Source organism: Canis lupus, chromosome 27 (assembly GCF_003254725.2).
Source record: "Canis lupus dingo isolate Sandy chromosome 27, ASM325472v2, whole genome shotgun sequence".
Lineage (NCBI taxonomy): Eukaryota > Metazoa > Chordata > Mammalia > Carnivora > Canidae > Canis > Canis lupus.
This window is the reverse complement of record NC_064269.1, coordinates 19,117,736-19,261,914: the sequence shown is the minus strand read 5'-3', so window position 1 is coordinate 19,261,914 and position 144,179 is coordinate 19,117,736. Positions and strand designations below refer to the sequence as shown.

Genomic DNA, 144,179 nt, shown 5'->3' with positions numbered 1-144,179 from the left:
CATAAACTGCTGAAGTCTTTATACACCGATCATTAAAAGACATTATTACTAAAAGGATCTATAGAGTAGGGACAAAACAAAGCAGGCAATATGGAAAGGAATAAGAATCTGATTTGCATCCCATTTTTTTTTTTCCGGAAATGTTGGCTGTTAGAACTGGTGATGCAATGCCTTCACAGTTCTGAGTGAAAATTCTGTTAAACTTAGATTTCTATACTGAGTTAAATTATCAATCAAATCTGAAGACAGAGTAATGACATATTGAGACATGCAAGTCCTGAGCAAATGTTCCTCCTTTCTCTCTATAAAAAGTTCCTTCAGGATGTGCTACTGCAAAACCAAAAAGGGATCCAAGAAAAAGAAAGGCCTGAGTGTCAGTCAAGATCTAGCTGCTCTAGCAAAGAAATAACACGAAAAGAGTTCTTAGGATGATTCTGTGTGGCAGGCCAGGAAAGCAATCATTCAAAACCCAAACAGGAAGCCAGAGTTCTCAGCAGAATGTCTTTGAGAAGAAAGAAAATTTATTACAACAGACAACAACTTGGAAAAGTTGGGTGCACTTAGTGATTATTAGAAACAGATTATTATCCTGAGAACTGTAAGGAGGGAAGAAAAAGGAAAGAAAAAGGAAGACCATTAGAAACATTAAGAAAAAAAATCTGTACAAGAAAGTTAAGGGGTAAATATACAGGAAACTCAAAAGTACAAAAATTTTGAGCAATTAATGGAGCACAGTAACAGAGTTTATTTGAACTTAACATTTGAGAGAGGTTCCTGTAAAAGCCCAGATTTCATGTCATTGAATTACATTCCCTCCTCCCACTTCCAACCATACCGTATATCTCTGCACTCACTTAGCCTTGCACGATCACATCATCAGTGTTGCTTAGATGTTTTCAGTCTTTAAAATCATGTTATTGACAGTGCAGAAGACGTCACTGTAGAAACTAAGCAAAGATAGGTTTTGTCAAGTTTGATATTTTTGGAGTACTGGTAAGGCTGACAGAAATTCAGAGGTAGCAGAGGTGGGACAGAGAGAGAGAAGTGTAGGGAAATTCATTTTCTAATCTCATATGTAACCTTCCTGAAGAAGTAGAGATAGAGACTCTAGCATGTTATCTAGAGATTAAAAAAAAACAAAGAACTAAAACTGTAACTGGCAAATATCAGTAGACATAGAGGAGAAATGGAGGTCCAGGCTATCTTGGATGAGCTAAGTCCTGCATCTTTCAAAGTGGGGACAGGCTATTTGGAGTCACAGGGATTGCCAAGAAGACATTAAGCAGGAAATTAATGAAGCTTTGGGGCTCCTTACTCATCCAGGCTCCTGTTGGAGCCTAGAAATGTATACAAACTGTCAGATGAATAATTTTCCTTTGAAAGAGTCTCACAGGGTAATACATTTTAGGGCTCCACAAAACCTAAACCTGGCCCTGGAAGTGACAAAATGAAGAGATTGAACAACTCACATGTGGGGGAAGATTTGAGAGCATGGAGTTGTGATAAACTTTGTCCTTTAGTATGACTCTTTAATGCTATTTAAATTCTTGATTGTGTATACACATTACTTGTTTGGCAGTATAATTTATTTTGAAGTGTTCATTAGAATACTTTCCTCCTTTCTGTGCTCATCATATTTCTTTACTGGGCCTCAAGATCCACTCCTTTCCTCATTTCCCTTCTACTGATCGCCTTCCCTGAAATCCTCCAGCCCTCACCCTAAACAACTAGACTTAGTCACCCACTTGAGACACATAAAACAAGGGCTACAGATGCTTTAATTAATTCTAGTCGATGCTATTCCAAGTATAAGACAATGAAGGTGATATCTGCAGGACAAGGTTTTTTATTTGTTTTCAATCTCTAGAGAGTATGCTAAACAAATTGCCCAAGTGCTCATGAAGAAGATGAGGGGCAAGGACCACGACACATGAGACTGAGACAAGACACTGAAGCATGTGCTCCACTGCCAGTGCCCCCTGCAGGTGGAATGAATGCCTATTTGTCCTTCTCCTTGTTCTTGTCTAATAGCCAAGGGCAGTCGAAGTCCCTGGAAAAGAGGATTGCTTGAACACTCGGCAAGATGGTGATAGCAGAGTGGCAGCCCTTAGCCCTGACCAAAGCAAATGTAGACAAAGGCAGGAGAGTGTGACACTGAATGTCCCAGACATAATCTGTATGCTTATTACTGTGAGCCTCTGAAGGGGACAAAGCTTAGTGCCAACCTTAGTCCCCACCTTCCCCAACAAACTGTACTGCATATATAATATGTATATCAAACAAGGTATTTACTTATGTAAAGATGTTAGATTTTAGGTATTAAAGATACTAAATTAGATATTATATTAAATTATATATTAAAGATGTTATATTTCTTTAAAGATCTATATTTCTTTGTGCAAAAATATCTACCCATCTCTGGTTTTTTAAAGGCTAGTTTGCTAAAAATGATATGATGGGGTCAAAATGTGTGCACATTTAAAAATGCCTAATGTATTGTGCCTAATTGCCTTCAATAAGCTTTGTGCCAATTCATACTTCCACTGGCAGTGTGTGAGCTTACTTCCTGCAGGCAATGCTATTTTTATTGTCCGTTATTTTCAGAGGCTGCATAATGAGGGGGAAAGAATTTAGATTCTATTCTGCGTCTGCTTCGTAGTCAAGTGTCTTTGGAAGAGCTGCTTCGGCTCCCCAGGCCTCAGTTTCCTCTCTTAAAAATTAAGCCAGGTTGGTTTAGGTCACGTGTGTTCAAAGTGTGGTCCCCAGATCAGCGGTAGCATCTGAAATGCAATAGATGTACAAATTTTAAGGCCCCATCCCAGAGCTCCAGAAACTCTGAAATGGGGCCCATTGACCCAATGGGGCCCTTGTTTGAACAAGCCTTCAAGGTGGTTCTGACGCAGCTAAAATTTGAGGAGTGCTGGGTTGGATGATCTCTAAGTTCCACTCCATTGCTAACGGATCTGATCCGTTCATTTGAAGCAGAGAAGAGAATTAGAAGAATTTCCAGTGTGGATTTGTTGGCATGACTCTGGCATTCATGAGAATTGAACCTGACACGGATGCTTTTGCATCTCAAAACACTGAGATGCTTCTCAAACACTGTCAACAGAATTACACAAGATATGTCTGATTTTACTGCAGAAAGATGAGATCATCAAACAATGGGCACGGAAGACCGGAAACAATATGGAGTGGTAGGTCAGAGACTGTGGTGACATCAGATAAGCCTGGGTTGGATCATGGCTCTGATGCTTACTGACTGTGTGACCTTGGGACTCATGTCCCTACCTGCAAAATGGAGATCGCATTGTCAAATTATTAAACAAGGAGGTCATTTGAGGTGGGTCTAACTCCTTAGCAGCCTGCCTGAGCAAACTGAAACCTAATCTGTTCTTCCTCAACACTGAGAAATCAAAACCTAAGGACAACCTATCATAAACAGCCAACTGAGTTTTCCCATATCAACCACTTAAGCCATTGTCAGTCAAGTAGCCTCCTTGCTTTGCTTCCGGTGTCCTCTCGTCTTCTCTTTAAAAGTCTTCCCCTGTAGCTCTTGCAGGTGGAGCACTTCTAACCACTCCTGGTTTGGTGCTGCCTAATTCTAGTGTTATTTCCTCACATAAACTCTTAAAATTTTTAATATGCCTCGGTTTATCTTCCAACAGTCCATACTTCATAGAATTGTTGTAAACATTAAAGGTACGACAGGTAAAGCACTAAACCCAGTGTCAGGCATGTAGTGAGTGTTCAATGAATGTCACCTATTAGCTGCTGTTAGTAGGATACTAGAGGCCAGCTAAGTTCATCTGCATAAAAGCAATGCTTATTACAGTGCAAGTCCATGGAGAAAAAACACATGGAACTTGAAAAACCGGACTGGTGAATTAACAGGATCACAAGCAGAGGGGCCAAAGAAATACAGGTGAGCTGTAGAATGGTGGGGAAATGTGCCATAGTGGTATGAAGCAGGTTCTTCAGGAAAGGTCTTGCAGCCATTCTTAACCTCTCTGCTAAAACTACAGGGGGGTAGGAAAGGGTAAGAGTTTTCTCCTCAAATGCCTGAACCCTGAATTTTTCTCATTCTCTTTGGCAATGTTGTGTCCCATTCCCATTATTTTCATCCTCACACTCCAGGATAGGGCATATTCATAATCAAGTAGCTCATTATCAGGAACTGTCGGGGGTAAATCTTGAGTGGCTGGAGCACAGTCCACTATCACAGTGCTAAGAGGGGGTTTCCAACTCAAGTGACACAACACATTTACTTGCAAATAATTATTTTCAGGCCCAACCTAGCTTGCCTCCCTCTTACAGTACCCCTTTCCTGTTCCTAGAAATGGCGACCTTCATCTCCATGTGACAGCACTTTTCACTCTTACAGAGTCGACATTAGTGGATTCCTTCAAGTAAGTGACATTTCTATGTGCTTGAATTTTCACCATAGAGATAGTCTCTCAATTTTTCTACCCGTTCTGCCGAGAATTGGAAAACATACGGCTGTCCCAAGAAGTGTTGGAAAGGAATTTCCTCATGGAAACACTAATTCCTATAATCATGATCTCATTTTAGAGCAAGGTCACATGTTTTAAACAATCAATGCTATAAACTTGCTCTACTTTGTGAAAGAGTTTTATCTTATGTTCATTTTTGGTGTCACACAAGCCTGTATGACTAAGCTCCTTACCCTCAAAAACCTAGTCTCTGATGTCCTGATGGCTTATTATGGTGCAAGTCTTACCTACTTGCCAAGTATTCACGATTGGCTTAGTGAGGTGGCTTCTTTAACAGGGATTCCGATAGCTCTGCAAACAGCCATGTGCTCTTCTACCCATCACCATGTATTGCTTCATTAAATTCCAAATCCCAAGTGTCTACTGATTTCAGAAAGAGGTAGTTTGGGAGAGAACCTTAATTTGAAAAACTGGACCCACAAATATTAATCCACTGTATAAAAATGTTTCACCATATAAGAAAAGGCACACATCATGTGCCTACCGGGATCATAAAAAAGAATAAGACCCAGCATCTGCCTTTGATGAGTTATATAAACAAATGATAAATATATGCGTTATTGTAGAGGCATGTTTCTAAAGAACCGGGGTGGGAGAGTTTTAGTAGAATTTCACAGAGCATCGTCTTCAAGATGGGTAGGAGCTCATGTGGGTAAAAAAGGGAGAAAGTATTCGTTTCAAAGACTAGCACATGTAAGGCATTTTCCTTGGAAAATCCTTATGGAAGTTGGTAGGATAGACAAAATCCTGATGTGTTTGCAAATTAGCAAAGAGTCTAATATGGCCAGAGGGAAGCGTGCATTAAGCAGAGTTGCCATTGTTGAGGCGAAGATGGAGAGAATTTTTTTTTTTTATCCAAAAGGGTTGGTGATAGAGTCACATAAGCCCCATATGTCACACTAAGTTTCGACAATCTGTGCGTAGTGGAAAATTATTGAAGGTTACTGAAATTATTAAATTAGCTATGCATCATTACTTTCCCTTATCCAGCAATTTGATAGAGGAGGCTTCTGAAGCCATTCTCTGTGATTCTTGGTTCTGTTAGTTAGAAAACTGTCAATTCAAAAAATTTACTTCGAATCCAATTCTCCTGAAGAAACCAACTTAACTACTCCGATTTCAGTTTTGCTCAATAGATATTTACTTAAGAGTGTCCGTGTGCCAAGCATTATGCTGGGTGCTGTGCGTGCAAGATGGGGAAGGGACGGTCTCCATCCTGCGTCATTTTATGAACTAACAAAGCAACAGACATCTAAGCAGATAATATCGGAAAGTGCATACAAAACACTCTGGACTTATCCTGGTTGGGCTTTCATGAGCATCATGAAAGATTTCTTAGATTCCGTCATATTCAACTATTTACTGTGGGTCATTAATAAATCAGAGTCAAAATTCCAAAGGTTAATAAGGTTTGCTAAGAGTAGATGAGGACACAGATGCTGAAGTAATTTCTCTACTTCTCATCCTGCTTCATGAAAACATATTTAAAAAAAATAGGTGATCTTCATTTGGAAACTATGCAAAAGGGAAGGCAGTTTCAATATCAAAAGTAAATTATGAATTTTGGGGGTTGTTTTAGAAATGCGATTTTTAGAGTAATTCAATTTTTAAAGTCAGAATCTATTTCAAAAATCAACTAGTCGAACTGCCTTATTTACCTAATGAGGGAGCTGTTTCCAACTACTTTAAAATGTGTGTTTCAGGTTAGACATAGCGCTTCTTTGTTCATATTTGAACGATTCATTCTAGTCACTAATTCATTGGTGAACATAATACCTCTTCTGTGCAGTCAGTCAGTATAATTCCCATTTTTTTTTAAAGAGGAAACACAGAGAGGGTAAGTAATTTACCCAAGGCCACACAGCCAGTGTTTGAGAAAGAGCAGAATTTGAAGTTTCTGATTCCCAATCCAAGATGCAGTTCATTAGGCCATGCAACTTCCTTTCAAAAATAGTTATAAACACAGCAAGGCATTTTTTTCTTGTTTTAACAAAACATGTAGTCACTGTTTTTTATACTAAGCCCTTGGAAACTCTGGGAATGAACTAGTTTCCTTGCAAATACTTTTTTTTTTTTTAATCTGCCCACACTGGTTTATTATTGCAGGGCTGCTCAAGACTGCGAGGTTGCTGGCATTGTTCTTTTTTTAAGGGAGCAGGGAGTCGTTTACTTTTTGAAATGTATATCTAGAATAAGATTGGTTTACACTCCCTATTTTGCGTAAGAAAACTCGGGCTATATTGGTAAAGCACAGTGCTAGGAAAGGCTCTATTGCTAGCCTTGCTGTGGATGTTAAGTTATTTCTGACCTTGTTCCAAATATTCTGAGTCCAGGGTATTGAAATCTTGTAGAATAGCATCTTCTTAACTTTTCTTTTAGTCTCTTTATTTATGTGTATTGGAAGAGAAAAAACAAAAACAACTAAAAAGACAATTAAAAAGGTATTTTGAGACATCCAAATGAACAATTAAAGGGTTCCCGGCCCATAGTAAAATAGCACCAAGTACTTCTTTCCTTTCCTTTCTTCCTTCCTTCTTTCCTTCCTTCCTTCCTTCCTTCCTTCCTTCCTTCCTTCCTTCCTTCCTTCCTTCCTTCCTTCCTTCCTTCCTTCCTTTTAAAGGAGTGCTCGCCTGTGCAGGGTAGGGGGGAATGTGTTTCCAGAGCAGGAAATGGCAGAGGTAGAGGGAGAGAAAGAATCCTCAAGCAGACTCCCTCTCAGAGGGCACTCACCCTGGGGCTCAATCTCACAACCCTGAGATCAGAACCTGAGTGCCCAAATCGGGAGTCTGATTTCAACCAACTGAGCCACCCAGGTGTCCCGAAGCACTTCCTTTTCTTAAGCAGAGTTTGCCTGTCAAGTCATTCTGTTACTGATACTGGATCAGTCAACAAATATATGTCTACAATACATGGTGGTTATTGGGATGAATTCCCCTCAGCCTGTCACAATTTCTTTCTTTCTCCCATCTGGCAACCTCTTCCCTCCTTCTCCTTCTCCCCTTCACTCCTCTCCCCACTCTGATCTTTCCCATTTTCCCTCCCCACCCCCTCTCTTTCTGTCTCTGATGTACCTCCCATGCCAGGACCCTTGCCAGGCACTGGGAGGTAGCGATTGAAGACAGACACCATGTTTACAAACATCTCATCATTTAGTGTTGTTGTTTCAAAAAGGGGTTTCAACTTGATTAACGTGGAAAAGGTTACTTGGCTAACACCAATATGATGATCTATGATCATTTTTCAGTTCAAAGAGGAGACTGATGATAACAAAAAATTAGAGAGGGAAAAACGTCATGAATATTTTTACTCAATTTTGCTTACTGATTAGGATTGCAGACCCTTGAGCCCAACTACCTGAATTTAAATACTGATTCTGTCCCTTAGGAGTAATTTCATCTTCCAGTGTATCAGCTTATTCAACTGTAAAATGTGAATATTAACAATTCCTGTATTGCTTGGCTGCTGTGAGGATTAAAGCTGATAGAAAAATGCCTGATACTTGGTAGGCATCACTTAAGTGTTAGTTATTATTGTGGGTACTATTATTATTAATTAGAGTCGTAAGTCATTAGAAAAATAAGGTCTATGCACTTAAAAACAGAAGAAAGTTTTTACATTTTGGCACATTGGGAGGACTGTCATGATTCTGAGCATGATGACCATATCTGGGATTCATGTGTTAACAACAACAACAACAAAAGATAAATTAGTGTTAGAGATGCTGCACTAGAAACATGTTCAGGATAAGTTTCAATGGGTGCACAGTGAAGAGAAAGAGAAAGATCTAACCTTATCTATACCAGTTATTCTAAAAAACTGAAGCTGCTCCAAAACAATATAGGAGTTAAGAAAAGCGGGATGCCTGCGTGGCTCAGCAGTTGAACATCTGCCTTCAGCCCAGGGCATGATCTTGGGGTCCCGGGATCGAGTCCCACATTTGGCTCCCTGCATGAGGCTTGCTTCTCTCTGCTTATGTCTCTGTCTCTGTCTCTCATAAGTAAAAAAAATAAAATAAAATAAAATATTTTTTAGAATTATAAAAAAAAAAGAAAGAAAGAAAAAGGCACCAGAGATGAGACAACACAGAAGGGATTCACTGACAGAAAGCCAATAAAAATTCCTATCTTAGAGGAGCTTTGAGTTCAGGGTACAGGCAGAGACTGGGGACAGACGTTATGGCCTAAGCTCAGCATGTGCCTTCTCCTCCCTACTTCCTTTCCTTGATTCTGAGTACCTGGAGTGATACCCCTACGAGAGATACAGGAGGTACTTCAGTGACTTGAAGCATAGTTAGATTGTCACCATAATATACAAAGAGTAGAGCTGATGTCTTTTGGTGGTAGTTTTCTTTCCTTTTCTTTCTTTCTTCTTTCTTTCTTTCTTTCTTTCTTTCTTTCTTCTTTCTTTCTTTCTTCTTTCTCTCTTTCTTTCTTTCTTCCTTTTCTTTTTCTTTTTTCTTTCTTTCTTTTTCTTTTTTTTTTAAAGATTTTATTTATTTATTCATGATAGACACAGAGAGAGAGAGGCAGAGACACAGGCAGAGAGAGAAGCAGGCTCCATGCACCGGGAGCCCGACGTGGGATTCGATCCCGGGTCTCCAGGATCGCGCCCTGGGTCAAAGGCAGGCGCTAAACCACTGCGCCACCCAGGGATCCCATCTTTCTTCTTTCTTTCTTTCTTCTTTCTTTTTCTTTCTTTCTTTCTTTCTTTCTTTCTTTCTTTCTTTCTTTCTTCCTTCTTTCTTTCTTTCTTTCTTCTTCTTTCTTCTTTCTTTCTTTCTTCTTTCTTTCTTTCTTTCTTTCTTCTTTCTTTCTTCTTTCTTCTCTTTCTTTCCTTTTCTATTCATTTTCTTTTCTTTCACATCATAATAATGTTACAAGCAGAGAATTACAGGCTGCCTTTTCATCTCCCTTCTCTCTTTCCAGCTAGAAAGTGTCGGGAGAGACAATCCTCCATGGGTCCAGTGTGCCCCTGCACACACTCACTGGATACACCAAGAATCCAAAGTTCTGGTCACTACCTGGGACACTTCTCCACTGTCACATAGTCTCATGCTGTAGTTACAGTAGCCTTGGGATGGCATTTGCAATGGTAACCTTGCAGATGAGATAACGTCTTCTTTTAGGCAAAGAGTAAGGCTTAATTACCATACCCTGTACAAGTGATATAAATACCCCAAGGTCATTTATCCTCTTCTATAATTCAATAAAATGCATTTGCAGAAATCCATCTAATCTCACTTGTGTCACCCATGGGATTTGAGGAGTCATAGGAAATCAATGCAAACCAATATGAAGCTCATGCTGCCTACTGTGCAGTGAGCAATAAAGTCCTTTGTCTCTGACCCATAGGTGTCATATTTTATGACATCATCCATTCATAAAACAGTAACAAGTCAACTTGTTCACTTGCCAATAGAGTAAAATGTCAGATCCTTCACAGACCATGACAGAAAGTCCATCTGGAGCCTTACAGCTCAGATGTGTTCAATGCAGATTATGCTGGAGTTGTATAAATTAGCAAAAGACACTCATGACATGTAACCTCTTTCTTCTTTTAAGAAGCATACGCAGTGGCTGGAGAGATGAAACTAATGTTAATTCAAAACATATGACAGCTCAAGCTGCCATCATTCAGGATATTCTGTATTTCAATTCTCCATTCATCCCACTCCCAGGTGAATGTATATGTACTTCACTTTTTAATGCTTTTACTCTTCATTTTGATTATTGTAGCTTCATACAATGTTATGAATGTTATGGTATCAGTCAAAAATAGTCTATTGAAATTACCTCATATTCGAGAAGGTCTTGCTAATTTCATACTTGAAATCTATGGAACCATGGCACCAACTACCTCACTATGGGTAGCCTTGCCAATAGGGTGGAGATATTTGAAGCCCACTGGTTAGGCTTCATTTCCTTTTGACTATACTTAGAACTTCACTGCAATCATTTGATTTAGATGCTTTTTTTCTTCAGCCTCTTTGGATGCCCTTTCTCCTCCCTTTTCTGAGTGATAGATAGTCCTTCAGAAATGTGCATCCACTTAATTGGATTAAATGCACACTCAGGAATACTCACTTTTTTTTGCTAAAATCTCTCACATGTTGATTTTTATCCTTTAATAGTAAGAAAGCATTTTTCTTAGGTAAATACATTTAAATTTTAACTACACTATTTAAACTATAAAATTAATACATTTTCTTGGCAAAAAAATTCAAACACTATGAAAAGGTATTAAATGAGAAAAAAAGGTTGTCCCTTTTTTGCCATATCTCATTCTGTCCTCTAGAATATAACAACTTTTAACTGTTTCTATGTAGTTTTTTAGACATTTTCTGAAATGAAAATATATAGCAGAGGCTAACATTGAGGCTAATATATGGTCAAAGGAAGGCTACTAGGATGTTGGAGACTTTCATACCAGAAACCTTATACCATGAGGAAGGAAATGGGGATTTAGCGTAAGAACAAGAAGAGTTGGAGCAAAGGGGCCAGTGAAAGAAATAGAGGCATAGCTTTCGGGAATTTGACATGTACAAAGGAGGTGGGCTCTGAGAATGAAACAATGTGGGGAAAGAGCTTAACTGTAATGTTCTAAGCTTTTAAGAAAGGAAATACATTTGTATTTTACTTATGTAGAGAAAAGCAATGAAATAAAAAGTAAATGAATCTGATGTCTCCAGATGGAGAAGAGTAGGATTGCTGTATCTAGTAGGCAGATTTCAGCTCAGCTGGAAGAAGAACTTTCTTATAAGGACTTAAGCTCATCGGGTGTTCTGACAGACGCCGAGTGAAGAACCCTCAGCCAAGGCCCTTCCTGCACTAGCAGGAGAAGAGGCTGTGTTAAATGGCTTCTAAAACTCTATTATACTATCATTCCTTAAATTAACAATTATTGTTTACTTTGTACCAGGTGTTCTACTAGAGGGCTTAATGTGGGTTATCTCCCATTTAACCTTCCCATGACTCTGTGAGGAAAAGAAATATTATGATATACATTATTTCTATCCAAAAGACAATGAAATCACAATTGGGAGTCATTTGTTTTGTTTCATTTTGTTTTATTTATCTTAACTTGAACTTCTCCTCACCCCTGTTGCTTCCAATCCAAGTCTTGGTTTAAACATGGTGACTCACAGACACCAGCCAGTTACAACATTCTTTAACTGGGAAGATATACTGAGAAAATTTGCCTGATGATGTAGTTTGCATAAATGATCTGAGGGGAAGAGCGAGGAGTTCTTCATTTGAAGAATAATAAGTGATATCTATTGGATACTATGCAGGGTGCTAGGGACACCGCGGTGACTGAAACCTAGTCCCTGTCCTCAGGGAGGTTTCAGGTTAGTGGGAGCAGCAGGGAAGTTAACAGAACATTTCAAAGTAGCAAGTGCTTGGCTTGGAGTTAATGCAGAGAGTGAAACTCCATCCAAATTTTGGGGAATCTGGAAGGACATTCTAGAATGGAAGGGCTCTAAATCTGAAATTCTTACCTTGAAGGAAGATGAAGAATTACTTAGGGTGGGAGGGGGCAGGTGGGTCTTGAGATGGGCATTAGAAGGAAAAGGAAGGGTTGAAGCTACACTTTTGGGCAACTGCCAGAAGTTTAGTTTGGCTGGAAGGCACTGTGGGAAGGGTCAGAGAAGCCAGGTCTGAGCTGGAAAAGTAGGCAGAGCCTTTTTATGGCCTAGCTAACGAGTTTGGACCTCTTCCTGAGGGCAATGCTTACTTACATTTATATAATAGCTTTATTATGTATTTATAACATAAAATTGCAGTTATACTTCCCTATATCCAACAATAACCCCTTCATACTTGAGGTAACTTTAAATTGGCTACATTTTATCTAGAAGCGGAAAGTCTAGCCCTTTCCACATCTTGTTTAAGTGAGGCAAGGAATTGGAGCTCATGTTGACGTTGACATGCTGTCTCTTCAGACTACTTCACTCAACAAGCTTAAAGACTCAGACTGAAGCAGGTTCCCCCACTAACCTTCATGGGTAAGGCTGGAGTTTAGTGGGTACAGCAGAGAGGGTCTGTCAGGAACGCTTCCACAGATTTCAGCAGTGGAGTTGATCACAAAGACAGCTCCTCAGGGTCCTGTGGTTAGAAGGTTTGGAGAAGATGACAGGCAGATCAAGGAAGCATGGTCCATGAGATGCACAGCCTTGGGGAAATCTTTGCTCAGTTTCACATTCTTTCTGGAAGCCTAAGGGAACAGACACAGCCCTGGTTTCTCTTCCTTACACTACTCCATGAGTTGGGTCCTACACCTCAGGTCTGGGAGCCCATCACGTGCCAGTTACTCTAACTAAAAAAAAAATGCACTTGTTGGGGTCTGTGGGTGGCTTAGTCAGTTAAGCATCTGTCTTCACCTCAGGTCATGAACCCAGAGTCCTGGGTTGAGTCCTGCATCTGGGGTCCCTGCTCAGAGGGGAGCCTGCTTCTCCCTTTCCCTCTGGCTGCTTCTCTGCCTACTTGTGCTCCCTCTGTGTGTCAAATAAATAAATAAAATCTCTAAAAAAAAACAACAATGAACTTTACTAGAATAAAAATAAAACATATACAAATAAATACATTTTTCAAGTATAAATAAGCTTATGAGTAGCTACCACTTAACCATTGCCATTCTAAAATTAAATTAGGAGGAAATGAAAATTAAATATGGTTGGTATGAATTTCCAGCTTGATAGAATTGCCCAGATTAGGAGACATCTGATATACCATAGGCATCTTTCTCTGATATACCATAGGCATATTACACTTGGAGGTAAATTCTGGAAACCCGCTTTAGGATGGCTATTTCTTGGTGATTTTCCTGTTTTGTCCCATGAAGTATTCTGTAGAATTTGACATAAAGAGAACCAACAGGCTGGTAGACTGAGTTCTTAGCAATAGGAAATACTTTGATAAAACAACTCCTAAATAATTCCAAAATGACTTAAATGTCCTCTTCTCTGTCAAAGATTCTACTGACAAAAAAGCCCATAGCTTATCCTTGAACAGCTCCTGGTGAAGGATGTCAGATAACGCAAGCGTTTTCCCCATTTCTAATCTTATTTTATGATTTTCAGTTTTACATAGGAAATCTATGGCATCTGGTGAAATTATCTCATCCTATCTGAATTTAATTCCTTCCATCAGGGGACCCATGTAGATTTCCACTGACTTCACCAAAAATACTGCGTATGTGTCTGAGATCAAACAGTGCCCCGTGGGGTTCCTTTATATCATAAAATAATTTTTCTACAAAGAAGCCTGCACATGAAATATTTATATATTCTCGTGATGAAGATTCTCCCCATCCTATGTATGCTGAAGGCAATAGCACCACTCCCTTCCCTCAGTGAAATCTCATGCGTTTTGAATAAAATAAGGGATCCAGAGGTTTCGGTTTCATAGTGAGCCAGGAGAGATATATTTTTTGAATGTATGCATGAGACTGTGAAGTCAGTAAAAAGACACCAAGGAGGAATGTGGGATGTGTGGGGTACTGTTGAATTTAAACAAGTTAAAAATAAATACACATATACAACACACACACGCACACAGGAAAGATAGATCATAAAAATAGAGGCAATGGCAGGCAGTTAGAAGACCAGCAGGTATAAAAGATGACAGTGAGCAGGGCTGGGTGCAGAAAAGGCAAGCTTTTCTAGGAAATGATCTGAGACATGAGCCCTGACTGATAGATACCCATCCATGCTATCATACTTAACGAGAGAGAGAGATTTGCCACAGAGTTCTCGGAACAGAATCTAGGTGATCCAGATAGTGACTCATGTAGGTATGGACAGCTCATCCTGGGGCTGAAGATGTGGCTTGGATGAAATCTAAAGGGCAAATGCTTTCCAGGACGTAGCTGCTGGCTTGGAGGATAAAGCGATTTGAACTATCAATGTTAGTATGTATCAAGATTTATGGCCAACTGATGTGGATCTAGGAGGAGATTGAGGAAGGAAAGACCTTGGGTTCACAATTTGCACACTAGAAAGAACCAATATTCACATTCTCAAGCAAAGTCTATTTGTTTACGAACATGTTGTAACAAAGCACCACAAACTGGGTTGCTTAAGACCATAGAAATGTATTCTTTCACAGCTCTGGATGCGAGAAGCCTGAAATCAAGATGTTGGCACTACTGTTTTCTTCTGAGGGCACTGAGAGGGACTCCGTTCCATGCCTATCTCCTAGTTTCTGGTGACAGTTGGCATCCGTGAAGATGCCACACTCTAGTCTCTGCCTCTTTCTCCACGTGGTGGTCTTCTTATAAGGACACCAGTTGCATAGGATTAGGGCCCACTCTACTCAAATATGATCTCAGCTAATTACATCTGTGATTACGCTATTTCCAAATAGTTCACATTGCAAGGTACTAGGGGTTAGGACATCAATGCATCTTTTGGGAGGATATAATTCAACTTGTGAAGCAAGGTCAATGGTGAACACAGGAACCTCTGGGAAGTTGGGTCACAGTCAACAGTTAAGAATACTCACATTCCTGTCCACACAGCCTTAATTTGAATCTGAAGCTATTCTAGTCTCCAATGAGCTGCTGATGAATCCATATGTCTCCTCCTATTTATACTCAAAAAGTGAAAGCAATGAAAAGAAACGAAATAATTATAGAGAGAGAAAGAGAGGGGGAAAAACATGGATGGAAAGTAAAGAAAGATAAAACTTTCAAAGTACTTCCTCCCTATCACAGATATTGTATCAGTTCAAACAAATCTTAATATTCTACTTAGATATGTGGAGCTTCAAAAATCAGAAACAAATATATATTTGAAATATGGAAGAGAGAAAAAGTCCTCAATAAAAATTATTGTAACATTTCAAAGCATACTGTGCTATCACATGAAATTCAAAGCAAATTTTAGAATTTCTGTTTTCTGTGAAGCCTGACAGTTAAAGAATCACAATAATGAATGGCAGTAGGCTCTAGTCTTGGCTGTTTCATCATTACTAATTCACCTGTTGGATCTTAACAAACTATGCCAATACCTCTTCTTCTAAGAGGAATCCAACCTTCCTTTTCCTATGCATGATGAGGTTCTAAATTGTGCCTGCGAGCCCATGTGTGCAATATGTACTACATTGTTGCCCTCAAGGGCTTAATATAAATGTAACATCATGTTGTGCAAAAAGAATTTCCCTGTGATTTAATAACTAACATACTCAGAGGGAGCCATCATTTAAAACAGCAGAAGAATGCAAGAACCATTTGGCTGATGAGAACTGAGCCAATTGGGATCAACTACCCTGTCATCATTCATGCAGCAGAACATAAATACGGATCAGATGAAAGAAAATGTGCAGGTCAAATGTGATGGGTTGTTCCAAACTGTCACAACTGAAAGATAATGCTTTGCTTGAGTAGAGAGGAAGAAATAAGTAGACATTTTCTAAACATTAAATACCTGAGTGAAACCAAAGCAGCTGAACTGAAGCAACTGCCTCAGTCTAATGACTTCATTTCTGTCTTGTAACTTGGGGAAACAAGATGTCAAAAATAATCCATTAAAAAAATGGAGCAAGAAATGTACAAGACCTCTATGAAGGAAGCTATAAATCTTTACCAAGGAAATAAAAGAAAGTTTAAATGAGCAGAGGGGCATGCCACCTCTTGGTTGCACATATTATAAAGACTTCAGATTACTCCAAAGTAATCTATAATGTACCTAAACTCAAAAGTCTAATGGGATATTTTATGGAACTTGATGAGCTGGTTTTCAAATTTATTTGAAAGAGAATACTTGCAAGAATACTTAATAGAAAAAAATTCCAAAGCAGAATAATTATGAGGGGTCTTGCTTAATTAAAATAGGGGGGTACTGGTGTAGGAAAAGGGAAAGTGATCATTGAAGCAGAGCAAGGCTCAATAATCAATCTTTTCATACTTAATAATTTTGATTATGACAAAGATGGTATTTTGAATCAGTAGGAGAATTAATGTCACAGGAAAAACTAGTAGTCTGTTTGGAATGTACCATATTAAAATACTTTATCTAGCTCACACCATTCCTTTAAAAAACTCCTGACAAGGCCGCCTGTGTGGCTCAGTCAGTTAAGTGTCTTCCTTCGGCTTAGGTCATGATCCCAGGGTCTGGAAATGGAGTCCCAGGCTCTATGCTTGGCAGGGAGTCTGCTTCTTCCTCTTTTGTTCATTTCGCCTCTCTCAAACAAATAAATAAAATTTTTAAAAAATAAAAGTACAGTAAAATAATTTTTAAAAATTAGAAAATCCTGATAGATTGCAAGTGTGAAATGTAAAATAAAATAAAATTATAGAAATATTAAAAGGAAATTAAAGAATTTTAAAATCATACAAGGAAAAGGCTTTCCTCTCCCCTCACCCAACTTAGAAGCTATAAAATAAAGTGATTTAATTACATGATATTTTTAGAGTTCTGTGCTCAACAGACATAAAAACGCAAGCCTGACTTGTAGAAAATATCTGCATCACATAATATAAAGATAAATATTCAGACTATATTAAACAGCTTCTATAAATCCAGAAGAAAAGATAAATAACTCAAGAGGATAAAGGTAAGGTCAAAGAAAACACTTCACAATAAACAAGTACTTACAAAGATGATATTCAAACAACCGCCAAACATGAAAATAAATGCTCTAGTTCACTACCAGAGAAGTTTAAATTAAGCGCAATAAAATATTTTGCCTATCAGATTAGCAAAAGTAAAAATAATAATATTTTCTATTATTAGTGTTATGGCTAGGATACAGGCACTCTCTGTGAAGGAGGACATTCAAAACTTTTCTTTGGAAACAATTTGGTAATGTCTTTAGAATATAAATTGTGCATATTTTTTCGATCCCACAATTTGACTTCTAGTACTGTATCTATTCTAAAACAGTTCAAATATGCATAAATGTAAATATACAAGGATATTCATTTCAGTGTTGTTTATGATATAAAAAAATTCAAGCTGAATGAAATGGCCATCAATATGGGAATGATTGAGCAAATGAAGGTATAGTCTTCACGTGTAATGCTATACTCAGCAGGATGGGTTAGGTTATGCTGCTATGAGAAAACAATCTCAAATTCTCAGTAGTTAAATAAACAAAGATTTATTTTATTTTTCACTCATGATATTCACATACTCATCCAGCTCAGCGAGGGGCTATGGTCTGTGTCCTCCACAGGCCGATTTAGCTGCCACAGTTTAGAGCATTACCGTTCACTATGGCAGATGGAAAGAAAGTGCTGAATTGCAGATATTGAATCTTCAAGCTTCTACTTAGAAGAAATGTGTGTAGCTTATAGGCACATTTCATTTCATTAAGTGGCCAGACCTAGCTCCCTGGGCAAGGAATTGTGTCCTGATATTGAATTGAAATAATCAGTATACAACACTAATGACTATCATAAACATTATGCAATTATTTTACATCAGGTCCATATGTACTATCTGGAAATACACTAACATTCAGCGAATTGTATGCTTAAAATAACTGAATTTTATGGTGTGCAAACCATCTCACTAAAACCATTTTCCAAAAAACACTGCAGAACATGTAGATATTACCTAATATTACATTTGACTCATGTATCAGAGCTCAACTATAGTGGCTTAACAAAAAGAGGTTTTTGCTTTTCCTATAAACAGAACAAAAAGGCCTGAATATAGGCAGACTAGGGCTGGTTTTAGTTGCTTGAGGAAGTTCTCAAGGATCTAGGCTCATTCTGGCTTTCTGTCATCCATTCAGAACATACAGCTCTCATCCTCACCTTTGAAAGATGGGTGCTTTATCTCCAGGCATTGGATCATCATCCCTGCAGGCATCTTCAAGGGATGATAGCAAATGTTCTCTTACTTGAGCACATTGCCAGTCCTGATAAAGTTGCAGTTTTGTTGATAAGAAAGAAAGAGAGAATAGATATTGGGTAGATGACTGGCTCTTCTTATATCATACCTTTTTCATTGGTAAAACAGCATGAACTTTATCCCATACCATTATTTTTCTTTCAAATATGCACCATGACTTATTACACCATAACATAATTATTGGAAAACTAGATTATTTCCAGTTTTCACCATCTTATATAATGCTGTAATTAATGCTCTTGCAAAAAAATTTGTCTAAACCTGTGACTGCTTCTTTAGTATCTTTTGGGGATGATATCAAGTTTACAAAGAGTTCAACGTGGGTTTTTTTCCCTTCTACTTCCAAATTATTATGAAGTAAAACTTAAAAAAACCTTTTAATACTTGACAGTTACTTAGGACCTAAACAAATCTTCCCTAATTTAAGTTACCACAAGAACTTTTTTGTCCAGGACTGGACTTAGAAATACTCAGAAGCAACATTCAGAATAGTAGAGCTTTGAGATGCTCCTAGTGACAGTGTCATTTACATTTGGCGGTGGTGGAGAAAGGTGGCCGTGTAGCCTAACGGTAGTGTAGACAGCACTGCTATTGGAGGGAAAGGTACTGGCTGCAGTATCCGTGGAGTGGGAGGGTAGAGGTAGCAATGGTGGTGAAGGTGGTAGTGAAGGAGATGATGGAGATGATGATGGTGAAGGTGGGGGTGGCCGAGGTGGTAGCAAAGAAGATAGTGGAGGTGGTACCTGGAGATGGTGAAGATCTTCTGGGAACAAGATGATTATCACATTACTTATCACTGTCATTGTCACAGAATAACTTATAGGGTGTTTTTCATGCATTTTTCCACATCCTCTTGGAGTCACTTCCTACTACGACCAGCCATTGTCATAGCATTCAGTTCTATGTTGGATTTCATACTTCACCAGGTGTAACCTAAGAATGCTTTTTCCCAGACCCTTGCTGCACACTTCTTACTTCCTGTCCTGGGGCTTTTGATGCTACAGCATGCAATGCTAAGAGACCTAGGCTTGGCACTTGTGCATGCAGACTCAAAAAGCCAGGAAGTTGACCCATGAGTGATCTTTGACCAAAGTGTAAGCCATCCAGACATGCATTTCATCAGGCTCCTCCAGAGAATTCCACAGAATTGAGCTCCGTTTTCCCATACTGGGAGCAGCTCAGCTTTTTATTGACTTTTCTTATTCCCTGCCCAACTTTACTCCTGCTTTTTACAGCTACTTTCTAGAATTGCATCTCAGATTTAGTACCTGACTAATAGGTAGGTAGGTAGATCTAACTAATAGATTAATAGCCTTTGTTTTAGGTTCTGCTCTTAAGGCAAACCATTCTAAGGCAAACCATAAGGCCAGAAAAGCTCTTTCAAGAAAAGTTTTATAGAATGACACTACCAAGGTTGTTCATCCATGGTTCAGAAATACTTTTTTATTTATTTCCTCTACCACCACCAAATGTAAATTTGATCCATTGGATCTTATCCTCCGTGAGACTATTAGTGGATCTCTGGTACCCTACTCTTTAGAGCTAAGTAGGTGCCCAGTAGAACACCATAAATAAATAAAAGAATTAATTTGAAGTAGCCAATTTTAAAGCCCAAGTGCAAGCTTATCCATAAACACACATTTCAGTCAGGGATTGGTATCCACTTGTGAAACCAAATTAAAATTATAAAATTAGGGGCACCCTAGTGGCTCATTGGGTTAAGTGTCTACCTTTGGCTCAGGTCATGATTTTAGGGTTCTGGGATTGAGCTCCTCACCAGGCTCCCGGCTCAGGGGGAAGTCTGCTTCTCCCTCTGCATTCTCCCTCAAGTAAATAAATACAATCTTTTAAAAAATTAGAAAATTACTTGCTGAATCCAGAATTATAATAGGGTTGGTGCGATAAAAGAAATCATGTCTTGAGCAAAAGCTGATTGTTGGAACAACCATTTCAACATGAACAACAGTGTGACTTATTCAGGGTACCCTCTTCTCTGAAAAACAAAAGTATATAAACCTACAAACTTTTTATTCTCAAATGCTTTTTTTCTTCTTCATTTTGACTCTTATTAACCTATCATGTTTTTACTCCCCAGTTTGGTAATAATATTACAATTTTCAAGCTTAAATTGATGTTCTTTAACCTTGGTTAAATTTTAAGAGTGTCTTTGTTGGACTCTACATAATCGTAAGGTGACTTCAAATCACAATACAAGGAAGACAATTGTAGGCTGATTCCTGCAGAAAGCTGGTTTCATAGACCCTCCAAGGATTCTTGTATTTTGACATCACGTTTATTGTTGGGTCCTCTTAAACTGATGATTTTAGTCTTGGAGCCCCACAGATCACCCTCTGCTAAAGAGGATAGAGGATAGAGTCTATCCCTTCAATTTCTTTGAAGTTGCAGAAGATGAAGGTGGGACAAGACCCACTAGACCACCTACCCTACTACCACACACACACACACACAAATCTTGAGAAATCTTTTCTCAAATTAATAATCATTTCTGAGGTTACAGTTTTAAAATATTGATTCTCATATTTTGATTTAAGTTCAACAAGAAAATTAAAACAAATTTAAAACACACATTTAGGCTGAGTTTTAGAACATATTTGTAATGAGCCACAGGACCACCTAGGACATATGGGACCACCAATAGCCCTGAGATCACAATTTGAGAACCATTTATCTGTACCACAGCAAATGTACATTCTGGCAGAGAATGAAGTGAAATAAATATGTTTCATATTTGTTAATTTAGCTTTCATCTTCCTTTTTAAAACAAACTCCTTTTCATCCTTCTTGATTGGGTTGCAAGGAGTCAGCTTTAACAATGTCATTTCCTCTGTTTCTGGGAAAACAGAATCTAGAAAAAGAAGGAAAAGGCTAACCATGGCCTTAAGGATCCAGCTTATAGCTGATTGGTGCATCTGGTAGTAGTGAGTTAACCATTCCAGGGAGCTGGCTGAAACAACTTAGTACATGTTTCTGAAGGTGATAAATTTTTCTCCAGTATGAGTGTTTCTGTAGTTCACATACATTTCAAGTACACTGGAAAATTTAAAATGAGTCGCGGGCCAGGACTGCTAGGTGCTACTCTAACATCCAGTCTGCCATTCCTCTTGATATTTTGTCAGCTAGAGTCTCCAGTACCCTCTCCTCCATTCAGTTCGGTGTAGGCCTGTGCCTAAAGTCTGACCACTAAGATGTATAATACTGTGTTGTGTGTGAGTCCCAGGAAGCCTTCTTGAGAGGAGGATGGAAGCATGAGAACTTTTTGGTCACTTCTTTCTTTCTGCTCCCTGAGATATGCATGTAAAGAAGAGAAGAAGGGATATGCTCCTGGAACTCCATATGCTAAGGATGATGAAGCAGCAAAGTAAAGGGGAGCTGAGCTCCATGGACACTGCCACTTAATTGGGGGGGGGGGACCCAAAACCTTGTGTCTGATTTAAACCACTGTTATCTGGATTTTCCTTATCTATGCAGTCATACATAATCCTCACTGACACAGAAAGGAAGCCAAAAGACTACTGTGCTACCAGGAAACATATGAGAGCATAGCTCCTGCTCCATCCTCATTTCCTGCCTATACTGACACCACATATCTGGAGGCTGGAGGAGGGGCATCTTCTCAGGTCACAATTTTGGGAGTACAACACAATCTCTTCCTCTTTCTTTAGCTCATTGTCAATTTTTGTAGGAATCACTTTAACAGTAACATATCAGGCTTTCTTTTTTCTTCCTCCTCTTCCTTCCTTCCCTCCTTCTTTTCTCTCCATCCCCCCACCTTCTTCTAAATGTCCTTACTGTGTTTGCGAAATTCTTTTCTCTATGAGTCTTGGAGGGATGCAAAGAAATTAAAAAAAAAAAAAAAAGCCACCAGTTTCTCATTTTCCCTGCTCCTGTAGTCATCATCCAGTCAGATGTACCCATATGGGTACTAATGACATGAAGTAATGACACAAAGTCATTTGGGAACTAATGACATAAAGTAGGGATGAGAGATTCTCTCTGGAGACAGTTGTGGGGATGATTGTGTCCTTCAAGGGTAGTGGTGGCAGGGAGCCAATGATGACATCTGTCAATGGCCTGCAGCCAATGACATCAAGGACCACTTCCGTAGTTGGACAAGTTGCGCTTATTACTCTTTACAGCAAAGGGGTATGTAAATCATAGAGAATCATGTGGTATCTTCGTAAGAGGGTGTTACAAAGAAGATATTATAAGATTTAATTGATAATTTCAGGGAAGGTCGAAGAAGGGAGGGTTTACTCATAAGACTCTTCCAGAACACAGGGGCAATTCTATGATTCAGTATTTCAATCTTATATGTACAGATAACTACTAATAGCTTACTATTTCTGGTAACATAAAGAGGTGCTTGACACATATTTTGTGTTATACACATCATATACTGTATTCTTACAATAAAGTTAGCAAGAGGAAAAAATTAAGAAAATCATAAGAAATAAAATATAGTGCTCTACCGTATTTATAAAAAAAAGTCCACGTATAAGTGGACCCACACAGTTCAAACCTGTATTGTTCTGGGGCCAACTGTACTAAGCATTAAAAATAATCATGCTAAGTATAAGAGATGGCTGTATCTTCTTTAATACTCACAACAACTGAGGTAGATGCCTTTTATCAGTGCTATTTTATACCTGAGAGGACTGGGGCTAGAGAGATTGTCTCTTGTCCCTCATCACATATAGAAACTACCTTAAAGTCACATGCCCCAGTGTGCAAGTGAATACAGTAGCGCTTGGAGAACATTCAGCTTTATTTGACTTTCTGACCCTTTCAGAGAATGTAGCCAGATGGAGAATTTCTGGGGCTCATGAGGAGCTCACTGGACATGTAGGGCTAACTGGTGCTGAGAAAATGTGTGCTCTTGGTCCGTGCCAATTTCATTGCTCCTTTGCTGGCCAGACCCTGAGGAGAAGCCACCGAGTGTGAAGGGCACAGGGCCTGGTTTGGGAGGGAAGACCAGACCTTTAGAGATAGAAATGTGTTTCAGGTTTCAGGTTCAGTTCCCGAGGCAATGAACAAATGATAACATTAGGATTTCTCCTCAATCCTGACCGAGGTGGAAACAGTTGTGACAGCATGTCAGCATATTCCAACAGGGAAAAATGGTCTTGAGACTGGCTTTGTAGAGGACAGCTAGACTCTCTCTTCAGGGAGAGAAGAGAGTGTTGTTACCCAAGCTTTTCTCCAGCACACCAGAAAAAGGATACCTGGAAGGTGAGGGTCTTAGGATAAAATTAATGATGACTTCCATTGGGGTATACTCTGCCTCGAAAAGGGAAGCACCCTTGAAGGTGTGTAGACACAGATATACATGAGAGCTGAGGAGCCTAATGTGCACCTCATGCCTGCGTTCTCTGTTCAGCAGCATTCTTCTGCTGAGGATTTATGTGTTCTGATGCCTCAGAGTGTACAACAACAGCAGCTACTACCCTACAGGACCTTCTATGTAAGGAAAGTATTATTGTAAGCAGTTCTTAAAAATCGACTCAGTCTTCAAAACAAATTCTTGACAAAGGACACCATTATTATCTCCATTTTACAGATGAGAAAACTGAGGCATGAAGAAGCCCAGTACTTTCCTATGCTCACTCTACTCACAAGAAGGCAGAACCAGGCATCTATCCAAGGCTTTCTGGCTCCAGAGCACCACCTCCCAACATTGCCTTTTTTAAGCTGCTTTTTGTGGGACTCCAGGAGTGAACTCCACAATAATGAAAACGAATTCCCTTTCTTAAAATTCAGGTTTGACTCAGCTACCCCATCATGAAAGGAACATGATTTTATGGTGATTACTTATATAATCCATCATGGGATTTTTGGAGACATATTTAATGTTTGTATAGCACTTGGAGGCCTATTAAACGTGCAATAAAATGTAGACAAAGAAACATTCTCGGCATTGCTTATTGATGATGGCAGTGGAAGTTGAAGTTTCCTTTAAAGGTTTTTACTACTCCAGTGATTCTTTCTTTGTCATATTTCCTATGGCCCATTTTGCTAGCTCTCCCATGGAGAAGAAAATAAAATGGCTGAGTGAAACCTCCCACCTACATTAAGTTAGCTACTCATAACTAACTTCCTTAATCAAAGGAGACCCTCCTTTTTTGATTAATCATCTTTTTATAGTACACTTAAGAGGAAAAAGAACCAAATGAAAATATTAAGTTGGAGGCAGCACAAACTAATTCGATAATATTGCCATTACAACTGAGTAAAGAAATACATGGAGCTCCCCTGGAAATATTTTTCCTGTGAAAATTTATGCCTTTTCTAAAGGCTGTGTGCAAGGGGTGTTTTTCTTCATACACTCTCGGTGGATGTAATGAGTAAATGTTAGCTTTGTGCCTTTTTTTTTTGCCCATTAAGAGTTACGCATCATGGCAATTTACAAACAAGAGGGTGAACAGGTAGGCAGGGCCAAAGGAGGTTTGATGAATCAGGAGAAAATGCAAATGATTTAGAAAACATTATCTGGGAGCTGAAATCGTGGAGTCACACTTTATGAGGATACCGTCACCCCCTAAGTAGCCACCAGTTCAGTCGTGTTGGGGTGGCTAGTATCTTTAATGATTGGGGGCCATGGATTCACCCACCATTTGCAACAAAGCACTCCAATATTTTTCAGGAGTAAAAGCACTTTTCACTGGCTGCTCCAGAGTAGCTCATTGAAGTAAGAGCCAAGCGTGTAAACGACCTCCTGAAAGAACTGGCAGGCGTGAAGAACATTGAGCCCCAAAGCACGAGTTGTTTGTGAGGCGCTCCTCCAGCTGAAACCTGGGGAGGGGAGGCCAGCGAGCAGGGAGGCAGGCGGAGGTGGAGGCAGGCGGAGGTGGACGGCTGTCTGCGGGCGAGGGGGAAATGTTTATACAGAGCAAGTTACAAGGTGGACAACAGACAAATCATGGTGTGGGGCTGCTCCAGGGTGAATCTGGAAGGTGCCTTCTTTGCTCCCAAGAGAAAAAGCGAGATATTAAAGCCAGCAGCATTTCAACCTAAAACCATCTGTCCCATTTGGGGTTAAAATCTTTGCTTCTTTGCAAAGTAGGCACTAGCTCTCCTGCCCCAAATTCCCCTGGGCACGGGGAGTGCAGAAAGTTTTCCTTGGTAGGTAAGTTGTTTTTATGTGAAACCATTTTGGCCAAGGTGGGGATTTTTCACTTGGGTGTCAGTGGTGCCCTTCTGATGTTTATAAAACGTAGCAAATGTACAGTTTGAACAGTTATTTTAGGTAAAAACGTCAATTTCTTCATCGAGTCAGGCACTCTAAGTTCTGTGTTTGAGACAAATTCTTGGATTTTCCAGTGTTGAGAAAACTTTCACCTTGCTTCACACAGTTCTCAGGTTGAGTTATGACCCTGACATCCCCCTGCTCTCTAAAGTGCAGTGATGGAGGTCACTTAAAAACAACTAAAAAGAAAAAAAAAAAGTAATTTTCTATCATGTGGGGGGCGGGGAGAAGATAACACAGGTTCTTTCAAGGTGGAATTTCCCCTGAAACTGGCCTTAATGTTCATTTCTTTGAGACATGGTCACTTGCTAGAACACCCTATTGGGGGCGGCTCCCTCAATATTCTATGCCTTAAGCCCACACCAAAGCTCTTTCCACCTCAATTCTCCACTAACCAATATACCCTTAAGAACACTAAATTGTCCAGAAAATGTTGATGCATGAAATCCTTTGTCTGAATGATGTCCACGGTCCTTCTCGTTTTTGGGGGACATCTTTTGTCCCACTTTGAATGCTAATCTAAATTTCATGTACTTCTCTTTTCGCTGGCTTCCAAAGTTATTCAAAGTCACCCTTACCCAACTGCATGACTATCTTGAGACTTGAGGTATTGAGCAAACCCTGCTTTGGTATGCTTGTAAGTAGTAAGACTGATGTGTGGTGTGGTACTGGCACAAAAACAGACACATAGATCAATGGAACAGAATAGAGAACCTAGAAGTGGACCCTGAACTTTATGGTCAACTAATATTCGATAAAGGAGGAAAGACTATCCATTGGAAGAAAGACAGTCTCTTCAATAAATGGTGCTGGGAAAATTGGACATCCACATGCAGAAGAATGAAACTAGACCACTCTCTTGCACCATACACAAAGATAAACTCAAAATGGATGAAAGATCTAAATGTGAGACAAGATTCCATCAAAATCCTAGAGAAGAATACAGGCAACACCCTTTTTGAACTCGGCCACAGTAACTTCTTGCAAGATACATCCACGAAGGCAAAAGAAACAAAAGCAAAAATGAACTATTGGGACTTCATCAAGATAAGAAGCTTTTGCACAGCAAAGGATACAGTCAACAAAACTCAAAGACAACCTACAGAATGGGAGAAGATATTTGCAAATGACATATCAGATAAAGGGCTAGTTTCCAAGATCTATAAAGAACTTATTAAACTCAACACCAAAGAAGCAAACAATCCAATCATGAAATGGGCAAAAGACATGAAGAGAAATCTCACAGAGGAAGACATAGACATGGCCAACATGCATATGAGAAAATGCTCTGCCTCACTTGCCATCAGGGAAATGCAAATCAAAACCACAATGAGATACCACCTCACACCAGTGAGAATGGGGAAAATTAACAAGGCAGGAAACCACAAATGTTGGAGAGGATGCAGAGAAAAGGGAACCCTCTTACACTGTTGGTGGGAATGTGAACTGGTGCAGCCACTCTGGAAAACTGTGTGGAGGTTCCTCAAAGAGTTAAAAATAGACCTGCCCTACGACCCAGCAATTGCACTGTTGGGGATTTACCCCGAGGATACAGATGCAATGAAATGCCGGGACACCTGCACCCCGATGTTTCTAGCAGCAATGTCCACAATAGCCAAACTGTGGAAGGAGCCTCTGTGTCCATCGAAAGATGAATGGATAAAGAAGATGTGGTTTATGTATACAATGGAATATTCCTCAGCCATTAGAAATGACAAATACCCACCATTTGCTTCAACGTGGATGGAACTGGAGGGTATTATGCTGAGTGAAGTAAGTCAATCGGAGAAGGACAAACAGTGTATGTTCTCATTCATTTGGGGAATATAAATAATAGTGAAAGGGAATAGAAGGGAAGGGAGAAGAAATGTGTGGGAAATATCAGAAAGGGAGACAGAACATAAAGACTCCTAACTCTGGGAAACGAACTAGGGGTGATGGAAGGGGAGGAGGGCGGGGGGTGGGGGTGAATGGGTGACGGGCACTGAGGGGGGCACTTGACGGGATGAGCACTGGGTGTTATCCTGTACCAATAAAAAATAAATTTATTGAAAAAAAAGGAAATGGTTCTGGTTCTAGGCAAAAACTCTAACCACAGTTCAGATGAGACACTCTCTACTCCCTCCAGACATTCAAGTGAGCATAACTAATCTGTCACATATTGTATACTTTTTTTTATGTGTTCCTTGGCTGCATTTCCCATTATCTTCCTTCAGTGCCTGATTGTCCACTTCACCATTCAATGTTTAACCTTGTTCTCTGAAGTGAGGAGAAGTAATACGTGCCTTTTGTATAAATTTCACATAGTACTGAGTCATATAGAAGGAGAATATAAAAAGTCCTTCTTCACTAGTGTGAATACATGAGTACTCACACTAGTGGATATCACTTTCTTATGCACTTAAATTATTTGTGGAAACAGGGAGGGAATAAACAGACAGCAAATCCTCCATTTTAACCTTCCAATCCAAGCTAACTACAAAAGATTTGGGGGGAGGGCTCCAGCGCTGTTTCATTTACCCGTTAAACAAGAAACCAGTAATGTCATCTCTGACTACTTGTTGCGCGTCTTTACCTTTGGTTAAAAAAATCTGCTTTTGCTATTCCTTCTGCAATCTCTTGGATAGAGTCTTTTCCAGGCTCATCTGTGGTTAGCTCTGATCCTTCCTCACCACAGCTTACTGCCAGTGTTTGTTGATTGGATGCTGGAACTGGAGATCTAGGCCTTCCACAAGATAGTAGGCAAGATCATGGGCAGGTGCTCTCCAGATTTCCAACAGAATGAAAATAGACTTTGTATTAGAAAATGATGATCTGCCTTGGTCTTCACCGTTGCTACCATAACTTCTTGTTTATTTTCTCTTTTTGTCTACAGAGCCCTCCTCTGTAGATGCTATTCATCATGAACACACACTCTTGAATTGTACTTGGACTGTTCTCATATCCCATGTTATATGACCTTCACCCCTGCCTTTCTTTATAATTGCAGGATCTAAGTTTCAATCACTGATATCTACATAGTGATAATTTCCCCAATTGACTCTTCAAAACATCATAATCTCTAAGAAAATGAAACCACTTGTTCACAAACAGCATTCAGAATCTTCATCTATATTATGCATACATGATGAAGTTTGATCTTGGCGGCACAATAGTTACAGTGAGAATGCTTCATAGGGAGGAGATTTATTCTTTGCCTTTGTTGTATCAGTGAGGACAGACCAGCTTCTGTTGCAGTTACAAACAATCCCCAAATCTCAGGGGCTAAACATAGGTTTATATCTCGTTCCTGCTACACGTCTATCTGGGACTACATCTAGGGGCTCTGTTCCACATTATCTAAGGAAATCATATATATAGATACATTATATATACAATTTATTGATATATATAACAGATATATTATCTATTACATACTGTTATCGATTATATATTATTATAATATAGATATATTATTATCTATATATATATCTCTCTATATATAATAATTATCTATTATATTTGCTCTCCAAAGAGTTGCTTCAGCTGTGATAACCATATAAAGCTTCAGAGTGTGCACTGCTATGGTGACTCTTGTTGGAGATTTTGCTGTTAGACTTCTAATTAGCTTACATTATCTTATCTTTGCCAAGTGGATGCCTATTTTACTGTCATTTAGGGCTCCGTAGTTGAGCAGTCATTTTATTAACCTTTTTAAAGTATAGACAGTTGTAAGAGAAAACCACGCACTCCAATCTTGCTTCATCAGAGTCTTAAGAACTTCCAAAGGAAGTCTAGTCCTTTCTTTTTCCCATTGTTTTCTCTATCTGGTTCATAAAGTTTATGAAATATTCTGACACTGTCACAATTTTTGCTTTGCACTTTTTCAGGTCCATTGATGCTTTCTTATTATTTATACTCTGATGGAAAGACATGTTTTGTTTTAATTTCTCCACATTCTTATTCTAACTTCAACATGGTTTTCCTGTGTCCTGTGCATTAGACAATTGAAGAATTCAGCTGCTCTAAAATCTTTTTGATACTTAGGTTTTTCTTCTTATTGTTTATTTTTAGTCCTTTCTTCATGATCATTAACTGTCTTGTTTTAAAAAACAATTTCTCCCTTTTTTTATAGCCTATGCTGTTTCTCCCCACCTGTTGAATGACATGTAAAAATGTCATGTGTCATAAAAAGAATGACAATAACCACTGTCTTATGTCTTATAAATACAGATGCAAATATTTATGTATATACTTGACATTCTCAAAAATAATCACATGTATCTGGCATGCTCAAAGAATGTTTCACCTAGAGACTATTTGAACTATTATTTTAAATGTAAATGTTTCTTCTAATTACTGTCTGTACTTACACCTCTAATTCTCTATGAGATAGAACTTATAGTTTGGTTATACATAATTTTTGTAAAAACTGCCATCAACGTATTAATTATCTAATACAGAACCAAACACAGAACTTCCTTACCTAGGAGCTTAGAAACTCCATGTCTTGTTATTGACCTAATATCATTAGGTCAATTTTTAATTCATTCCCAGTCCATTTGTAGGAGTTTATGTCTCTGCTTAAGGACAGATATAGGATAATTTAATCAAACACAATTTAACATAGGATAATTTAATCAAACACAATTTATGACCTTTAGTGCTTGATTTCCTAATTCTACACACATGTAGTATGTACCAAGGCAGGAAACATATGGATTCCAAATTTGTTTCCACATCTCCATCAACACATAATCTCTTCCTACATAATGTAATACAATATATAGGGTGGTGGAGGAGGTGTGTATGTATGTGTGTGGTTTAATTGGGAAGTGCCTAAGAATGACATATGGAGACCAGCTACAGAGCAGTAGCTTTTGTCCTAATGGCCAGAATGATGCTTGGAAATAGTGCCCAGTTTGAGGTTAGTGGATGGACTGGGGTGAGAGGCAGGAGTCTTCAGGGTGCTTCTCATCTTTTATCATCATCATCCATCAAGGCTGCTGTGTCGCATAAAACATTTTCCATTCTTTTTTTTGCCACTGTGTTCTGGTACTGCTCAACAGCAGCAACCTGTTGATTCTGGACTGCTAAGTACTCCTGGCTGGCATACGAGGCTGCAGGGTGACTTAACTGTGGGAGACAGACAGAATTGTTTCCAATGTACACCTAAGGAGGCCCTCAGCAAAGCAAACATTGATTTTGGAGGAGTATTTTTTTTTCTCTATATGCTTGCTGCCAGGGGCCTCTAAATAGGATTCCTATTTTTTTTTTTTACCTCTGTTAATATTAACCCATTTAGAGACTGAATGATAAAGTTGAAGCCAGTTGGTCCTCCAAGATGTTGTAAGATGCCATCACCTTCCCAAACAGAGTAACTCCTAGTGAGGATTCAGTAGGTGATTGAACATGAACGAAAACCTTGGAGGCAGCTCTGAGTGCCTGGGTGGCCTCTGGTTTACTGCTGGTTCACTGGGTTCCTCCTGCCTCAATGGGCCAACTCCCAGTATTATAAATCATATAGATGTGAACTTCTTCCTGAAGTAACTTGTTTGCTTTATTTATTTGGAAAATTTCGGTAACTGCTTTCTCAACGGCCAGGCTGTTGAACTTGCCATAACTGAGGCTTACTCAAGAATGTTTAGTCTTAACACTGTGTGGTTTCCTTTAGTGACTCCTGAGCCACATTTTGAAGAGAGACGTGCTGGTACTGAAGTATGGTGAATTCACTTCCAGGTAACCCAGGGGCACCTCAGAATACCTTCGGTTTTGAGACGGAGTGGGTGGCAATGGTGAAGTGGAACCTTTCCCTAAACAAACCAGGCCCACACAACCATAAACATACCCACACCCACATACACCTTGATGTTTTAGGGGTTGAATATGCAAAAAAAAAAAAAAAAGGAATGCAGTTTTAAATGGGAATTTTAGAGTAATTTTTAATATTTTTAATGTAGAGATCACCATGTAAGTCTCCCTTCTGCAATAAACCTATTTCACTTCCTCTTGGTGTATTGCATGTCTTCAAAAGTGTATTTGAATAAAAGAAAATAAGTGCCTTAAAATGAATAAAATCATTCATTGGTAGCAGTGATGTGAGTTTACATTTGGGGCTCCCAAGCCAAACTGTCAGAAAAGACCACATTATTCTTTGTAATTTGCCAAACAGCTTTCTGGTGGAGAGCAAAGTAAGAGGGTGAGATGAGGGGGTAGGAGGTGGAGAGGGGATTGCTACTTAAGGATATATCTGAAATGCAGAGACTACTTACATGGCTTCCATACCTGGGGTTAGTAGGTAAATGAGGAAATTTTGGCAAACCTTTAAGTCCGTGAAAACTTTCCTTTAGCTTTTTAAACTAAAGCATTGGTGTAACCTTAAGCAGGAAAATGTAGTCGGTTTTTAATTTCATGTGGATGCATAGTGACATTTTTTGTGCCTGGATTTTGGGACTTTTCCATATACTCAATTGCATTAGGGAGGAAATAAAGAGGGAGGAGAGATGCACTGTTCAAGAAATTTGGTGCTCACACTGCATGAAAAAGACAATATTTTCCAAGATTGTTGTATCCCTTCTGTTAGCTTTTATGGTTAAGGGTAAGGGGACCACTGATGCTCCTTTCCTCATATCCATCCCTCAGTATCCCTAACAGCCTGTAGTTTTTTAGATGGTCTATTTATATTATACTGTCAAATACTGAGTATCCTATATCTGAGTTTATATTCCTTCCCTATCTCTTTAAAAATATATTGCTGTTCAAAATCCTATGTTCTAATAGCCCAGGGAAGAATATGGAGATAATTAGAAGTGCCAACTTTATGCTTTATCAAGGGCTCCCGAGTTGCTTCAGGCAGAATGTGTAATGCAGTATATTTTTTGTTTTGAATGTACATAGGATGACAATGAGAAGGCAAGATATAGCAGATGGAATGAGGATAGTTAAAAAAAAAAAAAAAAGACTGAGAGATTGCAGCGAAAGATGGCAGTCCAATCAAGTGCAGTGGCTTCTATTGCTTTCAGCCACCCAGTTTAGACCAACAGGTGACTCTAGGGAAAAATGACAATTCTCTTGCATGATTCCTTGGATTTCCATGTGTGTGTTTGTCTAAAGGTAAGATTTTCTTTCAGAAAATGGCTGCACTTTACAAATCTTCCAACTACTAAGAGCATAATTAGGGGGTTATGAAGAATAGAAATAGGCTCTTAAATAGAATGGCTCCTCGGCTGAGTCAGAACAGTAAACTGAAGATATTAATGCTTTTTGTTCTTATTATAAAAAGAGATATCGAAACACTTCAAAATAGTGCTAGTCAAACCTTATTGTGCCTGAAGATCATTTGGAATGCTTGTTGAATGCAGATTCTGAGGTGCTACCCTTGAGGTTTTCATTCAGAAGGTCAGCAATTGAGCATGAGAATTTGCATTTCCTACAAGCTCCCAAGTGAAACTAACTGCTGCCATGGCTCCCTGGGCCACACTCTGTATAGCACTTTCTTAAAACATTGTTTGCCTTTTTTTTTTTTTTTCAAGAAAATGGAAAGTAGGGGTGAAGTAGGGTAGAGGTGCATCAATAGTGGGAGTTAGGTGGGTATTTATTTATGTAGGTAACTCAGATTTGCACCATGGTAAACAGATTTGGTAGTTGGTTCAGATTTTAGCCCAATACATGTCTGAGGCTGGAAGGTCTTCAAATGTAATGTCTTGAACAGCGCTTATGCTTGGGGAATACTAGCTGAGCACTGAATTAATGAATTTAAATAGACTGGACCCTTCATGTGGTCTTCTGCAGCCTGAATGGGAACCTTTCTGTGGGGTCCCAGAAATAACAGACATGTTGAATATAGGATTGTTTGTGAACTGGGGCAACAGATGGCAGCCAGAAGCAATGGCAAGGCTGACCTCAAGCTCTCTCCATGCCTTGCCTTGTTTTTGGAAGCAGAACTGTGTACATGGAATAGGCCCTAAAGTTCTTAGACAATTTGGAAATGGGTAGGAAAAGGAAAAGTCTTAGAGGAAAGCCTCTTTTTCTGCTAATAAGATTAGGGATGGGAAGAAGGTTGAACTATTTGTTGGAACTGGATAGGACTTCAGCATTACCAAGTTAGCAGAGTGTAATATACTGATTTTCAAAGAGAGATGTCAATCAAATGGAAGATTGGTTACCATAAAGGAAAAAAATCAAGAGGCAAACATGAGTATAATATCTCAGCAGCGTCTATAGGAGAAAGTGTGCTCTGATTTACAAACAAGATTATTTGTTCCTTCTGGAAATCCCTTTTCCAAGCATAGAATTAATTTATCCAGGTAATTTCAGTTTGATAATGCCTGCTATTTTAATCACCCAGCTCAATCCTCTGGTTCAGACTGAATATTTATCGGGCAGGTCTTGTCAACACCACAAAAGGCTTCCTGGGATTTTTATTGTAATTTCATTAAACCTATGGATCAGTACAGAGGAGAATCCACATCTTAACAACACCGAATCTTCCAATCCATTAACATAGCCTATTCCTCTATTTACTAAATTATTTCATTTTCCTCAGTAACATTTAGTAGTTTGCACAGTTTAAAGAGCTTTCATTTTTTTCATTGGATTTGTTGCAGGTATTTGATGCATTCTGATGCTCCTATAAATAGCAGTCTTTTGAAATTTCACTTTCCAAGTGTTTTGGTTTTGTTTTTACTTACATACAGAAATACGATTGATTTGGGTCATGTAAGAGTCTGACTCCATATTTTCATGTTTGACTTCTGACTTTTATAAGACCCAGCTTCCTTTTTCCCTTCTGCTCCATATCTAGATATAATTGATAAGAAAGACAAATGAGCTCCCTCTTTTCAGACTGGTGGGAAATTCAAATTTGGCAAATTCCCAGCCCTTCTTCAGGAACTTGTCCCTGGTCCTGCTCTCTTGCCACTATAAAGGCCTAACCCACTCTCTTTGCTCCATTCAAGCCTGCCTGGACCTGCTTATGCCCTTCTTGCTTTCACTAGGAATCCTTTGTGCTAACAATAAATGTTCTAAATTCTCTGGGTCTCTGGAATGTCATAAAGCCTCAACATCCTACCTCTTAATTGGGGAGAGTTATAAGCTGCCTCTGCGGGGCAAACCCAAAACAGAGTATATTTACCTTTTATCTAGCAACCTTCCTAAATTCACATACAATTTCTAATTGTAAATTATTTTTAACTTTATATGTGTAATTATATCATCTGTGAATAATAATAACAGGGTACTATTTTCAATCATTTATTCTTAAAAAATATTTTTTATTGCTTCTTTGAACTAGGTAGGACTTCCAATTTTGAATAGAACTGGTGGTTGTGGAAATCTTGTCTTCTTGCCATTCTCAGTGGTTGGGGGGTTGAGCAGTCAATATTTTATCATGTTATGTAGGCCATTAAGATTTTATTTTGTGGGTATCTTTTATCAGATCAATGAAATTCTTGACTTCTAGCATGTTAAGTATTTTCTTTTAAAAGATAAATGTATGTTAAATATGATCAAACAAGTCTTGTGGATTTATTAAAGTAATCACATGGTTTATCTCCATTGTTCATTTACTAGGTGAATTATATTGGTTGATTTTAAGGTAAATTTCACTTAGTTTTGATGTATTATCCTTTTTATATAAAACTAGATTCTGTTGGCTAAGGTTTTGCTTAATATATTCATATTTGTATTTAAAAGAAATGTTGGCCATATTTTCCATTCTTAGTTATTTTCAGGCTTTAGTATCAGGGTTTTGCTGGGTCATAAAATGAGTTAGGAGTTGGTGAGTTGCCTGTTTTTTTCTATTCTATGGAAGAATTTATGTAAAATTGGCATTATTTCTTTTTTCACTCATAGAAAGAATACACCAGTGAAATCATCTACACCTGGAGTTTTGCATGTCATCCTTGTACAGGAGCCATGCTAATCTCTGTATCTTTCCAATTTTAGTATATGTACTGCTGAAGTGAGCATTATATCTGGAATTTTTATGAGAAAATATTTTTACAATGGACTTGATTTTTTTTTAAAGATGTAGGCATACACAGATGCTCCATTTCTTCTGGGTCATTTTTTGGTAAATTGTGTTTTTCAAGAATTTCTGCTCTGTATTTTTCAAGTTTGTTGGCATAAAGTTGATTATAATATGCTCTTATTATCCTTTTGATGTGTATGGGATCTGTATGGATGTCCTCTGTTTATTCCTCATATTAGTCATTTGCATTCTCTTCCTCTCATTAAATGTTGATTAGTGTTACTAATGTGTTCAAAGAATCAAAGCCAAAACTTTGTTAATTTTTGTTTTATTGATTTCACCACTTTATTACTTTTATTCTATTACTTCCTTTGAGTTTAATTTGCTTCCCCTTTCCAGATTCTTAAGTTAGAAGTATAAGTCAGTGATTTTAAATCTTTTTTCTTTTCTAATCCCTCTATTTAAGTCAATATATATCCTTCTATTGTTTTCACTGCATCCCACTAATTTTGCTATGTTGTTTTTTTACATTTTCTAATTTGCTTTGTGATTTCCTCTCAAACACATGGGTTATTTAAAAGCATGTTGCCTAATTTTTACACATTACAGATTTTTCTAGTTCTCTTAATTCCATTCCATAATTTAACTCCATGTTGGTCATGGGACATACACTTATGATTTCAGTTCTTTGAAATTTGTTGAGATTTGCTTTATGCCCCAGAATAAACTTTAAAATATGTCTTTTTTGTATTTATTTCTTCAGTTATTGAATGTAACATTCTTTATTTGAGAATATCAAGTTGGTTAGTTGTTTTATTCAAATCTTTTATAGTCTCACTGATTTTTGTGTGTTTGTTTTATCAGCTCTTGAGATGGTGTCAAGAACTGTCAATGGTCTGAGAATTTATTCTATCTGCAATCCAAGAAGTTAATTTGCCACTATTACATGCATTGGTTTGTGATTATTTGAATTTCCTTTTATGTAAACTGCTTGTGCATATCCTTTGCTCCTTCCTTATTGTGCATTTTTGGGGGGGAGGGGGGGAGAGTTGGTATCTCTAAATTTTATCATGTAGGACCATAGCATAGATCTCTTTAGTTATGCTATTTATTTTTAGGTGTTGATAATTTATCTTGAAACCATGCTAATTCCTCATATACATTTAATACTTTTTATGGATATCCTATTGTATTTTCTACATAGATATCATCAACAAAGTAGAATAATTTTGCCTTTCCTTTTGGATTATGATGGCTTCTTACAAATAGCATATTTGGACATATTGGTGGTTCTGTTGGTTAAGCTTCTGACTCCTGGTTTTGGAGGAGATCATGATCTCAGGGTCCTGAGATTGAGCCCTGTTTTCGGCTCCATACTCAGGGGGGAGTCTGAGATTCTATCTCCCTTTGCACCTGCCCCCCCCCCCACCATGCTCTCTATCTAAAATAAATAAATATATCTTTTTTAAAAGTGGAATAATGTTGAGGAGAAGCCATAATAGCAGACATTCTTATTCCTGATATAGGGTGAGTAATTCTAAAGTTTGTCACTTTAAGTGAAAGAAAAAGGAAGGCTGAAGGAAATTCCATTCTATTTTTAGTGCATGAAGTGTTTTTGTTATGAATGTTTACCTGAATGGGTATATCCCTCCATTTACTGATGAATGAATATGTTGAGATATCATATGTCTTATTGCCTTCATTCTGCTAATATAGTAAATAGTATTAGGTAGTCTGATGTTGCATTATATGGGAATTGCTGAGATAAGCTTTACTTGATTAGAGCATATTCTTTACACAGTCTCTAAATCAGGTTTTTAGTATAATATTTAGTATTTGTGCATCTATGTTCATAAATGAATTAGTCCATAACTTCCTTTTCTTGGACTCATCATGTTTGCCTTTGGCATGAAATTTATTTTAATTTTATAAAACAAATTAATAGCTTTTCCAATGTTTCTATTTTTTGAAACAAATTTATGATAATTTAGGATTACCCATTCTTTGAAAGTTTGTTCAAAGTCACCTTTGGAGTTATTAGGTCTGATTCCCTTGGGATAAAGTGACTTTTAATTTCTTTAATGGTTTTTTTGCTTATTGGATTTTATCGTTCTTAAATCAGTTTGGAAACTCATCCTTTCATCTAAATTTTGACATAAATTTTTTTCTTAGTATCTCTTATGATTTTTGAAACCTGTTTTCTCTTAGATGTATTTCTAAATACATTTTTATTCTATATTTTTAGAAAAGAAAATATTTCCTTAATATATATCACTCAGTGCAACCACCCCTTTTCCTCACTATTCTACAATCCAGGTGAAAATTCTCTTAATAGTTTAATCTTCTAATTGACATGTTTACAAGAAAGACTGAGTATAACTTGATGATGTACATTAATCATGACTTTACAGTAATTGTCCCTTTATATGTAAATACAGGATTCCTTCAACTGAATAGTATATTCTTGTCAAACTTAAGAGAATATTGCTATGACACCATATAATCACATTTTCATAAAACAAGTTCCAGGCAATCTGTTAGTTATAATTAATTGGACTGTAAACTACACGGAAATGAGACAAGATCTGGAAAATGAAAGATGAGAGTGGTAAGGCAATGCTAAGCGCCAGATGGATATGTAAACAAAACGAGTAGTCTTAAGGAAAAAAGTGACATCTTCTCAATTAGCAGGCATAAACATGTCAAAATTAACTCTGGAATCTGTTTTGATAAAAAACCACTATAAACCAATATGACTAAGTTAGTAGACATTTAGACAATTTATTCCTTAGCCAAAAGGGATGGTGCTTCCTTTCTCTGACCATCAAATACATAAAGTTCAAACATTTTCATATCAATATAATGGCTATACTTTCTTAGACTTTTAATACCATTGTCCACATTATCTAGGAAGATAATTCCCAAGATACTGTTTTCCTCCAACATCAAGACAGGATAATCTCTTCATTTTGAAATTATGACATTGATCTTATCAAGAGTCCTAATCTGAAAAGTATTAGCAATTATTCTGGCCTTTATACAATGACTAGGAGTACATCAGACTTATTTGCTTATGATCTCTGAGAATTCCCTGAACCACTCACACATTATTTGATAGCACATGAGAGCAAGTTAGTGAAAATGAATTAGAAAGCTCTTTATGTAATACTTTGGGGTATAAACCATCAGAGCAAAAGTGGGGTTTGCATTAGATGACTTCCGAGGTCTTTTCCTGCTTTAATAGTCTATTATCTTATGATTCTAAGAGAAAGTGAACTCTGATTTACTTTCAAAAGAAAAGGGTACAGGGAATCTTACCATCATTTTTCTGCCCAGTGACTAAGCTTTTAAATTGCATAGTCATATTATTATTTTAAAGGAAAGTGTATTGGGCAGCCCCGGTGGAGCAGCAGTTTAGTGCCGCCTGCAGCTCCAGGTGTGATCCTGGAGACCCCGGATGGGGTCTCACCTCAGGCTCCCTGCGTGGAGCCTGCTTCTCCCTCTGCCTGTGTCTCTCTGCCTCTCTCTCTCTCTCTCTCTCTCTCTCTCTGTCTCTATGAATAAATAAATTTTAAAAATCCTTAAAAAAATAAAGGGAAGTGTATTTAAGAGGTTTTTTAAAAAGATTTAATTTATTTATTTGAAAGAAAGGAGAGATAAATAGATTTTATTTATTTGAGAGCAGGGGAGGAGCAGAAGGAAAGAGAGCAGCAGACTCCCCACTGAGCAGGAGGCCTGACTCAGGGTTCAGTCCCAAGACTCTGAGGTCTTGATCCAAGCCCAGGGCAGAAGCTAACCTACTGAGCCACCCAGGTGCCCTGAAGAACTTTTAAAAATTTCATATGTTTTAGTTCTGCTGTCTTATCTATACTTTTCTATGATTTCAGCTTCTCTTCTTTATATTTATTTCCTTTTTTATTATTTTTTGCTCCCATGTTTATATCTTCTCCTTACTGATCCCCTGTTTGTTGTAAGTTTGCATTCATTTGGGTGACTTTCCTTGGAAAGAAGATGAAAGCATTATTTGCTTTTACTAATGTTTATAATATGTGTCCTCCTAGATAATTCTATAGCATAGTTTAGTGTGGGTAAAATGTGGGATAGAATCCTCATTAGAATTGATTGGTGTATTCTTTCTGAGTAATGGTTAAGTCCTATCTCTGCTGTTTGGTGGCTGTATTATGTAAGTTACTTGTTCTCCCCACTCCATAGGATAATAGTTATAGTTTCCTTTTAGGGTCATTGAGAAGAATAGATGGGTTAACATATATAAAGTGTAGGGACCAAGGACGGGCTACCCCAAGATATCCACTCTGGTATAAAGATTATTTTAAGTTGAAAGAAATAAAAAACCCAGCAGGTGCAGGAAGAGCTCTCTGCCTCCCCCTCAACTGCTTCAATTTACATTGGAAAGGAGAGCCTGTGCCAGGAAGAGAGCTATTAACAGACTCCCCATTACCTCTAAGGAACTTATCTGCATAATTAGGCAATCTTTGTTTTTCATAAAACGTCCTTTCACTGTCCACGTTGGCCATCCTCCCCTTTGTATCCTCTGACTCAACCCCTCTCCATGGTTCATAGAAGCTTCCTGTTGCCTCATTGTCTTTGGAATTTCATGTCTGTGTGAGTTCCCTGTACATATGCCTATTAACTTTCATTTTCTCCTGTTAATCTCGCTCATGTTAATCTGATTCTAAGTACAGCTAAGTACAGGGTAGAGGAAGGTTTTCCTCCCTGACAAAAGCATTGTAGTTGTCATTAGAGTCAGGTTTTGATTAATTATCTGTACATAGATACTCCTGACTTCTTGAGTTAGCACCAAATTAAGAATATTTTATGTGTACATATTGATACACTCAGCATGAAGCAAAATCATATATTTTTATCCCATTTCTAAAAACTTTAGAATTCATTTCTGTACATACTATCCAGTTTTCCTTCTGATATAAATGAGTAAATATTTACAATTCCTTTGTAGGCCCTCCTTCCCTTCCAAGTTTGACTTTCCTGTTGGTCCTCTGAGAAGTGACATTCTCTTGCAAGTTACTCTCTCCAGTGAGATCAGTCTATGTCTTCTAGCTATCAAGGACTCATTTCATTAGACAGAATGAGAAAAGCTCAGTGGGATTTAGGGATTGATGATATTCTCTATCTTCAATATCTGACAAAATTTGATAATTCTATTTCTTGGGATTTCACTTTCCCCCAATGTCTTGATTTTCACAACCTTCAAGTAAGAGATTGATTAAACCTTCATTGTAATTTAGGTATTTGAAAGTTTGTCTCTGCCTTTGATTTTGACTACGTCTACATTATAGCCAGTAGAGATAGATTTGTCAGGACAGTCATATAAACTTCCTAATTATCATGTCATTCTTGGGATTAAGAATTTAAAACCATAATTCTGTAATAAAAAAATTGTTCACTGGGGTTTTTAGAGGTGACCATGCCATCCCACAGTCCTTGTGTTTCACATGCTATATGTAGTATATCAAAGCAGTCACCACTTGATCTGTCAACATCACCACACCTTTAATTGGCATTTTACTCCAAGTGAGCAGAGGTAATAATTTGTTTCCTTAGATTATCAGTATCCTATTCTTTAATGCTACCCAGATTGTCACTGCTCAAAACCAGCAAGTGAAATGTAAATAATCTCAAATTCTCAACCTCGAAAATCTGTTGCCCATAGCTACTTCTCTGGAATCAAATACTAGATCTGTCAAGGTTCAGCTGCAGATAACAGAAATCTCTCTACCTAGTTTAAGAAAAATGGATATAATACAGGAAATTAGATGCTTCTAAAAGAATTGGATGATCTAGAAAAACGTCATTAGGCTTGGCTTCTATGAAGGTCTCCCAGAACATTGCACTATTGACCTGCCAAGGGGTCTATTACTTCTGCCATGGTTAATTATTTGGGAAATCAGGAATTGTACCACAATGGTTGTTTTAGGACCTCACTAGAGCAACCATGATTCATGCCAGCAATCAGATGCCTTATATTTTGCTTCTTGATATGTATGAAGCCTGGTGACCAGGTACTGGGCAGAAACTGCATATACAGCCATCACTGTGCTTGCAGCCATAAGGACCACCACCTTCTGCCTTCCTGTGATGTATCTTAGGCTTATATTCATGTTAATACATTTAGGTGTATGACATTTTTTATGATTAATGCAAAGCAATAGACCAGAGTTGAACTATTCCCATAGGATGGACATAGGTTGTTATTTTCCAGGAACTTAAACAATGCAGAAAGGAGTATCTTTGATTCAGCCTCCTAAGGCACACACTGAGAGTTTTTACCCAGCATAGAAACCAACAAGTACAATTTCTCAATCATAGGGCATGCTTATCTTGAGTTTTAATAAACACTACTGAATTGTTAAATTGCTTTCCTGAGTAGCTAAGCCAATTTATTCTTTCACCCATAATGTCTAGCAATACCTACACAAATTTTGTAATTCTATTTCTTGGGGTTTTACTTTCTTGCAAATATTTGATACAGACCCATGCCAGCATTGGATATTATCAAACTTGTTTAAATTTCCTACTTTCATGGGTAAAATATTCTACTGTATCATTTGAATTTGTATATCCTTGATTATATGTGAGATTGAGCATATTTTTTTGCTTATTTTGTATTTTAATTTCATCTATGATTTTCCCAGTTACATCTTTTGCTCAATTTTTATTGAGTTGATTTCTTTTATCCTCCTTGATTTGATTTTCCCTCAATCTGGACACTATGCTTTCTAATTTGTATAACTTGTCTACCCTGAGGTCATAAACATATTCTTCTGTATTTCCTTAATCTATTTTTGTAGTTTTGGTTTTTTAATTTTGACTTCTAATTTTTAAGTAATTTATTAAATGATTCATTTTGTCTTCAAATGCTAGTTTTACTATAAATTAAACTTTAATGTATACATGAGTTTTTTCCTTGCTTTTTATTTTATTCCAATGATTGTAAAATTATAAAGCTGTATTCATTTTTATACCTTTAAAATATGTTTTTGTATCTGAGAAAGTATTTCTCTTCTCAGACTTTTCAGAATTATCTAACCTATTTTATTCTTTCATGTGAATTTTTGATTTAGCTTAAACATTTCCATAATATTTATTTTGGGATTTTTATCCGGATAACATGGATTTATATATTAATATTCTATTGATATTATATTCCTTAAAATACTGATTGATTATAAAAATATAGTTCTTTTAGTAAGCTTTTAATTTTGTCTCAATAAATCTCTTCTACTTTTTATGTTAATTCATGTATTTGTCAAGACAAGTTACACTAGATGCTGCACTCAACAATCCCCAAATCTTCCTTACATCAGAGTACAATGTGGACCAAGTTGATTGGTGTTATGCTCAACTCAAACATTTTGGGAACCTAGATTGACGGGTCTACCATTGTCAATGAGGACTTCCAGATTGCTCTGTGTCTTACCATCTAATATGCAAATAGAGAAGAGAGTGTGAAGGATAATTTCGGAGATTTTTTAGCCAGACTGAAGTCGTGTGCATAACTGTTGTTGCATTCACAACTCAGTCATCTACTCCACGTTGCTGGAAGTGAGGCAAGGAAAGACTCTTCATGTAAGCCCAAGAGGTAAATAAAATGACTTTGGGGAACTCTTAAAATTGCCTCCCCCACCTACATAGAAAGTTCAAGAGAATCAACTAAAATACTACTAAAACTAGTAACAGAGTTTAACAAGGTAAATGGAATCAAGATTGGTTTACCAAAATAAACCTTCTTCTTATATATTAGCAATAAATGGTAAGAATTATAACAGCTAATATGACAAAGGATTTTCTTCCTGTTTAATTTAAATTGTCTCCAAACTGAATGTTTTGGCTCTTCCTTTTTAATGTTTCTAGTCTTTCATTTTTGTTTTAAATTTAAATATTGGAACATTCCATGATATTGAATTGAATGGTACTGTCTTGTTTGTTATAATAAAATTTCAAATGGTTAAAAACAAAATAAAATGCTGGAATGCCGCTGGCTGAGTTTCTGAAATGTTTGTCTTGATGGAACTCCTCAAAATGAAAGACACGATTTTGTGATCATTCTCTTGATAATAAGCCTCTACTTGTGTGGCTCTGAGCCCTCTCTTTTCCAAAGAGACAATTTTTTTTATTATTGTTGAAGTGGATTCAACAAGCAATTCTGCCTAAAGGTTTCTGGAAATTAAGTTTTTTTGTTTTTGTTTTTTGGTATGGTTTTAGAAAATAACAGTTGAATGAAAGCTTAGTGATCATTTAAATAATGACTGCCTAATTTAGTATTTCTATTAGAGTTGTTTCTCCATTTTAGGTACCTGCATAATCTATAAGCTACCAAACTGTATTGTAAAAGTTATTATTGTTGTTATTATTACTATTGTTAGTGAAAATGGCAAAATTTGTAGTCAGGAACCTAGACTTCAAGCTCTTCTTTTACTATATTTTACATATTGAGCCAGTTGCTTTGACCTTTTCCTTGTCCTTTTTAAAAAGTTTTATTTATGTATTCATGAGAGACACACAGAGAGAGGCAGAGACACAGGCAGAGGGAGAAGCAGAGAAGCAGGCTCCCTGTGGGGAGCCTGACGCAGAACTCAATCCCAGGACCCCAGGATCACGACCCGAGCTAAAGGCAAACATTCAACCATGAGCCATCCACATGCCCCACATTTTCCTTGTCTTGACTCAATTTTTAAGAGGTACGAAAACATCTTTCCTGCTCAGTGATGAAGACTGAACAATGTGTATATGCTCAGTGTCTATGGTAAATCCATCTTTTTCAAAGCTTTTTACTACCATTTTGAATACTGATAGCCTTTCAAACCATATGTCACCATTGATCTCCATACATAGATCCAAATCAGATTTCTAAATTCCTGTTTGAATGAAGAACAGACGCCTCAAATATACTTTGTCTACCATACAGCACATTGTCTTATCCTTCATATTTGATACTATCACTGGGTTCTCAATCTTATTGTTCCCTTGGCACCTGACAAAGAAATGATCTTATAAATTTTAAACATTTCCTTTATCTCTCAATTAAATAATGCTACTCTATGCTTATGCAACCCTGTTTTTAAACTTTTCTCATGTATATCGTCAGGGTTTTATTCTGAAGCTGCCTGGTCAAGGCTCTCTAAATCTTGTTGATGTGTTGATGTGAAATCAACAAGAGAACTATAATAAAGGCTTAAAATATTCTGTCAGAAGACAGAAGTAGTTCCATTTAAGGGCTCCTAAGAATTCACTGAGAGGCTCCTGGGTGACTCAGTGGTTGAATGTCTGCCTTTGGCTCAGGTTGTGATCCTGGGGTCCTGGGATCGAGTCCTGCATCAGGCTCCCTGCAGGGAGCCTGCTTCTCCCACTGCCTATGTCTGCCTCTCTCTCTGTGTCTCTCATGAGTAAACAAATAAAATCTAAAAAAAAAAAAAAAAGAATTCACTGAGCTGGAAGAAGTTACTACTGTAATATTCTATAGTCTTTCCTCAAACCATATGATCAATAAACAATATGGTAATTGAGGTACATTTTAGATTGTGACCTATGAATTCTGAGAAAATATGAGCATTTTTAGCATTCTAGTCATTGAACATTTCCTAACATTTCTGGAAAGACATTAGAACATATTCTTGCTTGAGAACCTTAAAGATTATATGTTATAGGGATATGGACTCCTAAATTCTACTAAGTTATATCCTTGCATCTCTTTTGCCATAATAAAAGAATAGGCTTATCTGGAGAGAGAGAGAGAGAGAGAATGGAAAAAGGATGGGGGGAGTATGACATACATTCAGAGAGAACTAGAGTATACAGACAAGGTAGAGAAAGAAAGAACAGCTGTGTGCCTGCATTTGGATATCCAGTTTTTTGTTTTTGTTTTTTTTTTACTTATGATAGTCACACAGAGAGAGAGAGGCAGAGACACAGGCAGAGAGAGAAACAGGCTCCATGCACCGGGAGCCCGACGTGGGACTCGATCCCGGGTCTCCAGGATCGCGCCCTGGGCCAAAGGCAGGCGCCAAACCGCTGCGCCACCCAGGGATCCCCAGATATCCAGTTTCTTATTTTGATTCTTAAGGAGCAGATCTGTTTCCTGCCCTTGAACTCTATATGTACCCAAATATCTTTCCAATATATTTTACCATAGCAACACCTGTGCTATAGTGATCAACTAACTCAATTTTCCAGCAACTGTCCCAATTTTGGCCCAAATGCCATGAATTTTGGGAAATCCTTAAATTCCAGACAAATTGGGATTGCCAGTCAACCTAACCTAATCTGTGAGTAACTGCCTCTTAAAATAATGTGATGTGGAGATCCCTGGGTGGCGCAGCGGTTTAGCACCTGCCTTTGGCCCAGGGCGCGATCCTGGAGACCTGGGATCAAATCCCACGTCAGGCTCCCGGTGCATGGAGCCTGCTTCTCCCTCTGCCTATGTCTCTGCTTCTCTCTCTCTCTCTGTGACTATCATAAATAAATAAAAAAAAATTAAAAAAAATAATGTGATGTGGGTTTTGGAAACTACCAACCAGGAAAGCCTTAATTAAAACAAAATTTAATCCACATTCAACTGATGAACATCTATTACATTCAAAACCTCTGTTAATGCATCTTACTTTCTACTTAGTTCTAGTATTTACTACTTAGAACATGATGTAGCTGTGGGCAGGAACATTCCGATAAACAGAGATGAGTTAACTGTAAGTAAATAAAACATTTCAGATTGGGATGATCCATGTTGAGAGGAATTACCAGAGTATGTTGCAATTTTCAATGTCAGAATCCTAAATTATAACATTGTGTCACAGAGTTGTTTTAAGAGGGCAAAAGTTATCAAGAAATTCACTGTACTGAAATAATATTCTTCTTCCTTTTTACATATCTATACAAAGAAAATATTTTGCTCTTAATATAAATATATTATGCTATACATATAGCCCACATATTTATGTATTCATATCTATATATATTTAGCATATATATATATATATATGCTAAATTAGGGAAGTGTGCTTTGTAAATAGCTTTTCCTCCCTCAAAAATCATGTGACCATCAATATTTGCAGCTAATATGATTTAATAACTGTATACCCTGCAAGAGGTCAATAAATGCAAGAGAAATCAAAGTCATAAAAAAGCCGAAGAGATGATTACTTAAGAAATGACAGCTGCATCAACCTGAGAAGCAGCAGACAGACCACCCAGAGAGGCTGCCTCTCAGTGGTGGCTCCCTGCTGGCTCCCCATACCCACACCCAGTTTGAGAAAAGAAATGATGACAGCCTAGTTAAGAGGCACAACCCTCACCAATAAAAAGATTGTCAGCAGCTTTGCAGATGGGCTCAGGAAAGCCTCTTAGCCTATAAAACACTTATCTCACCCAAATAGCCCTATATTCCTGTATCTTTATTAGGGTTATCAGTTGAAGAGCAGTGGGAACCTGAAAAAATATGGTCTACTGGGGAGATCTTGTCTCCATATCGTTCTTTCCTGCAGCTCTTTCATTTGATCTTCTTTGCAAATTGTGATGGAGGCAATGAAGTCACAATCATTCTATTTTGTTGATCAGAAATCAAGAGATTTTTATTGTCTTGCTTGACTGGTTAATACCATACTTCTATCACTTAAGCTAATATTTATTGAGTAACTATATGTCAGACATTGGGTTAGACACTTGAAATGGATTATTTCACTTACTTTCACAAAATTGCTTTGGGGTAGATAATATTATTGTTCCTAATTTACAGAATAGAGACCTTGGGGCTCAGACGGTCATAGCAATCTATGCAAGAAAGCACCAGAATTTAAGCCTGGGGCCTAGAATGTAATCCTAGAATGTAATCTCCACCTAATCTTGACCCTGTAGTACAAGTCAATATTTTTTAATGTCTATTACTTGAATTATTTTGCACTTTTTTTGGAAATTTTTGGCACTAGATCATTATCCTATGAGCTCATACTAATTATTTCCACATTCATCCAACAGACATTTATTGAACACTTAATATGTGCCAGGCACTGTTATAAGTTTTGAGAAAATATTAGTTTTTTTAAAAGGCCACATATTCTATAGTAAGATGGTTATATTCTTTGCTTTTCTTTAATTTTTCTTAATTCTCCTTAATTAGTTATATAAGGATGCTGTTTGTATTCCTACACGTTGTCTAACATATGTGAGTAGTAGGACGATAGTATAAGTCATGGGGCTTAAATGGTTTTGACAAGAGGTTTGGAGTTTGAGAGACTGCCAATAAATATACAAAATGATGGGTGTTTGGGAGAACACTTATCTCCCACTCCTCATAGTGCTCTGTAGAAGATGCCACTGCTTCAGTAACTCTAGTGACCTCTCTTTGCCTGCTCACTCTTCCTTGCCTGATTTTCTGAGTTTAAGAGAAGAAACTGAGAGTGCTTGGTTCAATCTCTTCTATATTTGGTTTGGGATCTTATGCCTCCTGAGAGGGTGCCTTTAAGTCTGCTTTCTTTCAAAATTAGCTCAGCTAGTGGAGCAGATTCTGCTCCTGTGTGTGGAGGTCTGCTAGTGTCCTGTGCTCCCTGTGATGGGTGACATGTCACAGCTCATTAGGTTTAAAGTTGATGTTCATTCTCTAAAGAGTTCTTCTGGTTAAAAAGCAGTCATTTCTGTCTCTCATTCCTGCTTCTTTCTCTTAATTTCATCTGAACTTGGGATCATGTACGTGTACCTTTTCTGGATCTATAAAGGCTATATCAGAATTGTCTGTCAATTTGCTAGTGTGCTCAGATCCCACACCAGAGAGACTACCCTATTAATCTCCAGTACATACTCATATGTATCTCAAGTCCTTAAAACATGTCCAATAAATGCTTGTTGGAAAACAAATGGGCTTCAGTATTTCTCACTTGTAATATAAACAAGTTGAATTAATTTCTCAAGTTCCAGCTAGAACAGATACATAGAACCCCCCCAAAAATACAGGAAAGGCTACCACTTCCAGTCTAGACAGAGTAACAAGGACTAAATTAACTGACTTACCTAATTTTTTTTTAAATGTTGAATCGGACTTCATCAAAATTAAGAATGACTGTTCTTTGAAAGACACTGAATAGATAAATAGTTTCTATTTTGATTGCTTTCTTTAAATTAAGATTATAAAGACCAACCATAGATTGGAAGAGAATGTGTACAAAGTACATATCTGATAAAGATTTGTATTCAGAATATATAAAGAACTTTCAACATTGACAATAAGAAAATGAACAATTCAGTAAAAATATGGGCAAAAATATGAGTGGAGGCTTCACCAAAGAAAATACACAATGATAAGAAGCACTCAACATGAGTTGATACTCAACATCAACTTGGGAAGTTGAGAAGTTGAGATCAATGAGAAGATACTCAACATCATTGGTTGACTCCTGGCTTTCCTGAATCTCCAGCTTGAGAGTGATATGCCTGGGATTCCTTTTGTTTCACTGGCCTGAATATCTACCTTTTCCCGTATCTCGCTCTCAGTGAATTATCCATTAGAATGACTAAAAATAGGGAAAAATGCATTTAAAGTATTTATATTTATCTTAATCATATTTGAGAGTTTTCATGTCTTTCTGTGGGTCAAAGTATGGTATCCTATTTCTTCTGCCTGAAGGATTATCTAAAGGTAACATTTCTATGGTACAGGTTGCCTTGTAATGGATGCTCTCAACTTCTGTTATCTAAAAAAATACTGTGTCTTTATTTCTGGAAGATATTAACTGTGTATAGAGTTCTAGGTTGATAGTGTTTGTTTTTGTTTTTTTTTTCTGTCAGTATTTTAAAGATGTTGCTCACTGTCTTCTTGCTTACATCACCTCTGATGAGAAATCTTCTGTCATCCTTATTTTGGTTTTTCAGTACATAATGTATCTTTTCTCCCTGGCTGTTTTTAAGATTTTTATCATTGAGTTATAGCAACTCGCTCATAGTGTACGTTAGTATTAGTTTTCTGTATGCTTCTTGTACTTGGCTCTTGCTGAGCTTTTTAAATCTGTGGGATTATTGTATTTCCCATCAAATTTAGAAAAAAATCAGCCATTATTTTTTCAAATATTCCCACCCCACCCTTGCCATGGGGATTCCAATTGCATGTATTTTAGGTTAGTTGAAGTTATCTCACTGCTCACTGATACTCTGTTTCATTTTTTAAATTATTTTTTCTGTATCTTTGGGGTAAATACCCAGTAGTGCAATTGCTGGGACATAGGGTAGCTCTATTTTTAACTCTTTGAGGAACCTCCACACAGTTTTCCAGAGTGGCTGTACCAGTTCACATTCCCACCAACAGTGCAAGAGGGTTCCCTTTTCTCCACATGCTCTCCAACATTTGTTATTTCTTGCCTTATTAATTTTCATCATCATCACTGGTGTGAGGTGGTATCTTGTTGTGGTTTTGATTTGTATTTCCCTGATGGTAAGTGATATGGAGCATTTTCTCATGTGCTTGTTGGCCATGTGTATGTCTTCTTTGGTGAACTGTGAAAGGATCCTCAGTGTCCATCGACAAATGAATGGATAAAGATGTGGTCTATATATACAATGAAATATTACTCAGCCATCAGAAAGGATGAATACCCATCATTTGCTCCAACGTGGATAGAACTGGAGGGTATTATGCTGAATGAAGTAAGTCAATCAGAGAAGGACAATCATCATATGGTTTCATTCATAAGAGGAGTATAATAAATAGTGACAGGGATTATAGGGGAAAGGAGGGAAAATTAGTAGGAAAAAATGGACAGGGTGACAAAACATGAGAGGCTCCTAACTCTGGGAAACGAACAAGGAGTAGTGGAAGGGGAGGCAGGTGGGGGAATGGGGTGACTGGGTGATGGGCACTGAGGAGGGCACTTGACAGAATGAGCACTGGGTGTCATACTATATGTTGGCAAATAGAACTTCAATAAAAAATACATTAAAAAGAAAAAAATATTTTTTCTGTTTCTTCCAGTAGTTTCAATTTCTATTGCTATGTCTTCAAGGTAAGTTGATTTTTTTTGCAACATCTAATCTGCCATTTATCCTATCCAGTATATTTTTTATTTCAGACATTATAGTTTTCAGCTGTGGAAATTTGAGGGCCTTTTTTTTTTTTTATCCATGTCTCTACTTTTTGAACATATGGAATTCAGTTAAAATCATTTTAATGTTCTTTCCTATTAATTATACATCAGTAGTAACTGTAATAGGTTTATTTTTCTCCTTTTTGGGGTTGAGGGTCATGTTTCCCTGCTTTGGATGCCTGGTAGATTGTTGTTGTTGTTGTCTTTTAACTGTATACTATTTTAAATAAAATTTTCAGTTTAGGATAGTTGTAGATTTACAGAAAAAATATGAGGAAACTACAGAGTTCTTATATACCTCATGCCAAATTTACCCCACTATTAACATCTTACATAAGTTTGGCACATTTGTGATAATAAATGACCAATATTGATACATTGTTATTAACTAAGTCCATCTTTATTCATATTTCCTTATTTTTAAAAATAAGGAAATTTCCTTATTTATTTGAGAGACAGAGAGAGAGAGAGCAAGCTTGGAGAGGGGCAGAGGAAAAGAATCTCAAGCAGACTTTCCACTGAGTGGAGCCCAATGTGGGGCTCGATCTTACCACCCTGAGATCAGGTTCTGAGCCGAAATCAAGAGTGAGACCTTTAACCAACTGAGCCATTCAGTCACCTCCATATTTCCTTATTTTTTTACCCAATGCCTTTTTCTGTCCCAGGATTCCATTGAGATGGCATGTTCCATTAGGCAGTCATGTGTTCTTAGGTTCCTTTGGCTGTGATAATTTCTGACTTACCCTATTTCCAATGACCTTGACAGTGTTGAGGAGTGTAAGGTATTTTGTAGAATGGCCTTCAATTATTTGTCTGATATATATATATACATATATATATATATGTATATATATATATCATAATTAGGTTGGGGCTGTGTCTCTTTGAGGGGAGAACTGCCATTCTAATCACATCATATCAAGGACACATATTATCAACATGACTTAGCACTGTTGATGTTAAACTTGATCACCCAGCAGAGGTAGCATTTGCCAGATCTCTCCACTGTAAAGTTATCTTTCTCCCTCCTTTCCATAATGTACTCTTTTGAAGGAAGTTATTATGCATAGCCCATGTTTAAGTAAGAGGAAAGCTGTGCTTTCCCACTCCTTGAGGGTGGAGTATCTACATAAATTGTTTGGAATTCTTCTGCACGGGAATAATTTTTGATTGGATGCCAGACATGTTGAATTTTACCTTTGTTCTTGAGCTTTGTTGTGGGATGCAGTTATGTTACTTGGAAACCATTTGATCCTTTTGGTTTTGCTTTTAAGAATTGTTAGGTGGGACCAAATGCTGCTTAGTCTACGTCAAATTATTCTCCACTCTTGAGGCAAGACCCTTCCGAGTACTCTAACTAATGCTGTATGAACTATGAGATTTTCCTGTCTGGCTTGTGGAATAAACAATATTTCTGCCTGAGTGCCGGATATTATTCCCTTTAATCCTTTTTGGGTGATTCTTTCCCTGGCTTCGAATTTTTTTCTTACATAAATATGGTGATCAGTACACTGCAGAACAGGCAAGCAGGACCCTCTACAGACCTTTTGAATTCTTCCTCAATGTAGCACTTGGCTTCCCAATACTCCAGCTTGCTAACTCTAATCATTTTAGTTCCTTCAGACTCTCAGCTCTGTGTCTTCAACTAAGAACTAAGACTCTGCTAGTGGTCTCTTTGTCTCCTCTGAGATATATAAATGCATTAAAGGCACTAAGCTCAGGAAAAAGTAGTATTGATTAATTTTCCAGTTCTTTGGGACCATTCTCTTTCATTACCTGATGCCCACACAATGTTTGAAAATATTGTTTCGTATATTTGGAGGTATTATTTTTTCAGGCAGGATAATAAACCTGGTCTCTGTTAGTCCATTTTGGTCAAAAGTGGAAGTCTCCTCTGTCACTTTTGTCCTCTAACTTCCAGTTATACGGAACCACCTGCGATTTCCATAATATGCTGTGTAAATATCACTTGCCTCTGGCCTCTGCAGATTTTGGCTATCCCATTTCTTTCATATTTCTCCTTCATTTTTTACTTGACACATTCTTTGTCAGCTTTTACATCCTATTATTGAAATCTCTTCATTCATTTAATTTATTGTTTGAAGGCTTACCAGATATTATCATCTTATTTGATTCTCACAATGTTCAGTTTGACTTCTTAAAATTTGTCCAGTGAATAAGTAACAGAAGAGGAGTCTGAATTCTGATTATATCACTCCATGCATGTTCCTTTCATGATGCATTATTATTTTCCTTCATAATTTTTGAGCATATACAATGTTTCTAGCCTTGAATTAAAGTGCCTTGGAAGTGGTCCTAGTTCTAGAAAACACAATCTTTATCCTAAGTATCTTAAAATGCAGTTAAAAAGAACATAAACACACTTCAAATATGTAATAGGACAAGGAAGCATAGGACCAAGTAAATGAGGTGGCACAGAGGATCTTTGTATTGTTTCCTAAGAGATCATAATAAGATAGAATAGTTGACCAGCTCTTCATGGATGACATGTGAGAAGAGCAACATTTTGATGAATATTGAGGATTTAACTGGATCAGATATTCCTAATTAGTTTGCTGAGGTTCAGGGGTGTTCCACAAAAGGATTAGAGGTGTATCAAGATATAAGTCCCCTCGTGCTCAGGATGCCTAATAAGGACCACAAATCACTCATTTTATCTATTAGTATCCAATAGATATATCATCTTTTAGGAAGTGAAAGGATTAGGATAAAGGGAAAATCAGATACAGGAAAAGCAAATGAGGATAATAAGCAGAATAGAGAGGGGAAGCTTGTGATGAACAACCTGAGAAAGCTCAGACATGTGAAGTGTTGTGAGATTGTGGAGTGGCACTTGGATCAGTCACTATACAAATACAATGCCTATTTGTAATACTGTTTGGTCAAAAAAGAATAGGAAGGAAGGAAAGGAAGAAAAAAAGAAAATAAAAACAAAAACCTAAAAACTTAGGATACTATAGAGAGTGTCTTTCAAATAAAAATATTAGTCTTTAAATTCATTTCCAGTTCAGTGTTTTTATCTTGTCTCTACTTTTCTATAGTTTTATGACATTAGTTCTTTGAGGAAAGGGAGAATAGTATTTGGTTTTGATTTCATTATCTTAAACATATTTTACTGAAGTAGGACAATACTATGAAGTATTAATTAAAATATCTGAGAATATGTGTTTGAACAGAACAAGCTCTCCTCATTTCTTTTGCTAATTCTGCAGACTAGCTTAAGATCCTTAGGTTTTGGTAATGGGAAGAAGAGATGAACCAGAAGAAAGTATTAAGATCCTTATGCAGATCTTTCAGCCAGACTTTCATCCTCTTATGCCCTCCCCACATCCCAAAGTGACCTTCAGGGATAGAGGTGGGTAAGCTTCATCGTGGCCTGGGAGAGAAAAGGTGAAACAGCTGTGTGGTATGTCTAAGAGAGTCAGAAGGGCATCTTCTCAGAGTCCCTGACACTCCCTCAAGGATGCATTATATATTTGACCATTGTAAATGGTCAGATGTGATGCTGAGACTGGAACACCTGGAGGGTCTCATTGTCAGGGTGGTCAGGATAAAGGAATACTCTCATTGGATGGGATATCAGACATTTCAGCAGATGCAAATATGGAGGAAGAACAATAACGAGGAGGCAATAATATACAATAATGTACAATAGATTCAATAGTAAGCATATCATCCAATGATAGATGCCTCTCTTTGCTCCACACAAATTCCATTGACACAACTTGGAATACCCCAGGAACTTGGGTGCCATTCTGGGGAGAAAGTCATGGGGAAATTTTTAATTTACCAACAATAAATCTTATCTTACTGGATTTACCTGATATTGATGAAGATTACATTTCCTGACACTGGGTACAATGAGAATTCAAAGTAGGTATCATATTGTTTTGCAAAAAAATAAAGGTTTTGCACATCTGAATACATGATACAAAATTTTGTGCACTCTACTCTATTCTAGGAAAGTCGATTAAGCTACCAGCTTGAAGAGATTAAGAAGAGGGCTCTCAGGGTCATAATTCTAACTTTTCCATCAGTTCCTTATGGTGTTTTGCCTCAATTTCTCTATTTGTAAAAGCAAATTTGGCATGTTTCCTTCTTATACACTAATGGTACCTAGGGTAAGGACACCATGTGGTTTCAATTTTTCAGTGCTGGTTCAGCTGTGTAAGTTTTACCATCAGCCTTAAAGATAGGAGAGAATTTTAAATAAGACTTTTCCTGGACTTGGCATTCATTTTCCAAGTTTTTGCTTACTTGGTGCCTTATGATATGGTAATGTATTCCCATGACCTTGGGAATCATGTATATTCAAGGTAGAGGCTGATGTGGAAAAAAAAGACTTTGATTTTATTTTTTAGAAAATAACTTGATGCACTGCCTCACCTTTGTATATGAATACTCTCAACGTGCTGAGTCTTCAGGGTTGAAAGATACTAAATAGGTTTGCTTGGGCACCTGTTATTGAAAGCTATAAATGTCCAACATGCATCGGATGCTTCAGTTGACTTGGTTAGGATCGGCCCCTCACTTGATGGGAAAAGATTTCCTTGTACAGAACGTTCCCTGCCTCCATTCAAGGAGGGAGGCCAGCCAGAGGAGCTGGCTGTTTATTTTTGAGCCCATGTAAAAGGAGCTCATGAGTAGACACCTCCTGCTGTAGACCAAGCCTGGCAAAGAGGTCATCTTTGTTGCAAGTGGCTGAGGAATTACCTCCCCTGCTGATGATTGGGGATATTTTTAGCTACAAACTGAAACTTTTCATTCTTGAAATTGTTTTCATTTCCACCCAAAGAGGCAAACTGCATGAGTTGGGGGAAAAAAAACAAAATAAGAGGCAAAAGCACTAATAGGAGCCGTGTGTCGGTGTAAAAAGAAACCCGATGAAATTGCTTCCCCTGGTGCTGACAACTTGGTCCTGGCACCAGGGTGGTTCTAATAGCTCTAGGCTAAAAGAATCATTTCCATAGTGCAGCCATAATGATAATGTAAATTTCACTTAAGTATACATGATTACAGAAAATTGCACAGAATTGCAACAGACTTTGTGCTGTACTGTTTATGGAGCAATATAGATTTACCTTTTTTTTTTTTTTTTTTTTTCTAAATTCAACTGAAGGCAAACTTTTGGATTCCAGAAGAGGATAAAAGTCTACAGCATTGTGTTAATGTGTTTTAACATTCTAATGCAGGTTTGCCACACATCTGCTGAGTGCTAACAGTGAAGTGAGAGGTGGGAGAGATTCTTGCACATTTACCAACTTGCAGAGCCCCACTTTGAACAAAGTGTTTTCTAAAGTCTCCAGGAGTGCTCAGTCTATACGTGTTCAGAGCAGAAGGAAACGTTTCAAGGTCCTTGCAGTTGAAAGGGTGCATGAAGATACCCTGTCCCGCATCTGCTTGACCAGGAACTCCTCGAACACCAGGTGCACATCCCTTGAGGCACTTCTTTGTCCCATCACATATTACTATGGTTTGTGTACATGCTGAGTATCAGTCCCCTCTCCTGAGTTTCTAAAAAGCAGGCGCTGTACTTTCCTCACTGAGCTTGAGCTGGATACCTTATAACTAGTAGGTCTTCAATAACTATTTGTTGAATTAAGTCAAACTGGGGTAGGGTAATTCCTTATATTAAAAATACAGAAATACTTTGGCATAAAATAATTAAATATGTATTAAAATTTTATTTGATTTTTCACAATGGCCAGACCATCTGTCTGGAGGGACAGAAAGGAGGTGTCAGGGAATATGGTGTACTCTTGGAGTGTTTGGGCAGGGCTGGCAGAGAACTAACACCCAAAACGAAAGGGAAAGAAGCTAACTAAAGAGACTACTATCTGTTCACTCATTTACTCCTCCCAGCAGCTCTCTGAAGTAGATAAATTAATTTTCATTTTACTGATGAGAACATTGAATTTCAGAGAGGTGAAATACACATCCCAGCCTCATGCCCTTAAGATTTGACTCCATCTCTGTCTAAATCCCAGTCCCAAGCTTTTTCTACCACTATCCCTCGAAGAAGAATGTCTTGCCTATGCCCAATACCAGAAACAAGCTTCCATTTCCATTCCTATTTACTTTTCTTAAAATAACCAAGCCATTTTCAGAAAGAGGAGCTGATACTCAAAGTAATATTTCTGCCAAGAATCCAAGAAGAATCCTATTGATTACTTTCTATCTATTGATGATTGACTCATATTATGGGTAACTCCAGGAGTCATGGTGGTCTGTGCTTATAGCTGGTTGACTCTTGCATTTCCTTGTGAGTTCTCTGGGATACGACTGCTGCTTCTGGTTCATGGTGAATAATAACATATCTTGGTGATAGTAGTAGCAGATAAGAGTGCTAAAGCTAGGCAGAAGTTTCTCTGTGGGTGTGATGGGATTGAACACTCAGGGAGGAATAGAAAATGTTTATCATGTAGATTATGCACAGGTTCTGCATGGAAAAAGAGGACTCCTTGGCTATGAGTTGTCTTTTGGAAAAAAAAAAAAAGGAAAAATGAAAAGAGAATGCCTCTTCATGCTACACACATCCCATTGTTCACCAGTACATCCAGTAGCTAGCATGTTCGTTTCATTTTCCAGGTACAAAAGCAAAAGGCCCTGTGTAATTATTCCGTAATTAGCTGGAAATTACGATCTCATAAGTAAATATCTATAAATATTTCTAGACCTTCCAGCTTGCTTGGTAATTAGACTTGGAGTTCTTAAGAGAATCTGGAATCTTTGAAAATGCTTTCCAACAGTATTTGTTATTGGTGCCATATGAAACAGAGTGTGCCTGAAATGCACTATGACTTTTGCAGTATTTTGGCTTTTAGGCAGAATTCTCCAGGTATGTACAAGTATTGCCAACAACCAAGTCTGTAAGTTGTTTTAGCTAGAATAACTAATACCACATATTGACTTAAAATAAGCGCAGATTTGAGGCATGAAAATGGAATCCCTATATTTTCTCTTCGCAATCACAGTGGACACTTCATTACCTCCTATGTGGTTAGAGAACCAGTAGAGGTAACCAAGTGTAGGTGCAAGGGAAGGGGGTTGTGTCTGTCAGTGGCATGGAACCCTGTGTTCCTTGATGAACTCCTCCCAAGGCTTCCCATCCCATCATACTGAGGTTTTCAAGTGTGAAACAATCATTTGGAAAAACTTGAATACAATAGTAAAATGAATTTATATTCAAATACTACCCAGAAAAATTTTCAAGTGTGAAGGCAATCTCTTATGCATCTTTGTGCATATTCTTTGCTAACCATTACACAGTTCTTGCAATCCTGTGGTTTCTGCCTTTACTGGCTCTTTTCATGTTGCTCAGATGAGACTAGTTGCTCAATAAATAGTTTTGGAATGAACAAGGGAAGAAATGAGAAAGTGTGAAGGAATACCAGTGTTTATAGTAAGGAGACTGAAAGTCAATGGCATAAGCTTTTCTAATTTGCAAATGAGGATTAAAGGCTAAAAGCTTACTTGCAAAATTACTAAGATGACAAAAAAGAAGGGACGTCGTCTCTAAACCCATGTTGTGACAGTAAAGAATTAAGGAGGATTTCTTGAACTTTTATGGAATACCTGATTACTTTTATTTAGAGAAAGATTTCTTGTATTAGATGTTTTGAAACATTTATTAGAGGTCTCATGTTAAAAATTTTGTGCTAATTAGAATTTAACATGTAGCAATTTCATTCTTTTCAACTTTTAAAGTTTATTTTTGGCCAATAAATTCTAGGGAAGTAATTCTCAATTGGTTGGTTCTCCTAGAGATCAAAACTGCCCCCTCATTTCTCCATAGCATCAGTTCTCAAACTTTTTGGCTTCAGGACCCTTTTATACTCTTTAAAATTAGTGAGGACCACACAGTGCTTTAGTTTTACACAGGGTGTATCACTTTTTAATATCTTGGAAACTAAAACCAAGAGAGTTTAAAATATTTATTTATTGTATATTATATACATGTACCAGACAAAATAAGTTGAATCAAGCTTCTAAAACTATATTAAACTCCATTACAACCTTTAAACACTGTCATCTTAGAAAATATTTCCTTCTCTTTATTCTTGTAATACCATTGACTATTTAAATAACAATTAGAAACCCATTACATACTAGTATAAATAATATTTTTAATGAAAAGTAATTTTTTAAAACAAAAGCATTAGAAGATTGACATTATTTTTATAGTATGGTACATTTGGTTAATTTTTGGTTTAATAGGGCAGCCCGGGGGCTCAGTGGTTTAGCGCCACCTTCATCCCAGGGTGTGATCCTAGAGATCCCGGATCGAGTCCCACGTCAGGCTCCTTGCATGGAGCCTGCTTCTCCCTCTGCCTGTGTCTCTGCCTCTCTCTCTCTCTCTCTGTGTTTCTCATAAATAAATAAATAAATAAATAAATAAATAAATAAATAAATAATCTTAAAAAAATTTTTGGTTTAATAGAGGATAACTGGATTCTTGTATTTGCTTCTATATTCAATCTGTTGTAATAGATTGTTCCATTGAGTTATGTGAAGTTAGAAAAGTTGAGAGCATTTTACAAAATTTTCAGATAATTATGGTTATTCATTGATATTATACTCAAACTTGACAAGTGATAGCTTCTTTTTTTTTTTTTTAAGTGATAGTTTCTTAAAGGTTAGTGCTATGTAGCATCTGGAACCATTATCAATGTAAACATCCTCCATTATATTAAAATCAACTGACCGACCTTGTGCACTTTTATACATTCATGATCTTGTATCACTTACTGGTCATTTACAAAAACTTAGTTTATTGAGTTATGCAGATTTTCCAAATATTGACCCATTTTATTACATGATGTTAAAAAATCACACTTGTTAATAACTTCACCTGTTTCATCTGAGAAGTTTCAAGTATAGGAAAGCTGTAAAGCCACCAGAGGTGGGAAAAAGTTTGTTGGCAATAAAACTATCCGTCATTTTCTTTGTTGTGACAGCTTTACTTCTTTGTTGTTTTTTTCCATTTTCGGAGACAGTGTCAACCAAATGCCTAAATCTGAATAGTTATAGTTTGTCTATAGATTGGGCTTTTAAGTAAATGCAGTGTTCTGTAAAGAAGAGCTGATGATTCAGTTCATAATTTAAAAATCACAGAAGAGCTTATATTTGAAACAACCTCCATACTTTGATATGAAGCAGACATGCCTTTATGAATACTTCCCATTTCAACAAATGTTGCAAAGTCTAAGCAATTGATTTAATTAAGTTTGAAATGTTTACTGCTGCATTGATGACAGTCTTAAGTGAAACTGGCTATTTTTTTGTCACCAGTGCCTGAAAGTGAACAACACAACTACTTATACACTTTGATGTCATTGCTTTAATTTGTGGTAAAACACAAGCAGTTTATCCATCATTGAATTTGCAACATTAGTGTGAATGTCAATCTAGTAAAAAAGCATATCACAGGGAGGCCTGGGTGGCTCAGCGGTTGAGTGTCTGCCTTCCGCTCAGAGTGTGACCCTGGAGTACCGGGATCAAGTCCTACAGTGGGCTCCCTGCGTGGAGCCTGCTTCTCCCTCTGCCTGTGTCTCTGCCTCTCTCTCTGTGTCTCTCATGAATAAATAAATAAAATCTTTTTTAAAAAACCATATCATGGCTTAATATCATTATATTAGTTTTTAACCTTTAGACCCATGAAAGGATCTTGGAACTCAGAGGACTCAGACTACACTTTGAGAATAGCTGTTCTAAATAATTAAATATTAAAATGGGACTAAGATTTGTTCACCAAATATGTTTTCATTCTATAGAGACAGACAGCAGTCAGTCAAAGAGAATAGGGGATTTGGTCTGGTTTTTTTTTTCAAGGAATTGTTGCTCGACAGGCAGCTCTGTTGAGCTATACTTTAAAGCCACATTACCTTAAAAGCATCAAAACTCTCTTTAAAAATATTTCTTGATTTAATGGATTTCTACAAGTGAAAAACAATGAGAGGAAAACAAATACTTAGTTGATGTGGTTTTAGAGATGTTCATGGTTGTGATGCTAAGACAGACAACCTAAACACAGGAAACATAGTGTGAAAAGTGTTGAAAGAGAAGCCCATGCAAGAATCATGGGCTCTCAGGAGAAAAATCATCAGTGGGATCTGGATGGACGGAACTTTGGAAAATGATTCTTCCCAATGGTGAAAAGGGCTGGCTCAGCAAATCAACCATTTGCTATATCCCTATCCCAGAATATCTTAAGTTCTCTCTCCTGACTACATCAATTGCCCTCATCCCCACCTCATGTTTTAGCTGTCATTCACTCTTTGTCTCAGCCGTGAAAAGAACAGCGTATTTTTTTTCTTTCTCAGTAGTAACCTGATCTTAGGCACATACACGCACCAGACAAAATAAGTGGAATTGAGCTTCCAAAACTATATTAAACTCCATTACAACCTTTCAACACAGTCATCTTAGAAAATATTTCCTTCTCTGTATTCTTCTAATACTGCTGAATAGCTGTGGGGCAGTGGGACACGGTGATTAACATCAATAACAAAAGAAAGGTCATCATTTGATTCTTTCCATTACAGTGTTTTAAAAATTAAGATATATTGATTTCACATGGCAGAAGATTATCCAAATATTGAAAGACGATTCATTACCAGTTGTGGTGATTTATTAAGTTTTATATAATTCTATGGCTTCTGTCTTTATTAATTTCTTATATTTTGCCACCTTCTTGGTAAAGGCAAGTAACTGTTTAGAGACAACTATGGATCAATTATGATAACAAATACATTTATAAAAACGTGTATATAATAAATACATATGCAAAAGTGTATATGTATGTGTATATTAATATATATATGAATGAGAGTGTGAAGCATAAAAGTTGATACTTTGTGGATAAGTACTTAGATTTGGTTTATTCTAAGTAGAAAGATATCAGTGTCATGAAGTCATCAACATAACTGGGTGATGTTGTTTCCAGGATCCCCCCTCAAAAGCTAATTGTTTAAAGTAATTCAAACGTTCTTTACTTCAAAGGGATTGTCTCTGAAGTTTTGAGATATATATGGGTGGGGAGAGTCCCTTGGTTATTTCTTTCCACTTCCCATTCTGAATAGAGAGACATCTAAGATTCTGTTATACCAGCCAGCACTTTGTATCTTGAGTCAAAAAATATTTTATAACACAGGCAGATAGTGGACAGATGAAATGTTTACTTCAATAATATGAGCTAATCTTTTTTCTCCTCCTTTATACATTTATATTCCCCACCCGACTCCTTTTCTCAGGGGACTGGTCAAGATCATTCACAGAAAAACAAGACTTTGTTGAGTTTGGCTTATTCTGCTATTTAGAAGGTGCGACAATTTTATTCCTAAAATGAAAGAGACAGACTTTGTAAGCCAGAACACACAAGGGAAATCCACTTTCCTTGAAAAGTCTGGCATCTTTTTAACCTGGCACTTAAGGCAGTTCTACAAAAGGTCTACTTTCCATTTCCACACAGTGTCAGAGAACTTTAAAGCAAGTCTAAAGGCATAGCTGCATAGAATGCACTTGGGGTTATCAAGACATGAAGAGTACCCACCAAATTTGTCAATTGTTTAGATGTCTTTAGGAACTTCCTCTGCTTATCTGGTACTCCCTCTGCATTCGATCTGGTACAAAGATACTATATATTCTGAGAGAAACTATTGGTCTTCACGAGACAATTGGCTGATTCCTCTTGACTACCAATACCAATAATTTTCCTCCCTAGAATATTATACCACTTCTTATTTTTCAATCTGGCACTGCTACAGGGTTTTCTCAAACTCGTTTTGGTAGATTATTATTAGGTATTCAAATAAGAGAGGGTAGATGCTATTAATTTACCTTAAATTTTTATAGTAATTTAAAGCTTGTTAAAATATTCTCAACATATTAAGTCATAAGAAATTTCTCAAGATATCATTAAGAATTTTATCTACAAGTACCCTGACAATGTTGGTGGTATTTGATAAAGCAACCTCTCTATATACCCAATCAAACATCTTTGAATCCGATCCTGGAAAAGAGATTTCAGACAGTTAGTATGTTGTACAAAATAGTGTATACAAAGCACCTTTATTCAAAGTCATAGAAGATAAGATATTAATATCAAAACATACCTTAAGTGTCTGTCACTTAAATGTTTTGGGACTATGATAAAAGGCAAAATATCAGAAATGTTGTACTGAGAGGCTATGAGAGTTTTTTGTATAACTGAGGCAATCATTCTTATCAGCATCCCTTTGCAGGTTTATCAAAATGCAGGTAAGGTTTAAATTTCAAATTGTTTCTTATTAAAACTTCGGTCTGTGTGGACATTTGATTGTGGTAGCATCTAAGTGACACCAATGCAACTAGTTAAAAAGTGAGCATTCAGTGCCAGGCAACTGGTTTGATGGACATTTCTTAAGTGAATTGAGCGACTTGGCTTGCTGTTTGGCCAACTTCTTTTTCATGTAGACACAGTCTAAGAGAAAAATAGTTCTACTTATTTCCTTTGGCACTTATCAGGCAAATAGGTTCCTGTAGTCAAGTTGTTCTCCAGTAATAGAACAGCTAATAAATCTAACCTGAAGACTCTTCTTGGGATACCAATTATTCCTGAGTGCTTGAATCTTGTTTTTATCCACTCACAGTTTATAGCAAACCTGGTTTTTCTCTCATTCATAAATCCCTACTGTTCTTGGCTGTATATTAATAGAATTTGGTGATCTCTAAAACTTTGGAGTCTTAAAAAATAAAACACAATTTCAAGGAATTATACATTCACTGTCCTAATGATTTGATCAGTTGCTTTTTAACTCTCATTCACCCTAACTCTTGATGTCTAGGCAAGAATTCTGTCTTCCTGATCAGTTCGCTAACCAGTCAGATGCTTGCAGAAGCCAATTTTTGGCTTTAAATAGGAGTCATAAAATAACCTTCCTATTTTCTGTATGTGATCAAAGAAAAATGATTGAATTCAGGCTGGACAAAGCTCATCTTAGGAGTTCTATTCTATAAAGTATTATATTTAAAAAAAAAGAGGAGTTCTGAGAAGTAAAAATTGCACTTGTAAGGCCCTGTGCTTTCACTGTAGTCACTGTCCAGTAGAACTGGAGCATCACAATGATAATATCATGGAACATTCTGTTGACATAGTGATTTTAAACACCAGCAATTCCCTTTATCCTTACATTAGAAAAGAATTCCATATGTGAGCCTACCAGTTATTTCAATGGAAGGGCCAAGTGGTTTGGATAAAACAAGATCTCAGTTGAACCTTTGCCTTAAACTGAAATTGAACCTGAATCTTGTTTAAGGTTCAAAAAGTTGAGTTAACTTTTTCCCCTTTATTTTAATTTTTGTGCATCTCTGCACTTCCTGATTTTGGTTGGGAGTAGAAACCAAAATACCGCAAGAAAAGCTATTCTTGTTGCATTTCCAGCCTTTCAAAGCCAAAAAGCACTGGAAATCTCATGAAGAAAACAGTTCCCACCTAATTTCCAGCCCCAAAAGGTTCAGATAAGTTTGAATAAACTTTGGATAATGTTGCATCTATTATTTGGAGAATATCTAAGATAGGCAGTGATAAAAAGCTTTAAGATGGTAGAAAGAAGGAAGGAAATAAAATGACAATAAACTGGACATTTCTTTGAATTAAACTAAGGACACTATCTTAAGCAAACCATATTTTGTTTGCTTCATGGCAAAAATGCCAAAATATTATAAATTTTGGATGAAAATTTTGAACTCCATTTTCTAACTTAAGTGTTGCCATTCACAAAATACTCTTCAAATTTAGATTTAAACTATTTAAAACATAATCACCAAAAATCATTTTAAAATAACTTCATTTGTTACCACATCAAGGATCTGTGGGAATAAGTCATAATGTAAAATTATAATGTTCCTGGAGCTTACTTGTGTAATGTACCCACTTTTATTCAATTCTGTTCAATATCCACTCTTTTTTTCACCAAGTATTGATTGAATATGTACTATGTGTGAGATTCCATATAAAGTGCAGAGAAGCTGATGACGGGTAATGTAGATATTTTCTCTCAAGTACTAATAATCTGAGGGCAGAGGGGAGCCAGGCATATGAGCAAATGGGACCTAGCAGAGTTTGCCAAGATCTCTGATGGAACTAGGAAGGGAGGATTTGGGGAACTTATAAAGAGGTCTCCAACCCAGCCTGGGAGCTCATGTAAAGTCTCTTGAAGGATTTAAGGTCTCAAGGAGGACGCAGTGAACAGGATAAAAAACATTTCCTCTGGTTCAAAGCCTTTTCCTCCTTCTCTTACTTTTCCACAGAAAACTTGTCAGAATCAGGACTTGGTTGGCAGCACTGGTGGCCAAATAAAAAGGACAGAATTGTGAAGGTACAAATAGAGACTTGAAATTCTGGTCAAGAGTTTGGGAAGGGTGAAGGTCAGACTGGGAAGATGGAGAAACACATTAGGAGCACCCATTAACAGAGCACAGCAACATGCAGGAGGATGGATACTGGGAATATGAGCAAGGCCTGAGCTAAGGAAGATTAACCTAGGGATAGAGGTCCAGTTTCCCTTCATATTCTGCAGAAACAAAATTGTTATTGTGATTATTGATATTGTTATTGAATGTAGTTAGGCGTTATGGAAAACCACAGGTTTGGGAGTCAAACAGATACAATTTTAATTCCTGGTTCCACATTGTATACCTTCTGTGGCTTTGGGTAATTTATGTAACTTCACTTAGTTCTGTGAGATGAGGATGGTGATCTCCTGTCCTAGGATTAATGCAGAAATCAAATGAGACCTGTTGAGTGAGTGGGCTGCCATCCTCTTCAGGACACAGCTCTGACAGTAAATGATCATGTCCCTCTCTCTCACTTCAGGGCCCACCCATTTTGCCCCTTACAAAATCTCCCTGTGAGCAACAATATATCCAACTTACTACCCTTTAGCTCTATCTCCCTAGAAACAGCATTTTCTCTCCCTTCTCACTGCATCATTTGCCGTTGGGGCCTCACAGTTGTTTCTGTTCCCCCAAACACCACTTTAGAAATGAGGAAACAGGCTCAGACAGGTGAAGCAATTTGCCCAAGGGTGCAGCTGATAAATTACAGTGTTAGCTTTAGACCTGAGCCTATGTGAATCCAACATCTGCGTTCTTTCCAGTCATTCTCTCTCTGTGTCTATATAACAACACATAAGAGGTACACATACTGGGAAATTGATTTTGTAGTTTGGTGTTTGGACAGCAAACCAGACTCCAGCAACACTCACATTGACAGGTCCCATTTTGGGAGAGGTCTCAATGCATTTCCTTATTTTACCAATGAAGTGAAAACAGGATAAAGAAAATCTTCATAATTTTTACTAAAAACTGGGAGGAGTTGAGAGCTAAGCTGTCCTTGTCTCATTTATCCAGGCAAGTGAGTACTTCATTCTTTGAAGATAAATGCATATCTGTTTAAAAATATTCTATATAAACTGTTTCAGGTATTAAAAATATGCAAGGCAAATAATCCAACAGTCAGCATTCTTGCCAAAGAAAAGAAGGAAAAAAAGACTTCACCCTGAATACAGACAGCTCATATGTTGGCCACCAGGGAAGATCTGAAATTTAAGTCTGTCTGAATTCATTGCGTGAATTTGCAATTTTGCCCCGGATTTCTCAGCTTATTTATAAAGAAGGAGAGGGTTTATCATCAATAGCACCAAGGTTGGCCATATTCTTCTCAGAGTGGATGGGTACTTTGTCCAAGGAAAAACATTTTAATTCTCTATGATTTTGTGGCTAAGAGTTTGCCACAATAGGCATATTCCTAAACAAATTGTATGACATATATTTTTATATATTACCATTGCCTAGATTCCTTAAATGAACTTTCTCCTATGAGAGGACTCATTCACCCTAACTAAGGAAAACTTTTAAGTAAAGACACACTCATAGTTTTCTCCTTGCCAGAAACGGCAGTGTCAGGTTTCTCCAGGGGAGGATGACCACAAATGCCACTCACCAGTTTAAATTAAAGTACTCATCTATAGCTGGTGTTTGAGGTTGAGCCATATACAAATAGAATTAGGGCCAGCCTTTACCAAGATGACTCAAGAGAAATGGTTTGAGTTCTGCAGTAGGCAGGGACTCTCATCTACAGTGGCTTTCCTTGGTTTTTGTGGTGTCCCAAGTGGAGTGTTTTGTGGGCAAAGGGGAGATGGTGAAAGAGTTAGGGGGGTAGGGAATTGATCTTCACATGCAGGAGTCTCAGAGCTCTGCACTCTATTTTCTCATACCATGTTGGGCTGTTCTGACCTGACTTCAAATGATGATTTCCTCCATTTCATGGGAACATTTAGGGAGAATAATAATGAAAGGTACCTGTTACAGGTTGAATTGTGTCTTTTCAAAGCTCATACACTGAAGTCTTAAGCTTCAGGACTTCAGAAGGTGACCTTATTTGGAGAAAGGGTGTTTACAGGAGTAATTGAGATAAAGTGAGTTCAGTAAGGTAGGCCCTAATCCAATATGGCTGGGATCCTGAAAAAAAAAAAAGGGAGAAAATTCAACATAGAAATATTCAGAGGGAAGACAATGTGAAGACAGAGAAAAAGTGGCCATCTGTAAGCTAAGAAGAAGTATGGAACATTCTTTCTCATAGGCTTAGAAGGAACCAATTCTGCTGACACCTTGATCTTGGACTTATAGCCTCCAGAACTGTAAGACAATTAATTTCCGTTGTTTAAGCCATCCTGTTTAAGTAATTTGTTATGACAGCCCTAACAAATGAATGTAGTACCATTTGGGCACATTTATTATGAGTCAAGTACTCTCTCATCTAATTAGCTCATCTAGTTCCATAAAAACCTATTAGGTAAGTTTACAGGTGAAGAAACTGAGGCTCAGAAAAGCTAAGTAATTTACCCAAGGTCACATATCAGAAGTGGTAAAACCAGGATGGCGGCTTAGAATCTTTCTGAAACTTGTGTGATTTCCATTATGCCATGTACTTCGTAAGGGCAAAAGACTAATACTAGATTATATCAAAATAACCTTACACATCAAATCATTTTCTTGTCATGGAATTTGGCTCTTGATGCTGAAGACAGTTCTTGTAACTACAAGTCCTTTGAATTGAGCCTGTGATTGTTTCCCAAATTTATTTCCCAGATGATATTTACCAGCACAGGTGTGATGAGATCAAGGTAACTACAGTAAAAAATTCTCTAGTTTTAATGTTTGTTGTTGTTTTGCCAGACCTCTTTACATACAATATAATTGCTATTTTCCCCAAAGAAAAATTAAGTATATAATACTCTTTTCATAACTTTCACTGCAGGTATTTGTTAATTAGCCCTTTCAAATTTCTGATTTGTTATTGTATTGAAGACCAATACAATAATTCAGTTGATTTTAATTTGTTTGCCCATCATGTGATTTCACATATTAATTCTTCTACTGAAATACAGTTAAACTTGTCTTTGTAGATTAATAATACTCCTTGCATTTACTTAATCTGATATATATATATAGTTGAATATATATATGTATATATATGTATAGTTAAGATAAGTGGCACTTATTGTAATTAATAACTTGTATGGCTTTATTCTTAATATTTTTATGTCTCCCATTTCCTATGCTTTCTTATTTTGTATTTTTCCAGTTTTTTTGTTGGAACATTTGATTTTTTTTTTTTTTTTGGTCCAGATTTTTTTCCTTCTAGTGGTTTGGGAATGATATATCACATGCCTACTATTTTATAGATATACTCAGCATTTAATAAAAATATTTATTTAGAATACTGAAGGAGCCTAATTCTTTATCCCTTTTCCTTTGTATCTTGGACTTACTGAGAAACAGACACAGCAACATCCTGCTAGGAATTAAAACAATATTTACCTCAATGCTGCTAAAATAGGCTAGAGAAGTAGCTGAGCCTGAAGCTGAAGCAAAGCTTCCTATTCCTTCCCCACCTATCAGAAGAGGAGCGGGGAGCAAGAGGCTTGCCCGAGGGTCCTAGCCTCCTAGCAACAGGAAGCAGAGAATCCAGAATAACTTCTGCTGGGCCAAACTCTGAGAGGAGAAGCAGTAAACACAAGAGGTAGAGCAGGAACCCCAAATGACTAGCCATGAGCAGACATAACCATCAGTGACTTCCACCCACTCTGAATTAGATTCCTCTGGGCTATTTTAAGGTCTTTGCAGACCCTGGAAACTTGTATTTAAGAGATTCCCCCCATATGTCAAATCAAATACTATATATATTTATTTTTCCATTATAATTTTTGAAGGATTTCTTTGTAATTTTGATTTTGAAAGTGGTTAGCTCTGAATAAATCTTAATTAATGCTCAGTTCTGATGTCTTGGCAATCATTAAGTAGAGTCAGATATTCTGATTAAGTGAAAAAATCAATCTATAAATTATTTCCACAAGTATTTTTTTAAATATTTTATTTATTTATTCATGAGAGACACACACACACACACACACAGAGGCAGAGACACAGGCAGAGGGAGAAGCAGGCTCCATTCAGGGAGCCCGATGTGGGACTGGATCCCGGGACTCCGGGATCATGCCCTGGGCCGAAGGAAGATGCTCAACCGCTGAGCCACCCAGGTGAACCTCCAAAAGTATTTTTTGAATATCATATTTAGCAATTAATAAAGTTGATATATGGTATGTTGTTAGGACTGTGACTGCACATTTGTTAAAATTTCAATATTTGAGGGGTTTTTTGGGGGGAAAAAACCTTTTTTCTTAGTTCCAACATATTCATGGGTTTGGGATACTGGGCCTATGATTCGTAATGTAGAAGACAGTGTGATACATTGTTCTCTGAGGAGTTTATCTTGCCTCAAATCTTTCTGTGCCCTTATTCTGGAGCTACTATTAGGTGGCTGTGAGAAATTCTGGATCAGCTTTATGTCTTCTAATTCCTCATTCACTTATTCCTTGTTTTACTTCTGCATTGTATCCTCAGCGAATTACTGGGCTTAATCTTTTGTCTCTATAGTTTCCCTCGAACAGAATCCATTCTGATACTTGGTCCTTCCTTGAGGTCTTTTTTTTTTTTATATATATAATCCTTCTTTCCATTTCTGAGAGGTTTTGTTTGTTCTTTTATAACCTCTCATTATGTCATAAATGTGAGATCTTCTGTCATTCTTTAGAAGATGTATTATTCTTTAAACGTTTTTAAAGGTTGTATTTATTTAGTTTAGAGAGAGAGAATGAGCACAAGCAGGAGGGGCAGAGGGAGAGGGAGAGAGAACCCAAGTAGACTCTGCACTGAGAGGGAGCCTTGAGGTGGGGCTCTATCTCACAACCCTGAGATCACAACCTCAGCCTGAATCAAGATTCAGACGCTTGACCAACTGTGCCACCCAGACACCCCTTGTTCTTTAAAAATTGTAACGTCTTTGTTGACATAAGATTCAAATGCCATAAACCTAATCTATGGAAAGTCTGCAATTTGATGGATTTTAATATGTTCACAGAGTCATGCAACTATCACCACAATTATTCTGTGGTTTTTGGGTAGAGTATTCTATAGGTATCTGCTAACTATAGATGGTTTATAGTATTACTCAAATCTTCTGTATGCTTGTTGATCTTCCACTGTTCTATCCATTTCTGAATGAATATGAAAGTCTTCAGCTATTCCCAATGAATTGTCTATTTCTCCCTTCAGTTAGAGCTCTCTTATTGTTGCTTTTAAGTGAAATATCTTTCTCCATCCTTTAATTTTCAACTTACTTCCATCTTTGAATCTAGATTATTCTTATGTGGACTGCATATAGTTAGATCTTGTGTGGGTTTTTTTTTTAATTCAGCCTGGCAAATTCTACCCTTTGATTAGATTGCCCAATTCATTTACATTTGATGTTAATATCAGTATGGTTTCTTTATGTTTGCTATTTTGCAGTTTCTTTTCTATGTATTACATATTTTTAGTTCCTTTGTTACTCTTTTACTGCTTTCTTCAGCAGTAAGCGAATTCCTTTACTGATTTTTTTCACTGTATTTTATTGAGCTATTTTCTTAGTAGTTGTTTAAAGGCTCACAATAATCTTAACTTCTCGTAATCTTCTTAAAATTTATAATAATTTACATACAATGAGATGCAAATGTTACTACTATATAACTCTATTCCTTTCCCAATTTGGGGGCTGTTAATGTCATACTAATTACATTTGTATATGCTATAAACCCACACCACATTATTATAATTATCACTTTATAATATTTATTGTCTTTTAAAGAGGCTGAGAGAAGAAAGGTGTATGAGTGCATATTTATAATTTATTATATTAACCTTATTATTTATTATTTCTGGTTCCCTTCAATTGTTCATATTTTCACCTGGTGTCATGGCCTTACTGTAATACAGCTTTGCTCTCCACCATCATTTCTGTGTTATTATTGTCAAATATGTTACATTTCTATATGTTATAGCTCTAACAATTCAATTACATACATACTGTTTTATACAATTGCTTTTTATTTTTATTTATTTATTTAAAGATTTTATTCATTTATTCATGAGACACAGAGAGAGAGAGGCAGAGACATAGACGGAGGGAGAAGCAGCCTTCCTGCAGGGAGCCCGATGTGGGACTTGATCCCAGGACCCCGGGATTATGACCTGAGTAGAAGGCAGACACTCAACCACTGAGCACCCAGGCAACCTACAATTGCTTTTTAAAGTCTGTAAGAGAAGGAAGAAGAAGCATGCAGCTATACTGAGTCTTCTAATTTCCTAAATAATTACATTTGCCAGTGTAGATTGAGATTACTGTCTGATGTCATGTGTTTTCAACCTAAAACTCTTCTTTTAGGATTTCTTCTAAGTCAAGTCAGCCATCAATCAGTTATCTCTGTTTTTGTTTATCTGGGAATATCCTTATTTCATCTGTGTTTGAAAGACAGTTTTGCTGGGTATCAGATTCTTAGTTTTCTTTCAGCATTTGGAATATATATCTCATTGCCTTCTGATATCTATTACTTCTGATGAGAAATTAGCTGTTAATCTTACTGAGATTCCTTTGTATGTGATGAGTCATTTTTCTTTTGCTGTTTTCAGGTTTTCTTTTTGTTTCTGTCTTTCAGCATTTTGACTGATGTATTTGAATGTAGATCTCTTTGTGTTGATCATGCTTGGAGTTCATTGTGCTTAGACATTTAGATTCACTGATCTTTCTTCTACCAACTCAAATCTACTGCTGAACCTGTTTAATAAATTTCTCATTTCAAATATTATATTCTCCCACTCAAAATATCCTTTTTGTTTCTTTTAAGAAATAATTTCTCTTTATTCCTATTCTCTATTTGTTGAGACATTGTCACCATATCTTCTTTTACGTCTTTTAGAAGGTTTTCCTTCAGTTCTTTGAACATATTTACAATAGCTCTTTTAAATATTTATCCACAAAAGCTCATGTCTGGCCGCTCTCAAAAGCAGTTTCTCTTGCCTGTTTTATTTTTCTGTGTGTGGAACACATTATCCTGTTTCTGTATATGTATCAATTTTTTTTTTGTAGAAACTGGACAATTTTAGTAATATATTGTATTTAGATACAATATATTGATTTCTATGAACTCTACCCTTCCCTGGCCTTGTTTTTGTTGTTTCTTGGCTTGTACAATTTATTTTCAAAACAGTGTGCAGCTTTTGATGTTGTTCCTTACAGGGCATAGACTGGACAGGTGCACTTTTATTCTGACCCATCTCCCCAGGAGATAGCAGTTGTTTTCAGTGGGCTTTCATTTAATGTATCTTTTCCTAACCTTACCTTTAGGTTTCTTGATTTTTTTAAAAGGTTTTATTTATTTATTCATAAGAGACACACAGAGAGAGAGAGAGACAGAGAGATACAGAGAAAGACACAGGCACGGGCAGAGGGAGGAGCAGGCCCCTTGCAGGGAGCCTGACATGGGACTTGATCCTGGGTCTCCAGGATCACACCCTGGACCAAGGGCAGTGCTAAATCCCTGAGTCACCGGGGCTGCCTGGTTTCTTGATGTTTTGTCTCTATTGACATCATACTAGGCTGTTGGTCCAGACTAATTGCTAAGAAATAGGCCTATTGTTTCTGACAACAGCCTATGGCGTATATTGTTCCTCATTCTGATCCAACCAAACTCAGGCCCCTTTGTAGGAGTACTCTTTGAGGACAGTCTTTGAGACTTGCTCTGACCACAATATAATTCTTGTTAGCTGTCTTTTTCCTGATTTTCTTGATTTAACTCTAGCTTGTCTACTGTTTTGCTTGTGGATACCATGGAGTTACAAGTCTCTTCTTAATTTCTCTTACCAAAATCTCCACTTTTTTTCAATAGAATAGTTTGAGCTCTTCTGTGTTCTGTACCAGATAGCATCATTTCTATTAAGGAGAGCTACAGAGTTTTCTGTTTTTATGATCTGTCTCTTCCTCCTGGGAAGAAAGGTACAAGAAGAAAGGTACAAATGGTATCTTTGCTGTGGAGCTCGTGATAGGAACAATGGCTCACTTCTCTCAGAGTAACACCCTTACTCTATAAGTAGAGGGATATATCGGGTAATAATGTTTGGACTTCTTGGCTGTTTCAGTACACAGCCCCTGCTCTATAAGTGATCAGGACAAGGGTGACTGGAGTTTAATATTGCATTTGGGATAAATATTCTGTCTAACAAATTGGGTCTGGGTAGAAGGGAGCCCAGACCTCTCATCTGCACCTGTCTATTACAGAGCTTCTGCAATACAGAACTAGGAGTAATAAGAAATACTGGCAGTCTGCTTCTCCAGGAATAATAAGAAATACTGGCAGTCTGCTTCTCCTGGAGAGAAACTATCACTCTATACAGGGAGCTGTGAGGAGAGGAAGCCCTGTGTTCTTGATTGCACCCAATTGGAGTAGAGCTATTATGCTGCTGAGCTGAGGGTCAGGGAAAGGGCATGTTGTGGCTCAAGTGCCATGACTCCATGTTCTTATCAAGAGTTAATGTATTTTCTAGAATAAATATTTCTCCATTTGCCATATACCCTTAGGACACTTTTCAGGCACTTTAAATCCTTATTTAAAAATAATTTTTACCAGTTACAGTTGTTTTGCTAGGGAGAGGATCCATATAGCTTCTCATGGCTAATAATGCCACTCTGAGCTATCATTCTTTTTTTAGAATCCTACCTCGATCATCTGTATTATTCATTTATTTGACAGAGAGAGAGAGAGAGAGAAGGAGAGAGAGAGAGCAGAAGGAGGAAGAGTGGCAGAGGGAAAGGGAAAAGCAGACTCTCCGCTGAGCAAGAAGATCCATGCAGGGCTTGATCCCAGAATCCAGAGATTATGACCTGAACCAAAGGCAGATGCTTAACTGGCTGAGCCACCCAGGCACTCTGATACTTGTTCTTCTAATGATAATCCATCTTAGATGCACAATGGAACCAACTGGGAATCTATAAAAAATATTAATACTTTGGGCCCACCCTAGATTTTTGTTTGTGGTGCAATCTGGGCATCAAAATTTAAAAAAAAATCTTCAGGTTTTTTATGCGCATTTAAAATGGAGGAACACTTTTACATATATTGAGTTTTATGCTTCTTTTTAATGGACTTGCTTTTTCTTGTTTTATTGTATTTTTCTTTGTATTTATTGTCCCTGTTTACTTGTTAAAGAATGCTTTTTCTGTTTCATAGATTTCCTATGATTGTGGGAAAAAATAAGGACTTTTTAAAATAAATATTAAAGAATATTCAACAAATATTCTGGACACTCCTGACAAAAGTGTCCATCTTCTAGAGTGGAGGACCTTATTCAGTATGGATATGGCCAACACTATGGTCTCTGCTAAACGTGCCTGCATAGCTCTATTCAGGAAACAAACATTTCTACTGACTAATACTTGCACAATTCAATATAGAAGATAGGCCTGCCTATGTACTTTGAGTGAGTCCCATAAAGACTTCTTCTGCTCCTTACATCCTTTAATTCCAAATATGAAGAACTCTTAGAATATTTTATATAAATGGAATTATATAATATGTGACTTTTTGTGTTTGGCTTCTTTCACTCTGCATAATATTTCCCTTTTTAAAAAATATTTTATTTATTTATTCATGAAAGACATAGAGAGAGAGGCAGAGGCATGGGCAGAGGGAGAACAGGCTCCTCACAGGGAGCCCAATACAGGACTCGATCCCGGATCCTGGACTCAAACCATGCCCTGATCCAAAGGCAGAGGCTTAACCGCTGAGCCACCCAGGTGTCCCAACTCTGGACAATATTTCTGAGGTTCATCCATGTTGCATTTTGTTATCAGTTCTTTATTCCTTCTTATGGCTGAGTAATATCCCATTGTATGTATATATTATGATTTATTTATCCATTTATCCATTGATGGACATTTGGTCTAAGTTTTGGCTATTGTAAATAGTGATGATATGAACATGTATACATATGTTTTGTTCGAAAACAAAAATAATTCTTTGGGGTAGACTTTCTAGTTCAAATAGTAATTCTATCTTTCATTTTTAGGGGTGGAATTTCTAGCTCATATGGTAATTCTATCTTTAATTTTTTAAGGAACAACCAAACTGTTTTTCACAGTGGCCAAAACATTTTATATTCCTTTTGGCAATGTACAAGCATTTCAATTTCTCCACAACTTTGCCAATACTTTTTCTTTTTCATTATGGCCATGTCAGTGGGTGTGAAGCAGTATCTTTTTATGGTTTTGATTAGCATTTCCCCAATGACTAATAATGTTGAGTAATTTTTTTCATGTGATTTTTGGCCATTTGGGTATCTTCTATGGAAAAAAATCTATTTGAATACTGTCTTAATCTGTTTGGGCTGATATAACAAAAATATCATAAACCAGTAACTTATAAACAATCAATATTTATTTTCATGATTCTGGAGGCCAGGAAATTCAAGTTCATGATGCCAAAAGAATCAGGCTCTGATGAGAGCCCACTTTCTAGAAGGCTGTCTTTTTGCTGTAACCCCACATGATGGAAGAGGTGAGAAAATTCTCTGGAACCTCTTATATAAGGGCACTAATCCCATTCATGGGGGCTCTTCTCTCATGACCTAGTATTTCCCAATAGCTTTACCTTTTAATGCCATCACACTGGGGGGTTAGGATTTCAACATATGAATTTGGGTGGGAGGAACACAAACATTGAGACTAGAGCTAGCATTTTGTCCATTTTTAAATTGGGTTACTTGTCTTTTTCTCATTAAGTTTTACAGATTCCTAACAAATTCTGGACCTTTATCAGCTATATTATTATTATTATTATTATTATTATTTGCATTCTGTAGGTTCTTTTCAATTTCTTGATAATGATCTTGATGCACTTGCAGGTCAGGTAAGATTGCCTAGAGAGGCTCTCATCTTGGCTAAGACTCAAAGCCTATGTAAGAGTTAGCTGGAAAAGAAAGAGTTGGGGGTTGAGGGTAGCAATGACCAAAGTATTTCAAGCAGAGGAAACAGCACAGTCAAAGTCCCAGAAACAAGAGATCACAGCATAATCAAGTTACTAGAAACAAGTCAGTATATCTGGAGAGGATGGGAATCAATACACTATGAGGAATCTCTCAAGTCAGGTTAAAAAGTGTAGCCTTTATGCTGAGGAGAATGGGAATCCAGCAAAGTGTTTTAAAGAGAGAACCAACAAGGATGCCTGGGTGGCTCAGAGGTAGAGCACCTGCCTTTGGCTCAGGACGTGATCCCGTGGTGCCAGGATCAATTCCCACATCGGGGTCCCTACACTAGATAGATTACTTTGCTAGCAGAGGGAATAATGTAATGTTTATGAGGAAGAAATGGGCATCTAGGAATATAATTTGTTGAAAGGATGGAAACAGCAAAGAAGGAGAGAAGTAAATGTATAAGAGTATTTTAGAAGATGAAGTTGACTGATCTGGATGACTGCTTGGATAAGAGGAGGACATTAGGAACCACTTGAAAGATTTAGAACCAATGAGTGTTATTGACACATGTAACCATGTCTTTGTTTGATTTTTTATATAACAGGCACAGGACCTGACTCTCAGTTATTCACTTACCAACTAGTTATTTAGGGCTTATGAAGTCAGTTACTATTCTAGGCACTCACTGCTAATGCAGCATTAAAAAAGATCCTGTCTTTGTAGATTTTTCAGTCTATCAACATAGTGTATTGAAAGAAATAAAAGAACATGACTGGAATGTAAAGAATGTATAAGAGAGTGGTACAAAATAGAACTGAAGAAGGCAGGGACCAGACTGTGCAGATCTGGATCATCAAGGATTTTGGAACTTTTCCTAGAAAACCAGGAGTCATTTGTGGCAGAACAATACTAAATGACCACAAAGATTTCTTCTCCTCTTCTTCCTTAGTAATATGGTTGTAGCTGGACATGGGGCCATCTAGGAAGAGGCTGTATCTCCAGTATCACTTGAAGCTAAGTATTGTTAAGTTATTGTTAAAGCCAATGCCAAGTGATATGTGCCACTTTTTAATTTGAACATTAACATAGGTGCAAACTGCTCCATGTTCTTTCTCTTCTCATGAGTTGGGAAACCAGTGCCCATGACCAAAATTCTATAATGTGCAGATGAGAACAGAGTTCTAGACAAATTATGGCCCATGGACAAAATTTGATTGTCCACTGACTTTTATAAATAAAATTATAATGGGGCAGAGCCACATCTGTTCATTTACATACCATATGCAGCTAATTTTGTGTTAAAATGGCAGCGGTTCAATATAGCCAGGAGACCACATGACCCAAAAGTTTGTTGGACCCTGCCCTAAGAATGAAAGAGAAATAAAATGGAAGGAATTTCAGCTCTGTGGAACTAAACTGTCTACCAACCTAGACTTTTCTCTTTGGAGCTGTTACATGAAAGAGAAATAATACTTTTATGTTACTGAAGCTACTGAGTTTTGAGCCTTCTTTTTTTTATAGAAAAGCTTAGGCTTTCCTAATTACACTTTTGAAGATTTTAAGCTGGGAATGATAAGCTTTACTGTCTTCTGTATGAAAAAAGGCTTCAGGAAGGATAAGAGCAGTCAGGAACTTGTTGCAATCATGCAGATGTGAGATAAAAGTAAATTAAATCAGGCTGGTGATGGATAGAGATACAGTGAAGTTGATTTACTGGACATAGTTAATAACTATGTTAATAAATACTAACTTTTGGCACATAGATACTCAATAAATATTCATTGTGCAGACCAAAAGGAAAGTCACAAGAAACCATGTGCTCTGATGGCTTTCATACTCTGTACTTGGTACTGATTGACTGGCTGTAGGCTGCCCAAGAGGGTGGGTATAAACTCCCAGATACTTTCCACTGTCTCTAGGTGCAAGATAAAGTGAGTGGGAGCCCTAAGGTAGCCCCTCAAAGAGAGTCTCAGGTGTAGAGACAGAAATGTGAGAAGTAAACCAACAAAAAAGCTGAGGGAATGGTGGCCCAGTACCCTGGGGGCATCGTGTGTAGAAACAGAAAAAGATTCAAGTGGCTCTCAGCTGAGCACCCGAAGTGTCTGCTATATCCTGTCAGATAAGACTAGGGAAGATTCTGCAGAGGAAGCATTTTGTGAGGTGGATAAGTAGGAATTTGCAGAGTGGATAAGGGAGAACCTGCCTAAGTGAAGAGTTGCAGATAGGTAGGTATAAGCACAGTGAAGACTAGCCAATGTCTCTACCTGCACAGCTTTGTGATAATTATGAAGAGTTTCTCATTACGCCTTGTAATTATTTTGAAATTGCCTTCAGATATTTTATCATTTCATCCAAAAATATTTCAGTACGTAGCTCTAAAAATAAGAACGTTTATTTATTTTATTTTTTCAAGATTTATTTATCTATTTGAGAAGAGAGAGAGCAAGAGCACTTACACAAGTTGGGGGAGGGGTACGGGGAGGGAGAAAATCCCAAGGAGGCTCCCTGCTGAGTATGGAGCCAGACACAGGGCTCAGTCTCACTACCCTGAGATCATGACCTGAGCCAAAATCAAGAGCTGGCTGCTTACCTGACTGAGCCACCCAGGCACCCCTAAAAACAAAAACTTAAAAAAAAATGTAACTAAAATAACACTATCACATTTAGAAAAATTAACAGTGATTCCTTGCTACTATCAAGTATCTAGTCAGAGTTTAGATTTCCCCAACTTCATTTTATATATATGAAATATAAATATACTATATATACTAAACATTAAATATATATTTATATTTATACATAAATGTGCATATATATGATATCAGTCAGTGTATTTGACTCAGGATCCTTAAAATAAGGGCTACACGTTGGATTTAGTTGGTATGTCTTCTAAGTCTGTTGCATTCTACAGGTTCCCTATGAGCACCCACCTTGCTTTCCCTGAAGTTTATTTGTTAGGGAAGCCATGTTATTTGCTTAATAGAGTTGTCTGCATTTTGGATTTTTCTGATTACATTTGGATTTTCCTTAATTGACAGTGAGATGTCATTAAAATATTCCTCTGTTCTGTATAGTTCCTGTAAAGTGCTAGATATGTCTAGAGTTGATGAGGTTTAGTTTTCTTTTTGTTTGTATGTTCCTTTGTTGTACAAGAACACTTCCTAGTGTGCAGTTATATTGTGTAATGTCCTACAAAATTAAATATGTGTTTATTTAATAAACCAACTTTTAGGAATTTACCCTTAAGAAACACCTCCCAAAATATCAAATGACTTAGTAATCCTACTTTTAGGAATTTTCCCTCAAGAAACACCTTTCAAAATACAAAATAACATAGGTAGAAGGCATATTTCTAATAGCAAAATATTGAAAACAATGTACATGACCATGTGTAGAAAATTGGTTGACCGCACCATGGTATATCACACAATAATGCCGTGTGGCCATTTGAAACAGGATGAGGATCTCTGTGAACTGATATGAAATAGTTTTCAGGATTTTTTAACAGAAAAAAAAAGTCAAGGAGCAAAACAGTAGATACATCACACTACGGTTTACATATGAAAGGGGAATATAATACACATATATTCATATACTTGTAATGCTTATTTTTATGAAAAGGAAAGGTCTATAAGCCATGAATGAAAGCAGATAATCATTACCTCTAAGGTAAAAATGGGGAGAGAATAGAAAAAGGGATAATGTAATATGAAGTTTTGACTTATGACTTATGTAAATGTTTTATATATTTAAGCATGACATCTGTATACTTAAAAATAAAATTAAATAAAAATTATATCATAAGAAATGATTTATAATAGAACTTTCCCCCATATTCATCCTTTTATATTTTGGTCAAACACTTTCAGTGTGGATCCCCTGAAAAGGGACCTCTCACTTTAGCTCACTCTATAAAAGTTTAGAGTTCTCGAAACCTGATTTTACATTGCACCATTCCTGAAGGTCTGCTTTGAAAGAGAACCTTAAAATCACATAGTTGAGAGTACATACACAAAAATAACTTGATCAAATACTCTATAACTTCATATCCAAAGTATTGTTTTAAACAGTCTCAAAACAAAGCTATTCATAAAGGGAGGTATTTCTTATAACCCGATTTAGCAAGGCGTTCCTTCCTAAACTTAAGAAAGAGAAGGTTTACAACAAAATAAATCTTGTAGGCAAAATTCCTGCTTTTCTTCTCTGGATTTCAGGTTTTTAGAACTGTGTTAGGATGGCCTTAGCCTACAATTCGTGGGGCTGTTAAAAGCATTCACAGATAATTTGAAGAGGCGTCTGAAGGGAGTAATTCCTTCTATATAGTGAATATGGAAAAAGAAACCAACGATTTAACAGTCCTAGCAGGAAGTGCATCTTCCAGAGCACACCACGAAGGAGAAAGAGCTGCTGTGATGAGGGGAAACGATGGTGTGGATTCTGCTGACCAAGACTCTTTGAAAAGTGATCGAATGGCCCAGATGATGGAGTGCAGTTGTCAAATATGCTGCTTTGGAGGTGTCACATTATTTCTCCTCAGTTAAAAGAATCAACACTGCAGTGCCAGGAGTTGGTAGACCCCAGCACATGTCTTATCCACTGTTGACACATGTGACCTGCAATATGAGACCATTTTTCAGCGATGTAATGTAAAAATACACATTTGGTTCTGGTTTTAGAGGACAAGGATGTCTGTTTGCATCATCAATTTAAATCATCAGTAGCATAATGGCCAGAGTCTCATAGAGTTGAGAAGCCATCAGATTTCTCATATCCAGGGGCTTTAGATGAACTGTGGCTAGTTCATCTCAGGGTGGCATCACCCAGAAGCTCAGGGTGTTCTTCAACTTCTAACCTTCTTAATCACTTCTTTTCAAAGTTTTCTAAAATTTGGCTTCTATGGAATAGCACTTAGTTCTTTGAGTCCATTTATCTTCTGTTTTCCTTGTTTTTTTTTTTTTTTTTAAAAAAAACTTCATTCTCAGGTGCACTGCGGTGGCTCAATGGGTTAAGTGTCTGCCTTTGGCTCAGGTCATGATCCCAGGGTTTTGAGATTGAGCCTCACATCGGGCTCCTTGCTCAGCGTGGAGTCTGCTTCTCCCTCTCCCTCTGTCTGCTGCTCCCCCTGCTTCTGCTCTTTCTCTCTCTCTGTCAAATAAATAAATAAATAAAATCTTTTAAAAAATCTTCATTGTCCTGCACTTAGATTTTATATCTGGTCATATACACTTTGTCACTAAAAAAATACCCTTTCAGTTAATACCCCTGAGATTTCAATAGTATATACAGTTATATCAGATGCAAATGATGACAGTATGTGTCTCCTTTTCAAAGCCTTATTCCGCTTTGTTGTCCTATTTCTTTGCCAGGGACTTAAAGAACAGTCTTAATAGAGCTGGAAAATTTGAAATTCCATCATATTTCTGATGCAGCGTGACCCCCCATTTCCTGCTGTGACTCAGCGATTACCCAGAGGTACAGAGCACAGTAGGATGTCACATTGGACCAGTGATGCTATGGTTAGATCCTGCAAATAGTCTAGAGGGAAGGGAGAAGTTTGGAGAATCATTAGAGAAATTTACCTCCTAGTGTTTGAAGCTTTCAAGAGTTATTAAAGATGTCCCCAGATGAACCAGAGAAAACCCTTCATCTGCTGGGAGCCCTTGAGGAAACTAAGATAGCTCAGCCTCCGCAGCACTGAAATGCTGAGCCATAGGCACATGGTGAAGGGCTCCCTTCCTCTGTATGCTAGGCCTCAGGAAAATGCACACCTCCACTTTGCTCTCCTAAACCTAATTCATCTTGTCTGAACTCCTCACTGTGGATTCCATTCTTGCTCTGGTGCTCGACCATTTTGAAACTGATGCTTTGCTTCTTGCTACGGTCTCACCTTGCGGCTGTCTGTAGTTTCTCTTTGGCTCCGGGTCCTGCAGCCCAGACCTGAGAATTGGAGCCTCCATTTCCCTAGAAAGGGACTGTGGATAGACCATGCTTAGGAACATAATCTAAGTATTTTGGGCATGTTATGTTGTCTTCAGTTACTTTTTTTTAAAAAGAGAGCTCTGTCATTGTCAATTTGGCTAGCTTTCTAAAGGAAATTGTACTTTCTCTCTTTTTTTTCTTTCTTTTTATGTCTCCTTTCTCATCCAATTTCAATTGTATCTTTTTTTTTTTTTTTTTTTGGTCTTAATTGGTTTTCTAAGGGTTTCATCTATTTTCATTTTTATTCTTTATCTGTTTCATTCTTCCAAATAAGCTGTTTTAGGGATCCCTGGGTGGCTCAGCGGTTGAGAACCTGCCTTTGGCCCAGGGCATGATCCTAGAGTCTCAGGATCGAGCCCCACATTGGGCTCCCTGCGTGGAGCCTGCTTCTCTCTGCTTCTCTCTCTCTCTTTCTGTGTGTGTGTGTTTCTCATGAATAAATAAATAAAATCTTTAAAAAAACAAAAAAACAAAAAAAAGAAGTTGCCTTAGAAATTGTACAGATGTGCTTTCTACTATTTTTGTTTTGTTTTTCACTCTAATTTCACCTTTAACTTTACTAACTTCCTCCCACCGTTTTCTTCTTTTTAAAGATTGCTCTTTTTTTAAGTACCATTATTGCTACTCTCCTAAAGACATTCAATGCTGTACATTCTCTTCTCAGTAAATTTTTAGCTTTATTCCATCTGTTTTGTAATGGATTTTCATCTTCCATTGCTTTTAGTTGGTTTTTAACTTTAGTTTTGACTTATCATTTGCTCTAGATCCTATTCAGGAGCATGTGTTTTAGCTTCCAACAGAGAGCTGAAAAAAAAATTAACTAAAAGGATAATTTTTAAACTTAATTCAATATCACACACACAATTTTGTTTATCATATTATAAAGTATTGTCTGATCATTCATGTCAGAAAAAGCTGTATTTAAAAAAAAGTCTCATATGAATGAATTTTTACATTAAGTTCTCCATGAATTTCTACTATTTCTTGGTTTGGGTACATTTGGATTTATATCTGGCAAATTGTCTTCATCAATTTTGCCCTTTATAATTACTTATATCTCTCTTTACCCTCTTTAAAGCACCAAGTTTTGAAAAACCAGCAGCCAAAACTGCTCCTCTTTGTTTGCATTTCACATGATTGCTTTATTTAGCAGTTTTCAGTTCTCCTAGATCACTTAGATTTAAGAGTAATATAAACAATATAAAGCTAGCTTTTGTTTCATTATATTTGGACTATTTCTGGATTTCTTTTTTTTTAAGATTTGTTTATTTATTTGAGAGAGAGATACTGAGCATGAGTGGGAGGGGGAGAAGGAAAGAGAGAGAGAATCTCAAGCAGACTCCTCACTGAGCACGGAGCCTAATATGAAGCTTGATCTTACGACTCTGAGATAGAGACCTGAGCCAAAACCAAGAGCTGGACTTTTAACCAACCGAGACACCTAGGTGCCCCAATTTCTGGCTTTCGGTAGAGTAAATCAGAAAACTAGAATGCTTAGTATATGCCCACTCTTTTATTTTATGACTTTATTAAGTTCTTTTATCACTTAAGTGTTCCTTCTTGTCCTCTTATTGTTAAAAATTTATTATTCATTTGTATTTTCCCATTATTAATTTAGGAGTCATGTTGTGTTTTTTACTTTCACTAATCATTACCTTACTCCTGAAACTCATACTCTCTCATATTAGATATGTATCAAATCATGATATTCTGATTTGCATAAAGATGTCAGTGTACTGATTGGAAGAGCTCAAAATCAAGGTAGTTTTCTCTGTTTCTTTTATTATTGCTTCCCCATTTCTGCTCCTTTTATCTTTCTGGAGATTTTACTATTTGCATGATTGACTACCAGATTCTATCCTATGTATTCGCTCTGTGATCATCCCATTTTTGGTTTATCCATTAAAGAAACTTTTTTTGAGGGAGCACATGCATGCACATAGCGTGGGGAGGGGCAGAGAGAGACAGATAGAGAGAATATTAAGCAGGCACCATGCTCAGCACAGATCCTGATCTGGGCCTCTATTCATGACCCCAAGATCATGACCAGAGGTGAAATCAAGAGTCAGTCGCTTAACCGACTGAGTGACCCAGGCGCCCCTCATTAAAATCTTTAATATGAAAATCAGCAATTCCATTCAGGAGTAGGATCTCCTTAAGTGTGTGTATTATTGTCCCCATTATTTTTGTTATTATGATCTGTCTCATCCAGCAATTCTATTTCACGAGAGGCTTCCTAGCCTAGGTATTCTTGCTATTATCCTCCTTTTGAGTTTTCAATCCTCCTATGTATGTCTTTAATATTTATGGTTTGATATATCTCAGGGTTCACACCAAGACATTGGGGTCTATTAAACAGTGACCAACAGACACATGGAAAAAGGCAAAGCAATCTGTGCTCTGGTGAACAATTGATGTACCAGCTAATAGACTGACAGTCCTCAGCTGAGTCACCAGCAGCAAGCTCTCTACCCCAGTACTCTTGTGACTCATGGATTATAATTCCCAGTCTCAAGGATAGGGACAGCTTGGCAGAGGTCTGGGAGATTTAGCAGGTGTTTCGAGGAACACGTATTTGGTGATCCACGGATCTTTCTTGAGTACAGACGACTCTGATCCTTATTCCTATGTTGGTTCTCTGACTCCCATCTTGTCCAGGAGGGAACAAATCCCTGTGCCTCTGTAGAGATTATGGTTCAGCACATACATCCAGGCTCTGGCCATGTTTTTGGTGCTGCTCTACCACTAAAGAGGAGGATCTGAATTGAAAAATGAAAGCAGAAACAACAGAATACTTGTTAACATAGTTATTCTTTAATAGGGAGTTTAGCTCATTTGCACAGTTTTCTTTATTTCCTTTATTACATAAAAGGATTAATTTCCTCTAATCTTTTGGCATGACATGCAAAGTAAAAGTACTATTTTAAATTATGCCTGTGGTTGCATTTGAGTTTTACACACATATATATATTTGATCCTACTTTTTTCTAATTATCAAGGCATCCAATTTTGTTTAGAAAGAGTATATCTGATAATGAAGGGAGATAGTCTCTGGAATCAGACTCTGGGTTTGAGCTTGGTGTCCACCACTTACTAGCTATATGACTTTATTCGTTTCCTCATCTATCAAATGAGGACATAATCCTTATAGTGTTGTTCTGTGGATGGAATGAAATAACACAGGCAAAGAACCTAGGACAGTGGGAGGATGGTGTCCAGCATACAGTAACTACTCAAGAAATGTAATTTCTTGATTTATCCTTAACTCAATGTTTTATTTGGTTTCTGTAATCACCTCCATTCCTTTTATATAAAATTTTTCTGCATTGAGTTTTTCTTTATAATACTGAATGGCGAGGACATTTTAGATTCAGAAAATACTTTTGGTTATAAATCTAGTCCAGTAGAGATCTAGCATCAAGTGCACATGGAAACTGAATCCAGCAAAGCACTGTTGCTTTGCTATATGCCTGCTTATTTTTAATGATATAATTTATCATGACAGCAGATGATAACAGTGATAAGAATATGTAAAAGGCATTGTGCTATGCTCCTGTTATTGGTGACAGGAAAAAAAAGAATAACATTCTTGAATAAAGTTAACTGGGGATCCCTGGGTGGCGCAGCGGTTTGGCGCCTGCCTTTGGCCCAGGGCGCGATCCTGGAGACCCGGGATCGAATCCCACGTCGGGCTCCCAGTGCATGGAGCCTGCTTCTCCCTCTGCCTGTGTCTCTGCCTCTCTCTCTCTCTCTCTCTCTCTCTGTATGACTATCATAGATAAATAAAAAAAAATGAATAAAGTTAACTGTAGTCAATTACTGGAAGTCCTCAGTAATGTTAGGTTTCACATTTATGAAGTCTAATGGCTCTAAACTACATTTATTAGTAATATTTCTGTGAAAAAATAACATCAATTTTCTATTTAAAGTATTGTTTTATAATATGTTTTTCAATAACCCTAGGTTTCTTATCAACATGGTTATCACCATATATCAATTATACTGTTACATTTCTGTTCTGGATTTTGATTCATTTCCTGGCCAGCTGGGATGAACAACCAAATAATATTCTCAGGAAAAGGTCTGTATGTATAATGTTTGAATATGAAAATATCTCTCTATCGCTTTCACATTAATCATAATTTAATCACAAAAATGTATTACAAACTTTTTTTCTTTCTAGAGTCTTGGAAGATACATTTTTATTTTACTTTAAATAAAAAAGTTCTAAAATTTAACTAGGAAATCCATCTATCTCCTTCTCCCCTCTCTGCAACACTGTTCATTATTTTACATGAAACTCGGGAATCTTTTTCATCTGTACACTCAAATATTTGCTTAACCAAGAGCATTTTCATTAATTGCTATATTTAACCTTTTTTTCTTTCTATTATTCTGCTTATGCCTCTTCTAGAATACCTATAATTCTCAAACAACCTCTCCTTTTTCTGTCTTTCACATGTAACATCTTATTATCTTTATCTGAGAACTGAAATATCCCCTATAAATTCAACATTTTCTCTGCATGTTTTCATTTCTTTGTTGACTAAACCAGGTTGTCCCCTGAGGTCACGTTCTTCCATGTGTCCTCTGCATCCCACATACATCAATGCCAAAAGGTGAGGGATCTCCCTGCTTGTCTTCACTTCCGAACAATCCATCCCCTTTCCAAGGAAGCAAAGACTAAAACAAAAACAAGACTGAACAAAAGCTCTTCTTTGAAACTTAGGCCATTCACCTACACTATTCTCTGCCACTGCTTGTTGTGTAATCTATTGACTCCCTATCATTCCCCTTTATTGAGTGAAGAGATTGATTCTAGATTGAGACTTTCTAGTCACCTTTATGAGATGCTTTTGTTTGTTTTTTGTTTTGTTTTGTTTTGTTTTGTTTTGCCTTGCTTCTTTCATAATTTCCTTTTACTCTTTGGTTTTTAACAGTTGGACTGTGATTTATCTAGGAGTGGATCTAGATACATCATTCTACATTTGCATCCTTCCTACTTTGAGTTCTTCATGCCTTTTATGCTTAGATTTGTTTTTGGTATTGCATTGAGATGTTTTCAGTCATTTCCTTAAATAATTTTTCTCTCTCATATTTCTTTCTGGGACTTCTATTACATGTATGTTGATATGGTTTATTCCTTCAAAACCTCCCTGTTGCACTTACGATAATGATCTTTCTTTTTTATGATGTTCTATGAAGGCTCCATAGGATTTGACTCTTGTTTACATTTCAACTTTATTTTATGTAAATGTTTTTCTTTCTCTCGCATAATGCTCAGGTTACATGGCTTTATAATTACTCTTAGATCAAAATTTATGAAGGAAGGAATGTATGGTTGTAGGATTGATGGCTTCAGTTTTTACTGGCTGTTGGCCAGGAGCCATGCTCAGCTCCTAGTACCCACTCACAATTCCCATCATGTCAGGAAGTTCCCCAGGAATACCTCTTGCTTCTGCAAGGCCCACAAAGGAGACAGAGTGCAAAATGAAAGGAGGCTACAAGGCACACCAAATTCTACTGACAAGAAGTAGGCTAACAAAACTACTCAGCTGTAAACCCATGCTACCTTTCATGAAAAAAGAAAGGTAATTCTGAAAACAGACCCAAAGGCCCAGAGGAAGGAATCAAGAGCCACAAAAGAATTATTTCAGGCCCTGAAATATAATCAAGAAACTCAATATTTACTTGGCTAAATTTCAGAATTGCTATGGAGCAGTGACTTCTTTGTATCTTTTTTTTTTCTTTTTTTAAAATTTATGATAGTCACATAGAGAGAGAGAGAGAGAGAGAGGCAGAGACATAGGCAGAGGGAGAAGCAGTCTCCATTCACCAGGAGCCCGACGTGGGACTCAATCCCGGGTCTCCAGGATTGCACCCTGGGCCAAAGGCAGGTGCCAAACTGCTGCACCACCCAGGGATCCCTTCTTTGTATCTTCTATTTCACCTTATGAAATGGGAATGTCTATAGCCACTATCCTATCCCTATCTAACCATTAAATATTTTAGGGGATAGAAAATTTATCTATTTAGTTTTACAGATCCACAGATTATAGAATCTCATGAGAGGCATTATAGAATCTCATGGGACCAAAGAGTCTCATCCATACCAAGACCTGTAGATTATGGCTTCTGAATAGATACTGTAATCAGACAACATCTAGGGGCAAGGGGTCCCTGGAAAAGAGTGGATCTATTTTGCTGATGACAGGAAAAAGAATCATTAGGGACCAGAGGACATACTGTAGCAGACTGCCTTGTTATATGGCTTTCCATATCCCCACTTCCTAATGTTCATGCGTTTGTGTGATCCCCCCTTTGAATGTGGACAGGAACTATAACTTACTTCTAACCAACAGAAGATGGCAATGGTGAGGGATGCATGTGACTGCATGTACATAATTATGTGATTACATTAGACAAGATAATAGCTCTCATCTTACTGGGGCCTTTCTCCTCCTTGCTGGCTTTGTGAAGCAAGCAGCCACTTTGGAGAACTTGACATGGCAGTCACAGCAGATAGCTGTAAAAAGTGAAGAGTGACCTCTGTCCAAGATACAGCAAGAGAGCTGAAGTTCTCAGTCCTACAACCACAAGGAATGGAATCTTGCCAAAAACCTGAGTGAGTCTAAGAATAGATCCTCTCCATGTAAGCCTTAGATGAAAGCACAGCTCTGGATGATACCTTGATTGTGGTCTTGTGAGATACAGAGCAGAGGGCTTACCTAAGTCATATCTGAACTCCTGACCCATAAAAAGTGTGAGCTAACAAATGTGTGTTGATTTAAGCCACAAACTTTGTGGTAACATTGTTATAAAGCAATAAATAACTAATACACTGTTCTCTATTTTTATGTATTTTGAGATATTTATAATAAGTAAGTTAAAAACATTTACTTTTAAGGACCCTATTCCATTTACTTTGTGTTGACTTTTTATAGGCTTCACTTATTTTCTTGATTTTATTTGCCAACTCTTTCTTGGGAAGAGGTCCCTTCAGGCCCTGGGATTTGCTCTCAGAGTAGACAAATGCCCTAAATCAGTTCTCTGTTCCCATGGATGTTAGAAGTTCCCACTGCAGCCCATTTACTGACATTAAGGTTGGTCTTCAATACCTGTTGAATGTGATGCCCCAAAAGCATTCATGTGTTGTGACTCTACAGATCCTAGGTAGGGATCTTTCCTTTCTAAGTAGGAATCTAAATTCTTGTGACAGCTAGAGATTTTAATGCAGTTTATAGGTATCCTCCTATATAGTGCATAAAAAATATCACCTTCAGTACCTGCTATGCCAGTATGCATTTTTGTTATGCCCTTCTTACAATCTTTTTCTTAGGTGACTAAATTGTCCCAGGATACAAAGTTTCTTTATCTTCACATGCTACTCAACTTCCTGCAATGATGTCTAGGAGTCTAGTTTCTAAATGGAGATAAGAAGAAAAGGTTGCCAATGAAGGAGAAGTACTGAATGGGTTGGGAAAGCAGAAAATGACAGTGATTTTGCCTGGCCCACAGTTCCTACGCATTTGTTGAATGGGCTCTGATCTTCCTGAGTAGTACACACTTTCACCCTCTGGATTGGGGAAAGTTTTTGTTACCTTCTTTGAGGCCTTCTGTCCAGTTCTGATTCAGAGGGTGGAGTATATGTTGTGTAATCCAAGAATATGCATTTCAATTCCATTCTCATGGGTGATTCATTCAGTGGAAATTCTCTCTGCACATTGGGCTATGGTCTTTCTTATTTTTTTTATTTACAGAACTGTCATTACTTTGTCCTTTTGTTTAAATTTGTGGATATTTTACTGTAATGGGAAATTTTAAAATTTTTTTAAAAAGCTGTGTTACACATAGTGTCTGTTACTATCTTAACTTACAAATCTTAGCCTCTTTTTTGGTTTTAATGAAAGGCTGTGGGATTAAGAGAGGACATTGACCTTTTAGATGCCTTTTGTATTGAATCCAGGCTTGTGTCTATCACATTTTTTATCTTCTTTTATTTTAAAAAGCTATAAAGGAAATGACATTTCCTGAATATTGAGTATGTCATGTATGCCAGATATGGCACAGGGCATTTTCACATAAAATTTTTCTATCTAGTTTTGATAAAAACCCTTTAAGTAGGTGTTTTTACATTTATATGAAGAAACTAAGTCATAGGAAATGTAAAACTTTTTTCATAAATGCATATGTTGAAAATAGAATTTAAGCCAAAGTCTTTTGACTTCAAGTGTTGTAGTCAAGAAATTCAACGTCCCAGTTATGTGGGCAAACTTGAGTCAATTTATCTGCTCTCACATTGATCAGGGTGGGTAACATCCTGCCTTCTATGTGGTGGAGCTTTGAATATCTTGGGTCTTTGAACTGGGATTATATAAATGGAATGAACTGAACAGGGCTGCTAAACTACATCTAGCTCACTCATATGAGCTCCATGTAATCTGGATACCTGCCAATAGTGCTTCCTCCATTTGGACACAGTAAGGCTGTTGGCTTACCTTTCTTGGTGCTGATATATTTTGGTCAACCCAGATTCTGGAGTATAGTTGGCTTGGTTAAGTGGCAATGTCTTTCAACCTTCTCATGCCTGAAAAGGCACTGCCTTCTCCCTTTGCAGCATGTCCCATTTGGCCTCTCACTCCCACTCAGGCACAGTTGCTTTACCATCCAAAACTCAAATCATTTCTTCTGGATTTTCTTGTTCTTCTATTTTAGCAAGTTCTCTCAACATTTAATCCCACATTTCTTCTCTTAGGGTACTTTGAGTCTCACTTACTTTTCTATCTTGGTAACCACTCTTCCATGTACTTTTCTAGACACATCTTCAAAAATATTTGGATCAAACCATATCCTAGCTATGTATTTCTGCATCTCCAGGGGGAGAATCTTTTTTAAAAAATATTAAACTCTGTTAATCTAAAGCTTTCCACAATGTCTCTGATACTCTAAATATTTGTACTATTTCTGTGTCAGCATAATTCTCAGGGGGTAGACATCACTAGTATCAGCTGTCTTTAATAGATTTTTGGTCTTTGTTTTAAAGAGGATTTCAGCTAGCTTTCCTTCTACTCTTGTCCAAATGCAAATTATACCTATGGTATAGGAGAGGCCTTCATTTCTTGTTATTTGTTCCATAATAAAGTCCTTTTCTTTTCTGTGGATAAAGCTGAAATATAGATCTCCAAGATTCCTAAGTATAATTAACACATGGTGGATCAAAGGTAGATAAGCCATTCAATTTTGGGATCAATCCTGCTTTAACCCAAGATGAAGGTCAATACTTAATATTCCAAGATTATATATTGTTCTTATATTCTATTTTTAAGTCGGTTTATTTGTATTGTATGAATATTCCAATATTCTCCTATTAGTTTACACAACTGATTGAGAAATACAGCAGAGGGTAGCAGACTGTTTAACTTACTAATACATAGGTTGGTAAACTTCTCTATAAAAGGCCAGATAGTAAATATTTTAGGATTGTGGGCCTTATGGTCTTTATTGCAACCACTCAGTTTTTCCATTGTAGTATGAAAGCAATGATAGACTATATGTAAATGAATAGGCTTAGCTGTGCTCCAATAAAACTTTTGTTTTTTTGTTTATAAAAACAGGAGGTAGATCACATTTGACATGTGCGCCATGGTTTGCCAACTCCTGTTTTAATGCCTGGACAACTAGAACATGGAAGCTATTCTCAAGTCGACTTTTGAAAGAACTAAAGAAACAATCAAAGTCATAGATATAAATGTCTCTTGCTAAAGCCCAAGGTTCAAGGCATGCATTCTGACTCCATAAAATGCCTCTAAGCATGTCTTTTGTTGCTTTTATTTTTAATTTTCTATGTCTTCATCTACTATTCTATTTCCTGTCTTCTTCTTCTCCAAATCCATGATCCTTTTAACCAAATACTGGGATCATGATGGGAAAGACCAGTAATAATACCTTGTCTCCTTATCCAAGCTCTGAACCACTTGAGAAATGAAACAAGGAAGTTGACATGTGGAGACCAACATTTCCTTTTTGTTGCCATGAAAGACCAAATCAGAGGCTGTGAGTTTCCTAGTATAGAGTGAGTCCCAAATGTAGACACTCTTATGAGCCTAGAACTCCTGCTCCCTATGGGCAGCTTGCATTCCAGAGAAAGGAAGAAGGAAGGGCTCTGCTTAATTATTCTTTCCATGTTTACCTTTCAGGTAAGTAATTCCATCTAGCCTGGGCAGGAGTGAGGGAGGCAGCCAAAAAGGTCTAGAAGTACTGTACCAAATGAGGTTTTCTCCAAAGGGGAAAGGAGCATTCCCCAACAAACAATGTCAGCCCAAGCCATGAGTTCCAAAAGACTGTTCTGTGTTGACATGCATAGGCAACATATGATACAACAGATGAAGAAAGCAGTGGGATTCTTAGGTTGAGTGACATTCACACAGCTATTTAAAATCTTCATGCTTTAAATAGTGGTCCCGCTCTGTTGCTCCCCAAAGGATGTGGGAAAGTCAAGAACATTCTCAAAATAATCTGTTTGATGAAGTTCCAGGTTTCTTATCATAATAATTTCTTCTGCAATAACCCAAAAGCCTGGAGAGCAGCTCTTACAGGTCTGCAGCATCATGATTAGCAATTCTTTCTCTTTTCTTCATCACCACCGAACTGTGATGGTCAAATAGAAGTCCTCAGTAAATATTGCTTAAACAAATGAATAAAATCAACCTTCTAAGGTTTTGATTTCCTATCCTCATTATCTTGTTTAAACAGCAATAAGTTTCTCTTTAACAGGATCTGCCCATTCTCTTAAAAAAAAAAAAACCTTCTCTTCAGCTCATAGAAATTTAGATTCATCTTAATATCCTACTTTTCTAATTCATTGCTCTTGAAAAAAAGATGGGAAAGGAGCAGTATCTGATGCATGAGACATAGCCAGAGGTGATGGTATAACTGAAAATGGTTGATAATTGTTGTAATAAAGAAGCGCCTGCTAATTTGTTGCTAATTTATATTTGGAAATTAATGTTGTCTCTGAGGTCTTTAATGAGGGCAGGAAAATATAGAGGCTCCTTTAAAAAGGGAAAATGAAATAAAAAAATAAGTTTCATATTTTCCTTGGTCTGTTGCTTAAGAAGGTTACTGTAGGAAATGTAAATAGACCACAGGAAGCTTTAGAAACTCAGCTCCTTGATTGGAAAAATGGAAATTCTGTTTTTTATGGAAATAAAGTAATTCTATGAAAATACAAAATACAGTTGGTTATCATTTTAAAAAGGTTAGTCTTTTGGATTATGGTTTCTTTGATATAGTACAACTCTGGCACAGGCCATTCCAAGTATATTTCTGAAAGCAAAATAAATGGAAAACTGTTTTCTCTCTTCATTAATGTCTTGCTGTGTTCTATTTGTGGAATGCCAAGAGAAGGAGCACACAGAGTTTCCCTGGATCATTTTCAGAGAGAGAAGGATGAATGGGGTAAGGGAGTAGACCCCGGAAGAAAAGAGTCACTCAATTTGAAGAAATAATGCTTCCCCAGGCTTACAGCACATTTAGATCCTCTAATTGTGAGAAATAACACCTTTCCTAGACCTTTGGTACCATTTCTTTTCAGTGAAAATTATCCAAAAGAACATAGCAAGTAGAGAAGATTTTGTTTGTTTGTTTGCTTACTAACTATAAAGTCCTCATGACCCTAGCAGGCTTATAAATTATTCTTTTTGGATTACTTTTTTCATTTCCCCTCCAAACACACATTTCCTGCCCTCTCCATTTGTCTTGAACATTGTACCATCTCTTGGTGAATTTTAACTCAACTCCTTTTCTTTCTTTGAATAAACTTCAGTGCAAAAAACTGTAATATCTTGAAGAAGCTACATTTAAATACTCATATTTTTAAAATCAATACATTTTTAAAGATTTTCTTTATTTGAGAGAGCGAGAGAGCAAGCATGAATGGGGGACAGAGACAGAAGGAAAAGAAGAAGCAGACTCCCTGCTGAGCAGGGAGCCCCATTTGGGGCTCCATCCCATGACTCCAAGATCATGATCTGAGCCAAAGGCATACACTTAACAAACTGAGCCACTCAAGCACCCCTAAACAATATATTTTTATCCATGACTATATGCCAAGGCCTGGCGACACAGTAGAGAATAAGTCAAATGTTGTCTCTGTCTTCATGGGGCTTACTGGATTTCCGGAGCACCTAGAACAAAAGTCAACAAACTATGATGCATGGGACAGATGTGGTCCATTGCCATATTTTGGAAATAAAGTTTTATTGAAACAATCATACTCATTCAGTTACAAATTGTATATAGCTGCTTTTGTGCTACCATAGCCAAATTGAATAGCTGCAGTTTAACTATTGGGTTGGCAATACCTAAAATATTTACCACCTGGTCCTTCACAAAAAATATTTGTCAACTGTTGCCCAGGAAGGAAAACTAGTTCCTATTATACATAGAGCTAAAGAAAGAGACAGCCATTAAAGGATTTCTGTGGAAGAGTATATCAAAGCTTCCCAGTTGACTCTCAATATTCACTCTGTACTCTTTTATTAAAAAACACTTTCCATTTGCAGTTGGGCATGCATCACCTGGAATAGAGACTACACTTCCCAGTCTTCTTTGCTGATAGAGATGACCTTGCATTTCAATTCTGGCCAATGAGATGTAAGCAGAAATATTATGTGCACTCTTTAGAAGTTTCCATAAAGAAGAGGATGGATCTTTGTTTATGGATCCTTCATGGACCTTGCTGGTTACAGTGCTTGAACTCAAATAGCCATCTAGGACCCTGAAATCCGGAAATAGTGATATGGGAGGAGAAAAGACTCTGATTTATGGAGCCAATCATGCTAATTTTGGACTACCTCCCATTGAAATTCATTTCTGTGAAAAAGAAATAAACTACTGTGGTTATGCTAATGCCATTTTGGCTTTTCTGTCAAATGCAACTAAACTCTAGGAGAATTTCTATCTAATATATCTGATGTCCAGTTTGTACTCCCCCTCTTTGGTGCAAACCTATGATTTTTTTTACCTTTTTATTGAGGTGTACTACACAGAGGTGTATATATGTCATGTTTATGGTTCCATAATTTTTTACAAATAGCACAGCAGCATAACCAGTAGCTACATAAGATAGACTATTTCCAGCACTCCAAAATGCCCCTACTCTTTCTTCCAATAGCTTTCCCCACTTATGAATAACCACTTTCCTGATTCCCAATTGCATTTGTTACCTTTTATTGTTTTACTTTACAAGACAAATGGGTTGACACAATGAATAGTCTCCTACAGTCTTCTTTTGTTCAATATTATGTTTGTGATTTTTATCCATATCGTGAAATGTAGGTGTGATCATTCATTCCCATTGCTGAATAGTATTTCATTGTGTGACTATACCACAACTTATTTATTCATTCCACACTTGATGGACATTTGTGTAGCTTCTAATTTTTTGATTACTACAAACAGTTCCATTATAAACATTTCTGTACATGTCACTTGATGAACAGGCATACACATTTCCTTCTGGTATATACCTAGGAGTGGAACCATAGGGTTTGCATAGTTTCAACCATAAAAGATATTGCAAACAGTTTTCCAAAGTGACTGAACCAAGTTGCACTCCCACCAACAATGAATGAAAGTTTTGATTGCTATAAATTCTTGCTAACACTTGGGATCCTCCTTTTTCATTTCAGATATCTTGATGTGTATATAGCTGTATTGCATTGAGTTTTTATTTGCATCTTTCTTATGACTAATTGTATAATTTATCTATTGCCACAATAGTGCTACATAGCAAGCAACCACAAAATGTCAGTGACATTTCACAGTAAGCATGTGTTGATCCAGAGTAGAAAGTCAGCTGGGGGCTGGTTTGGCAGGTCTGCTGTCCTTGGCTGGGATTGTTCACATACCTGTGGGTGTCAGCTGACTATCATCTGATTTAGGCCGGCTGCAGCTGGAGCAACGGGGGTTACTCATCTCTCTTCTACACATCTCTCAGTCTCCATCCAGCAGGCTAGCCCCAAGATTCTCATGGATATGGCACAGGTGCAAAAGCAAACAAGCCCAATTGTGCAAGTGCTTTTCAAAACTTTGTTTGCATGACATTTGCTAATATTCCATTGGTCAAAGTGAGTCATACAGCCTTGCTTGGATTCAGAGTCAGTCAGTACTACAAAGTTACATGGCAAAGGGAGTAGAGACATGAGTGGAAGAAGTGAGCCATGTTTGCAATGTATTACACTAAATGAAGTTCAGTACTTTTCAAATTCTTATTGGCCACTTGGGTATCTTATTCTGTGACATGGCTGCTCAAGTCTTTCCTATTTTCCTTTTGGGTTGTCGGTCTTATTATGATGTATAGATTTTTATGTTTCTAGATATGAATCTTGTTGAATATATGCATTATGAATATGTTCTTCCCCTCTGTGAACTACTTATTTATCCTTCAATTATGTCTTTTGAAAAATAAAACTTTTTAATTGTAATAGTCAATTTATCAAGGTTTCTTTATGTTTAATCTTTTCTGTGTCTACTAAAATAGTCTTGCCTACCCAAGAGCATGAAGATATATAGTTATGTCTTTTTTCTAATATCTTTATTATATTATCTTTTTTTTTTAAAGATTTTATTTATTTATTCATGATTGTCACAATGAGAGAGAGGGAGAGAGAGAGAGAGAGGCAGAGACACAGGCAGAGGGAGAAGCAGGCTCCATGCAGGGAGACCGACGTGGGATTCGATCCCGGGTCTCCAGGATGGCGCCCTGGGCCAAAGGCAGGCGCCAAACTGCTGCGCCACCCAGGGATCCCTATATTATCTTTTATAAAAAATAATAATTCATTTGGAAGCTGTATTTTTGAAAAGACTGAGATAAGAATCAAAATGCATTGTTCCCTTACAGCTATCCAATTAATTAAGTAGCATTTATTAAAAAAACAAAAACAAAACAAAACATCCTTTTCTTTCTGTGGTATGGTCTCACCTTTGTCATAAATCAGACAGCCATATATGTCTGAGTCTGTTTCTATACTATTTTTGACATAATCTTGAAAATATTATAGCCTAGTTTTGTCTTCATTTTGAGAGTTAATATCTAGTCCTGTTTTCGTGCCTAGAGAGATGTGGTAAAGATCAAGTTGAATGAACCTGTAGATTCTCAAACGAAGTGAATTTTTTGCAGAGAATAGGACTTTGAAACAGGGCAAAAGTTTACTTCATGCTATTTTTTGACTGGACTAAGAATCAAAATAAATATCTCATGAGGAAAACTATTTTTTTCCAGTTTAGTGTATTGGGCAAGCTATTTTTAAAGTATTTGCAGTTCAAAATTTCTCTTTCAGTTTAATCCACAAAGCTTCAGTGATTACATCTATTACTAGGGTGATATCTGCTGTGTATAATAGTTTTTGATAGTTCTCATACCAAGATTTAGGAGAGGCATCAGTGTATAGAAGACTTACTTCCTTGCCTTCTGCCCAAGATTTATATAATAGAATAATTATTGTTTTGTGTAAAAACAAAAACTTTCTTATTGGAAAGAATAGTACAAAATGTGGGCTTGAAATTTCCAGATGGAGAATCAGGTTTAAAGAATGTCACTCCAAATTTTCCAGACCATTTGAAACTACAGCCTAATGGACCAGAAAGGGAAATTTTCATCATGATTTTCCTGAGTTAATCTGATTCTCATTTAGGCCAGAAACCAAAATGTTTTGTTACTGGCGTATTGTCTGCCAGGAGTGGCTATATACCAGAGATGTACAGTCTACATCTATTATAAATACCAATGTTTAAAATTGGTTATCTGATAAGGTACTTGATGAGATCTTACTAGAGGAAGAAATGGCTAGAAATGCAGGTGTTTGACTTGTAGTTGCAGATGAGTGAACAAATAGTTCACCAAAAAGAGCTTGGACAATCTTAAAGGTCCCATTCTAATTTACCTGGGCAATATTTTCCCTGCTATAATTCCTCAGATAGGTTTCCCCTCCTTTTTTCTTCCAATATAAGGATGATTTTTAAAAATATATTTATTTATTTATTCATGAGAGACACAGAGAGGCAGAGACATAGAGGGAGAAGCAGGCTCCCCGTGGGGAGCCCAATACAGGACTCAATCACAGGATCCCAGGATCACTACCTGAGCCAAAATCAGACACTCAACCACTGAGCCACCCAGGTGCCCCTAAAATATTTTAATAAATCAGAAAAATAGACTTAATTTAAGTTATATCTATTGCAGGTGAGGAACTGTGAAAACTGCAAAAAGGAGGCAACATCTAAGGTGGGATACAACTTGGGAAATGGTATTTTCTTCAGAGAATTTCCTCTGTGTGCCTTGATTCAAGGACAGAGAGGGAAAAGCTTAGAGTTTGTCCTCTTTCTATGCATGAAAGAAGAGCCATTCCTCTATTGCCATTTAGTTAGTAACCACACTCAGCTGGTGTCGTAGAGGGGTCACTGTCAGTTGATGAGTGAATGAATGCTGCCTCGGATTGCTTTTCAAAATGCTTATGTGTATATGCTGCCCCTTCTCAACTGACTCTCAATTTTCAGAAGATAGAAACTCTACTTTCATTGCTTTCGAACTCTCTTCTCTGTTCAGCATGCTACTAAACATAAAGTAAATACTAAAAAATTACTTAGAATTCAAATTATCAGAATTAAGAAGTCCTACTGTTCCTTTCCATTTTCCAAATGACATTTATATCCAATACCTAGAGAAGAGAGGTATAGTATGTGGTGAAAAGTTATGAGGACTTGGATCCCGACTGTAGGAAGCTACAGCCTTAGTGGGACAGAGCTGGACAGAAGCAAGAGGAGATTTAAAGAAGCTAGTGAAACAATTAAAAGGGAAACTGGAGGGCAGCCGCGGTGGCTCAGTGTTTTAGCACTGCCTTCAGTCCAGGGCATGATCCCGGAGACCCGGGATCGAATCCCACGTCAGGCTCCCTGCATGGAGCCTGCTTCTCCCTCTGCTTGTGTCTCTGCCTCTCTCTCTTTCTCTGTGTCTCTCATGAATAAATAAATAAAATCTTAAAAAAAAAAGGGGGGGAAACTGGAAATAGGATCGTTCAGGGTCCAAGGAAGAAATAAAAGAGTTGTCAGTGATGTCAATGTCACAGAGAGGTCAAGTTGAGGGAGGCTCAAAATAGATCCTGAAATTTGGTAAATAGAAGGTCACTTGTGACTTCAGGGAGAACCATTTCAATAGAATAGCCAACAGCAGTGAGGTCAGCAGTGTTGCGTTAAGGAGTGAGTAAGAGGGGACATGGGGAAACATGAGTAGAGACTTTCTCTCAGGAAGTTTTAAGTGCTTTGAAGAACAATTCGTGTTGTAGGAGTTCAGGGAAGGAAAAGAGCAAGGAAACTTTATAAAGGAGATATGATGATGGGGAAGAGAAATTTATGACTTATTAAGAAAAGAGCACAAATTATACTTCGAGGTTAAAATAGCCCATATAAAAAAAATAAAATAAAATAGCCCATATAGGAATGACATCAGGAAAGCAAAAGAGGAGGAAGTTATTAGAAAATCATGGTGATGAAGGCTTTCTGACATGATATTGGTTGAGTGTGGGAGTATGGGGAGACAAAGGTTTGGAAATTTCAAGCTCAAGTGATGAGCAATATACAATGCCATGAACAGGGAGCTGTGAAGAACTACTAGATTCTTCAGGAGGCTTGGAATGAGTTTAATCTAAAAGCTAGTAACCATGAGGTGTTGCAGAACCTCCTGGTGTAAATGTCAGCATGGCAGTTGGAATTGTAGGCTAGGGGAGTGATTTCATGGCATCCGTTCACTATATCCCAGTGCTTGGTTTCCCAGAATTTGACAAACACAATCTCTTCAATTTATCTGTAACAACCTTCTTGTTGGTACTGTTGCTCAGCTGATCCCAAAGCAACCTTCCTAGTCTCTATCACTAAAAGCCTTTATTGATAGTTTATCTAATCATCGTTTACTATACAAAAGTCCCTCTTCTCTTGTGGCATGATGCATGAAAAGCACTTGACAGAGTGCCTCTCCATGACAAGTACTCAACTAAACGTAATGTTCCTTGACTGCAAGCCTGTCATTACCCCTTCCTCAAGCAAAATGCTGCTTACTCTTTGTCAATTTTCTACTGCTGCTGTAAAACAATGACTGTAAACGTAGTCAATTAACACTATACAAACTTATTTTATTGTTCTAGAAATTGGAAGTCCCAAGTGGGTTTCTCTGGACTAAAAATCAAGGTATCAGTTAAAAATCAGAACAGTGTCCTCTTCTGGAGGAGAGGATCTGTTTCCTTGCCTTTTCCAGCTTGTAGAGGCTTCCGACTTTGGTTGTCTCCTCTTCCCCCTCCATTCATGAATTCAGCAGTATGAGTCTTATATCTCATTGTTCTGATATGGACTCTTTTTCTTCTCCCACTCTTAAGAACCCTTATGATGACACTGGGCCCACTCATAATCCAAGACTTTCTCCCCATCTCAGGATCAGCTGAATTACCAATCCTAATTTCATCTTCATTCTTACTTTATTTCCATGTAGCATAACCTATTCACAGGTTCCGAGTATAAGGTATAGTTCTCTTTGTTTTGTTTTGTTTTTAAAGATTTATTTATTTATTTATGATAGACAGAGAGAGAGGCAGAGACACAGGAAGAGGGAGAAGCAGGCTCCATGCAGGGAGCCCGATGCGGGACTGGATCCCGGGACTCCAGGATAGCACCCTGGGCCAAAAGCAGGTGCCAAACCGCTGAGCCACCCAGGGATCCCGGTATAGTTCTCTTTGGAAGGCATTATTCTTCCTACCATATCCTTGCAGGTCACATGTAGGTATCACCTCTTCTGTGAGCATAGAGTGACTCTTCAGGATAAATTGAATCATGTCCTTCTTGGCATTTCTTCCACATGTAGTGACTACCTCTTATGACAGCCCTTAGCAAATCATTCCATGTTATTTGTATAATAGTCTGACACCTTTATTCCAGGTGGAAAAGGCCTTTGTGTCTGGCAAAGAGGAAAGCTCTGAAAGAAAAATTGTTGAATTAACAAATGCAGAGGAGGTAGAATTTTGGTAGGGTTTTATTAGCAAGGTGAAGTGTATATGATGGAGAAGTGAATTTGAGGGCCATTTTATGATATGATAGGGATAGATGGGTGAAGATCAGATAAATACCAATGTTTCGAGTCAAGGTTGAGATACCAGACCCCATGAAATGGGCACAATGAACTAACTAAATTCAACAATGTCTGGAATTTGTGTAATTTTATTTTATACTGCGTTGGAATTTAGGAATAGCTCATTTATAAACTTTACCTAATTAGGAAGAGAACCTAAAATGAAAGGAAGGCTATATGTAACAACACGTCTTAAAGAGACATCACCACCACACAAAATCCAAAAACCAAGAAGTGTTTTCTTTTTCTCTATCTTAGTATAGAAAACTAAAACAAATAAATAACAACAATTTAAAAAAACTCCATCCTTTTTTATCCATCACTCTCCGGGAAGATTGGTGTTTTGATTTAGATGATAAGGATAGTCCTATTTCCTTCTTAGCTTGAGCTATCCCTTGGGTGGAGTAGGTCAACGTTGGGTTGTATGAGTGTGACGCACATTTCCTTCAGGCAACAATCAATTTCCTTTTTCCGATCTGCGCTCCCCACACACCCGCTGATAAACAGTCTCGTCTCCGAGGGGAGCAACTCACCAGGAAGGGAGTGCCTGGTTCACATCTGACCAGTCCGGTTCCCAGGCCTGCTGGTGGCTGGCCTACGGCAGATGAATAAACTGTGCCCTAGTTTATAACTTTGGGTGGTTATTAGAATGAATCAATTTTCCAGGACCAAGTGGGAAGTCTAATAAATATAATGTATCTAAAAACACATCAAAGACCAGCCCTTCATCACAATGAGCCCAGGAGGATGTAACCTCTCTGAGGCGTGTCTGTGCTTGTGGCTCTGTCTGTGAGTGCTCCTGGGATGGTTAATTTTTGACTCATACAGCTGTGCTGCGTAAGCGTTGGGATTCTTCTACGTGGCAGGCAATCGGTAGTCACTGGAGCTTCTTAAATCATTAGAGAAGTAAGAGGGTAAAAATGGAGACTTCGAAAGATTAATCTGATGTCACCATGCCTAAGGGATTAGTGGGTTAGGAAAGACAGAAGGGAGTCAGTAAGGTGGCTGTGAAAATACTGCCCTGAATGGGTAAGGGCCTGGACCACTAAACACAGAAAGTGGGTGATGTTAAGACACCGTGAAGGAAGAAATGGACTACTACCATGGATGTGAGTATGTAGAGGAAGCAGCCACTGAAGATGAGGCTTGGGTTTTGGTCAGGGACACCACAGTGAGGCTAATCTGATAGGATCTATATTCAGTAAAATATATTTTTTATTTTAAAGATTTTAATTATTTATTTGACAGAGAGAGAGAGAGGGAGAGAGAAAGAGAGAGCACAAGCAGGGGGAGTGGCAAAGGGAGAGGTAGAAGCAGATTCCTCCTCAGAGCCTGGGGCAGTGTGTGGCTAGATCCCAGAACCCTGGGATCATGACCTGAGCAGAAGGCAGCCGCTTAACCACTGAGCCACCCAGGCACCCCTGGTTGTATGTTTAATAAATTTTTTTTTCAGTGGTCTCTAAATTGAAGCTGTGAAATAGCTGTAAAATAATTTTCTTTAAAAGAAGTCAGGTCATTTTATTTTCAAGAGATTTGTTAGTATGAACTCAAAGAAAGGGTACCTAGACATGCTCTTGACTATAAGAGCAATTTCATTGTTTCAAAACCTTAGCTCTGTTGCTTTTTCACTGATCAGTAGTAGCAGATACATTATTTTGAGAAGCAAGCATAAAGCTGAAATAGGATGCTCAGATTCATAGATAATGGTGGTGGCATTGGAAAAAAAATGCAATTGCTACTAGGAAAGAGCAGCTTAACGTGATGGGTATGCACCAAGTCTCTTCTGAAGTGACGCTAAGTGCCTAGAATCATGCAGGAAATGTTTTGCAAAGCCACTGGGAGTTCTAATACTTGGGAAGCATGGCTTGTAGGTGAAATCTGAGCAGGCTTTTAAAAAGCCCCTGATGGTACCAAACCATGTAGCATCTTCTGGAGACTTACATTTCATTTACAGTCATTAAATTTTGTGTACACACTCTGGCTTGACTCCATATCCAATACCCCTTTCAAAAGTCAAATGAACAAAAAAGTGAAGCTAAGATAAATAAATAAAATTCATAAAGAACAAGTGCCTCATTGTCTGCCCTGGCAAATTTACCTGAAGCTGTTCTCTCTCTCTTTTACACACACACACACACACACACACACACACACACATTTTTTTTAATCCTTAATTGAAAAATTGAGCCTCCAGGAGCCAAAACATACACTGCAAAGCTAAAGCCGTTTGAGCATTGGCATCTCCAAGAACCTGGCACTTGTGACTGCTGTAGCTAGTTTTCGCACTGTGAGGCTGCTTTTGATTTATTACTGTCATAAAACAGGAATAGGTGTAGTGTTATGATGATTTGCGATTTGTTCCTAACTCAAAGGGCTCTGGTGGCCTCTTAAACTTATTATAACAACTCCGTATTAGGAAAATGCAACTAACTTGACAGGATTCATTCCTTCAGGTCATACAGAAATTGCGGGGGGTTTCCCTCCTATGTGTGAGGTTTGAGGGAAAGGGGAGAATGAAGAGATGGAAGAGGGGAGCATGTGGCCACTCGATGCCCTCGCTTCAAACAATCAACTCAGAGTTGGAGGGGTTGAGTTTCATTTAGCTCTCTTTGTGCAATTAAGAACATTTCTAAAGAGCCATTTGCATTCCCATTTTATTTGCTCATCTTTACATTTTTCACTCTCCTGTAAGGGTTCCAATGGGCCAGGTTTCCTGCCAGCATGACAACAATATCCATGCTGGCTCATGGCAGCTTGATGGGGCATCGGGGAGAGAACCACTCGAATGGGCCGCCCACGACCTCAGCATGAGTGAGTAATTGTAAAGGCTCCCCACCATGTGTGTTAATACTTAGAAACACAGAACTGAATGTCAACACTTTGCCTCTCCCGAGAGTGCTCAGATCTGAGCACGGAGGCCGAGAGTAACACCACACCAACCTGGAGTTGAGAAAGGAAAGTATATGTTATCTGTTTTAAATCACTTGTCAAAAATGAGTTTTTCTTGAGCTCTCTTCTTTGGGGAGAAAAAAAAATATAGAAGAGTCTTTGGCATCAACTGCCTTGCCTTGGCGCTGAGTAGCAGCTATGAACACTGACACTGGACACCCATACCAGAATGGCACACACACTCATCATTGCTCAAAAACAAGGCATTTGCAGATCAAAGATTGGGTAGGAGTCCTTGTGCTGCTCTTCTGATCCTCAGAAATCCTCAAAACTTGTCTAAATTCCAGTTTTCTCACTGCCAAAGGGAGCTTAATCTTTATCTACCTAACAGGTCTGTCGCAAGGAAAGTCATGCTAGTCCTTGCTAGGGGATGAATGTATGTGTGTGTGTGTGTGTGTGTGTGTGTGTGTGTGTGTGTGTGTGTTAAGGGTGGAAAGGTTCTTTTGCGTTGTGCAAAGTCGCATTGGAAAGAGATCCCATGTCCACAGAAGAGTTAAATTAATACTCATGATAGAATCTAGCCCTTGCTAGAACATTAATTATCATCTGCAGAGGCAAAAGCGTTAAATCCTTTGGTACAATTTCTGTGAATAAGGGATTTCTGAGTGTCTCACCCCACAGATTCCTCTGCAAAAGAGAAGTTAAAAGTGTAGGAAACAGATATCTGCCATGCTTCAACTTTCAACTTTTCTTCCAGTCCTTCCAGTTATAAAGTGCCAAAAGAAATGGTAGTGCTGCTGGGAGGCTATAAGGATGGTCCTGACTGGCCTTACCCTTCTGCGGACCTTGGTTGTGATTTTACATGATAGGCTGCACAGAGCCCTCTACCCAGGTTTGATCAGCTTTTATCAAACTCCACACCCCACCCAAGATAAAGTTGTTTACCTCAGCTTAGTTTAGTGGAAATTGCACTGTATTGGGAACTGAGATGACCCAGTTCTCATACTGACTCTGCTACTAACTCTGAACAAATCACTTAACCTCTCTGAACATGTTTCCTGGTCTACAGGATGTGATGGGGCTGGGGCAAGGGGAGCTGCGTAGCAGTAGACGAAGTGTTTTCACTCTTGAACTCTTTTCAGTTCAGACATCTCTGATAATGGTGTCCTAATGCAGGGGCGGTCAAATGGAACATCTAGAACATCTCATAGATGGGGAGTAATAGAAATGGCCACCCATCATTTAGCTCTTTGTATGTGCAAGAGTCTTTTCTGTGCAATTTACACACATTATGTGATTTTCTTCTCACAACAATCCTACAAAATAGATGGCCTTGTATATGCAATTTACTGATTATGAAATCGAGATATGGAGAAATATTGGTTTTCCCAGATAACACCTCAGGTGCAACATTTGAACCTCGATTGTTTGGCTCTAAAGTTCATGTGCTTTAGCTTCAAACTTTGGTGGCTTTTTGCAACATCATTTATAGAAAAATGTGAAAATCTCAATAGGAAATAACTCCATGATTGTTTTTTTTTTCCATTTTTTCTTTAAATTCCATTAGCCAACATATAGTACATCATTAGTTTCAGATGTAGTGTTCAATAATTTATCAATTGTGTAATAATCAATTGATTATTAATAATTGCCAAGAGCTTGGAAGTCTGGTGAACAGGCATGCACACTGAGTGTCTGCTGACCTTGATAGAATGAATCCTCCAGCATTCCTGAGTTCCAGACGAATGTTTACATTTTTTAAAATATAATGCCTAGATACCTTACTCAGGACTCCTAGCAGGGTAGGACAGATTGGGGACAGATGCGATCTTGCTTCTCATTGAAAGGCCCTATAGTACATGCCTTTCCCCAACCGAGTTCAACAATTTTAATATCTAATCTTCCACTCCTCACTTTCTTGTTTGCTGTCTCCAGAATTTTGTAAGTCTTTGGGAACAAAATAGAGTAAAAAACTAGAAATGCTAATGCAGCCTGCCACAATAGGTACTCAACAGAAGCTTAGAGAATTAGTAAGTTCACGTTCCTTACCCTGTCTCTTCATACCTCTTTTGCGTTCCTAACTAATGACTACATCAAATGCTCTGGTTTTGTTGTTTTGCTTTTTCAGAATAGTGTTAGTGGTCAGTAAATATTAAACAATTGGAAGTCCAGAAATTATTCCAGTGATTGAACCAGAGGACTTAACCAAGATGGAGCTGAAAGCTCTGCAAATATTCTTTCTGGCAGTGTATAGCATTTCTTTTTCATGATCCAGCCCTGAGCCAAGACGAAAAAGAAGAAACAAAAATGGAAAAGATTTATAGAAATGCCCTCTAGTATTTGAGCTCATAAACATGTGGGGTCTGTAGTTTGCAGTTCTTTTATTTGAACTCGATGGTTTGAACCGGTCAGTTTAACTCACCGATCCCTGTCCCAGGCACATCTACAGGATTTTTCTTTGCTAGACAGTGGATACCTATGACATGCCCAGCTAGAACTCCCACAGCAACGGCCCTCCAGGAAGTTGCTGCCCTGCTGGGACCCTAACCTTCCTTCCAGAACCACTGAACGACTTCTTCCCTGTTTCTATGAGGCTGACACACCTGCTTTGAATATCAATTCGCCTGTGCCTCTGGATTTCCAGGTGGTGATTTTTATTGCTTTCCAAAGCATGAAATTTGAACTTGCGTTTTCCCTGATGTCAGATTAGCAAAAGCACCTTAACAGTGAGCTTTTTTAAATAAAGCAGCTATTTCTGGTGGTTACCTCATATTTTAAGAGCCCATTAGAACTATATAGAGAGTTTGCTAAAAGGCAGGGAGAAGAGTGTTAGACATTTAAAGTTTCAACTGGTCATCTAGCTATTAAAATATTAGGTGTAGACTGGCTTACATACTTTTTTATGTTACAAACCACACATCTGAAGATAGAATAATAAGCCTCAGAGGCCAGAGATGGAGTTTCCTTGTCTATTTTTCAAAGCAAAGTAGGAAACTTAACTTTATGCTAGAGGAGGGGTATGGAGAAAAACAGCTCTGGATGGCGGAGGACGGTGCTGGTGGCTACAGTGGGAGGTCATTTTGCATTTCAAGTCACAGGGCACAACGTGGTCCTTATAAACTCATAACCTGTTTCAGCAAACATGAGTAATTACAAACAAAACACCACACAAGTTGAGATTTTACATGCTACCTCATTTTACCAGGGCTGAAATGTAAAGCAAATAAAATAAAACTCTGCCCCACTTGCCATGCAAATTGGTTGCCTGGGGTATAATTATCTGATTAGTCCTTGCAAACCCTTGCTTGTATGTGCAAATTTGATTTAGAGGCCTTTCCCAACACGATAGCTAACCGCGTTGCATAAACATTGCCTCTGCTGTGCAGAGCCCAGGGCCGAGACAATTTCGCAGATCTGTTATGGTTGTTTTGTGCATGAAGAAATGGGGCTTGTGGGAGTCAGCGGGCCAGCTGTGAGCCTACAAATAACCTCCATTGCCGGCTTCTATGCTCCTAGGAAAGCATGCCTTTGGGCCAATATTATATTTTTCATCTATCGCAGAAGCTTTCCTGCTGCAAATTCAAAGCCTTCCTGGCACTTTCTTAAAGCTTTCTTTTAAATCAGTAGATATCTGGGATCTTTATTTCTATCTCTGTCAAATAATGATACTTATTTTTAAAAATGTTTTCATAATATCTTGTCAGTTGGACAGGAAGGTAGAAACATTATGGCCAGGTGATGCCTTAGCCTCTGTTGAGTTCAACCGTCTCATTCTGCAGCTCAGAAAACTCAAGTTCAGAGGGACAAGGGACTGTTCAGGTAATAGGACACCCAGACCAAGTTCCAGATCAGCTGCCACCCTGTCAAATGCTCTGTTCACGTCACGGGCTGCCTCTCACAGTAAAACCGTGGTGAAGTTTGTACTGGGTTTTATTGGTCTGCAAACTGAAACTGAGAAGTGTATAAGGGATACAGCTGAGATTCTGAATGTGGTCCCCGCCCCCCCACCACTCCCCACCCCTTGTCCCATTCTTCACTCAAACCATTCCCTTCAAAGAACTTATTTTTGCCCTTCGCTTAAGTATGGGCAGGGAAGGATACAGGAACATCTTTGGTACATTCTCAGCTGTGCTACCCAGTATGGTAGCCACCAGCCACACGTGGCTATTTCGATTTAAATAAAATAAAAATTCGGGGCACCTGGGTGGCTCAGTTGGTGAAGACACCAACTCTTGATTTCGGCTCAGGTCATGATCTTGGGCTCTTGGGATGGAGCCTCAGGTGAGGCCCTGTCCTCAGGGTGGGTGTCTGCTTCTCTCCCTCCACCATGTCTTTCTCTCTCCATAAAATAAATAAACATATCTTTAATAAAATTAAAAATTTTGAATGACTTCCTCAGTGGCCCCAGCCACATTTCAAATGCTCAATAACTACTTGTGGCTCGCGGCAACTATACTGACCAGCACAGGATATAGGATATGTTCACCATCACAGAAATTTCTATTGGATGGTGCTGCTGTGCCATCAGGTTATGAAGTTTGGCCCTCTCGTCCTACTTTGGCCATGGCTGGGAGCATTTTTCACAGTGATTGGTGGGCTGAAAAACACCTCTCTGAAGAAGTCCTGTGTCAGTCTGGTAGGGCTCTGTAACAAATACTATAGACTGGCTGGCCTAGAACTTACAGTTCTGAAAGCTGGGAAGTCCAAGATCAAGATGCAGACAAGTTCCGTGTCTGGTAGAGACCTCTTTCCGGTTCACAGACGGTGCTCATGTCCCTGTGTCCTCACGTGGCAGAGGGGCAACCAGGTTCTCTAGTATATCTTTTATGAGGGCACTAATCCCGTTGGTGAGGACTCCACTCTATGACCTAACCATCTCTCAAAGGCCCCAGCTCCTACTGCCATCACATTGGGCATTTAGGTTTCAACATACACATGTCGGGACACAGACCTTCTGTCTAGAGCATCATGACTTTGTGTCACAATCTTAACGCCACTGTGTGTGAGGTTGATTTGTGTGTGCGGAAGTTTGAGTTTTCAGGCTTTTCAAGTCATACCAATATTTCTTTCTCAAATAAACAAACACACACATATTTCCATTCAGTCAGATTTCTAAGGAAGAGAAATTAGATGCCATACTGTATTGGAAACATACCTTCAGACAATTTAATGGAAATGCATCACTTTCATTTTTACCTTCTAGTGAAACTAACCACTATTTAAACATGAAATAAATAAATAAATAAATAAATAAATAAATAAATAAGAAGCATTTTAAGGGTTGTCAGTTTGAGCTTAATTTTCTGTACTAAGGGTGGGACCATAAGAAACTAAATTTTTATGTCAACTTACTGATGCAATGAATGCTATTGAACCACACAGTCCGGTGAAAGTGTGTTGTCATCAACACTGCGTATAGGAAATATCAAATGTCACAGGAGACATTGGTATTTACAGGTAAACAAGTTTTCTAAATTATTTGGGCTTCTAGAACTGCACCATTGTTGCAATGATTTACCCCTCAGTCACTTGAAATGTGTTTGATCTTTCAGGTTTTAGAAGAGAAAATAATTCCCTAGCACTATGATCTACTAGAATAAAGTCTTTGTAAGATTGGGGAAATTAAAATAGTGAAAAAATAACACAAAGACTGACGGAGCACTGGAGTATGAGAAAAATGTAAAAATGATTCGATGTCATTTTTTGGTGAAGGCAATGATGACATATTTCTTCTCTAGAGGCAATAGGCATAGTGATTAAGAGGGCAGACTCCAAAGTCCATCCTACTCACTAGATTCCAAAACCCAGTTCTACAATTTTCTAACTCTGCGACTTTGAGGAATTTAATTAAGCTCCCTGAGACAAGTCTAGGAAAGCCTCCTTATAAGGAGGATTCTGTTGCAAATGGGCCGAATTTGTGAAATAATCCCAAATCAGGTTTCTGCTTATCAGAGCGTCCTCTGCCCCATTTTCCTTTCTCCACTCCATCCATCCAGCTTGCGATGTGCAAAGCAAGTGCTCCTTCTTGCAGGTCGGGATCATCTGTTTTATGCATAGAGTGCAGGACTCTCCTACAGATGCTGAGACCTCCGTTGTTTTTTTTTTTTGTTGTTGTTGTTGTTTTTCCTGGACAGCACCTGTTTGCCCTTCTAATGAAGGTGATTGTTCAGAATGTGTATCTGACAAGATCTCTTGAATGGATATTCTACTTACCCAGTCCTGTGGGGCATAGCTCAGATGTCCCCCCTCCTCTCTGCACTGCTGCTGCTGAGTAGTCCTGACCCTGCAGGGATCAGCCCTCCAGGCCTATTCTTTCCTTCTGTCTTCCAAGGCCCTAAGGACTAGCAGGAACTTCACCTAAGTAACACGTCACCCTTTACCTAGCCCGGATAAGGGTGTGGCAAATGTTAACTGAGGCAACAATGCTTGAAGTTGTCTGATTTATTACTCTTTGCAGAGTTCTTTATATAGTCATTTGCGTGGGGCACTCTAGGGAGCAGAAGTCATTTAAAACAAGGCCCTTTCAAGAAGGAACTTAGAATTTATTTTAGGAGGTCAAGCATACAACTGAAATGTGTGTGGCAATAGTAAAGATAGGCTTCTGGATTCCATAGCTATTGGGGGAAAGGTTCCAAAAGCTGGCCTACATGAAATTTCTACCAGCTTGCTAGGAGTGAATATTTCCTTTCAACAGCATTAAAACTTCTTTATGTGTTTATGGCCAGGGGAGATTTAGGTCCACCCTAGGAGAAGGTCTGGTTCCCAGGAGATAAGCTGAGTTTATGATTGTGAGGAAGGGAGTGAATATAGCTACACTTCCTGGCACCAGAGGAAGAAGGGTGAGGAAAAAAGATATTCTTTTAATAATGTCAGTGGGGTCATACAAATTGCCCATGGTGAATGCTCTTAAGTTGAGAATGTAAGTGGTCATTTATTAATATTTGTAACTCATTAAAACTTGTAACTTATTAAAATACACATTTTTCCTTGGTAATTGGTGGGTGGCTAATGTGGTTATGCTCTTTGGTGGAGAAGGTCACTGAATAGTTTCACATTTCTGACTCCTGAGACTGACCCCAGAAATCTATCCTAAGGGGCTGGGAAAGGTATTTCAGGAGCTCCCCAAGCTGACTAAAATATGAAGGGCCACGATGTAGGAGAGACAGACTATTGGTACCACAATGAGTACAAAAGGAGGTCAATGAGCATCATGGTAGTTAGGCAGGATTCATCAAAGGATCGAGGCCTTGGAGCATGGTCCATTGTGCTTTGCAATGAAGGGTACTTAGTATAAAATTAAGTCAAAACAGAAGAAAATTGGACAGGAAAAATAAGTTGCATGAACTCCCACATCACAGGGTCTAGGTTCCCTCATTATCTTAACCAAGCCCACTTTTGTATCAGATTCCCAGGTCCTGCTCCCTTCCAGCCTGGGAACTCTCTCTCCCACCCTCTCCCTTGCCTCTCCCTTCCACAGGAGACGCCTTGGTCACACAGTAAGAATGAGAGAGAAGTGAGGAGAAGGGATGATGTCATCCTATGTGTGAAAGTGTGTATGATGGCTGAAGGACTTTCTAGAATGTATTTTCCATGGCGGTTTCCTTTCACCTTAATGGTGAAAGAGAGTCAACAAGTACCAATCTCATATACGGGCTGCCCTTAGTCAGATGGCCATGGCGTGTTCAATCAGCTCGAGCTGAGCAGTTGATGTTGACCAGGGCTACAATCAAGGTGAAAGAATGAAGCACTCCTCTTGGGTGCATAATTTAGAGGGATGCCAAAAAAAGTCAATGATCAACAGAAATAACATTTTAATATTTAATACAATATTTAAAACACAGAATTGATGCAAAAACCCACAGGGAATGCTGGAGAAGAGAACCAGCAGAGCAACTTGAAAGAGGCCTGATCCTCGTTACAGAAGTCGTGACTCACCTCATCAGGATGGCTGAGGCTAAAAAGCAAAATCTGGATGCAGCAATTAGGGAGCCGCTGCTCTGAGCTGTGGCAACAGAGCAGTGGGTGTTTCTTGCAAAGGGAGGACAGGGCGAGGATGGCAGATAAGAAAGCGGGGCTTCTAACCACTGTGGCCTTAACCACGACCTTTAGAAAGAAGGGAAAGAAGACAAACCTTCTCTGGGAACCCCAGCCACTTCTCAACTTCATTTTATTCCTGATGTTCATGCCACAACACAGTAATTACTTAGCCATTTCCATGACTGTGTTGATCATACTATTAAATATACTACGGGATGTTATGATATAGCTCCAATTGTTGTCTCATTTATATGGTGGACACAGTAGAAGAAAGTGGTTAGGACGTTAGACTCCCTTTTAAGTTGTGGCCGTTGCTTTCGTAGCTGCATGTTTGGCCAACCAGTTAACCATCTCTTTATTCTGCAGTTTCCTGATCTGACACAGGAGAGAAGACTACCATGTGGCGTGGTTGTGGATCATCATGGCATGAATATATAAAAACTGCTTCAGAAGTGTGTGAATGCCAGCACTTGATGCTACCACTTCTTCCTACTTTGCTGGTGAGCAGCCCATGAAGGGAAAACTGTCTTCTATTATTTGGTAATAGCCTCCCCTCCTGCCTCAAGTCACCAGCCCCGTGGAAGGCTTTTGATGGCTACTGGGAAAAATGGGCATGGACAAAGAGAAAGAAATACTGCCAGGAGGAATATATGAGGATAACAGGTGGTGGAAGAGGTGCGAAATCAAAAACTAATGGTTTAAAGAGAAAATGGGGTTTGTTTTTAGAGTGAAAAAAGAGATTTGGTATGAAAATACTGTATCACCGTGACATTTGAATTAAAACTAAAAAGATGGGACAAGTGAGCATGAAGCAGCCCTTCCAGCTCCTGCTTACATTGTTCACACTGTGCTCTGATCATCCAGGCCATCAACAGAGTGAGTGCAGGGAAGAGTGTTTTGTAAACCCTAAAGCCAGAAACACATATATTATCACTATTGAATGTAACTAGACGATCTGTGAGTCTGAACAGGAGTTGCAAGTAAGCTTGAGTGATTTTCCTGTGGACCTAGGTTTAGATCTGAAGGTTTTTCACCTCCTACCCTATTTGAGGGGACACACCTTGTGTCCCAGGGTGGCTACCCAGGTGGACCAGCACATTCATACCCTAGCTTCTGTTTTCTAGGTTTGGATCTGGGTTTGATGGATGAAAACAAAGCCATTTCAAGATAAGGTAGTTTGATAGGACCTGATCTGGGGATTCATACTGGGCTGGGTGGGCACTACCTAGATGCTTAGGAGTGAGGTCTATCTTGGAGTGAGCCTTCTAGAATCCATATTTAGAGGAGGTTCTTGCTTAGCATCACCAGCTGAAGAAGAAACCAGGGTCTTAAAAAAGGGAGTTTATCTCCAACTTTTTCACAGGATCAAGACTGATCAGAGGTTCATGCCTACGTATTAGCTATTGTTTGAACATCACTAAATTCCTAATCTAATGAGATAGTTCCTCTTACTCCCTCTTAAATTTAATTGCATTACACAAGAATAGATTTTGATTGGGGCTGTTAAAAGATGCTCCAGGCAAATGGGCAATCCCAAGAGACAGATCTTGTCTCCTTGTGAGCTGTATACCAATTGGGTGATACTGCACAGATAGTATGAGGAAGCCTGGGCTGCGGGCTTCTTGAGCTTAGCACAAAGTATGGGTTTTTTTCTTTTTTCTACCATAAAGTTATGGTGAAGGTTCTGTCTTAGGTCCTCAGTGTGGGCAACGGAGTGAATACTACTGCAGAGGAAAATGGAATAGAAGTGCCAATTGCTGCTTTTTTGTTTTTCTTGTTACTCTAGTGGGCTATTTTGATCAGCTTCTGTGTTTGTTTATTTTTTAAGAGGGAGAAAATAACCTTTCTTCTCAAAATTTAGCCTTTGAAGAAAGGCTCATTGGGAAAGTTAATATTTTTCTTCCCTTCTCTCCAGAGTCCTTCTGACCCACCTAACCATCACAATCAGTGACACACACCTCGAAGTTAGTTCTATAAAGATAAGTTTTTAAGGAAGAACATTTTCATTCACCTTGAGAGGAATAAAAATTTATCTATAAATCTGAGCTGAGGCAGAAGTTTCTGCTCAATATCAAGTTATAATATTCTTTGGAAGGTAAAAGAGTTGCACATGATTTTTGCACGATATGAAATACAAGCAATAATAAGACACATTTTATAATCAAATTGTGCCACATAAATATTTTGAGATATTTAATGCTTAAGTAAGTCATTTTGCAATTGTTTCAGCTTTGATGTTTCAGGCACACTATATGACCTCTGAGATTTCACTAGTTTAACTACTTTTCTCTGCCTAACAAAGGTAACCAAATGTCAACGGGAAAATGTCACTGCGTCAGGTAATAAATACATCAGTGAAGACACAATTTAGTTTTCTCAAATATTAGGAGTGATATACTTTATAAATCATTAAAATACTAAAAAATATGATTCCTACTGTAGTTAAAATTGCAGACCCAGTGACAGACAGTACATGTGACTGTTAATTTTATGTGTCAACTTGATTGGGCCATGAGATACACAGGTATTCAGGCAAACATTAATCTGAGTGTTTCTATGGTTGTTTCTGGATGAGACTAACATTTAAATCGATAGACTGAGTAAAGAGATTGCCCTCAGAATATGGATGGGCTTCATCTAATCAGTTGAAGATCTGAGTGGAACAAAAGATCTAACCTCCTGCAGATAAAAGGAAATTCTTCTGCAGTGAACTGGGATATTATAACCCCTCCTGGTTCTATAGCAGCTTCTGTCCTGCAGACTCAAATTTGGACATCGGCTCTACAGATTTGGACATCTTAGCCTCAGTAATCTCATAAACCAATTTTTTTATAATGAATCTCTTTCTATGATAATCTATTGGTTCTGTTTCTCTGGAGAGCCCTGACTAATGCAACACACCATGGTTGACATTTTTCTATTTCTTGACTTCTTGGAGTATCGTATCTAGAGTGTAAGTATTAGTGATCAGGATTTTAGATAGAGATTCATATCATATGTACAGATGTATCTTCATGGGTTTTTTCTCTTTTTTTATGCTTAGCATTACATCATGTGTGTGCTTTTTCTTTATCATACAGTTATCAGAAAACATTTTAAATATTTTGTAATATTTCATAATAGAAATATGCCATTCTCTTTTATTTGACTTGAGATTATTTTTAGTTTTTACTAGCATACCCATAAAGGTTTGATGAACATGTTTGAATGCAAAATTTGGCCTCATTTCTGATTATTTTTTTGTGATAGATTCCTAGGAAGGGAATTATTAGGTCCCATCTAGATTCTAATTGACAGTGCCTAGAAGTTTCTGGGTCACCTGAGCAATATACCAAGTTCTAGTAACGGGAGGATGATTAGTTACGATACAGTGAAGTGGCTTAAACAAAGATACTTACCTGCCCTTCCCCACCATCAGAATCTGCTAGGAGTAGATTCTGCTATCAGTATTTCAAAGACCTTTGCAGGGGGTTTTAATGGTCAAACATGGCTGAGAACCCCTTGAGAGCCTCATACCTGTTCTTGAAAACTAAGCAATATGCATACAGTTATATTTTTTTCCTCAGTTATAGACAGCTACAATTGTTTCAGGGATTCAGCTCCAAAATGGATTCAGTGTTATCATTAATGCTAAGCTCCCTTCTCTGTCCTCCCGAACTCCAAACTTCATTTCAACCTTCACTTTTCCTATAACCATGATCTTGACACTATTTTGAAGCTCTTCCAGCTGCTCCTGCTGATGTTCATCCAATGTCAAGGCAGTGAACAACATCCCACTGTGAACTCCCTTGGGGCCAGATTCGCAGATGCCTTGCTGCCCTGTTTAGAGGTTGATTCTGTCTGTCTTGAGAAAGGCTCTGAGTCAAGACTTCCTTCTTTCAGAATTGACTTGCCTTCCTTCCCCTTTCCCATGCCTTGCCCATAATTTCCTTTTCTGAGGTCATGGAACCATATAAGACCATTTCAGGCCTCCTGTTAGGATACACCATACTTAAGAACCTTAATCCTTCTCCTTATCATTCTTTTTTAAAAGATTTTTTTTTATTTATTTGAGAAAGAGAGAATGAGAGAGACAGCACAAGTGGGGTGGAGGGGCAGAGGGAGAGGGAGAAGCAGGCTCCTTGTTTAGCAGGGAGCCCCAAGGTGAGGCTCAATCCCAGGACCCTGGTGTCATGATAGCAGCTAAAGGCAGATGCTTAACAGATTGGGCACCCCCATTCTTTTTTTTAATAATAAATTTATTTTTTATTGGTGTTCAATTTGCCAACATACAGAATAACACCCAGTGCTTGTCCCGTCAAGTGCCCCCTCAGTTCCCGTCACCCATTCACCCCTACCCCCTGCCCTCCTCCCCTTCCACCACCCCTAGTTCGTTTCCCAGAGTTAGGAGTCTTTATGTTCTGTCTCTCTTTCTGATATTTCCTACCCATTTATTCTCCCTTCCCTTCTATTCTCTTTCACTATTATTTATATTCCCCAAATGAATGAGAACATATAATGTTTGTCCTTCTCCGACTGACTTACTTCACTCAGCATAATACCCTCCAGTTCCATCCACGTTGAAGCAAATGGTGGGTATTTGTTGTTTCTAATGGCTGAGTAATATTCCATTGTATACATAAACCACGTCTTCTTTATCCATTCATCTTTTGATGAACACCGAGGCTCCTTCCACAGTTTGGCTATTGTGGGCATTGCTGCTAGAAACATCGGGGTGCAGGTGTCCCGGCGTTTCATTGCATCTGTATCTTTGGGGTAAATCCCCAACGGTGCAATTGCTGGGTCTTAGGGCAGATCTATTTTTAACTCTTTGAGGAACCTCCACACAGTTTTCCAGAGTGGCTGCACCAGTTCACATTCCCACCAACAGTGCAAGAGGGTTCCCTTTTCTCCGCATCCTCTCCAACATTTGTGGTTTCCTGCCTTGTTAATTTTCCCCATTCTCACTGGTGTGAGGTGGTATCTCATTGTGGTTTTGATTTGTATTTCCCTGATGGCAAGTGAGGCAGAGCATTTTCTCATGTGCATGTTGGCCTTGTCTATGTTTTCCTCTGTGAGATTTCTGTTCATGACTTTTGCCCATTTCATGATTGGATTGTATGTTTCTTTGGTGTTGAGTTTAATAAGTTCTTTATAGATCTTGGAAACTAGCCCTTTATCTGATACGTCATTTGCAAATATCTTCTCCCATTCTGTAGGTTGTCTTTGAGTTTTGTTGACTGTATCCTTTGCTGTGCAAAAGCTTCTTATCTTGATGAAGTCCCAATAGTTCACTTTGCTTTTGTTTCTTTTGCCTTTGTGGATGTATCTTGCAAGAAGTTACTGTGACCAAGTTCAAAAAGGGTGTAGCCTGTGTTCTCCTCTAGGATTTTGATGGAATCTTTTCTCACATTTAGATCTTTCATCCATTTTGAGTGTATCTTTGTGTATGGTGCAAGAGAGTGGTCTAGTTTCATTCTTCTGCATGTGGATGTCCAATTTTCCCAGCACCATTTATTGAAGAGACCCTAACCCATTCTTATTAAAACACTGACAGTCAGGATCTTTTTAGCCTGAATGAGGATTGTGTCTTTTGCTAATCCACAATACAGTTATCTATGATAATAATAGTCTTTCTTTTCAGGAGTATTAGCATTTCAAGGAAAGGTTATTAGAGAAACAGATCCTAAATATAAAGAAACAGATCTTCACAGATGATATTTCACAAATTGTATGGTTGTCTGGTAGGGATTTAGGGGAGATTTTTGATAAGGGCGGCCCATAAAATGTCATCAAAGAAATAAAAGTCTTATGCATTTAGTGAATGAGAGAGTCTGCAATTATGATAATAATAGTTCATACCTGTAAGAACCTCTTAACATTTGAAAGGCCATGTTTTTATGTAGTATGTAATTTAAAATTCAACAACCCACCACACCGATGCAAGATGTTAGTAATAGTTGAAACTGAGAGCAGAGGGAAAGGGAGTATATAGGAACTCAGTACTCTTTGTTCAATGTTTCTGTAAACCTAGATCTGCTCTCAAATTAAAGTCTACTCCTGAAAAAAAAGTTCAACAGCAATATGAGGTAGGATTTATTCATTTGCATTTTACAATTGAAGAATGAGAGGTGTGAAGCTGAGTTAAAGGTAAACCCAGATCTGTGACTCAAAGGCAGAGCTCATGACCCTCACCTGTACTGCCTCATTTCCTCTCCCGTGGAAGAAACCCACGCACACTTATTTACATTTTTCCTTCACATTCACATTCAAGGACCTTGGATAAATTTGTCCCTGAGTTAGGAAAAAAACCCCAAACAAATCGACCAATCAATAAACAAAAGGAATGTTCAGCAAAGAGTCAGTATGTGAACCTGCAGAGGACTTGTACAGAGAACCCAAATCTCCTTATGTTTAATCTTTCCTTTCAATGACAAGAGTGCGACCATGTTTTAGAGTCTCTCATCACTCTGAGTTAGTTCTAAGCAACCAAAATCAAGTGCCTCCACCTTTGGTAGAGAGATTTCCTTATGCCAAGAATAAAGAAAACTATTCTTCGCAGAACCCAAGGGTGTAATCAACGAAGACGCCAGCATCTCTGTTGAAAGATCCACCATTTGTGTTTGTGATGGCAGAGGAGGCACAGAAAGCTTCTGAGAGCCTGTGATACTTTTAGCAGGCATCTGGCATTTGCGGCAAGACCATTTACCCAGAAAACTGCCTACTCTTTCAGCTTGGTAACCATGGACTCTAGCCAGAAGTGATTTTGGCTCCTACTCATCCTTTCTAAATTCCTCTAAAGAGTGAGGGAGAGAGAGGAGGAGTGATTTTTTCCTTTTTGGTAAATTAAATTAAAATAAACAAAAATATCTACTTATGCAGGTTGAAAATCCTTGGATAAGTACAAAGCTCTGATTGTATGGGTAGAAAGCTAGCTATTTGATCAATGTAAACACACACATACAGACACAAAACTTTTCTTACTTTTTAAAATGGGTTGAGACCTCATGGTTCTGAAGCCAGGGCACACAGATTTTAGCTTACCTTTTTTGGTCTGGCACCTTCCTTCTGCTGGCAATAAGTTTGGCTTGTACAGTGAGATTTTGAAGAGAGGTCTGAGTTTGATTAATTGTGCCTTTATGAATAACATCCTCAGAGGATTCCAGGCCATGTTCAGATTCTTGACTGCAGCAGCCATGGAGCATTGGTATATGGTTAAGCTGTTCCTCGCAACAGAAGATTCTGACAAATCAGAACTCTTCCAACCTATAGCAGTCATTGCCTTTTTTTCCTGTAGGATATTCCTAACATTTTCATTTTCCTCACTCTTCAGCTGATTTGTCAGTTTACTGAGAGGCATCAAATCCATTTGGATATGCAGTTCACTCCCTTCTGGGAGGTGGCTACTCATAGATTTGGGATGTTCTCAAGAGTGAAGAGACGACTAATTAGAGAGTTAAGACAAACAGAAGAGAAGGGGGGTGGGGGCATCCGATATCCATAGCTGAGGTATTTCCTACTAGTTCAGTCTTAGAGTCTTCCTTTGGTGAGAGTTACTGTCTGTGGACTATTCATATTATGGAGAATCAGCTGCAGTAACATTCCTGGGCCACACCCACAGCGAATCCAGCTACTAGATGGAAGAACTTTCTTGGTTGGTCTGTCTGCCAGTTGGTAAATGCAATTGAGTGGAAGATCAAATGGCAACTAATGTTTTTTCCTCCACAACAGAGACCACCAAAGGGGGGGAAAAAGCCATTAATCCTTCCTGTGTTAATTGAGAACACTGAATGCCATTATGAAACCATTTCCTTTGGAGTCACGCTACTCATTTGAATCCCAGTTCAAGTTTGTTGAAATTGTAATGGTAGTAGGCGTTATCATGTCACAAGGTACCATGTTACAACATGAATGCTTTTCATTCTACATGGTTCATAAAGCAAAATAAATTTTGAATAACCAATAGTGTGAGTTAGAACTGGTATATGAGTACATATTTTCAGGAGAAGAAAATGTTCTAATGACAATATACTGCAATGGTAATTCAGGAAGTTTTCTCTTCACCTTCCTTTTCAAGATGCAAGCTATTCATATTATATTCTGATTTGCTACCTCTTTTCTTCAGAAGAGGCAAAAAGCTCAGTACTATCACACATCATATGTATGTGTGTTTTGGAGGGGAAAAAGACTTGCCTTATTGGTTTTTAATCAGAAATTTCTCTAAAAGAATTATTTCTAAAAGAATAGTCATCATTGTGGAGTTTACTGTACGGGAGGAATCCAGAATAACTAAGCAACTGTCAAGTAGAGGAGTTTATTTGCAATTCCCACTCAATCTTCTTTCTTTTAGAAAATTCTCCCCTCCTACCCTAGCTGCCAAAGATAACATACTAACTTCTGCACGTACAATGCCTCAAATTGGGATTTTTGGACACTACCACTGCTCTGAACCTTTCTTACTGTCTATCTTCCCCTCTACCTCCTCTCAAACTGTATCATTAATTCCTTCAGAAACAGTGACCAAAAAGAAATAAACAATTTCATTCGGTACCAGGTATCTCATAGGAATAAAGATCTTCAGACTTATATATGAGACTTATATTTTAGCTCAGAATTTCATATTTAAACTATCAATCAAAGGGAAGGGCATAAGGAAAGTTGTTTTCAGAAAAGCAAGGCAAAGACCCAAAAGATAGCTTCTACAGACCATTTCTTCGAAAGATTCTTGGACACATAGGCCTATTAAAATGGTTCTGCAACCAATTCTCAATTCTGGTGGTGGTGGGGAGGGGCTAGGGGGTGGTTTCCCATGCCACCAAACAATTCTGGGATACCACCTGAGTGTCCTGCAATCCAACTTAATTCTGGGACTATCTTCTAGGAGATGGCATCAGATTCCATAGGTTAGAGGTCAGTCCCACAATACTGTTCTCTTTCTCCCTCCATTTCAGGTGCCTCTTTCAAGCCCAGGTTTTCCATGTACCTCTGACCAATAGACTGTAAACTGTAAACCAGAGGTTCCCATGACTCCCTTCTTGAGTTTCATTAATTTGCTAGGGCAGCTCACAGAACTCAGGAAATCCATTTGCTTACTAGATTACCAGTTCATTACAAAGGATATTAAAGGTTAAGAATCAAGAGTCAAATGAATAGACAGGTAGAGTGAAGTCTTAAACAAAGGAGCGTCTGTTCTAGTGAAGTTGAGTCCCAACATGATGGCACATAGAACCCTTCTATTTCCCCAACCTGGAAGTTCTCCAGACATCTTCCTTTGGGTTTTTGTGAAGTCTTCCTTACACTGGCCATTGGTGATTGACTCAGCCCCCAGCCCCTCTCCCTTCCCTGGAAAACAGGAGGTCAAAGCTTCCAATCCTCTATTTATAGTTAATTCTCTTGTCAACCAGCCCCCACCCTTAGCTGTGGTCCAGAAATCACCTCATTAACATAAACCCAGTAGAAATTGTGGTAGAAAGGGGTTTGTTATGAATAACAAGACACACATTTCTCTTTTATGATTCTGAAGGGATTTCAGGAACTCAGGACAAAGACCAAATATTATAACAAAATATGCTCCCGTTGCTCTTATTGTTTAGGAAACTCCATGCATTTTGGGAGATCTATGTCAGAAATGAGGATGAATGATGAACAAAGACCAAATATATACATACACGTATTATATGTGTGTCTGTATCTTAGTATATCATATCACACCAATAAAACAAGGTTGTAAATCAAGAAAAGCAAGATGTGGTTTCTAGGAATCATTGGATTACAAGCAGGAAAAAAGTGGCATTTTATCCCATATTCATTGATTTGTAGCTGCCTTAGAAAATTCAGATTGGAACAGAAGGATAGAGCCCTCTCTCCATGGCTGGGGAAAATTTGAGGTTCTGTTAGTGGCAAAAGACAGATTACAAAAACAAAGAGAATTCATTCCAGGTTTATTGCAGGATCATTTCTATTTGAGTGGCATAGGGATATTGATATTTAAGTATGATGTATATAAGCCATAGAGCAAAGAAATGTAAATATAGCTCACTATGCTTTCAGAGTTGAATAATTTTTACATGGGCACGATGTAAAGGTTGTGAATTGGTTTTTGACTTCGAGAATCAACTTATAAACAAAGCACAGAAGACAGCCATAGAGAATGGAAAATAAATATATTTTTTAAAGATTTTATGTATTTATTCTTGAGAGACAGAGAGAGAGAGAGAGGCAGAGACACAGGCAGAGGGAGAAGCAGACTCCATGCAGGGAGCCCGATGAGGGACTCGATCCCAGGTCTCCAGGATCAGGCCCTGGGCCAAAGGCAAGCACTAAACCACTGAGCCCCCCGGGCTGCCCCAAAAAGAAATATTTTTATTTTAGAAGAAGGAAGCAAGTATTAGAGTACTAGTGTCTTCCTTTCACAAAATGGGAAGCTGGGCACTCTCCCTGCTTAAAAAATGCAGTGAACCCTTAAACACAGGGCTTAAAGTTGCATGTAACCAGTGGAGATGTGCAGGCAGTAGTGTTACTGTATTTAGATTAGCTAGTGTGTCAGTCAGGATTCTTAATTGTAAGCAACAGAACCATCTCTGGCTGACTCAGGAAGAAAAGGAAAGCCTTTTTTGGAGGACAGGAGGAACAGGGGCTTGGTGGCCAGAAGCACTTTAAAAAATGCTCGCAGTAGAAGTGGTCTAACAGCAGAAGTCCTTGGTTAGCTGAGCACAAAGCAGGGCAGTTTGTACTTTAAACACAGCTGGCATGTGCAGCTATTTATACTATTGCTGCCACTGCACCCAGGAACTGAATTTTAGCCCCAAAGTGCTTCTGGGTCTTCATACCACTATCTGAGGACCTTCGCTGTCTGGGCTTTCAGAACACATGTTTTCTGGTGCGTCCTGGCCCCTATTAGGTGCCTGGCGGGGATGGGTGGGGCAGGTGAAGTCATCCCCACGTTATTTGGCTGGTGGGTCCCAGGGATGGAAGGGACTGCCTGTGCTTCTGCTTTCCAGTTTGGACCCTGGAGCGGTGGCATTAGCTCACTAGTCTATCACCAGGGAACACTTGGTTCTTCTGTCACCCATGGTGGGGGTGAGCCACAGCCTGGGAGGGGAAGGTGCAGACGCTCATTGGGGCCAGAATTATGTAACCTCTTTTATCACCACCAGGGCGTGTCTCCTCAAGCTGGCAAGGAAGACAAGAAATAGCTTTCAAGTGTTTCATTTTAAAATCTCAAGTAAATACATTTATTTCTTTTCACTTTGTGAAGCTTTTGAGCTTTATTAATTTTTTTTAACCTGCGAGCATAACATTTTAACCCATCAGCATCAGAAGTCAAGAAAGATAGGCAAGTCATTCAAACTTTCTAGAACTCAAGTTCCCTAACTTGTGAAATAGATACACTCTTCTCTCAGCCTCTTTTCATTGAACATTCTATGACTGTATGACTGAACTCAGCAAATCCAGTTGTATTCCTGTGTATTATTTGCATTTTTTCTCTCATTATTAGAGACATTGTTAACAGTTTCAAGTTTTAGACAAAAGTAAACATGTTATCTTTACCATTAAGCCCCTCCCAACCATAGAAAGAATCTCTTGATTAGTATCCACCTATCGGGTCTGGGAGAAGGATATAAGGAAAATTTGTTGTGTTTTGGTAGCTTCAAAACAAGTCTCCACATCATCCATCCACGATAGCCAAAAAGTGAAATGACCTAAATATCCATTAACTGAGTGAATGAATGAAATGTGGTATATCTGTCCAATATAATATTACTGGGCAATGAAGAGAAATGAAGTACTAATATATGCTATAATAAAGACAAATCTTCAAAACATTCTAAATGAAGTAAGTCAGGCACAGCCGATCACATTCTGTGTGATTCCATTTATATGAAATATCCAGAATTCACAAATCCATAGAGATAGGAAGTAATTAGGATTGCCTAGGACTGGGAGTGGAGAGGGTTGAGGTGAATGGGTGTAATTGCCAATATGTATAGGAGGTTTCTAGAGGTGAGAATTATTCTGAAACATTTGTGGTTGCATAAAAAACCATTGAGTTATAAAATTTAAATAGGTAAATTTATGCTATGTAAATTCTGTCTCAGTAAAGCTATTATTTAAAAACAAAACACATCTAGTCCCTCCATAAAGGTTTGGCTACAGGAGGAAAGGGTTGGTATTGGGCATCTATCTGTGTGGTGAGACCTCAGGATTGGCCTCCTAAGGTATGTTTGCATGAGCTTGCAACACATGTGTATTTAAGAAACTTTGACCAAGAGTTGTAAACTTTAAGGCTCAAGTTCATCAAAGAGTGTCAATTCTCACCAAGGAATTGCCTATAGAGGTTCTGTCCTAGCCCCATGCAAGAGGCAGTTGGGAAATAGATCGGTAGCTATAGCCATCCTCTGGGTGCAGCCTCTGAGGCTGACCCTACTGGCACAGCTGGGCTTCACCCCATGAGCTGTGTCCTCTCCCACAACAGTGCCTCTGCTACCATATTCTTGAGAGATCATGTGTATTTCCAAACCTTCTCATTAAGCTCAGCAGCACATGCCATCCTGTCTTTGAAGAAAGCCTGCAGCAAAGAAAAAGTCGCCTCATCATTGTGACTCTCACTTGGTCCCCATTCCATATTTCAACATGACTCATTAGTGTTGGTTTTTGCAGGGCAACTAGTGCCTCAGGACTTTGAAGGGCCAGCACAATGGATGAGAGCTGGAGGTCTTCATAGACTGTGGACCTCCCTGGATGGATGACGACCTGAAGGGGATTAGAATAGGCTTCTCTTTGCTTTTCCCAGTGAAATGGGGGACATTGAATACTGTATCCTGAGGGCCACTTGGGGCATTTTGTTTGGTCTACAAAGTGAGTAGAAGTCTACAGTTAGGACTTCTCTTATTCAGTCCTTTATCCACTTAACATTAGTGTAATATCTACACACTCTGCTACATTCCAAGGGGGCCAGAGGGGGGAAAAGCTTCACACAGTGAATCTGCCTGGGAGTTGCTTAGGGTCTGCTAGGAAGTTAGGCATGAACCTAGAATCTGGTGCACTTTGGTTTGGAGCCTGTGATAACTATTTAGGTAAGGTAGTTCTTAAAGCTATTATCCAAATGATGAAATTAATCCATAGAGGCAAAGAGCTTTTATAAAATGTTATTGACAGGATGTGAGTCCCCCAAAACATTAGTATTTTTATTAATAAAAAGTCACAGAGGATTTTAATGTGCAGCCAGAGTTGAGAACCACTGCTCTCAACAATTCATTAAAAAGTTTATTAGGGGATCCCTGGGTGGCTCAGTGGTTTAGCGCCTGCTTTCCGCCCTGGGTGTGATCCTGGAGACCCGGGATCGAGTCCCACATCGAGCTCCCTGAATAGAGCCTGCTTCTCTCTCTGTCTTTCTCTCTGTGTCTCTCATGAATAAATAAATAAAATCTTAAAAAATATATATCCTTTAAGAACCCCTCCACCCCATAAGGATAAGAGCCTAACATACATATAATTGTTTTAAAAAAAAAAGTTTATTAAAAGCTATAGTCATTATGTATTCTGTAAACAAATTTAGGCTATGTATAGTTTAACAGAGAATTATTCTCTGACTTGTGAATTTAGTTATGGGGAAAAAACTTTTTGTCAGGCCACTGATTTAAATGAATAGTTCTCAGACTTTTTGGTCTCAGGACCATTATGGTCTTATGAGGATTCAAAGAGCTTTTTTCATTATGTGAGTTCTATCTATGGATATTTACAGTATTACTGTTCTAGAAATTAAGATTGAGAAAATTTAAATATGTTTTATATTAATTCATTTAACAAATAACTAAAAAATCCAATGCATGCTCACACCAAGAGCATAGTCTTATGAACAATAACTATGTTTTTGAAGACAAAATGATTCAGTGAGAGGAGAGGCACTCCTTCCCATTTTTGTAAATATCTTTTTTCCTCTGACTTAATAAGAGGCTGCTGGATTCTCATCTCTGCTCTGCATTCATTGAATCTGTTGTGATATCTCACATGATGTAGCCTCGGAAAAACTCCAGTGGACCCTCAAGAGAGAATGAGAGGGTACAGCAAATGACGTTTTCACATTTTTATGAAAATAGTTTTCAATAGCAGGACTCCACTCAGAGTCTCAGGGGTCCCCACTATTGACATCTTTACATTCATTCTCATAACCGTGCTGTCATCTAAGACAAACTAGGAAACTGAGGCTTGGGAAGGTAAAGAACTGGCCCAGGATCACACGGTGGTGACAGCAGGGCTGGGATTTGTCCGCAGGGAGTTGCCTGCCGGAGTGGGAGCTCTGCCACTATGTGAGTCCCATCTCAACAGCTCACACAATACTTAATAGTCATTTAATTTCTTCACTCATCCACTGCTCATGTTGATAGGATATTGTTCCCTTTAGACTTGTTTGAGGAACTTAACAAACTCAAAAGTAGTTATTGTTAATTTTTTTCAAATGTCTCAAGGCAGCCTTCTAATTCTTTTGGATTAATAAGAGGCATTTTAGAGTTTCAACAGTTATCAAATGACTCTTCTCATCCTTACAAATTGTAAGTTATTGGAAATGATCATAACACTGGCAAGAGATTGCTTTATTTTTTTCTTTTGTTTTAAATACAGTTTGTTCTATTCTAACCCAATACTTGACATCCTAATAAATTTTGTTTTACTAAAAAAGCAAAAGACTAAAAGACCCAACAAACTCATTGTTTCAGTAAAGTACAAATGGATAGAAGAGAGAGAGTTTCATATTCACAGTAAAATATCATGTGGAAATTTTAATAAAGTTTTCCTTTTTTAAACCATAAGGATATAGCTATAAAAGCTACAACTACTGAGCAAAATCAAGCTCTGATTACATTCTCCCTTCCTACAAAACTGATGTCTTTTCCACTTAACCAGCAGCACTAATCAGTATGTCTAACTTGTGCCTATCACTTCATTTTCTAGAAGTCTCTTTTGTTATGGTAAATAAAACCCAGAGTCACAAACAAAGCAATTGCATTGGATAGCTGTTTTTTGTTGGTTATGTTATTGTCTCTATGTTTTTTTTTTTTTTTTCATTTTTGCCTTTCCTCCTAGGTGTCAGTTGCAAGTCCTAGATCCCAATTAAGATTAATAAAATGTCCCACGTAATGTAATTTGCGTTTACTCGGTATTAGGTCAAATCATGACTATTCATGTTGTAAGAACTTAAGCAGCAGAAGAAATAAATGGCTGTTCTGATGTTCTCATATACATGCTAAAACATTAAAATATCTTTAAGCCCTCTGACATATAAACACTTTCTCATTGATCATTTTTTAGTAATTGTTAAGAGAAAACTCTAAATGCAAGCTCATCTCCAGGATAACTGCAGGAAAAATAAATGAGAAGCTTACTTTAAATATTTCCCCCTCATCCCCCAAGTATCCCATTTAATCTTTCTTTTTTGCCTTGTGAATCCTAGAATAAATGATAGGGACAATTAAGATCATTCTTTCAAAGTTTTCAATTGACTAAAATATCTGGTTCCAGAGCAACAGTCTTTATAGGTTATAACAGATTCAAATAGCTGTTTGTACATTATTAGCCATATTTATCCTTAATTCTTTTACTCTGAATTGCCAAATTTTAGAATTTTTTTTCTTTCTTCTAAATTTAGGTGAGAATTGTTATTGTACATACGTTCCACTTTGATATTATATTATACTTTGAAAATAGCTCTGCGGAAGAGATTGGTAACATGGTAAAAATTGGGAGGAAAATTCTGAAATAGTATCTTCAAGAACTCTTAAAATTGAAAGTTTCCAACTGCAAAAAATATATATAATAATAAGCTTATAACAACCAGTTTATTATTATTACTTTTATTATTATTATTAGCAGTGGTCAAGTTTCTCAAAAATATATGCTTAGAAACAAAAGTTACCTGTATTTTGTTTGAATAAAATTTTAAAAATAATTTTTATATTTCTTTTCATACACTTGTGTTTGAATATTTTTCTCATCTAGTAAAATATCAAATACAATTAGATTAGCACAATTTTAGAAATATATACTATCTAGTTTCCACTAACGTACAATCACAACTTGCCAGTTCGTAAAAACAGAGCTTTTTGCTTTTTTTGGACTCAGCATTTTTAGTGGATATGATAATGATCTTATCAACAGGTCTGCTGATTCTCAGAATGGAGGAAAACAAAGTCTTTCACCTGGCAGGCCATCGCATTAATTCCAGGACTTTTATGGAAATATCTTGCCAAAGTAAGAAAAATGGTTCTTTTATATTTGGGTAAAATGAATCTGATAAAATAGTAAAACATGGGATTTTTCCCAATCCTTGCCAAATTGTTTGAGCTTTCTATAACATACAAAATTATTTCACTTTTTGTTTGAACAAAATAAAATTCTCAAGATGGAGATTTTGCTTGTAGGGCAATCTATAGATTTGACATGGTAACTGGGCTTAATGGCAAGATATGCAATTTTGGTTTTCTTTGCCACATCTATTTTAATCTAATTATATTTTAAAGGAGATTTCTTCATTGAATCTTTGGGATCAAAAGAGCTGTAAATGTACAAGTATTTGTTGGATATCACATGGAAAGCCATTATATGTGTCAACAGGGAGCAGTTCACTTACAAATTTGAATGCTTATGTTACCTGAGGGCTATCACATTTCTTTTTAAAAGAATGTTTCTTTTTCATAGCCTCATTTAAAGTAGACTTAAATTCCCCTTAGCACTTATTTTGTCACTAAAATAAAAGTTATCATTAATTTCCAAACATACCTCAAACCACTGTGAACCACAGGCAAGGTTAATGCCTAGAAACACACCTTCATCATTTTTATCGTCCTGTTAGGTTTGCCTTCTTATAACTGTGTAGGCATTTATTTATTTTTAAGGCAAACAATTTTGTGTATTACATAAATTAAAATACATTTTTGGATTGGTATTATTTGTCTTATTTGTTTTTATTTTTTAATATAACATTTATATATACTTAAAGTAAACATGATGACTTGATATATAGAAGCCTAGTAAAATAGTTAGACAGTCAAGCTAATTAACATATTAGGTCCTCACATAGTTACCCTATTATTTGGTGATGAGAGCACCTAAAGCAATCTAAATGTCTAAAACTGTGTGAATGTGGTAATCAAATTACAGTGCAACCACTCAACAGAACACCGATGATACAGTAATTTCCCTTTACCTGAGATTTTGCTTTTTGCAATTTCGGTTACCTGTGGTCCATCGCGGTCCCGAAGCAGATTATCCTCCTTCTAACAGATCTTGACCTCCAGAAGGGCAAGAGTAGCCTAATGCTATGTCACAATGCCTATGTCATTCACATCACTTCACCTCATCATAAGAAGAGTAGAGTGTATAGATTTTTGAGAGAGAGAGAGATCACATTCACATAACTGACTATAGTATATTGTTATAATTGTTCTATTTTATTATTGGTTATTCTTGTTAATCTCTCACTGTGCCAAATTTGCAAATTAAACTTTATCATAGGTATGTATAGGAAGAAACATAGTATATATAGGGTTCAGTACTATCTGTGGTTTCAGGCATCCACTGGAGGAAGTCTTGGGACATATTCCCCCAGTAACTGGGAAATTCAAGAAGCTGAACTTCTAGCACAGATGAATCTAGACCTTCAATGAATATAGGTCTCTTTCTCCCAGCTGTTTCTCTTTCTATTGGCTTTATTCTTAGGTAAGTGCTTTTCATGCTGTGGCAAGACATCTAGAGATAAATCCCAGTTTTGTAACCTCCTGTGAAATTAAGTGCCTCTTCTTCACTGGCTCCACAACAATTTGGCTCTTCATTGGCCCAGGGTTTGGTCATATGCCCACAGTGAACTAAGCACTCTGACTCGTTAGCCAGCCTTGGGTCAAGAAACCAAACTTGGGAGCCAGGGGTACTAGCACATATACATGTACCCTGACTATGTTGGGATTTCCCATAAGCAAAATCAGAATGTTGTATCCAAACAGACATTGGATTCTGGGCAAAAATAGCAGATGTTTACTATAGTAGATATCAAATCATATCTTCTTCCCTCTGATAGAGCCTGATGCTTTCATTGATTTGCACACATGCACATAGTAGGGTCTCAGTAGGCAGTTGTTGTACGTATGTTTACAAATTGCCAGGAGCCTACAGGAATGTCCCCCCTCGCTTTTTTTCCCTCTGTAGGTGGGTGTCATTAATACAGGTGTGCAAACCCAACTGTTAACAGTAATTCCCATCTTGGCTTCCCTGTTTACCCCTACAGCACTATTGCAAATTGTTGCCATGAGAATATAGGTCTTCTTTCAAGAATATTATTACCATCACCACCTGCTTGTTGCGCAATATGCAAAAGTAAGTAACATCACAGTGGAAGTCACTGAGTGTAGTGGATGCTTACAGCAGCCTATCCAAATATATATCAACAGTTAGAGATGAAAACGTATTTTTTATACAGACACACTTAAACCAAATCACAGAGTCATCTTTTAACAAGAACAGGATAAACACTTGCATCAATCCAACTAATTGCTAGGCTGACTTAACTACATACATGTTTAATATCACAAAGGAAAATAATATCCCTGTATAGAGAATGCTCAAGGCAATACTTTTTCTTAGTTTTTGGAACATAACTTCATTCTGTGGTATATTTTGTTCTAGTAATGATGAGCCAGTTCTAGGGGAAATAGAAGCAGGGAGAATGACAAGATTGGCTGCAAGGACTTGATTCTTGCAAATTTCCATCATTCCTACCATGACATGCCTTTTGTTAACCTCAAAAGATCATGCATGACCCAGTTGGGGTAGATATTTTTGCTCCATTGTGTATCCTACATAACGAGCCATTTGTGTTATGAATTTCTAGTCCTATTCTCCCAAACAGCATGATCTAATGTCTTCTTTAAGCACCAACCTTAAAGCAAGCCTTACTGTGTGCAGGTGGAAGGAATGCTTCTTTCTGGTCTTTACTGAAATTAGTCTGTGAGACCTTAGTTAGACACTGGATTATGACTTTAAGAAACAAAAAGCAAATAAACACACACAAGGCCCAAACAGAAACCCTAAGAACATTTTATATATTAAGAAAAAAGGTCCTTCTGAGCCCCCTTCTCCCTGCTCCAGATCCTTTTTCCATCAAAAAAAAAAAAGCCATATAAAAAGCATATAATCTTTTTTGTCTGTGGAAGTTTGCCCTCCTTGAGCAAACATTTTTGTGCCAGTCAGTTTAGTTCCCGGGGGTGGCGGGGGGGGAGACTGTTTTCTAATTGCTGTTCTTTAGGACCTGAATGTAGGAAACATTCGTGCTCCAGCTTCCTCCTTCATCTAAAAATGTGTTTGCAAAGTGCTCTCCAAGTGAAGCAAGGGCACTTAGATCTGCAGTGTGGAAAGAGTCAGAGGCTGGGCTGTAACTCACATTCTGTGTTTAGGCATATGGGAGTTCTAGAATTCATCTTCTCATCCAGGCCAAGGACCCTGATTACAGGAAAGTGTATTCACTTAGCCCTGGCACAATGTCTGAGACACTAATCTTAACCCATTCATTCACCCACTTCTTAATCCATTCAATTTTTGGGAAGCAGCTCCAGCTAAATGATGACCAGGATCAATAGTCTTCACATCTCCTTGCTTTGGTCAAATGTGGAGAATGACAAAATCTGCCACACAGGGTTTTTGTGAGGTATGAATCATTGATAAAAGCAGAGCTCTCAGCACAGAGCCTGGAACCCAAAGCCAAGCCTGGCATCCAGAACAAAGTTTTTCCTGAGAACACTACTTATTTTTGAGTAGAAAGAAAAACATGACTTAAAAAATGAAGAAGGTGGAGATTTTTGCTGGATATTCTGTTGGCCCTGTCTAACGAAGTAGCCACTAGCCACATGCAGCTAGTTATGTTTAAATTGAAAGTGATTAAAGCTAACTAAAATTAGGCATTCAATTCCTCAGTCACATTAGCCGTAAGTCAAGTGCTCAATAGCTTGTACCTCAGTGACTACCAAATTAGAGAAGATACAGAACACCTCCATCCTCACAGCAAATACTCTCCATATAGGAATCTGTGTCGCTCTTTTGCTTAATTTGCCCTGTAAATTATTCATCCCCTTGTGTGCACAAAGCATCGTGTTTTATTCAGTGGGGTCACAAAGATGAATACCCCTACTTTGAAGAGACTTGCAAGCTTACCATCTAAAAAAAAATGTAAGACATGCTCATAATTAATGACAACACAGACACTGTGCGATGGCTCAATATTTAAGTGCAGTACATGGAACTAATAATATGGATCTCGACAAGAGTGAGGAGTGTCTACAAGAAAGAAGCTTCTGTTAAAGATAAAAACTGTAGGACTTTTAAAACTCAGTTACAAGTCAGCACGCAGTGATTGGGAGAGAATACTGGAGCAGCACCCAGACTTCACCTTCAAGATTTGTGAGTTTTACTCTAACTTAGCAAATTGGCATTTAAATTTCCTTACACCAGGCTTTTGAGGATGTAGCTATTGTCAGCCACAGTTTGATCACTTACAGAGCAAGGAATAAGGCCATGCCATGTGGAGAGCTCAACAAGTACTGCCACCCTTCAAAATTCATTTTAGACATTTCTGACGTGAGTTGGCTTTCCATGGGACGTACTCCACTTTCCAACTTGGTAAGCAAATAGAAAGATTTTGCGGTGGCTGGGAAGATTTTGTGGTGACTTTTGTGATGGTTATTAAAGAATACCCACAAGTGGCCTCAATTTCATCCATTTCCAAACAAGTGTACTTTTACTCAGAGGCAGAGGGTATGGAAATTCTCTATTTCCCCATTGTGGAACCCCCCAGTCTAGTGAGGGAGTCAGAGATGGCTAGTAGTCCCCCATATTGCTTCTTGTGCAGAGCAACAGAAATTCCTCTTTCAGTTAGGCTCCTCATCACCTGTGAAAGTGGCCATTGTCGCAGTTCTTCAGCAACTGGTGTGGCCCTGAGTCTAAGATTAGCTAGCAGCGTAGACAAGAAACAGATATGTCTAACATCAAGGATGTTTTCTTGAATGATGCCCCCCTTTTAGTTTCATTTCTCCCCTTCCTGCTGGCATAATGAAGACCTGCTGGTGAGCCATTTGGTTGTTGCAGAAAGGGAGATACCCCAGAAATAGTGGAGCAATAAATCAGAAGGAGCCTGGATCCTGACACCATTGCAGAGCAGAGCTGCCTCATATGTTTGCATTTATATAGGAAAAGAGAACCTCTGATCTTCTTCAAGCTGTGTTTATTTGGGCCTCTGTTCTACTCAGCCCAACTAGTCACATAATAAAGCCTGTCATTAAAAAAGAAACTGGTACTTGTTAATCACTCAGCATTATTATTGTTTAAAAATACTAGTAGAGGGAACCCTGGGTGGCTCAGCGGTATAGAGCCTGCCTTCGGCCCAGGGCCTGATCCTAGAGACTCAGGGTCGAGTCCCACGTCCAGCTCCCTGCGTGGAGCCTGCTTCTCCCTCTGCCTGTGTCTCTGCCTCTCTCTCTCTCTATGTCTCTCATGAATAAATCAATAAAATCTTAAAAAAAAAGAGATTTATTTATTTATTTGAGGGGGGAGGGGCAGAGGGAGAAGGAGAGAAATCCTCAAGCAGAATCCCCACGAGCTCAGAGCTGGATGCAGGACTCGATCCCAGGACCCCGAGCTCATGACCTGAGCTGAAAGCAAGAGCTGACACTTAATTGGCTGAGCCACTCAGGTGCCCCTGAAGTTATTTTTTTGATTGAAAATATATACTGCTATTTGATATTCCTACAAATCTTCATCCAGTAAAACTCTTAAAGCCCACATGAACAGTTAATTGGTACACTTTGCTTTAAAATTTGCCAAACTACATATATCTAAACTTTTTCCGCAGGACAATCAGGGCCTTGCCATTTCAAGATACAAATTAGACAATGTTTAAAAAGAGTCCTTTCTTATCCATGTTACTCAGATGTCAGCTTGGGTCACCTTGCCCTTAAGAAGTCCAATGCCTTCCCCCAAATTCCTTTAATTTGTAGGTGTTTGGTTTCTTTTAGCTACAGCTGACTCATCTGGCTCTGGTTTCTGCCATGTGCCAGGGTTGTCCAATCTGTCTCTGGCAGCTGGGCAGTTCTCCCTGCAGAGCCCCTCTCCCTTGGTTCCCTTTCCTCTGAAGACCACTCTCGTGCCACAGCTGTGTGCGTTAACTAGAGGTCTAATGGCAACAGTAAAAGGATATGGAATCATCCCACAGTTAATTTCGAACTGTATATTAGACTGCCTCGTTCTTCAAAAGCCCTCTTGGCCTCTTTCACCAACTGAGGTTCCAGTTACCCACCACTCTGGCCTCTACATTATTCTTTCTCCTGTTTTTCTCAACTAGGTCTAGTTGACTTCTTGGACAGAGTGGTTTGTTTTCCCATTGTAGGGAATATCTAATCCGTGTCCTCAGGCTCACACTTTCCTTTTCTAAATATTTTGTCACAATATTTTCCTAAAAATGGCTGTAGTCTAGTGCCTACTGACTACATTTAGACCCATCAACTATTCTCATGGGTGAAATGAAATTCGATCTATCTCATTTTGTGGTTAGATAGTTTACTTTTTTGGTTTATGACTTCATTGTTTAAATTTTAGGAAAATTTTATAATGTGCTAGTTTTTAAAAAAAATAGAATAGAATACAATTTAATATATTGTAATCTCAAACCTCTATGGCACTGTCTTAATATTATTGCTTTACTTCCAAATGCAATCATGCTTATCTTACCTCCTTCTGCTATCTGTACTCTCTGAAGGATCATTTCCATGAGAGTGATAGAAAGTCTTTAAGATCTTGACCTTGAGCGCTCCAATGTGACTCCAGCTTCAGATTTCCTACAACTCCATGTCCTCAGGAATGGCTCTTTGTACCTCATCTGGCAGTAAATACTAGCTCTCCTTTTGCATTCTGTTATGTCCACTTCACTTACCTCCTTATTAAGCCCTGACTCCACACACTCATTCAAATGCATTTCTTGCCATTGCAAATTTCTCGGCTTCTGCCATTTTCCTTTCTCCCTGAATTTTGGAGACATATTCTATATCTTGCCTTCACATCTTCTGTAGCTGCGAAATACCCCTCAGTTGCGAAAAAGTATTTAAGGTGTCATTTTTTTTAACTTGTAAAAGAACCCAATTTGTTTCTCCGTAGCAGATTTCCAGAGATTCAAGGCCAAATATAAGAAGCTTCTGGTTATAGAATCCCGTTCAAGATAATATCCATTTTTCTCTGCTAGTCATATTTGCTGTTTATGTAAGTTATTAATGTTCCCATTAGAACTTGGAAGATTGATCATATTGTTCCCCTCTTTTCCACTTGGCCCTCTGGAGGAAAAAGTTAGATTTAAAATAGCAATTTAAGGCTGATTTTTGGGGCACCTTGGTGGCTCAGTCAGTTAAGCGTCTGACCCTTGATTTTGGCTCAGGTCATGATCTCAGGGTCCTGAGATCGACCCCTGCATCAGGCTCTGTGCTCAGCAGGAAGTCTGCTTGAGATTCTTTCTCTCTCTCCCCCTCTCCTTCTGCCCCTCTCTGAACTCACTCTCTCTCTCTATCTATCTAAAATAAATTTTAAAATTTTTAAAAATGGTGTTAAGACTGATTTTTGAACATGTTCAAAGGACATTTGCTATTGGTCAATTTCTATACCCCTCTGACACCAATGACCAATAGGACCTATTGGCTCCTGTGTTCCTTCTTGGGTCCTGTCATGTTAGATTTAGGATTTGGGAGGGCAGAGAATTTAAGAGAGAAGGTTTTATTTTCAACATTCTGGTATGCACAAGGACTTTTAAATGCCTTATTAAGATTTTATAAATGGGTTATTAAAGTACAAGTAAGTACTTACTTGGTAATGAGTATTTTAACTTATTTACTTTTCAGAGTAAGAATTAAAAAACAAATTTTGTCAAATCATTTGCCAGAAAACATCCCACAACCCTACCAGTACCTGTGGAGACCAAGGTACATCCCACCCTGCCCATAACCACTAAAACCCCTTCTTGTCAGCTTGCAATCCAATCATGAGCAGCTCAGTGGGTAAGTGAGAGTTGTGTATGGTGTATATGCAGGGAAAGGAATTAGCACTCAAAATGTTTCGTGTATATGCTCTCATTTATATCCTCACTTGCAAGGCAGGAAATAGCACAGCTCCATTGCAGACTGCAGGATTTATAGAAACCCTCCCAAGAACGCCTGAGGCGTGTTCAGCTGTGAGCACTAGCTTAGGTCACTTGGTCCCTCTTCCTCCGGTCAGTCTTTTCACAGAAATATAGCTGGCACTATACTTCATTTCTTCTGAATTTCTATAGTTATTTTAGCTTACCACATAATGTAAACCTCAATTATATGCTTTTTTATGTTAATATTGTAATTGTGCATGTGAGGAGCTTTCAAGACATCGGAAGGGAAACAGAAAAGCTTAAAATGGAATGTTGGCTTGCTCTTAACTACCCATTTGGCTCTGCCCAAATCACATCCTCTCTGAACCTCGGTTGCTCGTGTGAAAAATGAGAAAACAAAACTTAACTTTGCTCAGTTTTTGAATGATTTTATGTAAAGGCAACTTTTGCAAGTATTCCCTAGACAAATATTAGCTATTATAAGTTGTCACATATTTTATTTTTATCCCCTTCAATATAAATGGTATATTCAGAAAGTGTGTATTAAAAATTAGGAAGGGTCTGAGACTTTACCCTACTTGCAAGCTAATAATTTAGCCTGTCACAGTTTCATGGATGCTCATGGTAAACATAATACCCCTGGATCAGAAACAAAAGACAATTTATTACTGATAGCAATGGCAGTGGACAGATTATCAACATTTTGATATCAGTTCTTCAAGTACCAATTCCCACAGTGAAGAAATCCAGAAAATGTCTGTAAATACAGTGAGTTGCTTTACAGGGGGGGAACCAGTTCTTTTTAAAGGCAAGTAAGTATGTCTGCCATTTGTTCTATAGGGAGCTTTTTCCCAAAGTTGTAAGAAACCTACCCTTAATTCTGAAGGACCTTAACTCCACCTCTCAAGACTGCTATACAAACACCCTTAAAAATATAGTAGGAAGAGGGACGCCCAGGTGGCTCAACGGTTGAGTGTCTGCCTTTGGCTCAGAGCATGATCCTGAAGTCCCAGGATCGAATCCCACATCAGGCTCCCTGCTTGGAGTCTGCTTCTCCCTCTGCCTATGTCTCTGCCTCTCTCTGTGTGTCTTTCATGAACAAATAAATAAAATCTTAAAAAAAAAAAAAACATAGTGGGAAGAATAAAAGGTAATCCATGCCTTGCTCACAAAACATACAAAAGTATCAGAGACTTACGGAATATTGTCTTGTAGCAGTATGCTTTATGATTTATAATCAAAAGACAACTTTAAAATTTAATTACTGAGTTCCTGCTATAGTTGAATAATTGGGATATTGTCATTCTACGGTATACAACAAAAAAGCTAAAAAAATATGCGCGGCAATGGTTTTCATACATTGGATAACAGAAAACAGAAGGCTCTGATCACTGAGAGAAGAAAAATGAATGAGTGGAGCCCTGCAATTGCTCTGGTTCTGTATTCACAGGCTTTCCTGGGCCTTTATAGAGGTAGGGACCAGATGGAGCTATTCCAAATAAAGCATACAGACTTGCTGAATTAGCAAGATAGAGCTCAGGAAAGCATGCCTGGAATTTTTAGGGAAGACTATCCAAGAAAAGGGAGATCCATAGAGAGAAAGCTCCAAAGATCAGCATAAAGATTCTCTTTTAGATGGCAGCTGAATATTATGCATATACATAGGATAAAACCCTATGAGGCTAGGCAAAAAAAAAAAAAAAAAAAGATTGTGGAGTCATAAGTAGTTCCTAGAGCTCTCACAGATCTGGGAGACCTTCAAGTTCTAACCACCCGGAGTAGAGCATCCTTGTTAAATACCTGAACCAGAAAAATCACGCCTTAGTAGCAGAACTAAACTTCCATTAGTTTAAAGCTACTCTAGATTCTCTTTTTTAAAAAGCTTGAAAACAAGCCTCCAAATGATAAATTGGTAACAGTAATTTACTATCTGTTAGAACAAAAGCCAACAGTCTTTGAGGAATACAATAAAATCTAGAACTTGAGAACATGAAAACACAATCCATAAAAATTTCTACACATATAAAGAAGCAGAAAATGTGACACATTAACAGGAAAAACTAGAAATAATGTAACACATTACCAGCCAATAAAAAAACATCCAGAAATGACAGAGATGATGGAATTAACAGAAGTTTAAAGCACTTAATAAATATATTTTTAAAATGTTCAAGAATTGGGGCGCCTCAGTGGCTCAGTCTGTTGAGCATCTGCCTTCAGCTCAAGTCATGGTCCCAGAGTTCTGGGATCAAGCCCTGCATCTGGCTCCCTGCTCAGCAGGGAGTCTACTCTCCTTCCTCCCTCCGTTCCCCTTCTTGTGCTCTCTTTCTCTCTCTCTCTTGGTCTCACTCTCTCTCTGAAATAAATAAATAAAATCTTTTAAATAATTAAAATAAAAAACAAAATGTTCAAGTATTTAAAAAGAAAGCATATGCATAATGAATAGAAAAATGGAAGATGTTTTTTAAATTTCCAAATGGAAAGGCACCTGGGTGGTTCAATCAATTAAGTAACCAATATTCGGTTTGGGCTCAAGTCATGATTTCAGGGTTGTGACATTGAGTCCCATCTTGGACTCTGTGCTGAGCATGGAATGTGATTAAGTTTCTCTCTCTCCTCTCCCTCACCCCTTCCCCCTTTCCCCCAGGCATGCCTGTGCTCATTCTCTCTCTCTCTCTCTCTCTCTCTCTCAAAAAAGAAGTTCCAAACGGACCTTCTAAGGATGAAAAATACAATATCTCAAATTAAAAATTCACTTTAAGAGATTAAAAGCAAGTTAGAAATTGTGAAAGAAATGGTCAGTGAACTTGAAAATATAGCAGTCAAAATTATCCATGATAAAGCAAAGAGGAAAAAAAGACTAAAAATTGTAATAGAGCCTCTGTGAACTGTTGGAGACATTACGTGTAAGTAGAAGCCCAGACGAGAGAAGAGAGAAAAAGTATTTGAAGATGCAACAGGTAAAAATTTTCCAAATTTAATGAAAGCTATAAACTTACAGATCTTAGATTCTCAACGAACCCAAGCAGGATAAATAGAGAATTTTGAAAACTGCTAATTAAAGAAAAAAAATAAAAGCCACCAGAGGAGACATTATATACAGGAAAGTAAGAATAAGAATTATAGCACAGGGGCACCTGGGTGGCTCAGTGGTTGAGCATCTGCCTTTGGCTCAGGTCGTGATCCCAGAATCCTGGGATCAAGTCCTGCATCACGCTCCATGGGGAGCCTGCTTCTCCCTCTGTCTATGTCTCTGCTTCTCTCTGTGTGTCTTTCATGAATATATAAATAAAATCTTAAAAAAAAAAGAACTGTAACACATTTCTTGCCTGAAACTATGCAAAACAGAAGACAGTGGAATGAAATCTTTAAAATTACAAAAAAAGAGTTAACCTATCTTTCTACAGCCAATAACAATATACTTTAATAATTAGAGGCAAAATAAATAATTTGGCAGATTTTAACAAGTTGGGAATATCATCCCCAGTAGAGTCACACTATAAAAAATATTAAATGAAATATTTCATGTAGGAGGAAAATGGTACTAACTGGAAATTTATATACAAAAAACAATGGTGGAATTAGTAAATAAGTGGGTAAATATAAAAAAATATTTTATCAGGGATCCCTGCGTGGCTCAGCAGTTTAGCGCCTGCCTTCGGCCTAGGGCATGATCCTGGAGACCCGGAATCTAGTCCCATGTCAGGCTCCCTGCATGGAGCTTGCTTCTCCCTCTGCCTGTATCTCTGCCTTGGTCTCTCTCTCTTTCTCTCTGTGTGTCTCTCATGAATTAATAAATAAAAATCTTAAAGTATATTTTATCTCATTTAAAACTTTCTCTAGAATATAACTGACTAAAGCAAAAATATTAACAGTGAACTGGGGATGCTTGGGTGGCTCAATGGTTGAACGTCTGCCTTTGACTCAGGTCGTGATCTCTTGACTCGGGTCCTGGGACCGAGTCCTACATTGGGTTCCCTGCAGGAAGCCTGCTTCTCCCTCTGCCTGTGTCTCTGTCTCTCTGTGTTTCTCATGAATAAATAAATGAAATCTTAAAAGCAAACAAACAATGAATTGTGACATTTACAGGTAACAGTAAATTTTGTCAAAAATTAGTACAAAGGATGGGAAGGAAATAAATATAAATATAGGGCTAAAGATTGTCACATTGTAGATGAAGTGGAACAGTACTAGTTGATAGCAGATTGAAATGTTTTAAAGACTCATTTTTTTTCAAGCCATGCAGGAATCAGTAACAACAAAAAGATGTATAGATGATATATCAATTATGAACGTAAAGTAGAAGAATAAAGATTAGCCAATAAATTCAAAAGAAGGAAGAAGAAGAAAGGGGAAAAGACAAAGAACAAACGGAAATTAACTAGCAAGATGATAGAATTAAAACTGATCATATTAATAATTACATTAAATATAAACCATAAAAACTCTTATTAGAGGTCAGATATCATGAAACTGATTAGAAAATCAGGATCTAATTATGCATTGCCTATAAAAAAAACCCACTTTAAATATAAAGACATTGATAAGTTAGAAGGAAAGAGGAAAATTACATACCATGAAAACACCAATTATAAGAAGCTGAAATGGCCATATTAACATCAGAAAAATTAGCATTGAGAACAAAGAATATTACTAAGAATCAAGAGGAACACTTTTTCATTATAAAGAGGTCAATTAATTCAGAGGACATAATACGTGTTAGTTATATAAATAAATAAATAAATATATTTATAAATAAATATAAAAAATAAATATAAAAAATATTAAAAATAAATATAAAAAATATTATAAATAAATATAAAAAATAAATAAAAAAAATAAATATATATATTTATATATATATAAAGTTATAAATCTTTATAGATAAAGCAAGAACTGAGAACCAAAGGGTGAAAAATGGTCTCCTTGTAGGTACTGGTAGAGAAACTAGGAATAAAATCATAATTTAGAAGCGTTGAACAATGTTATCAATATCTTTTCCTAATTGATATTTCTGGAAACTATATCCAGTAGCTACAAAATACACATCCTTTTGAAGCACACATGGATTTTTTCACCAAAATAATCCATATACTGGACTTTAAAGCAAATATTAATTAATTTAAAAGAATTGAAATCAGATAGTTTGTTCTCTCATCTCTATGGAATTCCATTAGAAATAAATAACATAACAATATCTGAAATAACTTCAAATATTTTGAAATATAAAAACACTTCTCTATTAGTTACTCATGGATCAAAGAAGAAAACACAAAACAGTTAGAAAATACCTTGATTGAATGAAAATTACACAATACATATAAAAATATTTAGGGGAAAATTTATAATTTGAAATATTCATTTTAGAAAAGAGGAAAATTCTATATTAACAGTCCAAGAAACTAGAAATAAAACAACTACAAATTAGAAGGAAGGGCATAATAAACACACATTCAGTATATGAATATATAAGCATAACGTCAATTAATATAAAGAGCACAAGAGATGAAAAACAATAAAAATGAAAGATTGCTCTTTTACAATATCATCAAAATCGGTAATCATGTAAGTAGGCTGATCAAAAAGTGCAGAGAATCAGAAATTACTAGAATCAGAAATGAATCACTACATACAGACAGAAGGCATTAAAAATATTTTAAACTTGAAAACAGCTGAAATGGACAGTTTGAAAGAGATAAATTACTGAAATTAACATAAGGAGAAATGGAAGGTTATGTTTCTGTATATGATATAGAAAGTCCCAGGTGAACGTCACTTCACTAACATTTGGAAAATCTGGGATAATTTACAAAATAAATAAAAATAAAATACTTGAATAATATATTTTCTTCAGCCCATCAGAGGGCAACAGATCTGAATTCTAGAGTGACTAAGTACTACTAAGGAGAAATAGAATAACCAAACTCCCTTTTGGCAAAGAATGGAAGAAATGGTCATCATCCAAATTGGTAAGAAAAATTCTGCTAAAATTTTAACACACTTGTAAAGACAAACTAAATATGGGCCAGCATATTTGTTTGTAATATCTGGGGGTCTCAAGCATAAAGGGGCTTAGCAGTCACTCACAATCTCTCTTGCATGGAATCTCTACCATACATGCATGAGAAAAATGGAGTCAACACAAAAGATAAAGAATCTCTCTTAATGGAGTAAGTGAGTACATGATGATTAATAGTAGGAGACAGGAACTGGGAAGAAAAAATTCTAAAACATGCATCTGTTAAGAACTTCAAAATTCCAAACACATAACACAACTCAATTAGAGGACCAATAATCCAGTAAAAGCTGGTCAAAAGATTTGAACAAGCACTTCATCAAAGAAGGTATACTTGAGGCAAACAAACACAATGAAAAGATGTTCAACATCATTAGTCATCAGAGAAATGCAATTTTTATTGAGATATCATTTACATAGTAAAATTCACAGTTTTAAATTGTAAGGCTCAGTTGTTTTTAGTATGTTCACAAGGTTGGATAACATTACTACTATCTAATTCCAGAATATTTACCTCATTCCAAATAAGAAATCCCATACCAATTAGTGGTCATTCCCTATTCTCTCCTCTCCCATTCCCTGGCAACCACTAATCTACTTTCTTTCTCTATGGATTTACCTATTATGGGTCTTTTATATAAATGGAATCATATGGGCTTTTGTGATTGGCTTTTTTTCATGGAGGATGTTTTCGAGCTCTATCCATTCTGTAGGATGTAGTGCTTTATTCCTCTTTATGATTGAATAATTTATGCAAATATCACATTTGTCTATCCATTCATCAGTTGATGAACATGTGGGTTGTTTCCACATTTGGACTGTTATGAATAATGCTGCTAAAAATATTTAAGTACAAGTTTTTGTATGAATATATGTTTTCATTTCTTCTGCATATATAGCTAGAAATAAAATATTTTAGTCATATGGTAACTCTAGGTTTATCTTTTTTAGGAATTGCTAAATTGTTTTCCACAGCAGCTGAATCATTTTCATTTCCATTGACAATATATTAGGCTACCAATTTCTCTGAATTCTTCCCAACAAATTGTATATTTTTGTTTGTTTCTTTTGTTAAAATATGACCATTCTAGTGAGTGAGAAGTAGTTTTGGTTTTGATTTGCATTTCACTAATAACTAATAATGGTGGTCATCTTTTCAAATGCTTTTTGGCCATTGGAACATCTTTGGGCAAATGTCTATTCAATTCTTTGTCCATTTTTGATTGAGTTATTTGTCCTGTTATTGTTGAGTTCTAAGAATACTTTTTATATTTTGTAAGAGTACTATATACATATTGTGTGTATATATATAGTATATATAGTATATATACATATACATGTATATATTTACATATACTACTAAATATATGTATAATATAGTACATATATATGATTTTCAAATATTTTCAAATATATACGTTTGTAAGTGTGTGTGTATATACAATTGGAAATATATATACATACAATTGGAATATATATATATATATATACATACAATTTGGAAATACTTTTATATATATATATACACAATATATATATACAATTTGGAAATACTTTTTCCCATAATGTGGATTGTCTCTTCACTTTCTTAAGAGCATTATTTGAGCACAAAAGTTTTTAATTTGGATAAAGTTAAATTTACCTATTTTTTCCCCTCTGGCTCCTTATGCTTTTGATTTTATATATAAGAAACCATTGCTTAATCCAAGGTCATGAAGATTCACTCTCATGTTTTATTATAAAAGTTTTATCACTACATTTGGGCCTTTGGCCGCTTTATTAATTTTTATGTAAAGTATGAAGTATGAGCTCCAGTTATGTTTCTGCATGTGAATAACCACTTGTACCTTCAACATTTTGT

The 144,179-nt window shown here is 37.7% G+C and overlaps 1 long non-coding RNA gene and 1 other non-coding gene across 6 annotated transcripts; one reads left to right on the top strand and one right to left on the bottom strand.

Moving 5' to 3' along the window:
- Window positions 1–34,653: 34,653 nt before the first annotated feature.
- LOC112665570 (uncharacterized) lies at window positions 34,654–133,454 on the top strand. Of its 5 annotated transcripts, XR_004809884.2 has the most exons (10): window positions 34,654–34,738; window positions 36,450–36,539; window positions 42,879–43,206; window positions 55,900–56,133; window positions 86,033–86,150; window positions 103,933–104,051; window positions 112,533–112,666; window positions 128,301–128,393; window positions 129,713–129,860; window positions 130,423–133,454. It is a non-coding gene; the product is annotated as an uncharacterized LOC112665570 (long non-coding RNA). The 5 variants fall into 5 exon arrangements; XR_004809885.2 differs by lacking the exon at window positions 55,900–56,133; XR_004809887.2 differs by lacking the exons at window positions 128,301–128,393; window positions 129,713–129,860; window positions 130,423–133,454 and adding an exon at window positions 118,708–118,937.
- Window positions 35,480–35,584, bottom strand: LOC112665693 (U6 spliceosomal RNA). The gene has a single exon (XR_003140525.1). It is a non-coding gene; the product is annotated as a U6 spliceosomal RNA (small nuclear RNA).
- Window positions 133,455–144,179: the final 10,725 nt, after the last annotated feature.